Raw genomic sequence first — 144,179 nt, forward strand, 5'->3', positions numbered from 1 at the left:
TTACAGCACGTCGTTCCATACATAACAATTACCATATTATAATGGCCAATCTGGTACAGTTTGAATAGGTAAATAAATATTACACTTTGACACCAAAAAGTTAATATTTGTTCATTATTTACAACATTTTCATATCACAATGATATCCCAAATGGATCCCTTTAAAGTCAGAAAAAAGTATTTGAATATGCCACACTAAACCAAATAGATCAACATGCTTGCAAATATCATTGTAATTCAATACGTATCATTTTAAATCGACAATATCGTGCAAGTTCGATAATAAATTACGTGTAGTGCACTTAAACTACACATCCCGTAATTATATGTTTTCAGGAAGTGAATGAGTCCGAATTGGAAGTTCGAAACGTTCAACCCATACGTGCTACAACAACAAACATCTTTAGGACGTTGATTTAACGTTTGTTTTGGTAGCTATTATATTGTATGAAAGAAAGATAACATGACAGGAAAGACAGCGAAAGACCTTTTACAGATGGACCTATATGGTCTACTGGGTATTAAAGACACAGCGACAGCGAAAGAGGTGAGTGATGGCTAGCTAGCAATAAGGAGCTAGCTTGCTAACTAGCTACTTTAGATAACTAACGTTAACTAGCTAGCTTACAAACTTTGACGCCTTGTGTATCTTAGCTAGTTGCTTTGAAGTTGGTACATAATAACATAGCTAATGACCTATCTCTGCTCTTCCAAAAGGTGCTAGCATGGACGGAAGTGGGTAGTTATACTTAAGCCAGCTAGCTCTGATCCAGTCACGCGACGACAACAACGAGTTGTCTCTGCTGTGTTAGTAGAGGGACTAGCACTTAGCCCTGGACCAGAGCTACTAGCTAGGTTGGTTATGAACAAAGCAAGCTAACGTTAGTTACCTAATAGTTTTGTTAGGTCAGAATTTGTACATCATGGATAATGTCATTAGCAATATTTTTTACCAAGACTGTAGGTCTTGTGTGTTCTAAGTAAAGTATCTTCAAATGGCCGCTAAGTGGCGGCATAGTACTGTTCAAAATTCAATGTATCTAGTGGTCCTATGACAGTTTCTATTAATAGAATACAGAGCCAGCCATTTCTGTAGATGTGGGTTGTATCTGAAGGAAGTATGCAGATGAAGTGCAACACCTCCTGGAGCAGATGTCTTCTGAAATGATAAATCAGACTCATCATCATCATGTTGCCAAAATGAGACTGTGGCTTCCTTGTCTAGCACTATAAGAAGGTCCTGTTTGATTCTCCCAAGGGATACCAACAAGTACCGGTTGAGCCAGCTTTTGGATAAGTTCAAGAAACAAATTATCTTCCTCAATATCTCTTATTGTTTGCCAATCAGAAATTGTACTGCAGTCTGCATGTTAAACAAGTATCATGTTTGATTGCTTGCTAAAACAAAAGGCTGCTCCATCTAATTGAAACAGAATGTAACGGGAATGACATTATGTGCAGACATGGGTATTTGGTTTGCTCTGGGAAGATTCCCCTTCCCTTGTCTTATTTTCCCTGTCGATGCTCCATGGGTGATAGGCCTGCTACATGTGTCCCCAAATCCAATCATTTTCACGACCACCTCCATGCTAAATTTCCAGCTCCTAAAATCTGCAGGCCAGAAGGAAATTAACATTGCTGCCAAATTGTGGGAATAATTCAATTTCTTAATTGGATTTCAAAGTCTCATCCACCTCAGAGGAGTATTTTAGGGAAGTTAGTGGTTGTGGCTTGGACAGAAAGAGTCCCTGAAATGGGGAGCCGAGTTTTGTGAGGTTTGCTGATGGTCAGGAAAGATAGTGAGCAGTAGTCCATACACCAGTGCATGTGTGGGGACTGGTAGACTTTGTGAAACCAAGTGGTGCAATCTATGAAGACCAATGTCAGATGTCACAGTTGTTTTCTCCCACTGTTACACCAGAAGGACTGCTGTTTATCATTGAGAGAGGAAATACTCTTTCAAGATCATGTTAATGTGGGCTTAGCAACAGCTTGTAAACCATTCCCTGATGAATCTCGGCTTCATGTTACTCTTCCTGGTTTGAGTTCTCTGTCGTTATCTCTGGTTTTGAAATTCCTTTCATTTTGAATTGCAGATATTTTAGTTGGGGAGCTGGAGCTGGTGGCTTGGAACCTGTGGTTTATGCACATCACTGAGTGAATCATTATCTGGAGGTATTTTTGCCACAAAGTTCTCCTGTAGCTGACAGTTAAACAGGCCAGCTATCACTTTTCAGCCACATGCTCCTGCATATCAGCAGGGATAAAGAAGTGGCTGTTTTACAGAGGAAGGGAAAAGACCGAACACAGTTTAGGCACCAACAAATTCAATAAGATTCAGCAATGTGGCTGCCTGGTGCTATTTCTGTTGGCTAATAAAGCACAATATAGCCTACCTATAGTGTGACTGTTTAAGACGGCTAGATTGTGTCTACATATATCTGAGTTATGTGCAGACATTATTCACCAGCAGATGTCTTTATGGACTTTATCATGACAGCGCAGCGCTTACATGTGGAGCTCCTTCCTCTCCTTCTCATTGCTCTTCGTGTCTGGCTCCCTGACTGCAGTAACGTTAGGCCTCAGTGGCTAAAACAGCTCATGGTGCTGTAGCTTAGCTAGCTGTGGGACTGAATAGAGTGACCCCCCCCCCCCCCCCCCCGCCAGGCTGGCTGCGTTTCACTGTGCATCCTACTGTTGCACTCTGCTGCCTGCCTGCATCAATTCAGAAGACACTCACCTACCCAAGGAAAGTAACTCAGCTGGCCCTTGGCAGGCCCCACTCATGCTAATTGTATCACTGTCCCAAACAAATGTTCCTGTCAGGCGAGTTATGCTCAGCTCAGGGCGCATTTTGGAAGCTGAACCGCAATTACATCTTAATAGACACACACACACCATGTTCCGCTTTATATCCCCGACCTCGGTACATATTTTATCACTTCCTTTTCTTTCTCCCCCTGCACCACTCCCTTCTCCTTCTTTCACTCCCTCTCGCTGTCTTTCTTCCTTGCATGTGTTTTCTCCAGCGGATCATTTTCTAATAATGCCAGATCAGTGTAATTTAGGAGGATGGCCCAATTGCAGAGCAGGTAGTTAATCAGCCACCCATGTGGTTCCTGCTGTGGCTGTGTTGGGGCCAGTTGTCAGCTGTAATAGGCACTACAGACGGGTAATGAGTACAAGATGTGGGCATGCAGTAAAGACTGTGGCAGGCAGCAGGTGGCAGAGAGAGCCTGATTTCACCATGCACCAACCATTAGGCTACTGTGTGCCTGCTGGTACTGTAAGTAAATAGCCCACTGCTAAGGAGGGAGGGATGGGCTTGATTATCAAATTCAATTTTATGTCACATGCCCGAATACAACAGGTGTAGATGTTACTGTGAAATGCTTGCTTACGAGCCCTTCCCAACGATGCAGTCTAAAAATAGTCACACAACAATGGCGTTATATACAGGGAATACCAGTACCTGATCAATGTACAGAGGTACGAGGTATTTGAGGTAGATATGCGCATGAAGGCAGGGTAAAGTAACTTGGCAGCAGTATATGAGTGTAAAGGTTTGTGTGTGCGTGCGTATGCAGTGTTTGTGAATGTGTGTGGGTTCTGTGTGAGTGTGTATATAGACATGTATAGTCTTGTGAGTGTGCATGGAGTCAGTGCAAGATAGGGTCAGTGCAGATAGTCCAGGTAACCATTTAATTAAAGTAATTTCCACGTAAAATGACCCATGAGCACCAACGTGAAGTTCATAGGAGCCTGTTAAATTGGGTGTCAAATGAAAGATAAGAGTCTAACCATTATCCAGCCTAAAAATAAGGAATAGACAAAGGCTTTGATTTCTGGTCAAACGGATGGAAAAGGGGTCTTAGAAAACATCTAGCAGAAAAAGTCTTAAATTCAGTTACCTAAAACCCACATATTTTAAAGATATTTTCTAATTTCTCTCCCTCATGAGGAGGGAGGTTAATGAAAGTTCACAGAAGTAATAAAGTAAAGGTAGACTTATCATAGTTAGTGTTTTTTCTAATATAAATGTAGTTTATTAATTATTAAGTGATTAAAACTCTAAATTCTGTTTCTAAATAAGTCATGCAATTGATTTTGCTACAATGGGAAATCATAGTAGTCACAAACCACAATAGGGTTCACAAGTTTAGTCAGCGTAGCACAGTAGTATAGTGTTGTCACAATACCAGAATGTAGACTTCGATACCGATACTGCAGTAGGTTTAGTATCACGATACTCGATACCATCATGATACTCAATACCAAAACGGTACCACGGCAAAAGAAGGCCTATTAGCCTAACTCCCAGAATGGTACTTTATCCAGACAGATCTTTTGAGTTCCATATCATCACATTTGAAATGTTGGATTTGTGTATGTATGCATTAATGTATCAATTATACAATCATGCAGTCAATTTGACTTTTAAAATATATATTTTTTACCTATCTATCGACATAACATAATGGTAATAATTGATTTGAATGGTAGGTCTCTATTGATAAACTGGACAAATCACGATGTAGCCTAGGCCTATTCATATTCAGTAGGAGTGTGTGCGTGCATTGAGTTATTGAGATTGTTTTGGCTGATTTCACAGGGCTACAGATGAAAAACAATCTGTGTCCCCTCCATTTGGGACTTTTATTGTACTGATCAACAACATTTGCATAGAAGAAGCAATCTCTTATTTTATAAATGTGCGTGCTGTCTCACTCACAGTTTGAGGCTCGAGCAAAGATGATCTTGACTGGGAGTGATGTGAGGCGGGAGAGACAAACGTTTTTGGTCACAATCAGCTTTGTAATCATCAATATTTTGCGTTATGGTTAGCATATCACAAACAAGGTACTAGTGTAGTAAATTGATCTTAGCTTCAGTTGTAAGTTAGCTTGGAAAGTTAGCGTACAAAGCTGGAAGCTACCTTTTATCCTCTTGCTTTGTAAAGTGTTTTAGCCTGTAATGGACATTTTGGCGAACAGTAATTAAGTTAACATTTCTACATGCCGTGTTGCATTATTCAAGTGTCTTAAAGCTGCAATATGTACTTTTTTGGGCGACCTGGTCAAATTCATATAGAAATGTAAGTTATTGAAAGCAAGTCTAAGAAGCGGTAGATCTGTTCTATGTGTGCTATTTCTATGCTTCCTGTTTTTTAAGTTTAGTTTTTGCATATTTTACTTTTGGTTTTGTACACCAGCTTCAAACAGCTGATAATGCAATATTTTGGTATATGGAAAATATATTTCACAGTGGTTTAGATGGTACAATGATTTTCTACGCTCTACTTGAAATTAGGAGAACTATTAGAATTTTAGTGCATCTTTAACTTCTTGGTTTTGTTTGGGGGCAGAGTTCATTAAAATAATAGCAAAAAACTGAGGGAGATTTTACCGAAATTCTGTTATCAAACTTTGCATCTGTGCAGTTCTTCCAGTAAATGTGTTTTTGTAAAATGAAATCAATGTTTTTTGTTTGGCCTACATTTAAGTGAAAAATCCGTTACGGTGCAATTACCCTTAACAATTTAGCAGTCTTATGGCTATTTAGCAGTCTTATGGCTTGGGGGTAGAGGCTGTCTCTGAGCCGTACGGTAGCAGAGTGAACGGTCTATGGCTTAGGTGGTTGGAGTCTGGCAATTTTCTCGGGCCTTGCTCTGATACCACCTTATATAGAGGTCCTGGATGGCAGGGAGCTTGGCCCCAGTGATGTACTGGGCTGTCCGCGCCTTGTTAGTCTTATGGTTCATTTGCTCCTTTAAGAAGTCTCATTCTCATAATTTATTTAAGATATCCAGCACTGGAAAAACAGTAATGAGTAGCAGACCTGTAGTTGCCACTGTTATTGATCCTCCTCACTCAAGAGGACCTGTCACGACCTGAGATTTCTACTTTCCCTTATCACTGAATTAGCTTACTCTAAAGTTGCCACATTGGCATGTACAGATGACCCTGGGTCTACCTCAATTGGGGCTTGCGTGTTACATCAGTGATGGGACCAATGATGTATTTAACTAAATTCAGGGCTAAGGGAGCAGTATTCACTTGCCAGCAGTAGATGAGGGAGATGGGGGGGGGGGGACCTGGCACTGGACTGGTCTGGCTGGTCTTATGGAGCCCCAGTGCTGAGCACAGCACTATGAAACCCACAGTCAGTAATCCCCAAGGGGGTGTCCTTCTGCTGTTGGAGTGCTTGCACGCATTTACCAAATAGGCTGTTATTAACACAGAGGGGATTTCTCCCCCACCCCATCCTCCAGCCCCTGAGCCCAGTTCTTCTCAAGGCGATGAGAATAAGGGCCTCTGTGGAGCTTGTTAAAGGGAGGTGAGGTAACCACTCTGAGGGATTTGATTTACTGACGGTGTTACAATTACTAGCGTTGATGTTTTTCAGCACAGCATTCTTGATGACAGGTTGCTCTTGTTCAAGAGCTCGGTAGATGTCCGGGCAGCTGGAAAAACCTACTTTGACCTTACAAAATGACGGAGACACGTAAACTTATCAGATTGGTCTGGTGATGGCCAAATCCACTATGTGAGTTGAGGTCACAACCTGACCTCTCAACCGGCTGATGTGTTTCTCTTGGGCAGTGGCAGTGCTGCGTAACTCAGGAGCTTCTCATGACGTTCAGCTCGCTGCCAAACAGGACATACACTGCTGACGCTGACTCACTCCTTGGCTGAGGTAATGTGCTGAACTCTTGGGGGGGGGGGGGGAATTATGAGAAGAGAAGGAGTAGGATTAGGAGGTGGTCCAGGAGAGGAGACCAGAAATGCAGCAGAGCAGAAAGTGACTGGATAGTAGAGAGGAGAGGTGGTAGGAGGCTGAGGGGGAAGCGTTGCTGCTTGAAATAGTTCTACTGACCTGAATGTTATTGTATGTAGGAAGCTCTCTGAGTGAAGGGCTGTAATAATGTGTAGCCTCACAGAGCGATCCCACCCTGTCTATCCCTGTCTGGACAGCACACCAGGTCCAGACCAGGATAAGCTCATCCCCAGATGGTTAAAATGTCTTCTCTGACTGCTGATGCATTACCATATCCTCTTCAGTTCACTAACAGCCAGTCAGTCAGTCGGTCTGCGCTGTCTGCTTTGGCACATTCCTCAGATACAATAGTGCAAAAAAAAATTTGACACGCAGGGAAATGTTGCCCGCAGTAGATGGCGTCCAATGCAAAACTTCCAGACGTGCAGAACAGAAAGGGGCCCTTGATCTATCCAGTTGTAATGGACAGGTTCTGATTGGTTGGCTGCACGGGAGAGATGAGGTTGTGGTGAAAGGGGCGGGGCTGGGAATTGCCAGGGACCTCACAATACAACATTATCATGATTTAAAAAAAAAATATGTATTTAACCTTTATTTAACTAGGCAAGTCGGTTAAGAACAAATTCTTATTTACAATGGCGGCCTAGGAACAGTGGTTTAACTGCCTTGTTCAGGGGCAGAATGACAGATTTTTACCTTGTCAGCTCGGGGATTCGATCTGGCCCAACGCTCTAACCACTAGGCTACCTGCCGCCTGATACTTAGCTGCTGATACAATATATATTGAGATTCTCACGATGTATTTCAATTCGATACTGCAATTTTATTGCGATTTGTTGTTCCAAACATATTGCTCACCATATGTCTGCTGTAGAGAGATGAGAGAGCATGAGATAATTAGTTTTGATCAGTCAAGGAAATAAGTGCTGAAAACATGTTGGGTCACATGAAGAAGATGGAGAACAAGCTATAAGATGAAAAATACCAGAGTTTTGGCACAGATACAGATAACTAGCACTAGCTAATGCTACCTAGTACCCAAAAAATATTTGCAGTCAAAGTATCAATATAATTTTGCGATATGTAACTGTATTGATTTTTTTCCCGCATCACTAGAAAGGGGGGAGGTGAAAGCATGCAGAATGCTGGCAGGGCTGATTCGGACGGGAGGTCTTCATTGGGCATAGATGAGTGGTTTGAAAAGCTGGGCACTGTCTCTTCAGAGAGCTGCTTTCTCTCTCTCAATGGGTCCTGCTTCCTCTCTGGAGGAGTAGACATCGCCTAATGAAAAACACGTTGTCATTAACTCGCCCAGAAGAACCCAAGCAATGCGGTTAACATTCCAGAGAACAACTGAGTAAAAAAAAGAAGCGGACTAAAACCTGATTTTTAAGATTACAATGCTCCAAAGTATTTTTTTTCCCCCTAAGTTTGTTGCTCATATTTTAAAATGTTTTGGCTTGAGACCCAAGATATTAATGGCTGCCATCCCAATTTAGTGACTGACAATGGTGCACTGTTTGTTTTATTGTAATTTTTTTCCTCTGCTGTCAATCCATATTTATCCTTCTTGAAAAAGTATTGTCAGCATTAAGGTGACAGCAGTCAAGATGTGGCCCCAGTGAAACAGAGCCTAAACTCCCTATCAACTACTAAACACGTTTCCACCCCTGTACCGTCATATCAAACTTCTACTCATATTTTTATGTTACCAGGAGACCATCGTTTTTATACACATTTCACTTTTCGGGCCAGTAATGGCTTGAAAAAGAAGTAATCGCGTTGGAAATATATTTCAGAGATTCTAGATTGGCAAGATGCATACAGCGGTTTGGAATATTCAGGTAAAACAACCCTGAAGGCATTCTTTCGAAACAACAACAACATAGTACAGTCTCTACCACAAAGTCCAACCAAGGTGCACAAAATGAAGAACTAACTGCATGCATCTACAAAAATATTCATCCACTTTGGGGGCAGTTAAAAACAACAACACAGTGATAGAGGATCTGGCCATTCCAGGTTATTGGTTTCAATAGACAACTGAACATAGTGGACTGGGACATAATGTGAATAACAATGTGCTGACCTAAGTCCATGCATACTAAAAGAGTAAACACTCTGACTCTGATTTCATTTTCCACTTTTTTTCTGTAGATCAAGAAAGCCTACCGACAGAAGGCCTTGACATGCCATCCAGACAAGAACCCAGACAACCCAAAAGCAGGTGAGTAAAAATGACATGGCACGATGTCCATTTCTCCTCACCTCGTATATCGGCCTTCTGCCTCTGTGGCAGATTGTAAAACCTGAACTCCATCGAAACTAGCTACGTCCATCGTTGTGACCTTGCACACGCTGAGAGAATATAGTGTGTGTGTTTGGTGTCTTGTATGACTGGGAGGTTAACATGGATATTCATGTGCAGTGTGGCCCTGTCAACAGGCACCATGCTTGCATCTCCTCTCCTAACCCACAACATTACATGCTGACATCTCCTCCACGAGACCCTCTAGAGTCTGACCTTGCTGCCAGATGGACCTCCATGGCTAACCAGAGCAGAGGCTTCTCACAAGCCCTCCAGCCATGTGGGCCAGCCCCAGCCAGACAGCATGACTAGCATTTCCCCAGTCAGCCCCTTTGGCACTCCGCGGCTTGTCGCCAAAAAACGTCAACAACCGGTTTCGGAAGTTTCAGTATAATTCTGCGTCAGGGGAAATAAATCACTGTGGCAAAGGCATGTTTTAATGTGAGGTTTGTGCGGTTGCTGGATTCCTCTTACTATTCCTGATTAAGTCAAAAATGGGAAATAAGGGAGTAATGGGGGGGCTGAGTGGAATAAAACAACGAAATTTACCAGAAATGAAAAGGAGAGGTTGAAGAATGTTCTCTTTCACATCACATGCACTGATTTACCCACTCACACGAGAGGTTAAGAGCCCTGAGACTGTAGCCCCAAGGGATGGGGGTCAAGTTCCACCCCCCCATATTGCACCCCCTGTGCTGTAATAGTCTGAGCTGCTCCGGCCAATGTGGCACTCCAGCAGGCTTTCATTCAGCCAGCTCTGCTCCATGTGCGTAGGTAACTTGACCCGTCCACTTCCACCACAGTCTTTAGCCTTCTGTTTGTGTGCTGCTTTTCTCACAAGGAGTAACAGTAGAGGTCCGTTAGATAAAATAAAAAAACTCCCGTAAGTGAGTGATTTAAGCGTGCAGTAGTGGGGCTGTTATGAGCTGGGGGTTTGCGGTGCTGGGGGGGTGGATAGAGGCGAGCGCCGGGGATTTGTGTGGTACTTGTGATTGCCCCTGTGGCCCCGTAGGGCTCGCAAATGGGAGCTGGATTGAGAGGTCTGGGTGGATTTATGTGGGAAAAGTGCGAGTGGATCATTGGGGAACCAGGTTTCGTGAGACTCCAGGCACATTTTAACGCAGGAAATGTCTCCGTTTATGTCAGCCCCGGGTCCTGCGTTGGCAAGGAGACATCACAGAGCACACGCCTGCTCGTTTTTTGAACCTTGCCTCATTTCGGTCCTCTCCTCCACACGCAACACACAGCCCCCCTGGTCTCTTCCTCTCTCCTCTATACTCCCCTCTTTTCACCTCCCCTCGCGTGTTAGCAGCTCACTAAGGTATCATTACCTTGCGTTGTTAACCTTTGTCCCATTTGGTTGCTGTTTTTAAAAGCTAACATTCTACACATACACTATGGTCCCCTTAACCACATCTTAAATCCACACTGAGCAGGACTATGAAAGAGTGTATGTTTCTATGTATTGTAAAGTATTTATTATCTCTAGAACATGAGTGTCCTTGGTGTTTCCTCCCCAGCTGATCTCTTCCACCAGCTGTCCCAGGCCCTAGAGGTGCTGACTGATGCTGCTGCCAGGGTAAGACTCTCTGTCTGTCTGATACCGATCATCCATACCCCCCCCTCCAGGTCCTCTTTCCCTCTTCTCTCTAACTGTTCATCACATCAGACTGTCCTTCTCTCTTCTGTGTCAGGCTGCTTACGATAAGATCTGCGCTGCCAAGAAACAAGCGGAGGAGAGGAATAACAAGCTAGATGCTAAGAGGAGGAAGATCAAGCTAGGTGAGCCCTCAAACCTGTGCCATCTCAACAATCACTTCCCTCAGTTACACAAAACTGCCGATTTAGTGTGTGGTGTGTGTGTGTGATTTTCACAGACTTGGAGGCCAGAGAACGCCAGGCTGAGGCCCATAGTGCAGAACAGTTCCAAAACACCAGAACTCTAGAGGAGGAGGTAAGAAAGATGCAACTCCACAGCATCCTAGTTTCCTACTCTGACCCTAGAACAGATCATACAGGCACATTTCACTTGAATGCCAATCCCTCATCTACACACAGTCAGGTGGCTAAAACAATCAGCATCCTGGAGGGTGGATGAAGCAGAATATACAACACATGCTCAGCTCACCTGCTCAACCTCCTGAATGCTGCACTGCACACAGTCAGCCCCAGAGTACAGCTGTTCCAATCACTGGCTTAGTGAAGGTAACACACAGAGCCACCTCTCTATTCTCAGCCCCCACACCCTCTCAAACAGCTTAGCCTACCACTGTTATTATAACGCACACTTTCACGTGTTTCCCTTGATTGACCTTGAAATTCACTAAAGACGTGGGGAAACAACAAATCTGCAGCCATATCTCATATCTATTATTATTTATTCTTTTTTTTTTTTTCCTCTCCCCAATTTCGATCTTGTCTCACCGCTGCAACTCGGGCTGGGGAGGCGAAGGTCGAGTCACGCGTCCTCTGAAACATGACCCGCCAAACCAAGCTTCTTAACACCCGCCTGCTTAACCCGGAAGCCAGCCGTACCGATGTGTTGGAGGGAAACACCGTTCATCTGATGACCGAGGTCAGCCTGCAGGGTCCCGGCCAGCCACAAGGAGTCGCTAGAGCGCGAAGAGCCAAGTTAAGCCCCACTGGCCAAACCCTCCCCTAGCCCGGATGATGCTGGGCCAATTGTGCGCCGCCCTATGGGACTCCCAATCACGGCCGGTTGTGATGCAGCCCGGGATCGAACCCCGGTCTGTAGTGACGCCTCTAGCACTGCGATGCAGGGCTTTAAACCGCTGCGCCACTCTGGAGGCCATAGAAGCGATTTCATTCCTTGCCATATCATTATTATTTCCATTAGGCAACATTGCATGACTTGATACACTTTGCTCATAAAGTCAATGATAAATAAAAGGTTTGGGATGCTTTTCATGTGAGTCATGATGACTTGCACTCAGCCTGTTAAATGCATGTAGTTATGGGCCGTGTGTGTTGTGACTGACTGACTGGGAGTGATCACCAGTAGGTGGTAGTATTCTATTGAGCTGGTGGTACTGCACTGCAGCTGGTCTTTCTAAAAAAAAAAAAAAAAAAAAAAAATGGATCCTAGTTTATCACTGGTACTCTAAGACGCTTTGTGAATATCGGCCCAGAACCCATCCTTGGGAGAATGATGTTCCTTGTTAACCCTGGGGTTATTGTTCTGTCAGATTGCCCGTCTGAGGGAGGAGGGCTCCAGGCAGCTGCAGGAGGAACAGAGGCTGATCAAGGAACAGATCCAGAGGGAGAGAGAGACACAGCTCCACCACACAGGCACATCAGACTACACATCTACAGGTACTGCACTCAACCACAAACACTGGAAGTTTACATATACTTAAGTTGGAGTCATTAAAACTCATTTTTCAACCACTCCACAAATTTCTTGTTAAGAAACTATAGTTTTGGCAAGTCGGTTAGGACATCTACTTTGTGTATGACACAAGTAATTTTTCCAACAATTGTTTACAGACAGATTATTTCACTTATAATTCACTGTATCACAATTCCAGTGGGTCAGAAGTTTACATACACTAAGTTGACTGTGCCTTTGTAACAGCTTGGACAATTCCTGAAAATGATGTCGTGGCTTTAGAAGCTTCTGATAGGCTAATTGATAATTTGAGACAAATGGAGGTGTATCTGTGGATGCATTTTAAGGCCTACCTTCAAACTCAGTGCCTCTTTGCTTGGCATCATGAGAAAATCTAAAGAAATCAGCCAAGACCTCAGAAAAAGACTGTAGACCTCCACACGTCTGGTTCATCCTTGGGAGCAATTTCCAAACGCCTGAACGTACCACGTTCATCTGTACAAACAATAGTATGCAAGTATAAACACCATGGGACCACGCAGCCGTCATACCGCTCAGGAAGGAGATGCGTTCTGTCTCTTAGAGATGAACGTACTTTGGTGAGAAAAGTGCAAATCAATCTCAGAACAACAGCAAAGGACCTTGTGAAGATGCTGGAGGAAGCAGGTACAAAAGTATCTATATCCACAGTAAAACGAGTCCTATATCGACATAACCAGAAAGGCCGCTCAGCAAGGAAGAAACCACTGCTCCAAAACAGCCGTAAAAAAGCCAGACTACGGTTTGCAACTGCACATGGGGACAAAGATCGTACTTTTTGGAGAAGTGTCCTCTGGCCTGATGAAACAAAAATAGAACTGTTAGGCCATAATGAGCATCGTTATGTTTGGAGGAAAAAAGGGGAGGCTTGCAAGCCAAAGAACACCATCCGAACCGTGAAGCATGGGGGTGGCAGCATCATGTTGTCGGGGTGCTTTGCTGCAGGAGGGACTGGTGCACTTCACAAAATAGATGGCTTCATGAGGAAAGAAAATTATGTGGATATATTGAAGCAACATCTCAAGACATCAGTCAGGAAGTTAAAGCTTGGTCGCAAATGGGTATTCCAAATGGACAATGACCAAAGTTGTGGCAAAATGGCTTAAGGACAACAAATTCAAGGTATTGGAGTGGCCATCACAAAGCCCTGACCTCAAACCTATAGACAATTTGTGGGCAGAACTGAAAAAGCGTGTGTGAGCAAGGAGGCCTACGAACCTGACTCAGTTACACCAGCTCTGTCAGGAGGAATGGGCCAAAATTCACCCAACTTATTGTGGGAAGCTTGTGGAAGGCTACCTGAAACGTTTGACCCAAGTTCAACAATTGAAAGTCAATGCTACCAAATACTAATTGAGTGTATGTAAACTTCTGACCCACTGGGAATGTGACAAAATAAATAAAAGCTGAAATAAATAATTCTCTACTATTATTCTGACATTTCACATTCTTAAAATAAAGTGGTGATCCTAACTGACCTAAGACAGGGAATTTTTACTAGAATTAAATGTCAGGAATTTTGAAACTGAGTTTAAATGTATTTGCTAAGGTGTATGTAAACTTCCAACAGCTAGACCGTATGGTATGTAAGAAGTGCCCATCAAGCCAATCCAACTTGTGGGAGATCTGTGTGTGTGGGAGATCTGTGTGTGTGGGAGATCTGTGTGTGTGTGTGTGTGTGTGTGTGTGTGTGTGTGTGTGTGTGTGTGTGTGTGTGTATATATATATATATATATATATATATATATATATCTCATACGGTCTAGCTGTTCCCACAACAGCTCAATAGGGTTGATCTGGTGACTGTGCTGGGCACTCCATTATAGACAGAATACCAACTGACTGCTTCTTCCCTAAATAGTTCTTGCATAGTTTGGAGCTGTGCTTTGGGTCATTGTCCTCTTGTATGCGGAAATTGGCTCCAATTAAGCCCCATCCACATGGAATGGCATGGCGTTGCAAAATGGAGTGATAGCGTTCCTTCTTCAAGATCCCTTTTACCCTGTACAAATCTCCCACTTTACCACCACCAAAGCACCCCCAGACCATCACATTGCCTCCACCATGCTTGACAGATGGCGCCAAGCACTCCTCAAGCATATTTTAATTTTTTCTGCGTCTCACGAATGTTCTTCTTTGTGATCCGAACACCTCAAACTTAGATTTGTCTGTCCATAACATTTTTCCAATCTTCCTCTGTCCAGTGTCTGTGTTCTTTTGCCCATCTTAATCTTTTATTTTTATTGACAAGTCTGAGATATGGCTTTTTCTTTGCAACTCTGCCTAGAAGGCCAGCATCCTGGAGTCGCCTCTTCACTGTTGACGTTGAGACTGGTGTTTTGCGGGTACTATTTAATGAAGCTGCCAGTTGAGGACTTGAGGCATTTGTTTCTCAAACTAGACACTCTAATGTTCTTTTTCAGTTGTGCACCGGGGCCTCCCACTCCTCTTTCTATTCTGGTTATAGCCATTTTGCGCTGTTCTGTGAAGGAAGTAGTACACAGCATTGTACGAGATCTTCAGTTTCTTGGCAATTTCTCGCATGGAATAGCCTTAATTTCTCAGAACAAGAATAGATTGACGAGTTTCAGAAGAAAGTTCTTTGTTTCTGGCCATTTTGAGGCTGTAATCGAACCCTCAAGTGCTGATGCTCCAGATACTCAACTAGTCTAAAGAAGGCCAGTTCTATTGCTTCTTTAATCAGTACAATAGTTTTCAGCTGTGCTAACATAATTGCAAAAAGGGTTTCTAATGATCAATTAGCATTTTAAAATGATGAACTTGGATAAGCTAACACAGCGTGCTATTGGAACACAGGAGTGATGGTTGCTGATAATGGGCTTCTGTATGCCTATGTAGATATTCCATAAAAAAAATCTGTCGTTTCCAGCTACAATAGTCATTTACAACCTTAACAATGTCTACACTGTATTTCTGATCAATTTGATGTTATTTTAATGGACTTTTTTTTGCTTTTCTTTCAAAAACAAGGACATTTCTAAGTGACCCCAAATTTCTGAACGGGGGTGTGTGGTGTGTGTGTGTATGTATTATACACACACACACACACAATTATTTATATATTTATTATACACACACACACAATTATTTATTATATACACACACACACAATTTTATTTATATATATATATACTGTAGGTATTTGTAGTTGTCCACATATTCTAAGTCAGAACCGTCCAGAGTAGTGATGCTACAATTCTATAAATAATTGTGTGTGAGATATATATGGTGGGGGGGGTCACGGTCCACCCCTCACCTGCCCGCCCATCCAGCATCACTACTCTGGACGCTTCTGACTTAGAATATGTGGACAACTACAAATACCTACAGTGGGGAGAACAAGTATTTGATGCACTGCCGATTTTGCAGGTTTTCCTACTTACAAAGCATGTAGAAGTCTGTCATTTTTATCATAGGTACACTTCAACTGTGAGAGACGGAATCTAAAACAAAAATCCAGAAAATCACATTTGTATGATTTTTAAGTAATTAATTTGCATTTTATTGCATGACATAAGTATTTGATCACCTACCAACCAGTAAGAATTCCGTCTCTCACAGACCTGTTAGTTTTTCTTTAAGAAGCCCTCCTATTCTCCACTCATTACCTGTATTAACTGCACCTGTTTGAACTCGTTACCTGTATAAAAGACACCTGTCCACACACTCAAGCAAACAGACTCCAACCTCTCCACAATGTCCAAGACCAGAGAGATGTGTAAGGACATCAGGGATAAAATTGTAGACCTGCACAAGGCTGGGATGGGCTACAGGACAATAGGCAAGCAGCTTGGTAAGAAGGCAACAACTGTTGGCGCAATTATTAGAAAATGGAAGAAGTTCAAGATGACGGTCAATCAGCCTTGGTCTGGGGCTCCATGCAAGATCTCACCTCGTGGGGTATCAATGATCATGAGGAAGGTGAGGGATCAGCCCAGAACTACACGGCAGGACATGGTCAATGACCTGAAGAGAGCTGGGACCACAGTCTCAAAGAAAACCATTAGTAACACACTACGCCGTCATGGATTAAAATCCTGCAGCGCACGCAAGGTCCCCCTGCTCAAGCCAGCGCATGTCCAGGCCCGTCTGAAGTTTGCCAATGACCATCTGGATGATCCAGAGGAGGAATGGGAGAAGGTCATGTGGTCTGATGACAAAAATAGAGCTTTTTGGTCTAAACTCCACTCGCCGTGTTTGGAGGAAGAAGAAGGATGAGTACAACCCCGAGAACACCATCCCAACCATGAAGCATGGAGGTGGAAACATCATTCTTTGGGGATGCTTTTCTGCAAAGGGGACAGGATGACTGCACTGTATTGAGGGGAGGATGGATGGGGCCATGTATCGCGAGATCTTGGCCAACAACCTCCTTCCCTCAGTAAGAGCATTGAAGATGGGTCGTGGTTGGGTCTTCCAGCATGACAACAACCCGAAACACACAGCCAGGGCAACTAAGGAGTGGCTCCGTAAGAAGCATCTCAAGGTCCTGGAGTGGCCTAGCCAGTCTCCAGACCTGAACCCAATAGAAAATCTTTGGAGGGAGCTGAAAGTCCGTATTGCCCAGCGGCAGCCCCGAAACCTGAAGAATCTGGAGAAGGTCTGTATGGAGGAGTGGGCCAAAATCCCAGCTGCAGTGTGTGCAAACCTGGTCAAGAACTACAGGAAACGTATGATCTCTGTAATTGCAAACAAAGGTTTCTGTACCAAATATTAAGTTCTGCTTTTCTGATGTATCAAATACTTATGTCATGCAATAAAATGCAAATGAATTACTTAAAAATCATACAATGTGATTTTCTGGATTTTTGTTTTAGATTCCGTCTCTCACAGTTGAAGTGTACCTATGATAAAAATTACAGACCTCTACATGCTTTGTAAGTAGGAAAACCTGCAAAATCGGCAGTGTATCAAATACTTGTTCTCCCCACTGTAGGTGTCTGGTTAGACTGTAAACTCTCCTTCCAGACCCACATCAAACATCTCCAATCCAAAGTTAAATATAGAATTGGCTTACTATTTCGCAACAAAGCATCCTTCACTCATGCTGCCAAACATACCCTCGTAAAACTGACCATCCTACCGATCCTCGACTTCGGCGACGTCATTTACAAAATAGCCTCCAATACCCTACTCTATAAATTGGATGCAGTCTATCACAGTGCCATCCGTTTTGTCACCAAAGCCCCATATACTACCCACCACTGCGACCTGTACGCTCTCGTTGGCTGGCCCTCGCTTCATACTCGTCGCCAAACCCACTGGCTCCAGGTCATCTACCAGACCCTGCTAGGTAAAGTCCCCCCTTATCTCAGCTCGCTGGTCACCATAGCAGCACCCACCTGTAGCACGCGCTCCAGCAGGTATATCTCACTGGTCACCCCCAAAGCCAATTCCTCCTTCGGCCGCCTCTCCTTCCAGTTCTCTGCTGCCAATGACTGGAACGAGCTACAAAAATCTCTGAAACTGGAAACGCTTATCTCCCTCACTAGCTTTACGCACCAGCTGTCAGAGCAGCTCACAGATTACTGCACCTGTACATAGCCCATCTATAATTTTGCCCAAACAACTACCTCTTCCCCTACTGTATTTTTTTTATTTTGCTCCTTTGCACCCCATTATTTCTATTTCTACTTTGCACTTTCTTCCACTGCAAATCTACCATTCCAGTGTTTTACTTGCTATATTGTATTTACTTCGCCACCATGGCCTTTTTTGTTGCCTTTACCTCCCTTATTTCACCTCATTTGCTCACATTGTATATAGACTTATTTTTCTATTATATTATTGACTGTATGTTTGTTTTACTCCATGTGTAACTCTGTGTTGTATGTGTCAAACTGCTTTGCTTTATCTTGGCCAGGTCGCAATTGTAAATGAGAACTGTTTCTCAACTTGCCTACCTGGTTAAATAAAGGTGAAATAAATAAATAAAAATATGCACCCCCTGTGCTGTAACAGTCTGAGCTGCTCAGGCCAATGTGGTACTCCAGTGCCCATATATAACTTTATTCTTAATGTTGGTGATGTAACAATACGAGAGCGCCTCTGACAGTTCATTCTACCTTCTCTCATTCTATGCTTTTTTTTGCCCCTGGTGCTGTCTGCCAGACCCACTGCCAATCCTGTCTACTGAACCAGGCCAGTCAACAGGGCAATGAGCGGCTAGTCGGACATATATTATACAGTACACAGCCCGCCTGGACAGAACAACAATGGCTTGTCTTTGACTTAGAATTTGTTACAGTATGTTGCTTAGGAACACAAAACTGTTTGGAATATTAGTATGAAAGACCTATATTTGTCCTTTGCCAAAGAAATGACCTAACTACATAATACTGACCTAACAGAAACATATACAGCTTCATCATCTGGTCGACTAGTATTCTACCTCTTAATATCATATTTGCATTTGAGGGGAAAATATGCTGATTCTGGGCTGTAGCCATGATAAACTGTTGTCTAAATGTCTAATAAAGGGATGTGATGGAAGTCAAGGTTGTGGGAGATGAGGTCTTGGCCTGGCCCCCTTTTGCAGCTACACACTAAGTCATGCAGGGTCAGCACGTCTTCACCGAGACCTTCTCTGCTCGCATGCTATTGGGCCTCTGCGGTGAGGCCTTCCTGGAACAATGCCCTGTTATGGCTCCAGAGGCGCCCGGCGGGTCAGCCGGCTTGGGACGAGTACAGTACGGTGGGGGGGATGAACAACCAAAGGCTGATCATGTATGACCTGCGGTGATGCGAGACAAGCGGTCCTGTCCGTCTCCCAACGACGGGACAACAATTTCTTGACCACTGTGACCGAGCCCTCCCCGACCAACCACACTTCTCATTTGCTCATTTTGTTTGCCTGAATAAATAATAGTTTCTTTGTCTTTCTCTGTGTCTCTCCCTTTTCCTCGGTCTCTCGCAGACTCAGCTGTTGGAAGGCATTCCAAGAGCAACGTGACCCCCAAATTAAAAGTAAGTTATAATATTGCTTTTAGTCGGAATTGGAAGAGGGGTCGGCGTTTTAGGGTTGAGATTCTTGGAGAAGGAACGAGGGAGAAGAGAGTCTCCGTACTGGTGTCCCCCTGAGGAATCTTTGACGGGAATTAAACCATGGCCAGAACCTCCAAGGTATTTCATTAGTAAGGGGTTTATGATGGAAACCAAGACATTTGGGATATAGTAGAGAGCACATACACTCCTCCCCAAGTGCGTATGTGCCCTGTTCCTGTCTGTTCCTCTGTCTGTTCCTCTCCTCCAGTGTACTGTAGTCCATTGTCAGGAGAGCTGTAACTACGTAAATAGAGGGTTATTATATTTCCTTTGGAAACCACTCAATCCACATCTATTAAAGGACACAGGGGATGTTAGCTAATGTCTTTATATATTTCATCTTGTTAAAACGTCTGATACCCATCTAGAGCGATGTATCCCCTAAAGAATCAGGTTGTGTTAGGAAAACAAACGTCAGGGTTGCGTCTTGCTACGGTATTAAACATATCATATTCACGTACTGTACATGTGAATATTATTCCATACATTGCTCTAAGGGGCTGTTGTATCTGATAGTTGGGAATACGCAATAAGTCAATATCAAAGTCAGACGCCAGTTAGTCTGATTTTTGCAGTATTGATAGATGTAAAATGAATGACATTTGTATAATTTTTATATTACAACATTCAAGCCGTATTGTTCCTGGCCCTATAGCGTTGTTCTTTCCTTCAGTATTCTAATACAACAGGCTCAATTCTGGGTATTTTACCAGTCCATCTGTCAATCTGACAGAAATTGAATCATTTTGTTGATGTTATTTTGGTGTAGAATATATTCCAAAACTACTGGGGGACATTGACCCTTACATTTCTAATAGTCCTCATTGATTTCAACAGTGCTATTTGGAAGTTCATCATAAACCATTGTTGTCCTCCCCACTGTGGCAGATTCTTTGACAAGACTGTTATTTTTCGTGTGAGGGTATTTGTTTTTGTTCTAAAATATTTAGTTATTTGCGGCTTCCAAGCGTGCGTATCAAATGTACCAGAGCAGTTGGGAACTGCCAGGGAACTCCAATCTCTTTAGAGTTGTTTAGACTACCAGTAACATATACCGCAGCAATGTGCTGGAGCAGTCTGAAATTTGGGTATCACCCAACATCGGCTCCGCCTTGTTAGAAGATTAATGGGATACAAGATTATCGTTGGGTAGAGGAGAACTGCCTTGGAATGAGAAAGCACATTTTCAAAATAATTGTTTGAAAAAGAATGGTGTGTAGAATGGGCAATTCCCAGAAAGGCTCCCTCTGACAGTGAACAGAGTGTTGGTCTGGACCTAGTCTGGCCGCTTGCCTTTCATAATTCTGCTCCAGATAGTTAGCGAGATAAAGTCTTGACACTGCAGGGTTATGAATGGAATTAGCCTGTTACATACCATCTTACTCAGAGAGCTAAGCACTGGGAAGAAGAAGCATTTGCAACTGAAATGATGTTCAGATAGGTTTACATACAGTAAATTGAGTCAACTTTTAGCTGTCGGCCAACATTATAGAGATCATGGCTTCATTACATTGTATTTGCTAATAATGTCCAGAGCTAACAAGGGGTTTTCTCAGAATAACTCTCACATATTTCTGTGTGAATGAGTGACCCTCACGTTAGATACATGCCCTATATATAATGCTCTGGATCCATCTGTTTTGCGTTAGGTGCTCATTAAAAGGCCTGGTGATGTGTGTTGCGTTGTGGCTAGCAGCAGGTGAGTCAATGTGCTGTCTCCGGTGCAGGGCCCAGTCAGCCCTGTGTTAATTTCAGCCCTCTTGAAGGCACGTAAAGCTGAATGGAAATTGACTGCAGGTCTCCCAGGTGGTGGTGGGTATGCTCCAAGACCTGAACAATGTCCCCCTGGAGCGCCACTCTGCTCCTTGGCCTGGTGCAGAGGCTATTTCCTGCTTAATCTACGCATGTCATTAGAACGTGAAAGTGCCAGTGTGTTCTTGCCACACTCTTCTCTCAGCTAGGCTGGAACTCCATTACTCCATTTCTCCAATATCCGCTGGTTAGACAGTTTTTGATAGTGAAGAAATTAAACTTCAGTGATGATGTGTTCACATGGGTTCAACAAGTTTTATGACATTCATGAATTCTATCCGGTGATCCGTAACCCAAGACTGGCAGGGTTGAAACACTTTTGTACAGGCCCCATGTTCCTCCAGGACCCAAGAGGATTAAGTTCCATAACTAAAGATGGGTTATTTGTCTCTCTGTTTTTCTCCCCTAACTCTTTTTATTTTTCTCTTTTCAGTTAAAGTGGAAGTGTAGTAAAGAGGATGACACCAACGGGGGCTACTCTCAAGACTTCATTTTTAGTCTTCTATCGAAGGTGGGTGCCCTGAACGTGAATCACCAGATACCACCGCATGGCTGAGATTCTAAAGGCCACCGGCTTTAAGTTGGCACACAGTTATTACGAAGAGCAACAGTTTCTCACACCTGCATCATTTGGAAGGAGCTATGACTCATACCGTATGTCTCATGTCAGATGTTCCTATTTGAATGTGTAATGTAGCAGAAGAGACACTGGTTATATAATCATACTTGTAGAATATTTATCTGAGGGCTTGTCCCCTGCTGTATCACAGACCTGTATCTCACCCCAACTCTCCTGTAATGAGACCTGCCTGGTGCCCAGCTCACGTTTGAGCTCTGCATGACATCAGTGTTATAGATGGTTTATTTTCCACTTTATACAAGCCCCATTTAAGTTTAGTAGCAGTGAAAGTGCTGGGGGCAATGCAGTGCCCTCTTAAAGTGGTGCACGCCATTGTTAGTGCCCCTGTTACCGGGCAGGTTTAGCAGTGCCAGGGGAGTCGCTAGGAAATGTGCTTTTCTCATGCAACCGTGTACCACCTCGAACTGCACCCAGCTAAGGGGCATTTTGGTGGGGCTTAGGTTGGGCAGGAATGAGGATAGGGAAAGTGTCACTGACGTCAAAAGCTCGAAAAAAGGTTGAACTTTCAATTTCTCCTGCTCCGCACGCAATCAGTCAGGCGTGGGAGGCTGGGTCAAAGGATTGTGGGAAAACAAATGTTGCTTTTTCTTAAATAAAGGGAGTGAAATTTAAAAAACAACTTGATGCTATTTGAAATGACGAGCTGCTCTCATGAGTGGCAGGTAATGCTTGAGTAGGAGTAGCCGCCCATGTGTGGGAATGGGGACTGTGTGTGTTTTGGACTCACCCAACCTTACGTCTGCTCTGGAGGGAAACACATTTGGAGTTATGAAATAGGGGTCTACAGAGACTCCTGTTTGTCACTTGGCATGCTGTGGAGTGTCCTCGTGTCCATTAGCATTCCAGGCCTGTCCTTTTCCCAGAGATACAGATTCCTGGGAATGGGATTCTTAGAGGCCTCCTTGCTGGGACTCTGATCTTTAGGAGTGGGCTTAGTGAGAGAAGCCCTGTATTTCAGGTGACATACTGTATCAGCCATCGGCCTTCTCTCTGCTGCAGGCTTTTACCCAGAGGAGCCCAGCCTCCATCAGCCAAGAGCCTCTCTGTAATTATCAGTGCAGCTGAGAGGGATCAGCTTTTACTGCAGTCAGAGACCCAGTCCAAGTCATGTCTCCACTCTCCAGCTCCTCTCGCTGTGTGTGTGGTTGACCCAGGCTGGACTCCTCCTACCCTGTACTCCCCTGTCTCTGACTTGTTCTGGCAGGCAGCTGGACAAGGGCCACAGCTAATTTCAGCTCATACCAGAACATGATGTTTTATTGAATTTTCTCACCACATATAGAGCAGGCTAACTGAAAAAGTAAAAGTAGCAGTTTATGATGAAGTGTCCCAGTTGATTGTCTTAAAAATGTTACTGAGGTTAACGTTTTTCTGTAAATGAATAATAAAAGAGATACATTAGGGTAGGGTTCATGTAATTTTAGAGCCACATTTAGGGATAATGTGATGCTTCTCATTCTCTCGAACAAAATGTGTCCATCCCACTCTCTCTCAAGGGCCAAATCACAGTATGTCCCCCCCTTTGTTTTTCCACTGCTGCTTCTTGCTGTTTATTATCTATGCATAGTCACTTTACCCCTACCAACATGTACAAATGACCTCGACTAACCTGTACCTCCGCACATTGACTCGGTAACGTTACCCCCTGTATATAGCGTCGTTATTGTTATTTTATTGTTACTTTAGTTTATTTAGTAAATATTTTCTTTTCTTTTCTTAACTGCATTTGGTTAAGGGCTTGTCAGTAGGCATTTCACGGTAAGGTTGTATTCAGCGCATGTGACAACTTTTTGATTTGATAGTTCATTTGTAACTTAAACTCAGAAATTAAAAATGCATAATCTAATATTGCCATTGGCGGTAGTGTTCTGATGCGATACACTGTAGAATTTAAGGTTTTACAGTCCCGTCCAGTCATCTGTTTTTATTACTGATTTTTAAATGATTCACATTTTGTGTGATCTACTTTCAGAAAACATTGTGTACTAACTCTCTGTCTCTCTGTCTCTTTTAGTATGGCGACGTTTTGAATGTTCTCATATCAAGTAAGAAGCGAGGAAGTGCTGTGGTAGAATTTGAAACCGTCAAAGCAGCTGTACGTATTTGGTTCAGAAATGATACACACATTTCATTTCATCTCATATTGAAAGTCACTGAAATCAATCAATACCCACCAGCTTTGACTTACTGTTTTTTTTTTTTACTATTTGGTTTGCACTGAGCACTATGTCTCACCAACTTCCCAGCCCAAGGCCCCACATGATGACATTTTGATGAGTCTCTCTGTGAGTTGACAGAACAGAGGAGTGTTCTGATGGGAACCAGGAGAACAGGACGGCTGAGCCGCCTCATTGTTCAGACCGTCTGAGTCCTCTGCCCCTTTGTTGTCGTGTGCTGTTTTTGTTGTGGGCTCTGGTGTGCCGTGTGGTTCCCCTCAACAGAACATATCTGCTGTCCCCTGGGGAGCCAGACTCGGGGCCTGTGGTCTCCGTCTCTCTGTCTGGAGATCTCAGGGTCCCTGCGCTGGTTGGGGTTTCCAAAGTTCACATGTGTGTTTCAAATACACAACACAAAACCCCACACAAAGTTGATGGAACTGAAATGAGTAGAGGTTGATGCTCCATAGTGGTGCTGTGGCAGGTCATGTCACACTGGGTCTAACGTTACTCCGTTGTTTCTCTCCAGGAACTGGCATATAAGAACGAGAGTGGCCTTACCGCAAACCCACTGAAGATCTCGTGGCTTGAGGGACGACCTGAAGTCATCACCCCAGTGGTGTCGCAGGTTCAGCAAACAACTGGACAGTACTTCCCACCTGTACAGGTATGTAACCAGGAGCAACCTTCACCACGAGTAGGGCAACCTCTCCCCAATGTGCTTAGTCCTAATTCTCCTTCTCTCGCATCAATGATAATGTAAGCCGTATGTTACCAAATACCCCCCCCCCCCCCCCCCAAATGTACGTGGCTTCCAAAAAAAATGACATTTTTTAAAACGATCCCGCCAAAGACGGGTATGTAAACGTCTGCAGTTTTATTTTTGTATCAGCGGGCAAATAGTGCCCCGGCACTTGCACTCTGGCTTAGGGTTTGGTTAAATGGGCTTAGGTTTGTCTGGCTTGGAGAAGCAGTGTGTTGTCCCGGCACTGGCCCGTTCCCCAGCCCATGGCCCACCTCTCATTAAGGGCTGACCCACCAGGGAGACCCATGGAATGCCTCGCTCCATCAGAACCACACAGTAACCCGACCTGACCAGCGTGTCGTAATAGCAAGCTGGCACCAGCAGTCCGTCTGCACGTCTTTTTGCTAACCTCCTGGTCAGTTTTCATCTCTCTCTCTCTCTCACACACACACACACACACACACACACACACACACACACACACACTTGCACTTTGGAGGCCTTTTCCAGTCAGAGAAATGTTGCAGCACAGTTGGAAAATGTAGGTGGAGGATGAAGGTGATCTGAGTCAATTTGAGGAGTACAGGAAGTTTCAGCTCCTCTCTTGTCATGAGCTAGACATGACTCCGTCTGTTTCGATGTCCATAATCACCATTACTTAGTTTCAGTGCTGGGGTCATTTAGGCCTAATGATGTTAAGATTGACTTTGTTTATAAAGAGATTTTCCGTACATTTCCTTTAAGCTGTGCTGTATTTGTGTTTGGGTCTGCATGGTTTGGGACCAGTAGACTATACCTCCCCAGAGCTGCTGATAAACTGTTTTTCACCTCTCAACCCACCACAGCGACTCAGGCCCCTCATCAGGCCTCTTGTCAGGGTTAGCACGGCACGCAGGGTTCACAGCCTGGCCTGCGCACTTGGATTTGTATGTTATTATGGTAACCGGTTTCGCCTTACGCATATCCGACGCAGATTGCTTCATCTCTCGCAGAGCTTTTCAGGGCAGAGAACGAAAACATGATTATGGTAGTGTAATTTCCCCATTAGCCCTCAGTGAGAACGCTCCTCACTAAAGAGGCCAACATGACATAATGGGATCCAGTGAATATTAGTAATGTTGTCCCATCTGGCCCTGGTCACTGGAGACTGGGGAGAACCATGGAGGTCCTGAGGAGTCTGTCTGGGTTCCAGAACACTACATCTCTCTCTCCTCCTCTGCCTCTCTTTTATTTCTTATCTCTTTCTCTGTCTCCCTTTCTTTCTCCCCTCTCTTCCTATCGCTCCCCCCTCACTCGCCCTCTTCTTTTCCCTCTTTCTCCCTTCCTCGCTCCCTCTCCTTCACGGTGACAGTTGTGATCACAGAGGAGCAGCGGTGCTGATACCTGCTTTTTAACCTCAGCAGTCCAGCCCCAGCACAGCAGGGAGCCCAGGGATGCTCACGCATGATTTCACACTCTGCTCCACTCCGTTTAATAAGAGAATCTGCTTACACTGGTCTGGGACCTGCTGCTACACTGGTCTGGGACCTGCTGCTGCACCTGGGCTCCCCATGTCCCCAGAGGCCCCTGGGGGGGCCCTAGTATCACACACTGGACTGTAGCAAAGTTTGACAGACAGAGCCTGAAGTGATGAGCCCTGATGTACTGCTGTGCTGAGTGATTCTCTAATCCTGTGAATGATACAGGCTCTCTGTAAGACACGGGTGTGTTGGGTCAGGTGTTTCACCAGGAGGGGACACCATGCAGAGACAATACTGTAGGGCCGGTGGTCCATTCAGTATGTTCTTCTTAACATAAATGATCAAGCACGGTAAGGAACAGAGACCCTGTCCCGGCCAGGCCATGATGCAGAGATTGCTCCCCATGCTCCTGACTAGTTCAAATCCCTTGTTTTGGGATAGGATTTAGTTTCACCTGCTGGGTGTGCTATGTTTTGTATCAATGCCCTGTGCCATAATTACATTTCTATTTATTTATTTAACCTTTTATTTAACTAGGCAAGTCAGTTAAGAACAAATTCTTATTTACAATGACGGCCTTCTTGTAAAGCCCCCCTGGCTAAACCCTACCCTAGCACGGATGATGCTGGGCCAATGGTGCGCCGCCCTATGGGACTCCCGATCACGGCCGGTTGTGATACAGCCCGGGATCAAACCCGGGAAGCGTAGTGACGCCTCTAGCACTGAGATGCAGTGCCTTGGACCGCTGCGCCACTCAGGATAATACATTCTCATAGTGAGAGGTTGTGAAATGAGTAGGTTTATGAAATATATGTACAGTAAATCATTCTGTGGTATAGTGCTGTTTTCTAACTGTCAGCTTTCTTCTCTCGGTCTCTGTTGACGTTTTGATGTAAAGTTTTATTGAATGGCAGTGTGATGTACACAGCTACGTGGATTACGTAGATCGAAACAAAGAATAAACTATACTGTAGCTACATGGATGTAATGGCAGGGACAACTGTGGGATGTGTGTTAATGGTGGTTTGCATGACAACGGAAAGTACACCGAGTTCAATTATGGTAAATGAAGTGTTAGCGCTGTCCTTCAGAACTCCTCACATCTGCTGTCAGACTACAGGGATTCACACAGCGTCTATATGATTCATAGTTCAGCCCTTACCTCCCAGAATCTCTGGAGTTTGATGTCCACATTCAACCATCTGTATCCTATTCCCTATCAGAAGGACTTGAAGCATAATCATGTATTTTTGAAGTCATTGTGTCCCCAATTTAGAACAATAGTTTAGCATATTGTATTTTTAGTGTTTACTCTGATAAAGCGTTATCTCAGTGCTTGATACAACTCTGTTTATTTCATTTTCGAGGAATCTTCGACTTGGAGCCTGTCACGACATGAACCAGATCTAGCGTGTCATCTGTTCTGGGATGGGTTTTCCATCATATCAGAACGGCTAGCTTCCTTCTGCTGAGTAAAGTGCAGGCTCACCTAAAATAGCCCTGCGTCTTTCTGTGCCCTGGTATGCTGAGTGTAGTCTTGCTGCAGCTGGCTGTAGTACTGGGCTCTTTCCGGACGGAGATAACAACTTCTAGTGTTCTGACTTCCTGGAAGAGGCCGTTTAGAGATCAAAAGGACTAGTGTAACAGATTGGTTAATTTACATCTGTTGCCAGCTGTTATCAGCATGAATTCATTTAACTGAGCTTTAGCTTGGACAGGGAATAGAGAAGGAGGTGGCGAGAGAACTATCTCAATGAGATCTGGGAGCACTGGAAACCCCTGCATTCTTCTTCATGGGACAGTTAAAAAGAGCAAAGAGGCATGGGAGAGGGGCATGTTTCTACGTTGCTGCAGGGGCGAAAATCTGATATCAACTTTGGAGGGGACAATTACATGAAATTTTCTCGAGCAATTCCTGAGGGGGACACCAAAAGTAGTGCTGTAACACATAGCCTACATTGTAATATGGTAAATGTATATTGGGGAACCAAAGAAATAAGGTGTTTGCCGTACTCCTAACTACCGGTACCCCAAACTACACAGCTAATCACAACAGCAATACCATTGCCTTTAACAAATCTTAGTTCAGTCACCAGTTTAAGTTGAAAGTGGGGGTATCCATGGCATTTTCCAATTATGTTCCTATTTTACAAGTAAAAAAAATTGAGAACCTTTCATAATGTTGCCAAACAAAGACTCAACAAACTTACCTGAGACTCCCTGTCTCTGCCAGTCTGTCCCTGCATATCTGTCCCCAACTCTGCTGTCTGTGTGCCATCTGTTGCCTGCTCTGCCTAATGACATCATTGTGAAACATTTCCATTAGAATTTCATTTCTTTCTTATGAACATTTTATCAACTAGTCTTTGAGATATTAGGCTACTAGGGTTCTTACTTTGCGTTTTGGTGTACTGAAAAATACTCTGATGTCCGTCTCTTTTATTTTTCTGCCATTTTTCTACCTGGCTGGCTGGCTACACACACACACACACAGTGTGTAGGTTATTTACAGTAGGAGATGGGCTTCTATCATCTTATCTTTTATCATTCTATTTGGGCTTCAATCTAAAAGGTAGCTAGCAAATGTGAAACGGATTAAAATAACAAGAGTTGACAGCTGTATGAGTTCACCATTTACACAACATATGCTGCAACCTTTTGTAATTTTAATAGTTTGTTTCATATTGGCTGGCTTCCAACAATAGCTGAATTTGCAAAGCTAGCGAGCACCAATTCCATTTCAGTGGTGTTTGCTATAATCTTTGCTACCCGGGTTAAATAAAGGTGAAATAAAATAAATAAATAAAAGTTCCCTTGCGACAATTTAGCTTTTGTACCGAGACCATTAAATATATTTAAAACAATGGTAGAAGAGAGTGTAGTTCTGTTCAGTTTGGGCTTCAGTTTATCGCTAACCTTATCACAGGGACTTTGAAGCACTAATTTACATCATCTGCATGCTGATCTTGGAATAAATTGACGATAGCAAAGATTCCATCTTTGACGAGGCCACATAAATGGAATAGGTACTAGCTAGCTTAATAGTTAATATTTGCGCGCTAGCTCTGCATATTCAGCTAGTGTGTGTGCGCGATTGACTTTCATTTGATTTACGTTCATTGAGTGCCTTTCAGACAGTAGACATGACCCCTCTGTTACCTTGCCAACTAAGGAACTGGCAGTGGATCAAACCATTGTGAGGCAAAGGGTGGGGGGGTCGCAATCTTTTGAAACTTAAAACGCGCTATTAAGTGTCTATAATCAGCACAATTGCTTTCATTGCGTATTATTAATATTATTTAAATTACATAGTTATGTTTCAGTGATATATTGGGGGGGACAAATCATATTTTTCCCAGGATGGGGGGTCGAGTCCCCCCCGGGATTTCCGCCCCTGCGTTGCTGACTGTGTTTTTCCTCTGTGGACTAAAGTTGCACATTACATACTGTAGCACATTGCATGTGAACTTGATTAAATCTCTTGCTTGTTTTAATTACTGGATGTTGAACTTTTGAGATCTTTGATGGTTTTGTCTTCTTCCCAAGGTCTTACGATGCCCAAGTGTATCATGGATATCATGTGAAGCAGTGGTATTGTGCTGCTTTGGACCTAATTGATCTTTAAATGGGGGAGAAATGTGTGAATTGGTAGCTCTGTTGTGTGTCCTGACACTATGCAGTTCCAGAAATGGCCCCCCCACTCTGCGAACCCCAGTGAAGCATGTTGCATATTTTCAGTAGCATTAGGTTGCACTGCCAGATGCAATTTCAACAGGAGTAGGAATGTATCAGTTGGCAAAAACAATATTTCCCCCTCCAAAAATGTGCAGAATAAAAATAAATAAAATCCACTGTCTTTTGGAAGATGGCAGGTTTCGTTGTATTCTGTATGATGGCAAGTTTGGAATTTGGAGGAAAAGTGGTTCCAGATGGGATGGGGTACCTCAGTTTAAACTGTTTGGTCAGTGATGCACAGGGCCAACGTAATGTGTCTTCCAATTAGACTCTTTCTTCTCACATCAGCCGTGTGAGTTTGGGCGTTTTGTTGAGAATACCTTTGTGACTCCTCGTGCGGAGAAGCCCATTGCAGACGATGGGGTTGTCGTACGGTCTTTAGACTGTCTGTGTGGGAGTTCTGTTTGTGTCTGATTACTATGGTATGATGGAGGAAGGAGACAGTAGGCCCACTGTCCCAGAGGCGTGTTATGCCATGGCGGAGAGTCTGGGTAAGCGGCCATGTAGATCTGGGCACCAGGTTTGCTCATTCTTCTACTGAGCAAATGATATCAAAGTCCTTAACCTAGAAAGCCAAGATGTGACATTTAGCCTAATAAGGCCCAGGTAAACAGTCACAGTTAACATTCATTATGAATGGATTGCTTTTTCTGGTGATCCAGGATAAGGAGAATAAAGGTTGACTTCGTCAAGCCACACCTTAAGCTATTCAGTAACCTCTCTGTGATGTAGGTGTGATCCGCGCTGTTCATCATAGCAATTCAGTGCTTCCCTCAAGTTCCAGTTTTATATAATAGCAGCAACTTTCAAAGTTAACCCGTCTGAATGAATGGATGGTTCAGTTGGCTTGGAATGTCTGTCTAATTTGTGTTTGACATGAACTAGCTACCTCTAGTTGTCTCATGTAATGTAAGGTGTAATTCCTCTTCAAACAGTAAGTGTAAAGTGTGACAGACAGGGCTTTAATATGGCCTCGATGCCAGCTCATCACTGTTAGAAAACCAAACATCTCTGTCAGTCCATCAAAGGGTCTAAACAGTATTATATAAGCCATCTAAAATGTTGATGCGAGCAATTCCAAACCACTGGTCTTCCACACAGTTAAAAAAAGTTACAGTACACACTGGTCCAACAGTCTTACACAATGTGTTATTATTCTCATAAAACATACAATACACTGAAAGCCATAACAGTTGGTTTTCCTGAAAGATGCATGAAAAGGATTTAAAGTACAGATGTACCCACAAACATCAGTGCCTCCATTGGATTGTTAACGTGCAAACACTGTTTAACTGCCTGCCAGCAGCAGGACACTCATGGCTAGTGAAGTTCTCTGTAGCGCCTCAGGGACCCCTGGAATGTGACTGCTTTTGGCTTTGCCCCACTGCTTTCCTTTCCTGACAACCCCCTGCTGTGGTGCTGGCTGTGGCTCTCTCCCAGCTCCCCTGGCAGGTGGGTGAGTGGGCCCAGGACTGGGGGTGGTGAGGGGTGCGTCAAGCCCTGTTGGTTCAGCAGGTATTGTTTAAACTCTCATCAGGAGCCTTGCTGGTAATTGATGGCTCTGGTCCCCAGCCTCCTTGGCCCTAGCAGCACATGTGGAAGTATCACATTACCCCTCGCCACTTTCCCCTCTCGTGCCACTCATCAGAGCGAGGGACTCCGATTTACAGCTAAGAAAACAGTGCTGGGGTTTTGGGGCTCGGACCTGCGGCCTGGCTGAGGTTGCAGCCCGCCAACCGCCGGCTTTATTAGAAGCAGAGCTAAGTGTTTGTTTTCACTGTGTTGTTGGGAAAGAGAGACGGGGGTACCTTCGTGCACCTTCGAGTGGGGCCTCTAAGATGCGTGCGGAGGAGAGATTGCCCTCCCCACACAACGTAATGGCAAGGATGCCAATACGTCACAGCTTCAGGACCTTGAAAACTAAGCCTTCATTCTTTTTTATTTCTTTAACATTACACTCTAAAGTCTAACATTAGTCTCATCAAGAGATCCGTAGAAAGGAACTGGGTTTTAAACTGAGAAAGGACACAAAGCAGCCATCTGAAGATGCCTACTTTACTTTTTGAACAGATTAAAGGTCCAACAGCTGTTTTTATCTCAATATCAAATCATTTCTTGGTAACAATTAGGTACCTTACAGTGATTTTTTTTTTTTTTAAATTAAAATGGTCAAAAAGAAACAAAAATAGCTTCTTAGCAAAGAGCAATTTCTCAAACAATAATTTTGCTTGGACTGTCTGGGAGTGGTCTGAGAGGGAAACTGAAAACTAGCTGTTATTGGCAGAAAGGTTTGGAACTCTTTCTTATTGGTCTATTAACTAATTTACCACGTGGTGATATCCCCAGGGAGGCCCAAACTCCATCCAACCAAAACGGGCTGAAATTTCAGGCAGTCTTTTTAAACGGCTCTTACACCAAAAGGGCATTTCACAGGTATTATTCCAACCTCATAGTGTGAAAATATATATAAAACACAGGCAAATCTAGTTTTTGAATGCACTGGGCCTTTAAGATAAATAAGGTGCTAAATTATTAACTAGACTATGTAACATTTTATCTAACGCTGCAACAGGTAATGCTAGAAGAACATGAACTTTGCCCCATAGAGTGGTTGAGAGGAGAGGGAAGAATTCCAACGTTAACCCTTAAACATCAATAGAAACTCACTCTGATTCTATTACTGTATCATAGAAACAACAGATACAGTCAAATGTTACAATTAGCGTTTCAACTCCATCATGAGAAGCGTTCTGTCATAATAATCTACTGTAGATAGCAAACTTTTTTCTTTGTAAAATGAGAGGAGTAAGTTAAAGTGAAGTCCATGTATACTCTTATTTGTCGATGACCTCACATGAAATGGAAGAGATCCCTTTGTAGGTTATATCCCCATGGTGTTTCAAATGCTCTGACACTGGAGTGTGTTTACATGCACTAATATGTTTACATGCACTAATAATTCGATATTAAACTAATTGGCAGTAGGCAGATTATGCATTAAGCAGAGTAAGGTGTTTACATGACTATCTTAATCGGTGTAAGGTCATAATTGAAGTAAACGTACGACGATTAAAACACCTTGTTTTCTGAGCAATCTTTCAAAATATCAGGACATGTAATGCCTTAATCAGAGTTTTAGCGGTGTATTTGATCTGTGCCAGCACGAGCAGCGCAAGCTTCCTTCTTTTGCGCGAGTGAAGTGAGTTCGGAACAACTGAAAGCGTTCATATTAGTTTTCACGTATAAACTCAATCTAATATGCTTCACAAATATAACATGGTCGCTGTGGTAGAACGTTTATTTTGATTGGTGATTTTCTGCGTTTATTAAAAGCCCATCAAATAGCCTGATTTCAAATGGGTCTATGTCAGCAGGATTATTAGGGAAATTGTTCTTCTTGCAAAGCATGTAAATGTTTATTTGAACTATTATATTAATCTGACTGTTCACAATAATCATATTATTGTGTGCATGTAACCGTACTCTATTTTATGTCAGCCGTTCATCGTCTTATGACAGTTTGGAGTGTTCTAATGCCAGTCACAATGATGACATTAGTAAAGTCTCTTGCTGAGGCCACATGTCTGTCTGGCTGTTCCTCTAATAGTGGAGCCTGTCCATGACCTGCAGCACGTCGTCCAGGATGGATGGGCCCAGGTCCAGGCTTAAGGAGAAGCTGTTGTCCACCTCATCCAGCTGCTGCATGTCCTCAGAGCAGGTCTGAGTGGAGTCTCCATCCTTGCCAGAACTCAGGCTTCCCCGGCCAGGACTGGTGCTGCGGACCATGACCCTGTGGCTGGGGCTAACCCTGGCCTCCATCTCCCCATTCCCCTCACCCTCCTCGCTGTCCAGCAGGGGCAAGGAGCTGCACTTCTTCCTCCTCTCTGAGGCACTGTGGTTCATGTGGGCCCTGGTCCACTCAGGGCTCTCCGTGGCCTCGGCCTCGTCCAGGTTAAGGCGTAAGGGTTTGGGTGGAGGGTAGCAGGCCAGCAAGAGGTTCTGCTCACTCTGAGAGCTCTGCAGCACCAGGCTGTTGCCCCCCTTCAGAAAGGACAGGTCCCCGAAGCTGTCGCTGTGGTCGTTGTTCCCGATGTGGGAAACATGGCGGAAGTCGGCCAATGGGAGGCTGATCATGTTGACAGAGAGTACCTCCCTGCGCTTCTGTGTCCTCCTGGACCAGCGGGCCGAGGCTGGCTTACGGTACAGAGACGTTGTCAGTGGCATCTTACCAGGTCCTGTTGAGATGTCCTTTGGTTCACTTCTGAGATGAAGCTTAAAGGCAGTTTACAATAAAAAAAGGAAAATAAAGAAGAAATATTAAAATCGTTTCACTTCGAGGTTAGGTTCATGTCAGATCATGTGGTTTCCCATCAACAACACATCATACATCTCTGATATGATTATCCAGGCTTACTTTCATCATGCTGCGGCCTACTGGATGGGCATTATTTGTTTCCCTCTGCTTTCCAACACCAGATGTAACCCTTGGATTATGTCAAGTTTAATGTGACAAGGCAGCAGCTCTGCTTGGTTTTGTGTTAATACGATTCGACGTCATTTGTCTCCTGGGAGAGGGTCCAATACATACTTAGAAGGGTTTTGATTTTAAATGTTTACTTTTCAAATCCAGTTTATTTCCATAAATGCAGGTCTGGTCTGCTGAATGCACCAAAGGAATGGCTAAGCCTGATTCTGACTTCCAGTAACCATGCTCCAAATATTCACATTCTAAGCAGACACAGCATCCTCTATATCTATATAAGCCATGTCACCATACCCTCTGGCCCCCTTTCCTGTCAATTTGTCAGGCAACTCCAGGCTTTGCTCTCACTTCTTAAACAGTAGTTATTTTATGAATGGGGTGTAATTTGTTACGTGTTGAGAGACAAAGCTCAGAGACACAGTATGCGTATTCGTCTTTATTTATTTCTCATCTTTAGATCTGTTGATCTGGTTTACTGGTCACAGACAGTCAGCCTTTCCTGTTATGCTGGATCCAGATAAGATCAAATTCTACAACTCTTTATTAGAGAGATGTGTGGCAATACCTGACATTGTTATGATTGTGATATATGTAGAATTGAACTGGAATATGCCTTTCACTTGCTATAAATGGCGTCAAACTGTCTTTTTTTTTTCTCAGACAGTGCACTTTGTACAATGGTAATTTTAGAAGTTCATCTGTACATTATCAATCTGTTATCTGTAAACAATGGGCATTGAACAGCTACCACCATTTTTAAAAAGCAAAGGCATAAAATATATTACATAAAACAACTGTACAAGCTGAGAAAGTGTGGCTCGGAAAAGATTGTTTAAATCCATTATAGTTTGTGTAAGAGCTAGGCCCAAAGCGCAAAATAAAATGCACCTTATTCTAATCTAGTTGAGTATGGTTCCAGTAATTTAGTGTTTTGTGAGTTGTAATCATTTTATTGAGTAACACAGAATGCAGTTCATCTCTGGCAGGTCAAATGGACGATCTCAGTGTTCTCTGATTTTACAGGCTCCTAACAGCTTTGCCCATATTAGATTTGCGTTCGTGACTTGAAACACTCACTTTGTAAATTTGTAAGGCACTACGGCAAACGGGTTTTGTTGGCCCGTAAAGGTTTTATCGTTACTTTAGTAGCAGCGGGAGATATGGAGAGTGTGGACACAACAGCATTCCTTTCCAAACATGTCAGTTGGACGAAGGAGGAGTTTTAGAATTGCAGCGGTGAGGATCACATTAAGGAAACACTTCTCTTCCAAGTCCAAATGAAATAAACCTAGTAAAAACCACTTTGCCAAGACAATTTACAGTTACTAAATAATCTTCCTCCTCCAAACTTCCTCTAGCTGAGCACCTTTTTGAGGGAGACTTTCAAATGGAAGATGCCTAAAATATATTCTCAAGAGCAGGTGTTGGTTATGATTTAAGAGTTGGCATATGAGTGTTTTATAACCAATATTTTGAATAAGTTGATGGATACTGTTTGTAACAACAGGATGAAGTGTGATATATCTGTTCATTCTTTTCTGTCCTGCTGTGTACACAGGGTGTCTGTATCCCACACCCACGCGTCTCTATCGGGAAGCCAGGCTGGGGCTGGTACCTGGAGACTCTGACACTGTTTCTCCTGACATGATTGGGCTTGTTCAACTGCAGCGGGAGAAGCACAGTGAACATCCCTGAGAGAGAACTGGAGCTACTTCAACCCCCAAATTCTCTAAATCCCAGATTTAACAGCCCAAACACTCAGTTTCAAGTTTTAATGTCACATGCACAAGTACAGTGAAATGCCTTTCTTGCTAACTCAAACCCAACAATGCAGTAATATCAAATGTAGCACTAAAAATAACTCTGTCTCTTACCCGAGTCTTAGAATCCTTCTCAGTAGAGGGTGCCTATCATGTCCTGTAGATCTTGCCAATTTGATCCTGTGCTTCCCTCTATCTTCTCAAAGTTCAGTTCAATAGTACAAGTATATTCCTTCTAGCACCCAACAGGTGTGTTGTTTGAGAAAGTCTCCTCTGACGAAGTAACCCAGGTGAGGTCAGTGTATAGAGACGACCAGGTGGAGTTTTGTTTCCTCCTTCTTTCACCTGTCCCTACCTAACGGCAGAGTGTGTGTTTACCCTCGGATGATGTCCCTCCCACTCCCCTGTCGTGGGAGTCTGAATCATGGGCGTGAATCCTGCTTGCTGCACCCACTACCTGAGTGAAAGGACAGTGCAGGAGCTGTTGTAGTCCCCACTGATTTACTGCTTAAAACACGGAACAAGAAAAAGCTGAGCTGGGGAAAGAGCACAGCATATTCCCCCACACACACACACACACACACACACACACACACACACACACACACACACACACACACACACACACACACACACTGACTTGTCTGTGTGCTAGTAATCTTAATATCATTGTCACTACTCTGCTGATTTCCTGTGCTCTGTTAACTTGTGTAAAGCGCTGGGCCAACAAAGGCCGTTCTGGCAGAGTAGAGGCCAATAGACTGTGATATCGGATAAAGCCACTGACTCACACACAGACATGTATGTACAGGCAGGCTAAGTTGCACAAGATAACCTGTTTCAGTTCCAATTCTCACGCCTTCAGCTTTAGGGCTGTGACAGTCATGGAATTTAGGATGACGGTTATTGGCCTACTGTAGTAACCATTAGGCTTATCAGTAATCAGTGTTTGTATATGCTGTGTGATGATGCCCACAGACCTACTTTTCCCTTGAGAGCCATACATTCCTCATTCACTCCCCAACATCAAATCAAATGTATTTATATAGCCCTTCTTACATCAGCTGATATCTCAAAGTGCTGTACAGAAACCCAGCCTAAAACCCCAAACAGCAAGCAATGCAGGTGTAGAAGCACAGTGGCTAGGAAAAACTCCCTAGAAAGGCCAAAACCTAGGAAGAAACCTAGAGAGGAACCAGGCTATGAGGGGTGGCCAGTCCTCTTCTGGCTGTGCCACCAGAACTATCTGCTTTTAACAGATGCAATTACAAATGTAATAATTGCCTTGTCATAATATGTATCCAAGACTGGGACTGAGCTTTTGAACAACTCCTCCAATTCGATAATTGTTTTCTCCCCCCACCGCTCCACTTGATAGCCTCCACCTCGACCCACATGACTACACAGCAAGGAAAAGCTTTCGAGAGCTGGTGTCAGTCAGACTATCCACCTCACCCCATCCACACTATTTTGTTTTGTTGGGAAGCAATCTCTTCATGCTAGCAGACAGTCAGGGGAGGGGATAGCGTGTGTTGTTTGTGGTGATGTGGTCACACAGGGCCTATTTGACCAGGGGTTCGAGGTGGGCTTACTCCCATGTTTGTGTTGGTACAGTATGTTGTCCAGAATCTGGGGTGATTTACTTTGGCCCTGGACCCTGACCGTAGGAGCAGAGTAGGTGTCTGATTGCCTTCCTCTCTCCTCCCGTCTCAGGGCAGTGCTGGTACTGTGGTCTGTCTGGGCCGACTATGTTCTCCCTCAAGCCTAGGATGCTGCTTGTTTTTGTTGCATGAAAAAGTGCTTCCAGATACTGATTTCTTTGACTGGCTCTAGAAACCCAAATTGAGGTTTTTGTAGAATATTCATTTGGCCTTTTGTTGTGTGTTCTTGTCTTGTGGAAAACAGACAGTAGTTTTTTGCTGTTGTAAGATGTTTCCACTCACATGGAAAACACAGAGGTTCGGTCGTGACCCTGGTGGTGTATGATGATCTGTACCGGACTGAAACATTGGACGCAAACCAGTGTTGTGAATGTCCATCAACAAGTGAAATCCGTCATTCGACAGTGAGAGAGCCAGTGTCGTCACTGTCTCTCTACAATGATGAGTCAGTCAGTCAGACAGACGGTGATGAGCCTTGTGGCAGAGCGCCAACTGAAACTCACCTGTCTGAATCGATATACCTCTGTCTCTGGAGACGTTTGATTGCGTGACATGACGAAGTGCTCTTGTTGTCTTGATGTTATAGTGTGGTCTTCTACCCCCCCTTCCCCTCCCCCCCAGACCTTTTGCCTGGGGGATCATAACAGATAAGAGAGGTAACGGATGTTAGGCCCTCTGATGAAACACACCGTTTGATTCATTTCAAGTTCTTGTGTATTGTTTTGATTGGAAGGAACACACGGACTTCTTCCCCACTGTGTGATTTGTAGAAGTAATGTTTAATTGCTGTGTTTGTAGACTAGCAGACCAGAGGTGTTCTCGCTGGACGTGGGAGGTCAGGGAAGTCTGAGAATGTTTACTTCCTTGTGTCTCCTGGCACTGAATTATTTGTAATTATTAAATTAAGGGTTTGATATTTTGGTATCTTTGAACGTCTGGGCTCTGAAATAAACAGTGTGTGGAGGGCTGCATTCCAGTTGCTGTTTGTGCAGCACATTAGGCAGATAAAGAACTGTTACACATGTTAGAAGCAGCAGTACAGACCTCTCCTCAGGCCCTACACCAGACACACACACAAAACACCAGCTTGTTCAGACGCATGCACGCACAGTAGAAATTAGCACATTGTTTCATTTGTGTATTTCAACTTTAACCTTTGGTTCACTTTCTTTTTGGGGAATATTGAGGGTTTAAACTACATTATTGCTGGGTCTGTGGCCCCAGTGTTTTAATAAAAATTATGTTGCAATCAGAGGGCCGTTCCCAGAACGCCCTGATGTGAAATACATAATTCTGGTATTACAAAGATGTATTGTTGAATATTATTATATAGCTGAACAGCCGTCTCCCCCATCTATCAGTTATATGAACCCCCAACACATCCATCATACAGAGAAATGCCAGAACACAGGGAGTTCACGTCTCAACTTCCATTTCTCTTTCATTTTGTTTATTTGCTTTCCTTTAAGGGTTTCCAAAGGCACTCTCTCGATCCAGTAGGCTCAAATCCAGCCTTTTATACCCCCTCCCCTCGCCCCCTGAACCCAGTGCTGACTGGCTTTTCCTTTACACTAATCTACCTCACTGACCAGAGCTTTCAACCAGACACCAAGACCTCTACATGTAGCCTACAAACACCTGCACACAGCTTACTCAGTCAGTTGTCACCTGCTGCTCCTGTAAGTCTTAGTTGCTATTTTTACATTCATCGTCAATCATGTTTGTGATTGTGTGGTTTGGCCCTGTCAAAACTGTAAAACCTCATTCAGAGAAGTCCATTTTTTTCTGCTCGCTACATTCCAGCCGTTATTACACTGAACAAAAATATTAACGCAACATGTAAAGATTGGTTCCATGTTTCATGAGCTGAAATAAAAGATCCCAAAAATGTTACATCTGCACAAAAAGCTAATTTCTCTCAAATGTTGTGCACAAATTTGTTTGCATCCCTGATAGTGAGCGTTTCTCCTTTGCCAAGGTAATCCATCCACCTGACAGGTGTGGCATATCAAGAAGCTGATTAAACGGCATGATCATTACACAGCTGCACCTTGTGCTTGGGACAATAAAAGGCCACTCTAAAATGTGTAGTTTTGTCACACAACACGATGCCACAGATGTCTCAAGTTGAGGGAGCTTGCAATTGCCATGCTGACTGCAGGAATGTCCACCAGAACTGTTGCCAGAGAATTTTACATTAATCTCTCTACCATATGCCGCCTCCAATGTCATTTTAGAGAATTTGGCAGTACGTCCAACCAGCTTCACAACCATAGACCACATGTAACCACACTAGCCCATGACCATATCCAGCTTCTTCACCTGCAGGATCGTGTGAGACCAGCCACCCGGACAGCTGATGACACAGGAGTATTTCTGTCTGTAATAAAGCCCTTTTGTGGGGGAAAAGCTCCTTCTGATTGGCTTGGCCTGGCTCCCCAGTCGGTGGGCCTATGCCCTACCGGGCCCACCCATGGCTGCGCCCCTGCCCAGTCATGTGAAACCTACAGATTATGGCCTAATGAATTTATTTCAGTTGACTTTTTTTCCTTTACATGAACTCTAACTCAGTTAAATTGTTGAAATAGTTGCGTTTTTATTTTTGTTCAGTATAGAAATATTAGGACAAGCTGTGTGTGTGTATATATATATATATGTGTGTGTGTGTGTGTGTGTGTGTGTGTGTGTGTGTATACATGCATGCATGCATGCATACATACATACATACATACACACATACACACATACACCATAGACACATAGACACACAGACACACACACACACACACACACACACAGTAATACATCCTCAAGTCTTCTTGGGTATGGCGCTTAAAGCTTGGCACACTTGTATTTGGGGAGTTTCTCCCATTCTTCTCTGCAGATCCTCTCAAGCCCTGTCATGTTGGATGGGGAGTGTCGCTGCACAGCTATTTTCAGGTCTCTGGCTCTGGATGTCCACACAAGGGCGTTGTCTTGGCTGTGTGCTTAGGGTCGTTGTCCTGTTGGAAGGTGAACCGTCACCCAAGTCTGAGGTCCTGAGCGCTCTGGAGCAGGTTTTCGTCAAGGATCTCTTTTGTACTTTGCTCCGTTCATCTTTCCCTCGATCCTGACTAGTCTCCCATTCACTGCCGCTGAAAAACATCCCCACAGCATGATGCTGCTACCACCATGCTTCACTGTAGGGATGGTGCCAGGTTTCTTCCAGATATGACGCTTGGCGTTAAAGCTAAATCTTGGTTTCATCAGACTAGAATCTTGTTTCTCATGGTCTGAGAGTCCTTTAGATACCTTTTGGCAAACTCCAAGCGGGCTGTCATGTGCCTCTTACGGAGGAGTGGTTTCTGTCTGGCCTCTCTACAATAAAAGGCCTGATTGCTGGAGTGCTGCAGAGATGGTTGTCCTTCTGGAAGGTTCTCCCATCTCCACTGAGGGACTCTGGAGCTCTGTCAGAGTGACCATCGGGTTATTGGTCACCTCCCTGACCAAGCCCCTTCTCCCTCGATTGCTCAGTTTAGCCAGGCGGCCAGCTCTAGGAAGAGTCTTGGTGCTTCCAAACTTCTTCCATTTAAGAATGATGGGGACCTAAAATGATGCAGACATTTTTTTGGTCAACTTCTCCAGATCTGTGTCTTGACACAATCCTGTCTCGAAGCTCTACGGAGAGTTACTTTGACCTCAAGGCTTGATTTTTGCTCTTACATGCACTGTCAACTGTGTGCCTTTCTAAATCCTGTCCAATCAATTGAATTTACCACAGGTGGACTCCAATGAAGTTGTAGAAACATCTCAAGGATGATCAATGGAAACTCAATTTCAAGTCTCATAGCAAAGCGTCTGAATACTTAAGGTAGTTTTGTAAGGTAGTTTTGTTTTTAAATGTGCAAAAATGTCTAAATGGTTTTCGCTTTGTCATTATGGGGTATTGTGTGTAGATTGATGACATTTTAGAATAAGGCTGTAACGTGAGAAGTCAAGGGGTCTGCATACTTTCTGAATACTGTGTGTGTGTGTGTGTGTGTGTGTGTGTGTGTGTGTATATATATATATATATATATATATATATATATATATATATATATATATATACTGCTCCAAAAAATAAAGGGAACACTAAAATAACACATCCTAGATCTGAATGAATGAAATAATCTTATTAAATACTTTTTTCTTTACATAGTTGAATGTGCTGACAACAAAATCACACAAAAATAATCAATGGAAATCCAATTTATCAACCCATGGAGGTCTGGATTTGGAGTCACACTCAAATTTAAAGTGGAAAACCACACTACAGGGTGATCCAACTTTGATGTAATGTCCTTAAAACAAGTCAAAATTAGGCTCAGTAGTGTGTGTGGCCTCCACGTGCCTGTATGACTTCCCTACAACGCCTGGGCATGCTCCTGATGAGGTGGCGGATGGTCTCCTGAGGGATCTCCTCCCAGACCTGGACTAAAGCATCCGCCAACTCCTGGACAGTCTGTGGTGCAACGTGGCGTTGGTGGATGGAGCGAGACATGATGTCCCAGATGTGCTCAACTGGATTCAGGTCTGGGGAACGGGCGGGCCAGTCCATAGCATCAATGCCTTCCTCTTGCAGGAACTGCTGACACACTCCAGCCACATGAGGTCTAGCATTGTCTTGCATTAGGAGGAACCCAGGGCCAACCGCACCAGCATATGGTCTCACAAGGGGTCTGAGGATCTCATCTCGGTACCTAATGGCAGTCAGGCTACCTCTGGCGAGCACATGGAGGGCTGTGCGGCCCCCCAAAGAAATGCCACCCCACACCATGACTGACCCACCGCCAAACCGGTCATGCTGGAGGATGTTGCAGGCAGCAGAACGTTCTCCACGGCGTCTCCAGACTGTCACGTCTGTCACGTACTCAGTGTGAACCTGCTTTCATCTGTGAAGAGCACAGGGCGCCAGTGGCGAATTTGCCAATCTTGGTGTTCTCTGGCAAATGCCAAACGTCCTGCACGGTGTTGGGCTGTAAGCACAACCCCCACCTGTGGACGTCGGGCCCTCATACCACCCTCATGGAGTCTGTTTCTGACCGTTTGAGCAGACACATGCACATTTGTGGCCTGCTGGAGGTCATTTTGCAGGACTCTGGCAGTGCTCCTCCTTGCACAAAGGCGGAGGTAGCGGTCCTGCTGCTGGGTTGTTGCCCTCCTACGGCCTCCTCCACATCTCCTGATGTGCTGGCCTGTCTCCTGGTAGAGCCTCCATGCTCTGGACACTACGCTGACAGACACAGCAAACCTTCTTGCCACAGCTCGCATTGATGTGCCATCCTGGATGAGCTGCACTACCTGAGCCACTTGTGTGTGTTGTAGACTCTGTCTCATGCTTCCACTAGAGTGAAAGCACCGCCAGCATTCAAAAGTGACCAAAACATCAGCCAGGAAGCATAGGAAATGAGAAGTGGTCTGTGCTTACCACCTGCAGAACCACTCCTTTATTGGGGGTGTCTTGCTAATTGCCTATAATTTCCACCTGTTGTCTATTAAATTTGCACAACAGCATGTGAAATTTATTGTCAATCAGTGTTGCTTCCTAAGTGGACAGTTTGATTTCACAGAAGTGTGATTGACTTGGAGTTACATTGTTGTTTAAGTGTTCCCTTTATTTTTTTGAGCAGTATATATATATATATATTTGGTGTGCAAAGCTGTCATCAAGGCAAAGGGTGGCTATTTGAAGAATCTCATATAAAATATATTTTGATTTGTTTTACAGTTTTTTTGGTTACTACATGATTCCATATGTGTTATTTCATAGTTTTGATGTCTTCACTATTATTCTACAATGTAGAAAATAGTAAAAATAAAGAAAACCCTTGAATGAGTGGGTGTGTCCAAACTGTTGACTGGTACTGTATATTGACAGTAGATGGATAGAATATGTAGTATATCTCAAGAATACGTAGGATACAATAGTATAGGTACAAAAAATGTTAAATAGGATAGTCCTTGACTAGAATACAGTATATACATTTTTAAAAAAAGTATGTAAACCTTATTAAAGTGACCAGTGTTCCATGTCTATGTACATAGTCAGCAGCCTCTAAGGTGCAGGGTTGAGTAATCAGGTGGTAGCCAGCTAGCGGCAGTGACTAAAGTTCAGGGCAGGGTACTGGGCAGAGGCTGGCTTGTGGTGACTATTTAACAGTCCGATGGCCGAGATAGAAACTGTTTTTCAGTTGCTTGGTCCCAGCTTTGATGCACCTGTACTGATCTTGCCTTGTGGATGGTAACGGGGTTAACAGGTCGTGGCTTGGTGGCTGAGGTCCTTGATGATCTTCTTGGCCTTCTTGTGACACCGGGTGCTGTAGATGTCCTGGAGGGCAGACAATGTGCCCCAGGTGATGAGCTGAGCAGACCACACCACCCTCTGGAGTGCCCTGCAGTTGCGTATGGTGCAGTTACCGTACCAGGCGGTGATACAGCCCGACAGGATGCTCTCAATGGTGCATCTGTAAAAGTTTGTGGGGCCAAGACTAATTTCTTCAGCCTCCTGAGCATGAAGAGGCGCTATTGCGCCTTCACCACACTGTCTGTTGGGTGGACCATTTCAGATTCAGTGATGTGTACGCCGAGGAACTTGAAGCTTTTTGATGTGGATGGGGCGTGCTCCCTCTGCTGTCTCCTGAAGTCCATGATCGACTCTTTCATTTTGTTGAGGAAGAGGTTATTTTCCTGGCACCACTCTGCCAGGGTCCTCACCTCCTCCCTGTAGGCTGTCTCATCATTGTTGGTAATCAGGCCTACCGCTGTTGTCATCTGCAAACTTGATGATTGAGTTGGAGACGTGTGTGGCCATGCAGTCATTGGTGAACAGGGAGTACAGGAGGGGGCTGAGCACACCCTTGTGGGGCCTTTGTGTTGAGGATCAGCGTAGTGGAGGTGGTGTTGCCTACCTTTACCACCTTTGGTCGGCCCGTCAGGAAGTCCAGACCTAGTTGCACAGGGCAGGTTTCCGGCCCAGGGCCCCAAGCTTAATGATGAGCTTGGTGGGTACTATGGTGTTGAAGGCTGAGCTGTAGTCAATGAACAGCATTCTTATATACACTATATATTCAAAAGTATGTGGGCTCTTTAAATGAGTGGATTCGGCTATTTCAGCCACACCCGTTGCTGACAAGTGTATGAAATTGAGCACGCAGCCATGCAATCTCCAAAGACTAACATTGGCAATAGAATGGCCTTATTGAAGCGCTCAGTGACTTTTAACATGGCACCGTCATAGGATGCCACCTTTCCAACTAGTCAGTTCGTCAAAATTCTGCCATGCTAGAGCTGCCCCGGTCAACTGTAAGTGCTGTTGTTGTGAAGTGGAAACGGCTCAGCCGCGAAGTGGTAGGCCACACAAGCTCACAGAACGGGGCCGCCGAGTGCTGAAGCGCTAAAAAGTGGTCTGTTCTCGGTTGCAACACTCACTACCGAGTTCCAAAGTTTCTTTGGAAGCAACATCAGCACAATAACTGTTTGTCGGGAACTTAATTTCCATGGCCGAGCAGTCGCACAGAAGCCTAAGATCACCATGCCAATGCCAAGCGACTGCTGGAGTGGTGTAAAGCTCGCCACCATTGGACTCTGGAGCAGTGGAAACGTGTTCTCTGGAGTGATGAATCACACTTCACCATCTGGCAGTCCGACGGACAAATCTGGGTTTGGCGGATGCCAGGAGAACGCTACCTGCCCGAATGCATAGTGCCAACTGTAAAGTTTGGTTGAGTAGGAATAATGGTCTGGTGCTGTTTTTCATTGTTCGGGCTAGGTCCCATAGTTCCAGTGAAGGGAAATATTAACGCTACAGCATACAATGACATTCTAGACTATTCTGTGCTTCCAACTTTGTGGCAACAGTTTGGGGATGACAATGACCCCATGCACAAAGCGAGGTCCATACAGAAATGGCTTGTTGAGATCGGTGTGGAAGAACTTGACTGGCCTGCACAGAGCCCTGACCTCAACCCCATCGAACACCTTTGGGATGAATTGGAACGCTGACTGCGAGTCAGGTCTAATCGCCAAACATCAGTGCCCGACCTCACTAATGCTTTTGTGGCAGCAAAGTTCCAACATCTTGTGGAAAGGCTTCCCAGAAGAGTGGTGGCTGTTTTAGCAGCAAAGGGGGGACCAACTCCATCTCCATATTATTGCCCATGATTTTGGAATGAAATGTTTGACGAGCAGGTGTCCACATACAGTTGGTCATGTAGTGTAGGTATTTCTCTTGATCAAATGGGATAGGGCAGTGTGCTGTGCGATGGTGATTGTGTCATCCATGGATCTATTGGGGCAGTATGCAAATTGCAGTGAGTCTAGGGTATTGGGTAAGGTGAAGGTGATTATGATCCTCAGCTAGCCTCTCAAAGCACTTCATGATGACATATTTGAGTGCTACGGGACGATAGTCATTTAGTTCAGTTAGCGTCGCTTTCTTGTGTGCAGGAACAATGGTGGACATCTTGAAGCAAGTGGGGACAGCAAACTGGGATTGGGAGAGATTGAATGTCTGTTAACACTCCAGCCAGCTGGTCTGCGCATGCTCTGAAGACATGGCTAGGGATGCCATCTGGGCTGGCAGCCTTGTGAGGGTTAACACGCTTAAATGTCTTACTCATGTTGGCCACGGAGAACGAGAGCTTACAGTCCTCGGAACATATCCCAGTCTGCATGATCAAAACAATCTTGAAGCATGGATTCCGATTGGTCAGACCAGGGTTGAACAGTCACGGGTACTTCCTGTTTGAGTTTCAGCCTATAGGAAGGGAGGAGCAGAATGGAGGCGTGATCTGATTTGTCGACGGGAGGGCAGGTGAAGCCCTTGTAGCCATCCCGGAAGGGAGAGTAGCAATGGTCGAGAATTTTTGATGTGTGAGTAGCGTGTTGGTAAAACTTCAATAGCGTTTTCCTCAGATTTGCTTTGTTAAAGTCCCCAGCTACAATAAATGTGGTCTCAGGATATGCGGTTTCCAGTTTTCACAAAGTCCTGTGTAGTTCTTTGAGAGCCGTCGTGGTATCTGCTTGATGGGGAATATACACGAATGTGACGACGACCAAAGAGTTCTCTCGGGAGGTAATGCGGTCGGCATTTGATTGAGGTATTCTAGGTCGGGTGAACAAAATTACTTGAATTCCTGTACATTACCACAATCGCATCATGAGTAGTTAATCATGAAACATACACCTCCATCTTTCTTTTTCCTGGTGAGTTCTTTATTCTTGTACTGAGAACCCAGCTGGCTGTATGGACGGGGACAGTATATCCGACGAGAGCCATGATTCCGTGAAACAGAGTATGTTACAGTCCCTGACGTCTCTCTGGAAGGAGATCCTCTCTCTGAGCTTGTCTACTTTATTGCCCAGGGTCTGAACATTAGTGCGTAATATACTCGGAAGCGGTGGATGGTTTGCATTCCTCCTGAGTCTGACTAAAAGTCCACTCCAAATACTTCTTCCCGCCAGCGGCGTCTTGGAGCAGCCTCTGGGATAAGTGGAATCACCTTGTGGGGTACGAACAAAGGATCCAATTCAGGAAAGTTGTATTTCTGGTCGAAATGCTGGTGAGTTACCACTGCTCTGATATCCAAAAGTTATTTCCGTCTGTATGTAACAATCTAAAGAACGTTCTGAGCTAATAATGTGAGAAATAACACACAACAAAAAAATACTGGAACATTGCTTGGAAGCCAGAAACCAGGCGACCATGTCTATCGGTGCCATTTTGAATGATACTGACTGGTTTTCTGATCCACACCCCTACCTTTTTTTAAGGTATCTGTGACTAACAGATGCGCATCTGTATTCCTAGTCATGTGCAATCCATAGATTAGGGCCTAATGAAATGTATTTCATTTCACAGATTTTCTTTATATAAGCTGTAACTCAGTAAAATCTTTGAAATTGTTGCATGTTGTGTTTAATATTTTGCTTCAGCGTACATGAATACAGTATGTTCGTATTTCTATAGCTTAGCTTTTCTTTAGAGGGAAACAGACCTTTCCCTAAACTCTGTGAATGGCATTAAGAAACTAGGTGTTCACTTCTGATTGTGGCCTTAACTGAATAACACAGGAAGTAGACTTGGGGCCCATTTCTGTAGAGGTTACTGCAGTATTATGATCTAGTATTTGCTCCATCATTACAAAGTATGTCTATAGACCTGGATTCCTTTTGTGTTATGTCTGTTCTCAAAAATAATGATGATGATGATTGATCTTCTCCCATTTATAAAGTGTGAATTTACTCTTATGAGGAATCGCAGTTTGACTGTGGCATATGCGATCCTCCTGCCCAGTGTGTGTTTGTTTGACTATGCAGGAGCGCCTGGGCACACACTCGCACATATCACACACACCCCTAATGATCTCTTCATAAGTATTTGGCTCTCATAAATCACCGGGTCCATAGCCCACTGACACACATGCATACACTCACGCACACACATGCACTGCAGAGAAATGGCCCCTTGATTAGTTTCACCAGACTGCAGTGCAAGTAGAACATTTTATCCTGAACCACAGCATGGCCAGAAAGAGACCAACTTGGCAGAAATTCAACAAATCTTACACCTTTGTGTTCATTTAATGACATTTTTTGAAATACTATATGTATGTACTGTACAGTTTTTATTGTTTTAAGGATGAAATCCACATCTAGACCTAGCAGTAATTTACCTGTACAACCACTATGGTTTGGTAGTTCTGTGGTAGAAGTACCGTAGTCTATAGGAGGAGCAGTCTGTTTGACCTATTTGTCTCAGACACCTTGGAGCAGGATGTGTCTCATTGTTTACAGTGGATCTTGGGGAGAGGGAAATCAAAGCAAACTGAAGCGAGGCGATGTTGATCAGAATGTTCTGAAAGGAGGTGATGGCTTCAAGTCTCTTTTTAGTCTTGTCCAAATCATTCAAAGACTTCTATGTTTATCAACGCTGTACACAAACGCACATCTCTCCTCGTGATCTCTCTCTTTAGGCTAATGAGGGCTGATGGCTTCCAGTCTGTTTCTGGACTGCCAGTTAAGGAGGCAGACAAGCTCCGTCTCATGGCCATGACGCAGTGCTGTCAAAATGCAGTTTCCCTGTGTTTTATATCGTACAACAGCTGATGAAACTAACACTGTAAAAGTGTGATTTAAAAAAAAATTGTATCAGCTATACTATCAGATAGTTGCTGATTTTGAAAATACAATCTACAAATTACCTTTTAATCAGAAGGTTTGCATAGCTGGGAGTTTCAGCTTTCCATGGTGACATCACTATGTGGTAAATTGGTGAATAGACCAATAACAACGAGTTCCAAACCTTTGCCAATAACAGCGGGGCCGTACTTGTGAATATAAGCAAACATTTAAAGTCAAATGGGTTCTCCCGCACAAAATGCATATCATCCAATGAAAAGCGTTGATTTACTTGCATGTGACCGAACGCTAAATTGTAGCTGTTCCCATCAGATAACATAGTATAGGGCTAACTTGTACCAACTTCAACAGGTGGCACAGATTATATCCTGGCACAAGTGCATCAACCAATTCAAATAGTCGAATTAGTTGGATGTGTTCCAGCACTTTTTCATGATGTCCAACAGCATGTTCTGATCATCAAAGCAACTATCATCAAAGTATATTTGATTGACTGGTCAAATTGCTCTCCGTGTAAAGTGCCTAGTCCACGTAATTGCCACAGATGTTAGTTTTTTTCCACCTTTTGATATGCACACAAACGCACTGCTATTACCTAATAATCATAATGCACAGGCTATGATACATGGACGTGTACACCTAAATGTAGGGCTACAACGGTTTATAGGCCATGCATTATTATAATCATACACTTCGTCACACATGTTTTTAATCGAGCATCAAGGACCGGCAGTGAAGTTGTTTTCCTCAACAAAAAAGCTTGCTACCAGGGGTTAAAGTGCACTATCAATTGTGAGTTAACCGCATTAGCAGTGGTGCCACCAAGAAGCGATGATGACGATGATAGCCTACATGACTGCTATTTGACAAATCCTTAAGGTTCTTTTTTTAGATTGTTATTTGATGTGTGATAAACTTGCATGTTGTAAGGACCTCATTTATATTTTTCAATAAAAGCACATGGATGTGTGTGAAACTGATAAACCAAAACATGGGATTTTGTCATATATGAGAAAATGTTGTCTAACGTAGTAGTAGCCTAGTCAAGGATACCTCAGTGCAGTATTGGCACACAACATTTTATTACAGATCAACAGAACTAAACCTTGAATTTGTAGGTTTAAAATATCCCTCTAGTGCAAGGATATAATCAGTACCACCTGATGAGGTTAGCATAAGGCTAACGTGTGCCATGTTATCTGATGGGACCAGATACAATTTAGCATTATGTCACATGCAAGTAAATTTGACACTTTTCATTGGTTGATATGCATTTTGTGTGTGATAACCCATTTAACTTAAAATGCTTGCTTGTGTTCACAAGTATGGCCCCAGCTTTAGTAGTTTCAGTTTTACCCACCCCACTCAGACTACTCCCAGACAGTCCTAGCAAAATTCCTGCTTGAGAATTGTTGTTTGCGAAAAAGCAATTTTTCCCCATTTTAATGGAAATCTATTACAATAAGGTATTTAATTGATAGCTAGAAATGATTTGATATAGAAACGGCTGCATTGGGCCTTTTAATGACATCATCAGGTCATCACAGCCCGGGAGGCACACATCTGTCATGAGCTGGAGAGAGAGAGATTTAGGAGGGGGAGAAAATGAGTCTCTTTCTCTTGATAACCCTCATTTCTACCCTGCAGTAAGTCAAAGGAATGAATACCCTTAGACGATGCTATGTTTTCAGATCAGTCCTGTGATCGTCTGCCAGATCAGATACCACTTTTTGTTCTCCTTTCTCATCAACAAAAGTGAGAGATGTGTAACTCAAGCACACACACACAGAGAGAGAGACCGGTGGGTCTAATGTAGAGCCGATCTCTTGATCCCATCTGTCTGTGGGAGGAACACACTGCCTGGCCACCTGCAGCATGGCCTGCCGCTTCCAGGGGAGCACCCTAACTCACAGCTCTGCCTGCTGTATGGTGATGTCACGGCTGGCCTGGGGTCAGGTGTGTTGCGGGGTGCTGTTGGGAGGCCTGGACCGTGAGTGACAACAGCGCTATAAGTCCGGCCTAAGCAAGCAAACGAGGACCGGGGCAGTGTGTGTGTGTTTGTCATCCTATCTCTGTGCTGGCCCTGTCCTCTTCTCCTGGCTTTGTTGTGGGTCCTATTGTTTGTCTTCTGCGGTTTCCCTAGAATCCCTCTGGCCCACACACACACTTGTACATACAAACACATCTCCCCAAGTGTTTGGTTAGTGTGATGCACAGGCTAAACATGTACGTTGAGTGTAAGTCCCCAAGCAAGGAAACAGCTCTCAGCTAGAGGAGAAGTGCACCACACCACTCATAGACACCTGTTTGTGTTCTGAGCTCACCTCTACATGGGAAGTGAACTACTAGAATCTCTATTCACCATACATGGGAAATCAATGGAGACCACTCTGTCATATAGGCTGTTTTTTTACATGAGCATTTCAGAGAGTGGCCAGTAGAGGTCAGTGTGGAGTAGAGGTGGAAGAGGGGGACTGCATTTCCTCCGGCCCACAGTTACACCCTTTGTTTTGTTTAATTGAAGATGCAACAGTTAATTGAGCTTGCGTGGTATTTCATAGTTACATGTTAGTCAAGGACTTGAGCTCACATTACTGGAATGATAATCACAGCCCTCTATCCAACAGCAGAGCGAGGGAGCCTGCATCCGCACACCATCCCTCCTCTCCTATCTTCTTTCCTCTCTCTCGCACACATGGGTGGATGCTGGAGTCCCAGTGATCTCTTCCAGATGGTTTACCTCGCCGAGCCACTCTCTGACCCTCCCTCATTCTCTTCCTCTCATTTCACTTTGTTTCTCTCCCCCTTTCTCTTCTGTCTCCCACTTTCTCTTCTGTCTCCCACTCTCTCACACATCCACACACACTCCCTCTCTACTCTCCCCTCACGGTCTTAAGGAGATACTTCCTTGGCACAGCAGACTTCCTCGATCTAATCCTATAAAACAAAGGTTTATTCTGTGGACACTGAGCCTCCTTCCCCGTCCATGTCAGGATTAGGGGCAGTGTGTGTGACTGACTGTGTGTATACATGCATAAGAGTATGTCTTTGCATGCTTTTGTGTTTTTTAAAGTGTGTCGGCACCTAGTACTGACTGTGCAGCCTAGGCTTCTCTGTGACAGTGTACGTGTGTATGTGTCTCCGTATGCGTGTCTCTGTGTCAAATCTAAAAAATCAAATCAAATGTTATTTGTCGCATGCGCCAAATACAACAGGTGTAGACTTGACCATGAAATGCTTACTTACAAGCCCTTTCCCAAAAATGCAGAGTTAAAAATGAAGAAAATGAACCAAAAAAAAGTAAATGGTAACACAATAAAACAACAATAACGAGACTGCATACAAGGAATACCGGTACCGTGTGTGTGTCTCTCTTTCTCTCTCTGTGTGTATGACCGTACAGGGCTGGAGTGCAGGCTTAGCTGAGGCTAGCCTGCGTCTGTTCCAGCCCGGCTGATTAGCCATTAGCCGGTGGCTGGCTCACTCTGGCCTCTCTAATTTCCCTCAGTAAGGGAATCCCTGTGCAGCTCTCCCACCCCGGCCCTTCAAAGCAATCATACAAGGAAAACCACGACCACGCAGGCAGGCAGCATCCCAGCCCTCATTTTGGGCTTACTGACCTTGGGCAGGGAATTATTTTGTCGTAGTTCCTCCGGCCCGTCTAATGCATGCTAACACGCTGTCATCCTATTTGTAACTGAGACTCGGATGTAAACTGAGTGTACAAAAGATTAGGAACACCTGCTCTTTCCATGACATTGACTGACCAGGTGTAAACTATGATCCCTTATTAATGTCACTTGTTAAATCCACTTCAATTAGTGTAGATGAAGGGGAGGAGGCAGGTTAAAGAAGGATTTTTAAGCCTTGAGACAATTGAGACATGGATTGTGTATGTGTGCTGTTCACAAGGTGTATGGGCAAGACAAAATATTGAAATGCCTTTGAAAGGGGTATGGTAGTAGGTTCCAGGCGCACCAGTTTGTGTCAAGAACTGCAACCCAGCTGGGTTTTTCACACTCAACAGTTTCCCATGTGTATCAAGAATGGTCCACCACCCAAAGGACATCCAGCCAACTTGACAACTGTGGGAAGCATTGGAGTCAACATGGGCCAGCATCCCTGTTGAACGCTTTTGACACCTTTATAGAGTCCATGCCCTGATGAATTGAGGCTGTTCTGAGGGAAAAAGGGGACATTAATATTAGGAAGGCGTTCTTAATGCTTTGCACTCTGTATGTCTGAAGCGGTTCTCTCCTCTCTCTGGTCGTGACAACAGACAGATACACCGACAGCAGCAGTGACAGACAGTGTTATCATTTGCTCCACTTATGTAACATTGTATTTTTGCATTTGCACTCTTTACCCGTGTTATCCCATTATTAATGCAACGGCTTAGCAGATGGTTTGTTCTTCATTTTGAACGTTCTACACTGGTAACTGAAGTAAAGCCTTTTAAAAGACCATGGTAAGGATCACTGGTTGTAAAATCTTTGTACCTGTCCTTCGTCAACCTGCCTGTCCCTGTGTTAACCTGTCCCTGTGTCTGTCTTCCCCTGCAGGGCGCCCTGAGCAGCGAGCGGGACTACGAGAGCGTGGTGCTGATGAAGATGAGACAGGCAGCAGAGAGACAGAGACTTATAGATGAGATGCAGAGAGAGGACGAGGAGAATGCAGCTTAGTACCAGGCCCAGGCTGGGATTCAATCCAAGGTGTGTTGTCTATAAGCGCACAGTGCTTGACATTTTAAAGGTCATTTCCATTTGAGCCGACATCTGCGAACGTCTGGGAAATTGCCTTTTAAAAGGCACATTGTCGGTAGTGCAGGGCACAGCGCTTTAACAAGCCTTTCAATGAATCCTGGCCCCAGTCCAGCTCTGCCCAGCCACAACCCAACTCTACTACACACCTGATGCTTTAGTTTCATAAAGCACATCTTGTAGTTTTTATTATGAATTGTCTGTTGAATAAACATCTCCTTTACAGAATGTGTTTTTTCTCGTTTGTCATTCACTGAATTACTACCGGTACGGCTCCGTTGGTAGAGCATGGTGCTTGCACTGCCAGGGCTGGGGGGTTCGAATCTCGGGGCCACCCATATGTAAAATGTACGCACGCAGGACTAGGTCACTTTGGGTAAAAGCGTCTGCTAAATGGCATATTTTATATTATACGTTACCAGCTACTACTGTAATGTAATCTCAACCAGTGTACTTTTTCATCCAAACTTCTTCTAAGACAAACAGGGGAACAAGATTTATACTATGAAGTGGTGTTATCGTAACGTATTTCAAAAGACCCCAAAGAGTTGGTCCATCCAACACAACTACACCAGATCTAAATGCTGCAACCATGTCACTATCACTCTATCTTTAACTGTGAAACGTTCTTTCATTACCATATCTTTGCAGCCAAGAGACCGAGTCGTTTCCCTTGAATGCAATTTGAAGACGTTCATTTTTGTTAAATGCAGTATGTGTGTCTGAAATTAGTTGAGTCTTCCAACAGTCCAAACCACGATCATGTGATCAGAAGATGGGAAAGTCATGGCTATTCCATGTTTAATCGGCAATTGGCCTGGATTGAAGTGGTAGTACTGTAGGCAGGTTTTATGGGAATGCTTGTGGGCTCACGTGACTCTGGAGGCCCTTATAGCAGCGGTGGTTATGATGATTGTTCCTTGGATTTTCTATATCTAAGGCTTTGCACCAATTTACAGAGGCAGTACAGTACTGTACAACTTCAAGGCTGTAAACTGTACTGTTGTATTTAGTATTCAAAAAATGCTTACTCTAAGTTTGATTTACCCTTATGTTTCATTTGTCACATGTTTAGGGGTTGTGCTATAGTAAATACATAAGTTCCTCGAAAGTACCTGAACACTGAAGAGGTCATTGGATGACTGGTTGGCCCACCTAAGGCAGTGAAACCAACTTCAGTCCCTAAAATCAATAATATCATTTCTGTACATCAATGGCATTCATGAACAATATGCTCATAGTGTCATGACCATTGCACTAAGTTGCTCTCTTCTGATTTGTTGCGGTTCCAATTTCAGATGAGTTTCCCAATAGAGGCTGTTAAAGGAGTTGCTCATGGAGGAAGAGGTCTCCTGATTTGACAGGCTACTGCTGGGAGCTCTGGTCAGGGACCTGTCACACTGAGCCAGACTGTGGTCACTCTGATGGGGAAACAGGCTTTGGTAACGGTCTCCTCTCTCCGTGGAACATCCCAAATACAAAATATATTTATTTTGTTGTCCTTCGGGGGACTATGGCGTAATGGTGTCTCAATTTGTGGGGTTGTGGCGTTTCCTCCTGTCATCGTGTTATTTAGGAGCCAGGCGGTCGGTCCATCCCAGTGATCTATCTTCCCGGCACTCCCGGCCTGCCGCAACTCTCTTACACAACAACCAGCTGTGGTGTGGCACGGTGTGGTGTGAGCCATCTGGTCCCTACGCTGCTCTGTCCCCCCTCCTCTCCTACTGCAATATACGCTCATCAGATGGTTCTGTTTATGCATTTGACGGTCTGCCTTTCATATCCCGCCTTTCATATCCCGGAGAGAAAAAAAGCCCAAACATTCATTGTCCAAATTACAACAGAGGAAATACAATTACAGTTCCCCTTCCAGAAACACATCCCGACCGTGCCCTGTGCCAGCAGACTGTGCTGCATGCAAATTAAACGGGAAGACACAGCGTCCCAACAAAGTCCATCCAATCAACAGGAGGAGCCCCCGGCGGCATCTTCACAGCATTCTCTCCTCTTCCTAGGATTCTCTGTCCGTGTGGAAACTGGCAGCTCCTCAGACGCCAGCGGAACCTGGAACTGTCACAGTCACGCCCGCATGGAGAAATTAGCGACCCTTTTGATAGTTATATGGTGGCCAAGTCACAGCAGAGGCAGCAGGCCTGGTGAAGGCTCAGTGATCTGGGGTTAGCCGCAGGAGCTGCAAGTGAGCCTCTAATGAAACCACCCAGCAGCAGAAGGGCTGGCTCACACTGTCTCTCTCCGCCAGGCCTCGGACAGGCCTCCTGCAGCACTCGTCACACTCACAGGACACAACCTGACTCTAACTTCGCCCTGTGTACTGAGCTTTGACTGGCCCACTTTGAGTCTCAGAAACCACCTAAACGCTGCAGATTTCTCCTGGGCTTGAGGCGAGAAGGCACTGTTCTTACTGTTTTCTTAGGAAAGAAAGTATCTGATTTATCCATCAAATGTAACGCTAACCATATTCTACTGACAGATGGCAGATGGGGAGATCAGATTTCCAACCTGTCCTTTTAGTATACTCTACCTCCTTGAGAGTTGAGACGTGCCTCGGAACAAATCGGATACAAATGACATCAAATAATAGTCACCTTTTTATTATAATTGCCTCACATGCATCTCATTAATCTATATTACCAATGACAAGAACCACATCAATAGCTCTAATCTAATGGAATAGATGTGTGCCATGATGTAGTCAGGATAAAGGAATGTTTATAGACTGGTAAAAGTAAAAGGTAAATATTTGCTTGGCCTAAAGGCAAAGTAAGATAAACTTTGAAACTGATTAATCTCACACTTGACATTCAGGTTCAGTTCCAGATAGTTGCAATGACATGAACTATACTCTCTACTCGGGTAAAATGAATCTTGGTCATTTGAGCTGTAATTCTTTCTGGAATGTACATTGTCCTCTATTTCCCTGAAGTCTGTAAACCCATTGGTATGCTAGATTATGAACAAGCCACTACTCACATATCTATTTGGTAGCTGCTCCAAAACATTGGAGTGCGTCTGAAAGGGACAACAAATGTTTGACAAGTAGCGTCATTATACAAATTCACTCAATTAAGATCCTTTATGTCAAATTCTGTACTTTGCTCCCCTTGCTCAAAAATGACTAGAAGGTAGAAAGAACCATTACATCACTGAGAGAACAGTAGCAGAATGAATGTATAGAATCCTCCGCCTTGATTTGTAATGTAATATGTATAGTATAGGTTTTCTCTGTGGCCCCTCGTTGGACGGAGGACACTACAACCACAACCTCGTGGCCCAGGAGGACACACTCACACTGACCACCGGTCAGGTTATGCAGTCTGTCTCCTTGTACATGCACCACACCAGCGTCTGTCCCACGCCAGTCATGGTCACCACACGGAAGCCAATCTTCTCCAGCTTATCCAACACCAACCGCGGAGAGTCGTCCACGTGGTACTCCGAGCTGCAAGAGGCACAAAGCGTTGTTTTTCACGACCTGTAAAACTCATTGTAAACTCTGTCGTCTGGAGTGCTAACACACGCAGGAGGACTCAGAGACAGGATTTTGTTTTTGTGATTATTCCCTCAACACCTTTGGTTAATTTCCCAAAAACACTTGTGGCAGATCCGCAACGACAACATTTCCTTGTTCTGTGTTCTGTTGGTCTGTTCCCAAACTAAAGAACGGCAGTCTCCTTTCTGCTCTGGTACAACTGAACTTTCACTGCTACACCATTGTTCCATGGCTCTGTGACTGGCTCAAAGGTTTGTCATGATGTTGGGCTATGAAAGTAAGAGCCATTTCCTGACACAGTAAGGATGGATTTCGCTACACCCGCAATAACATTGCTAAATAAGTGTATGTGACCAACAAGATTTGATGTCACTAGTGACATACTGAACACTCACAAATTGTTCCCCAGCATGGTGGTTTTCCTGGCTCCCAGGTAGTTCATTATGGCTGGATCAGAGTATTCATCGCCTACCATGGTTGGCCCAGTCTCCTGAAAAACAACACCTACAGTTGTAGTGAGAAGTTTACATACACTTAGGTTGGAGTAATTAAAACTAGTTTTTCAACCACTCCACATTTCTTGTTAACAAACTATAGTTTTGGCAAGTCGGTTAGGACATCTACTTTGTGCATGACACAAGTAATTTTTCAAACAATTGTTTACAGAATTGTTTTCACTTATAATTCACTGTATCACAATTCCAATGGGTCAGAAGTTTACATACACTAAGTTGACTGTGCCTTTAAACAGTTTGGAAAATTACAGAAAATTATGTCATGGCTTTAGAAGCTTCTGATAGGCTAATTGACATTTGAGTCAATTGGAGGTGTACCTGTGGATGTATTTCAAGGCCTACCTTCAAACTCAGTGCCTCTTTGTTTGACTGACATCATGGGAAAATCAAAAGAAATCAGCCAAGACTTCAGAAAAAGATAGATCTCCACAAGTCTGATTCATCCTTGGGAGCAATTTCCAAACGCCTGAAGGTACCACGTTCATCTGTACAAACAATAGTATGCAATTATAAACACCATGGGGCCATGCAGCCGTCATACCGCTCAGGAAGGAGACGCGTTCTGTCTCCTAGAGATGAACGTACTTTGGTGCGAAAAGTGCAAATCAATCCCAGAACAGCTAAGAACCTTGTGAAGATGCTGGAGGAAACAGGTACAAAAGTATCTATATCCACAGTAAAACGAGTCCTATATCGACATAACCAGAAAGGCCGCTCAGCAAGGAAGAAACCACTGCTCCAAAACAGCCATAAAAAAGCCAGACTACGGTTTGCAACTGCACATGGGGACAAAGATTGTACTTTTTGGAGAAGTGTACTCTGGTCTGATGAAACAAAAATAGAACTGTTTGTCCATAATGACCATCATTATGTTTGGAGGGAAAAGGATGAGGCAAGCCGAAGAACACCATCCCAACCGGGAAGCAGGGAGGGGGGTGGCAGCATCATGTTGTGGGGGTGCTTTGCTGCAGAAGGGACTGGTGCACTTCACAAAATCGATTGCATCATGAGGAAGGAAGATTATGTGCATATATTGAAGCAACATCTCAACACATCGTTCAGGAAGTTAAAGCTTGGTCGCAACTGGGTCTTCCAAATGGACAATGACCCCCAAGCATACTTCCAAAGTTGTGGAAAAATGGCTTAAGGACAACAAAGTCAAGGTGGCCATCACAAAGTCCTGACTTCAATCCTATAGAAAATCTGTGGGCCGAACTGAAAAAGTGTGTGTGAGCAAGGAGGCCTACAAACCTGAAGCTTGTGGAAGGCTACCCGAAACGTTTGACCCAAGTTAAACAATTTAAAGGAAATGCTATCAAACACTAATTGAGTGTATGTAAACTTCTGACCCACTGGGAATGTGATGAAAGAAATAAAAGCTGAAATAAATCATTCTCTACTATTATTCTGACATTTCACATTCTTAAAATAAAGTGGTGATCCTAACTGACCTTAAACAGGGAATTTTTACTATGATTGAATGTCAGGAATTGTGAAAAAAAAATGAGTTTAAATGTATTTGGCTAAGGTGTATGTAAACTTCCAACTTCAACTGTACATTATTGCCACTATGTCTCTTTTTTACAGCATTCAGTGTGGCAGACATACTAAAGAGAGATGTCCTTGTTGGTCTGAGGATCCCTTTGTATCCCAGCTCACCTGCATCAGCCTCAATACATTTTCATGATATTTCGTTCATTAATTAGATATTTATGAACATGGCCGTAACTACATATGAGGACACCGAGGTCCGGACCTCTAATTTTTGCAACCTCACCCCCCAAAAAAGAAGAATACAAATAGATTTTGTACACAATAAAGAAAATCAATTACGGGTCAACATTTTAAATATTGCTCCCAAGCTCAGAACGCTTATATTCTTGATCTGACTGACTTCTAATTGTGCCAGCCTCTTCGAACGACTAGAATCATTAACAGTGGGTAGCTCGTTATGTTTGGAGGACGCAGGTGATTAACTATGAGAGGGCGGTTAACCTCTCGCGGTACAGGCCGAGGGCCGGAGACATGAAACGAACTACCCCAACTCGGAGGCGGCTCAAGTAGACAACTAGAGACGCTGCTGGCAGTGTTTGAGAGATGCTGGACAAAAGGCCATTTTAAAACCGTCCTGCCGACTGCCGTGCCTACAGACATCCCCCAAACAAAACAAAAAACAACCCTCGGAGAATGAGTCAGTCAGGTGGCTATCTGTCGGCAGAGACTTTTATTGCCGTAAAGTTGAAAGACTCCGGCCAGCTAGAAGGATAAAGTAAGAAGCTAACGTTAAACGGGTCTACCTCAGCAGGAGCAAGAAATACGCTACTAAGTTCTCAACTTTTCTTTACAGAGAGTAGGCGTTTGGATAAAAGTGTATGCTAAATGGAATATATTGTGCTATTATATTCTAACAATGATGTGGCGCTCAGTGCTGAGGCAGGCTGCAATGCATTCAGGAGAAGGCAGAGGAGACAGAGAGGTTAGTATGTGGCTCCCAAACTTGGTGTCAGGGCCCCATGTGGGTCCCTGAGAAAATCTGTGCTAATCTTATGAAAGGGAACTTTAATAAAATATGTTTGAACATCTCCATGGCCTATCTTCCCTATAGGCCTACATTAACATGCAATCAAAAAGCAAACAAAGTTCTAAAAATGTCATGTTTTCATTGTGTAGAAATGTAGAACTAAACTTTTCTATACCACACACTCACATTTACATTTAAGTCATTTAGCAGATGCTCTTATCCAAAGCGACTTACAAATTGGCTGCATTCACCTTATGACTCACAAACTGAACACAAATAATTGGTTAGAGAGGTCTGAAATATCCCTCATTTGTATCCCCCTGTAGCTTTAGAATGTGCAAAGTGTGTTGACATATAGTGCCTCCCACAATGCAGGTGCTGGCTGCAAGGTGCAGTTGGTGAGAAGCAGTCCCGTGTAACTCAGTTGGTAGAGCATGGCGCTTGCAACCCCAGGGTTGTGCTCACCAACACTTCTGTTACGGCTATACACGTCTGGCTCCCAAGGGCGACAAGTATGAAAATGTATACTACTCACTACTGTGTCGCTCTGGATAAGAGCATCTGCTAAATGATGTCAAATAAAGTGCAGTGACTTCATCAAAAACTACAGGACCTTTGATCACATGATTTTTAGCAAGTTCATGCAGTCGTTGACCATCAGTCACAATTCGTACAATTGTGAAAACCTGCAATACACTTTGAAAGGCGTGACTTATTAATAAGAGTGATCCACTCGAACGTGCCCACAGACTGGGCATTTTCATGCCAGTCTCTTCAAAAAGTTGCAAGAAATACGAATCACTGTTGCGTTCTGTTGATGTCTTTCTTATAATAAACTTGTGCAGATTAATTACATTTTAATACATTTTTGAATATTGTTGAATTCAGTTATAAGTCTGGATTCTGTGATTGCGATTCTGTCCGCATCGCGGATTTTATAGGGCCCAGATGCATGGCAGGGCATCCACAATCTCAAAAACAATTGACCCAATATGCACAGAAATAGGCCTATATATTTGACTGAACAGCGAACATGTGTTTTTAATTTGGGGCACAACACTGCCCTGTAGTTAGACTTATTTATTTTGCTTCCACGTTTGCAAATATTACATTGTTGCATAACAGAACATAGGTTGCAATGTAATAAGCGAAAAATGTCAAATCGGCTCCATTGTTGCAGAGCCATTGCCTGCCTTTACAACATATTTTGAGTCTAACATTGCGTGCGTCAACTACAAGCATGCATACTGTATGACATGACGAGAAGAGGAATACTAACCAGACGGATCTGAGTACTAACGAGTACATAGGGCATCGTGGATCTCAACCGTTTAACGGGTAGTCCCCCGGGAAAGGATGATTAGACGGTTACTTCAGAGACGCGACAGTCCCCTTTCCAAGTTGCGCTCGCACTGACAGCGAATGCGGAAACACCCATCGCAATGGACAAATCACAGCTCTCACTCTCAACAGCTGTCAACAAAGCTGGTGTATGTACTCGCGTGTCCAATGTAAGAGCAAAATAAAGCGTTAAAGCTATTCATTTAGGCACGCATTTAAACCTATTGACATGACAAAGTGGACTTAATGTGAACATGCTTTATATTAAAATAATATCTGATGTCATATTTAAGGATTTTTGTTAGACCTATTAAATCAGCGGCAATCATAAATGTAGCACGACTATTTGTTTACAGATATAGGTTTGTTTACATTTCATGGAGATGATATCTGGGAAGTGAACTCTGGTCATGTTGCAATCAGAGTAGCAAGGCTCCCCGTCTGACTCTGAACATAATGCCATGTTCATGTTTTTATCTCAGTTCGACTAAAGTTGTTTATTTTAATTATGTGGCGTTGAAACGGTGCATTATGCCCGCTGTTGCTTCAGCCAAGACATGCATCTGTAGCAATCTTAGTGGTTTCCTATGTGAAGAGCTTCTTTAGGCAACAAGTAAATTGGCTCGCGTAACTAAAATAAAAACCCTGTCTGTCAAAGTTCTAAGAGGTTGACCGAGTTATTTTGTTTTTGTGACGTGTCTCCTGTTTTTTTAAAATTGTGAAATATGAACTTTCGACTTTCCATAGTCAAACACTTATCTTTATCTTATACCCTACTCCCAATATATATTTATCTCCTTTCAATATCCTCACTGTATTGATGAATGGTGACAGTATTTACAGGTCCTAAATATTAGGCTATTATATTGTCTTTTTAGTTTTGTTACAAAATACATTTTGATCCAATATGCATCAAGGTGCTGCTACTACACAGTCCTAATCAACGTGTTACTACACAGCCTGCACTGTGATTTTGTCTGCATGCAGTACTCAACCATATTTTTACTGTCTAGAACTCTCCTTTTCTGAGATGTATTCATTTCTCTTTAAGAGCAGAAAAAACTCATTTGGATTAGTCTTCTAAGGCTGTGGGGGAAATGAAAGACAACCTAATAGCCAAAGAACAATGGATGGGGACATTGATAAAATCAGCAATATGAATGCATTGTCCTTTTGATGACAAGAGGACTTGATAATCAGTTTGGCTTTGCATGTCATGCTCAGTAGGGTGGGTAATTTATAGTGTGTGATCACAGCTTGATATTGCTCTGGGAAGAGCTGAATGGGAGGCAACCAGACTTAAATGTGGTTTTGGCTGTTGTTATTGTGAAAAACACATTATTAAAAAGATGTAACATTGTTGTTTTGCGATTTTATACATTTCTTGGAACTCAATTTGAACAGCTTGTGTCAGATATGATATATCACTGACAAATTATAACCGTGCTGTCTCAAACTTAGTTGATGTCTTTATCAAAGAATGTTTTCTACACTGCATTACACAGTGCATACTAACCCTAACCCAAGCTGATGAATTCAGGCTATGCATTCCCATTGACACAGGTGGGAGGTTTGGTGAGAAGATTGCCACCTGCTGGCTTTGTAGACCAATGCCATCAGTAGGCTTATTCTAGTGTTAGTAGTAGTGTTAAAAGGGAAAGGTGGTTTCCCAGAAAGTGTCTTTTTCGTCTTTTTATTGCCCCCTGAAGAGCAGAAAAGACTTGATTCACAAAGGAAAACAGGAAACCAGTGGGGATGTCGCTGCTGTAGTCCAAAAACAAATGAAAGACTCCTCCTGCCAAAAAAACTCTCTCGTAGAATGTGTTCCTGGGGCCCTCTGAACATCCTGTGGTTCTCTGAGGGACTTCCTGATCTAGCTCTTCTGTTGTGCGTTATTAGAGCCCAGGGTCACGTTTACTGTGACCTGGAGGGACAGCAGGGCTCATGCTAAGAGCAGCCTACCCAGCCGTTGGAAGCAGTTTACTGCTTTGACAAGGATCTCTTCTTCACCTTCTCACCACTGAGAAGCAGTGATGAGGGGAGAGATATTATTTACTGTCTGAAGAGTACTTCCCCACAGACGGCAGTAAGAAGAGAATACTGCCACATGATGAGGAAATGTGAGGCTCCCCTTGGCCCAAAAACAGCAGTAGCTCAGTCCATCTTTATGAATACCACAAACTCACAGACACATTCTCACTCACACACACTCAATCATGTTTCTTTGCTGAATGCAGAGGAAGCCCATATTTCACAACTTTTTGGCTTGCTACGTCCTGCCACCTACAATGCCAATTTCTAGATGTTTGCTTACTCTATGGTTGCAAAAGACACATTTATGTTTCCTACCACAAAAATCTAAAATACACATGCTTGTCCTTTGCAGAAGTATGATTTGTACACAAGGCATTGCACTGATAAATCGGTCGATAGTCGGTCGCCTGCCGTTTCTAGTGTGCGGTTTCTACTTGTTTTTGATAATGGCATTGTATTTATCATTACGTTGTTATTGATATGTAAAACGATTGCAATACATGCTTATTAGAATGCTTTGCCTTGAACCATATGACGTCTCCAAATGAAAAGTCACAAAGATTGGATATAGGAAGCACTTTCTATATCGTTTTTTTTATAACCTACCCTTATAATGGACCAAACCCAAATGAATGATTCTACATCTGCATAGGCTGGGTTTCTGTATAACACTTTGTCACATCTGCTCATGTCAAACTGGCTTTTTAAATATATTTGATTTGATGTTTCTTTCAGAAGCTTTCACTGTTCACAAGTCAATGAGACATGGAGGAGTAGTCCTCTTTTGGATGAGTTTAACAGTTCTCTTTAATTGATTGGCTTCACCCTGACATCTCACAAGATGTACCTTTGGACAGAGGGAGGACTTTTCACATGATACTTATGAGGCCCCAGCATCCCATTGAGCAATGCAGGAAGCCAATGGCTGAGGGATTTATTTGCTGTGAGGATCAGTGGGTGGGGACCAGAGACGAAGCTATCATACTAGACCTAGATGCTAAAGTGATCTGTTTAAATCATGGCCGTTTTTTTTTGTGGGCTGGGATGAATTATACGAGACAGCTAAGGACATGAAAGATGTCCACTAAGTGCTTACTGAAAGAGAAATCAAATAGTCAGCAATAAGCATCCAGCTGCAAGATAAGAGATTCAATTATGAGAGAGCATAAGCAGGCAAACCTCCACTTGTACAGTGAAAGATCATGGTGTAGACACAGCTACAGTCTCTCCTTGAACCCCACATTACATTAGCGTGAGCTCGATTCAGTGTTTGTCATAATTCATAACTAAAAGCACGTTTATTGTAGCTGGAATAGAAATTAACAGTTACTAAATGGCATGGGAAAATCTCTTTATTGAGACATGCGTCTGCTTGCTTCGCAAAGCCTCAGCGAGTGAGTGTCCAACAGCTTTAAATCGAACCACACTGAAGTGGAGATAGAAGAAAGAGAAAAGTGTGGTGAACTTTATACTTTACAGTGACATTGTTGCATTGGGTCTTTAATAAAAGCAGACAAATGACCAATGTGCGTGTGTGTATACGTGTGTGTGGTTCCCCTCAGGCCTGCGCCACAATCCCTGTGCTGTCCGGTGCTTCCTCCTACCTGACATGTGGAGCGGCTCTGAGAGGAGATTTATCCTTGACCTAATTTCTGCTCAGTAACTTACCTAATTATGCTCAACAGCTTACATAAAGTAGCCCTCTGCCATAAATATTACCCAGCAGTCTAGTAACACCCTTGGGGACTCCTGTCTCTTACAGACCACTGTGCTCTCTCTCCTGTGGCTGTTCAATGTATCGTACCTGGTTTTTGTGTACTATCCGTAGACTGAGATTTGTTTTCCACTGGACGACGAAAGAATGTCTTTTTTTTTTTACAAGATCTATCCTCCTCCATTGCTATACTGTTATGGTATTGGGAATAATGGCTGGCATATAGCTTTTTGGAGAACGGGCAATTTATAGTATCATTCTCCTCCTTCAGTATCTGTTCCCTCAGTATTCTGGGCCTGGGTCTGGTCTGCATTCAGCAGGATTCATTATCAACAGTCTGGCCTGAGGTGGTTCTGGATGCTTCTGAGAGCACAGAACACTCCTCTGATCCTCTGTGATATTTCAACACAACAGTCCTGGCAGCCACTTGCTAGTAATTCATAGAAGAAGAAAAAAAATCTCCCCTCAAAAATACAGAATGAGGGAGTTGTTTCGCAGAAGGCAATCATAAAACAGAAAGAACATATTTTAAAACAAGACATATTTTGACATGATAGTTTGAAAGAGGGGGAAATGAAACAAAAACAACGTCAAGTAATTATGTACAAGTAAACATTTCCTTTTGCTTTAATGCCTTAACAATGCAGGAAAAATCCAGTTAAAGGCTTTATTGGGAGCAGTTGGTTTCATTGAAGGTAGTAAGGAAGTGGACTATACAGTATGTCCTCCACATCTGTCAACTGAGGATTGTGAATGGGTTTTAGTATAGGGCAATTCCATGATAAAGGAATTACGTTGAGACTCAGATTTTTCACTTTAAAATGTATACCAAACAAAAAACATTCATTTCAAAGTTTAACAAACTCTATGCACAATGACTACTTTTAACAATTTCCACTGAACATTTTACAAAAACACGTTTATATGAAGAACTATGCAGAGGTTTGGTAACAGAATTAAACTGAAGGAGATTTTACCAGGAGAGTTTTCCAGTCATTTTTTAAATGTATTATGTAAATTGTTCAAAGTACTCATTATGCATGGAGTTGTATAGTTTGTTAAACTTTGAAATATTTTTTTGTTTGTTTGGCATACATTTAAAAATGAAAAATATGATACATTTAACAAGCTAATTAGACTAAATTGTCTCTTCAACACCTCAGCATGCCCAAGACTAGATAAAAAAACAAATACCACAAGTGGTTGAAGCCTTTATTCCAAGTTATTTAGCCACCACAGAATATTGGCATTAGACTTCAGCTTGTTGAAGAGGAAAAAGAGCATCTCAGAGGAAGCCTTTGATTCAAGGAAATACCAGGGAGCACATGACCGTTTGACAAGTGTGTGTTGATAGTGGGAAACGTCCAGGTCTCTCAGCCCCTTGGTGAAGTTTTGACCCCTTAGCGCTCTAGTTTAGCTTCTCCTCCATCAAGGAGCAGATGAGCCCGAGGGACAGAGGGTGAAGCAGGACAACCTGGAACCATACATAATGCCATGAGTGCTGATTCCCATAAAGCGCTGGGGTTGACATCATGGTTTTTATTATGGTGCAGCATGTGGTTGTTGTTTATTTACCAGCCTGCAGAGTTAATCTGTTCAGTGGATCGTCTCTGGATAGAAAATGGACGCTCTTAAAAAACAGCAACAACAATCTGCAGAGAAACCCAAAGGGACAGCTTGATTTTGTTAAACGTATAACAACAAGACGGCAAAATAGTTGTCCAGACACCTGGCCTTCCACAGCACAGGAAGCAGGGAGAGGTCCCCTGGTTTACAGTGGAAATATGTCTGGCTGGCCACCATGTTCCACACTTAAGGTTATGTGAGGTGTTTTTGCATGACGCCATTTTGGACAACAGCTGGAGCAGCTTCGCTCCAACAGAGCATGAGAAGAGGAACAGTAGTTTGAACAGAAGACAGAATAAAGAGGGGATACAGGCAAATGGAGATGAAAACGCATTCTATCTTTGTGGGAAACCTCTTCAGGTCTGGTCTTGTGACATCACCTGACCAAATATTGTCATACTCCAGATACTAATGTCTGTGATAAAGTCTTACTTCCCCTTGTGAGAGCAATGTAAGTGTTTGTGATTTATTGAGACTGATAAACCAATAACTGATTTGCCAGCTACAGAGGCTGACATAAAATGGTTCTTCTCAACATAGCCTGCCTTTATTTTCCTTTAATAAATCATTGTGTTCTGGAGCCCATTGAAATAAATGGCCTCTGGTTCATCTCCACTTAACAAAGACACCACTCAGTCTAAGAGTGACCAAGTGGGAAAACAGTGGTGGTTGGTGAACCCATATAGCTGTGGCCCTGCACTGTGTGACATATCAGACCACAGAGAGAGAAGCCCTGTTTATACCTGGTTCTAACATGCATCCTTTGTCCTGTTCCTGTCCACTTTCTGATTGTGCCCACATTTTTACTGACAATTAAAAAATGCATTGTGATCTGATTGGGATCAGATCTTCCTGACCACCTCTGGAGGTAGTCAGACATGCATTGTGTCTGGATGACTTACAAGTGTAGACGGATCTTGGCAGTGAAACCATTTAAATCCTCATTATCCCGCCCTGTAAAATCATTGACAAATGTCACCATTCACTTATGCCATCAATATGTGTCTTAAAATAAATAAGTAAATATTATTTGGAAAAATAGCGGTGAAATAATTTACTTAAAGGGAGGGACATGGAAATTCTGGTCACAATGCGGACACAGTGGGTGGATAAGAGACATGTGTAGACACATTGCTGAAAATGTGGGCACAATCAGAATGTGGACAAGATCAGGACAAAGGACAAAGGACCCATGTTAGCACCAGGTATAAACAGGGCTAGAGAGAGAGAGGCTCACAACAGCATACTGTATTGTGAGGTGAAAAAAGGCTTGAAGGGTTGCAGCCTTACTGTAGCTTCAGCTCTCGATTTAGAGGCGTACAGGATAAATTGAGTAAATTATGTGACAATGATGTAATTGGACTACTGGCTTTGATGAAGTCCATATGTCTGGGGGGGTTCTCATGGAACAAGTTCTCTCTGGTACCTTTCAAATGAGGAACCATACGTTGTACCCCCTCTAGAAAGAAAGCCCAGAGAACGTGACCACAGCACTGCTGGAGAGAACTGACCATTACCAAGTCCTCTGACCTCTCAGCATTATACATGTCTTTATGAGATTAGGCTACAATGTGCAGGAGGTACTGTAATAGTTCTAACTCCTGAATGGGATTTATTGTAGAATTTCAGAGACATGAGATGTTTAGATTGCACAACTACGGTGTGTAGAATAGAGGTTCCATTCTGCATTGCACTATACAGTATAGACTGGGATTACTGACAATCTGTCAACAAATCTGGTTCATTACGTTTTTGTGGTAGGTAGATATGATTTATTGTTGCAATTTTATTGTTTCAAAAACACTTCCGCAAACTGACCATTAACACGTTGGAATACTTGGGAAGAGCATAACTCATGAGTTGGTACTGGAACTCATTTCATTTCCAGGAAAATGTGTATTTTCTATGTGGTTTCACCAGATGATTCATGCTGTTGAGGTAATAGTCACATTCTTCACTGTGTTGGGAGGGCTGCGCTGTCCCAACTGGTCCGAGACCAATACCTCACTGACACTTATCTAGTTCATCATTTGCTCCCATTTTACAAGCTCTGAGGTGCAAGGTCATGGTAAACACACACACACACACACACACACACACACACACACACACACACACACACACACACACACACACGTATTGTAATAAGTGTGTAGGGACTGGGGAGGATGAGTAACAAGGGCCACAATACATAGCCTCCATTTATTATCTCGGCCTTCCCCCCTCTTTTCTCCATCTCTCACTCATGGGAGAGAAACCACATGCATAAAAATCCTCTTGTTGCGTCAGACAGCAATGCATGCCATTGTTTCATCATTCAAATGCTGCATCTTGTCCTTGCTCCATTTAAAGTATTCACCCCCCCCCCCACAACCTTTATAACAGGGTGATGAAATAACTCTGCCATGCCTCCACCAAGCCTAGAGCCAATGATGATATTTCTGACCATGTGGTCTGGTCTATCTGCTATCCTGACCAGCAACAACCTCCGGCCCCATGTTTTAAGACTTTAGGACCTGAAGTTCTTCCTGATCAGATCATGCGGTGAGGTAAAACTCCTGTCCCTGAAGCATGCAGAGTATTTCTGTGGCTTTCCAGGAAAGAGGAGTGTGTCCCTGAGTTTGGAGAGAGCTGTTTATGTAGACTCAGCACCATGGCGGGCCCCCTCTCCTCTCCTCTTCTCCATTCCTTCTTTCCTCATCCCTCGCTTCCTCCATCCACTCATCACAGAACACATGCACCAGCCTGGGGTGAGCGGCTGCTTCTGATTCTGGGTAATGGCCATCCAAACTGGGCCACAGCCTAATGAATCATTTCCTCCAACATACTGTGAGAAAATCACTTTCAGAGTTTTGGGGTAGGGGATTCAGTGTGGAGCGCTCTCTCTTCTTCTCCTCTCCTCTCCTCTCCTCTCCTCTCCTCTCCTCCTCCTCCTCTCCTCTCCTCTCCTCTCCTCGCCTCGCCTCTCCTCTCCTCTCCTCTCCTCTCCTCTCCTCTCCTCTCCTCTCCTCTCCTCTCCTCTCCTTCTGTGAGGATGAGCCAATCAGCCAATCATGTGGTGAAATGCAGTACAGAGCCAGCAAAGCAGAGAAGGTTGTATAATGTCTTTTCTTGTGCTGTGTTGTTTCTTTGATGCCGCAAACTTGTTAAATACGATACTCAAGAACCAAATAAGCATGTGAGTGTGGAAATCAGATGTGAATTAAAATGTTTACGCTTGGTCCTCTCTAATGGTGTGCCCACTCTTCTACACCCCTGGGGGCTATAGAGGATCACGCGGCCCAGGTCACCCTCCTTACCCCCCCCCCCCCCACACACACTCATACACATACGGCAGCAGCCTGCTCTCTGTCACGTACCATCTCCCCCTGGGTTCCTGGACCTCCCTGCTTCTCAAGCTGTGTGACTTGGCAGCTCTCTCTCCACAGTACACAGCACCCGGGAGGTCACTGTGTGTGTGTGTGTGTGTGTGTGTGTGTGTGTGTGTGTGTGTGTGTGTGTGTGTGTGTGTGTGTGTGTGTGTGTGTGTGTGTGTGTGAGAGAGAGAAAGAGAGATATGGTGGGGTTACACACTACAGCACAGCTCCATGACACAGGTATACTGTATATTACTGTGTAACTAGACTCAAACTCCCCGCACTGGGGGAATATTCCTGAACACTGATTCCCTCCTCAGATTCTCATTGATGCTGTAATGGTCCCTGTTCCCTGCTGTCCATGTTAACTCCCCTCCACAGCTATGTATGGCTTCCCCACACATAGTCCGTCATATGGGCCTTGTCCTCTGCCCCTCTGGGCTGTTTGGCTTGGCAGCCTGCCCTGATCTGTCCAGACTCATGTCCCAGTCGTCACGGTACAGTTTTAGGACTATTTTCATGTGTGTTGTATGTTGATGCCTTGGAACCCCTCATTTACAATCCCCAGCCCACTCTTCTAACTCAATGTCAATGTGGTCCATGGCAGGCAGCTGGGCCTAAGGATGAGGCAATAGTGAAACTGAATCCCACAACAAGAGCTTTGCTTAACCCTGATGTCCTGTTGCTTACCCCAGCCTGGACCTGGACCCCACTGCTCCAATCGGAGAGTCAGTGTCATGGTCCACCAGGAAAATGAGCCTGTAATGGGCCTGCAGTTATCGCTCTTCTCCCGACGTGAACAAAAAACAAACCAGATGACTTAACCCTATCAAGTCACAAACACAGATTAATGTATCTGTTTCAGGATCTCTCGTCCCGTGTGGCTCAGTTGGTAGAGCATGGTGTTTGCAACGCCAGGGTTGTGGGTCCGATTCCCACAGGGGACCAGTACGGAGAAAAAATGTATGAATGTATGCATTCACTACTGTAAGTCGCTCTGGATAAGAGCGTCTGCTAAATGACTAAAATGTAAAAAATGTAAATGCAGTAGAAAAAAATACAATATTTGTTTGACGCTATCAAAATAATAGTGTTTTTGACTAAAAGCTTGAAAGCAAGTATGGGGTTGTATTCAATGCTTTTTGGATTTAAATCCAAACACAAGAGCAGACCAGCGCAATCTCTCCTGGAACTTGCAGTGCAATTGTTGGCTTAACTGCCAGCTACTCAAGAGCACTGCATAATTCTTCAGCTTTTTGAGCATTCTTATATTACCAATATGAAGATCTGCCAACGTTCAGTGAGCTTTATGTTTTTTTTTTATTTCCCCCCTGCATGCGAGTTTTCTTCCAATGCCCTATGCCACAATAACTTGCCTAGTCAATTAGTGGTTTTGGCAGCGAACCTTCCTTTTATTCAGTCTGGCCACCTCCAATAATACATGTCCTCAGCACACATGGATTCCCATCAATAACAGGGCCATTTCCTCAATCTGTGTGTACCAGTTACCATGGGGGCTGGCACAGCTGACAGATAGCTCTCCTTACTCCAACTTTGTTATAAACGCGGGTCTGCATGTTGCCCAATCCCAGCCCTGCCTAGTACCTAGAGCGTATCATTTCTGGATGCAGATACAGCTGAGGATTGTGCTGACTCTCTCTCTCTCTCGTTCTCTCTGACATGTTGAACCCAGCTCATTCTCTGGCCAACACACATTCAGTTATCCTAAATCTCTGTGTTTTTCTTTGATTGACTGTCCTCTTGCCCATATTCCACTACTTTTCACTCTAAGATCTCTCTTTATCCAGGAATCAGTCCTCGTGAAGAGCGTTTCTCATGTCATTCAGTTGGAAACGTCTCCAGAACTAACAGAGAGGAGGCCATCAGTCTAGATAATGAGATGATTGAGCACCTTCCACTTTGAAGGAGCCTTTGTTGCAAGAATATTTGGATTGGTCACCGTTATGGATTATATAACTGTCTCCCATGTTCCCTAAACTGAGCCCTAAACTGCCATCTACTCATGTCTCTTCTCCTCTTTGTCTCCTCCTCTTCTCTCTCTTGTAGGGGCCCAAAACTGTATTTTGGTCATTCCACCAATTCGGTGCCTTTTGAGAAGTGTAACTTGGGTCCAAAAAACATTTGATTTCACCTAATAAAACAAATTGTCATTAAAAGCATAGTTTCAGCTTCATAAAAAACATATCAAGAGGTTAAATAAAAAAAAGGCTATAAAGCCTATCAAGTTACAAATAAAGTAACAGGGTTGACGGTAACAGGGTTGATGATTTCATCATAAATCAACCATAAATCCCCTTGTGAGGACAGAGGAATGGAAACTTGTTGTGTGCAACAGTCAGTGGCAATTGAATGCAAGCTTCACAAAATATTTTACATTGTTAGAACATTTCTAGCCTGTCTATCTTTGGGTAATAGGTTTGAGGTATTATGCTCGACCCGTTCAGTTTTTCACCACAAAACACTAGAAAATGGCCAAAAAGAATAGAACCAGCTCACCTGCTTTTACATTATTATTTGACTATTAGATGTTTAATGTTTCTTTTGGAAAAAAATATTTAAGAAGGAATAGTTTCACCATATTGAAAAGAGTTTAGTTCACGGAACAGGGTTGACCTTAAAATGAAGGAAATATGTAAATGAATCACTAATCACATTAAATAAATAATAATCTTCAGAAATGACTTTGACAAAGCAACAAAATAACTAGGGGTTGAGTGGGTTAAAATCTCCCTAGAAGTTAGAGGGTGCAGGGAGGGACATGTCAAAATGCTGAATTTGACACTTTAACAAGTCTTTATTCATAGAAAAAAATCTGATTTATTTAATTGTTCATGTTGTCTATATTAAAACCTGTTAGGTATAGGGGGCAGTATTTACACGGCCGGATAAAAGACGTACCCGATTTAATCTGGTTATTACTACTGCCCAGGAACTAGAATATGCATATAATTATTGGCTTTGGATAGAAAACACCCTAAAGTTTCTAAAACGGTTTGAATGGTGTCTGTGAGTATAACAGAACTCATATGGCAGGCAAAAACCTGAGAAGATTCCTTACAGGAAGTGGCCTGTCTGACAATTTCTTGGGCTTCTTCACTCTCTTTATTGAAAACTGAGGATCTCTGCTTTAACGTGACACTTCCTACGGCTTTCATAGGCTCTCAGAAGGCGGGAAAAAGCTGAATGATGTCTTTGGAGCCCCTGGCTGAAAAACATTAGCGCCTTTGGATAGTGGTCGATCAGAGAACAATGAGACTGGAGGCGCGTGCACGAGGCGACACCATGTTTTTATTTTCTCTGTCTTTGAACGTAAACAGGGTTTCCCGGTCGGAATATTATCGCTTTTTTTACGAGAAAAATGGCATAAAAATTGATTTTAAACAGCGGTTGACATGCTTCGAAGTACGGTAATGGAATATTTTGATTTTTTTTGTCACGAAACGCGTCGGGCGCGTCACCCTTCTTTACCCTTCGGATAGTGTCTTGAACGCACGAACAAAACAGAGGATATTTGAACATAACTATGGATTATTTTGAACCAAACCAACATTTGTTATTGAAGTAGAAGTCCTGGGAGTGCATTCTGATGAAGAACAGCAAAGGTAATCCAATTTTTCTTATAGTAAATCTGACTTTGGTGAGGGCTAAACTTGGTGGGTGTCTAAATAGCTAGCCCGTGATGGCTGGGCTATCTACTCAGACTATTGCAAAATGTGCTTTCACCGAAAAGCTATTTTAAAATCAGACATAGCGATTGCATAAAGGAGTTCTGTATCTATAATTCTTAAAATAATTGTTATGTTTTTTGTGAACGTTTATCGTGAGTAATTTAATAAATTCACCGGAAGTTTGCGGTGGGTATGCTAGTTCTAAAGGTCACATGCTAATGTAAAAAGCTGTTTTTTGATATAAATATGAACTTGATTGAACAAAACATGCATGTATTGTATAACATAATGTCCTAGGATTGTCATCTGATGAAGATCATCAAAGGTTAGTGCTGCATTTAGCTGTGGTTTGGGTTTATGTGACATTATATGCTAGCTTGACATTATATGCTAGGGTGTCTGATTATTTCTGGCTGGGTACTCTGCTGACATAATCTAATGTTTTGCTTTTGTTGTAAAGCCTTTTGGTTAGATTAACGAGAGTCTTGTCTTTAAAATGGTGTAAAATAGTCATATGTTTGAGAAATTGAAGTAATAGCATTTCTAAGGTATTTGAATAACGCGCCACGGGATTCCACTGGCTGTTGAGTAGGTGGGACGATTTCGTCCCACCTACCCTGGAGAGGATAAAAGGCACTTCATTTAATATAACAGGCTTTTAAAATTCAATATTGGCGCACAATTATACTTAAAATATCAAAGGCAAAAGGCACTATTTTCGTGGAACGGTCCACCTGTCGTTATAACCATATCTCTCCCCTTCTTCCCTTGCTCCAACCTCTTTTTCTCTTGTTTCTCACTATTTCTCTCTCCCTCTATCTCCGTCTCTCCCTCTCTATCTCTCTCCTCTCTCTGTGGCCAGGGACAGCAGCTGGCTGCACTTTGTTAAGCGACCGTGAGTGTGGACGGGTGACATCACTGGGGGGACGTATCTTTGAACAAGATCTACAGGCGAAACATTACGGGCTTAATGCCCTCATTACCATGGACATGGGATCATGATGCAATCAGAGGCCTTTTGGCTCTTTTATCTATCTCTTATTTTCCATTATCCTCAGTTATTATCTAATCCCTCTAACTATGTTCCCTGCAGCCCATACCTTGGAGTTCTACCGCAATTCTGGACATGGAGCAACAATCAGAGGGTTTTGGGTGACCTTTTCTGTGTGTGCTTGTGTGTGTGTGTGCATGTGTGTGCATGCAAACTGAAGTGCATGTACGCTTCGTTAATGTGTGTGAATAGGTTGGTGCACGGCTCCAATGCAAATTTGACTCTCTACATGAGTCAAATCTTTATTATCTTTGGCTCAGAGCCATTAGGATGTTTTCCATTGGCATGTATTCCCCTAATTTTGTTTACATTTAGAAACTTCACTTCTAATTGACAAAGATTGGGATAGGAATGCTCCCCTCATGTACTCCCTGTTCACCCACGACTGCATGGCCACGTACGACTCCACCAAGTTTGCTGACGACACGACGGTGGTAGGCCTGATCACCAGCAACGATGAGTCAGCCTACAGGGAGAAGGTCTGTGATCTGGCAGTGTGGTGCTGGGACAACAACCTCTCCCTCAATGACAGTAAGACCAAGGAGCTGATCGTGTACTACAGGAAAGGGGGAGGGGGGCACGGCCCCTTCCACATCGACAGGGCTGAAGTGTAGCGGGTCGAAAGCTGTCCAAATCACTAAGGATTTCAAATGGTCCACTCACATGCGCACAGTCGCAAAGAAGGCGCTACAGTGCCTCTTCCCCCTCAGGAAGTTGAAAAGGTTTGGTATGGGTCATCAAATTCGCAAAAAGTTCTACAGCTGCACCATTGAGAGCATCTTGACTGGCTGCATCATAGTTAAAGACTCCAGCCACCCAAGCCATAGACTGTTCTCTCTGCTTCCGCACGGCAAGTGGTACTGGTGCATCAAGTCTGACACCAACGGGCTCTTGAACAGCTTCTGTCCCCAAGCCATAAGACTGCTAAATAGCTAACAAAATGGCTACACGGACTGAGTTGACTTGAATTACATTTTTTATTTTTGCACAAAACACACAATACCCCATAATGACAAAGTGAAAAGATGTTTTTAGAAATTTTGGCTCATTTATTGAAAATGAAATATAAAATGTCTCATTTACATTCAGTAAGTATTTACACCCCTAAGCCAATACTTTGTAGAAGTACCTTTGGCAGCGATTACAGCTTTGAGTCGTCTTGGGTATGTCTGTATCAGCTTTGCACATCTGGATTTGGGGATTTTCTCCCATTCTTCCTTGCAGATTTTCTCAAGCTCTCTTAAGTTAGATGGGAAGCGGCAGTGAACCGCAATCTTCAAGATTTTCAATGGGATTCAAGTCTGGGCTTTGACTGGGCCACTCAATGACTTTCAAATTCTTGTTCTTTAGCCATTTCAGCATCACTTTGGTTGTTTGCTTGGTGTCATTGTCCTGTTGGAACGTAAATCTGAACAGGTTCTCATCAAGTATTTGTCTCCATTTATTGTTCCCTCTATCCTTACCAGTCTCCCTGGCCCTGCTGCTGAAAATCATCCCCATAGCAGGATGCTACCACCACCATGCTTTACAGTAGGGATGGTGTTAGATGGGTGATGAGCTGTGCGTGGTTTTCTCCAGACATAGTGCTTTGCATTCAGGCCAAAGTAAAAATGTAGTATTATTAGACCACAGAATCTTTTGCCTTATGCTCTCAGTCTTTCACGTTCCGTTTTGCAAACTCCAGGTGTGCTGTTGTGCCTTTTTCTCAGCAGTGGCTTCCATCTGGTCACTCTCCCATAAAGCCCAGATTAGTGAAGTGCTGTAGAGACTGTTGTCCTTCTGACAGGTTCTCCCATCTCAGCCAAGGAACTCTGTTCTGTCAAAGTGGTCATTGGGTTCTTGGCCACCTCTCTGACCAAGGTCCTTCTTGCCTGATTGCTCAGTTTGGTTGGACGGCCAGCTCTAGGCAGAGTCTGGGTAGTTCAATATTTTTTCAGTTTCCCAATGATGGAGACCACTGTACTCTTGGAAACTTTCAACACTCTAGAAATTGTTTTATACCCTTTCCCAGATATAAGCCTCATCACAATTCTATCTTGGAGATATATGGACAGTTCCTTGGACTTCATGGTTTAGTTTCTGCTCTGAAATACAATGCCAACCTTATATAGACAGGTGTGTTTCCTTCTAGATTATGGCCTATTGTGTGTAGATGGGTGAATTCAGGCTCTAAAACTAAAACAAAATATGGATTAAGTCAAGGAGTATGAATACTTACGAATGCACTGTATCATCCAATGTTACATTACATACTTAAACACACCCTTAGAGGGTTGCAGGAAGAAGGTTTGATGTCAACTTAAGGACATGCCAAACCGAGTGCTGTGGGATATGAGTTATAGGGCTCCATCCATGTTTGGGAATGCTGCTCTTCTGTGTCGGAGAGCGTCGGGATGCAGAGCGGAGAGCCAGGAGTGTTTTCTCAGCTGTTTCAGTCAGGAGGGGGATGCAGCTAGAGCTCTCTGCACTCTGAGATCTGCACATTCTTCTTTAATGGGTCAGGTTTTGCTTGAACGCCACCAAGCCTATCTAAACTGACAGTACTGCTGGCATGCACTTACACCCATCCTTGAACATCCACACACGCACTAGCTTACATGCAAGCGAATCCTCTAAACCAGATCGATCCTTATTTGCAGTGACCTGCAGAAATCAGGCACATAGAGACAGTGAAGTGGTGAAGCATGGTTTTGAGAGACTAGGAGGTGAACTGTCTGTATACAATCAAACGTCATGTCCAGAAGCTGTAAACTGCTCTAAGTTGGGGCCTTTTCCAAGGATACAACTTAAATTGCCAGATTTGTAAGTGGATTTTGCCCATTTTAATTGGAAAGTTACTCAGTCGATATAAAAGCCTATAAAGTTTACAGCCTTTAAAAAGCCAAATAAGTTATGTTAGAGCAGGATTAGTGGTTGAGCTCATGGTTAGAGTATTGGTAGCCTGGTTGAGAACTAGGCTTCTCTAATCGTAAAGGAGGCGTGACAACAATGTGATTTGGAGGTATGGCTACACGAGACTAGAATTTTGGTAATGCTGATAAACTGGTCTGGTAGCAGGATGCCAGATACCAAACAGTGGCAGTTATCCCTCCGAAAGCACCATACGTTATTAGGAAAGCATGCCACAAGGGTGTGTTGGTCTGTGTGTTTCAAGTTTTTATTGTCACGTGCACAAGTACAGTGAAATATGTGTGTTCGTGCGTGTGTGTTATGCTGGTAGATTTCAAGAGCTCTCGAACTGATCCTCAAACCTGTGGCCGAGCAAGGATACTCCAGAGCCCATGTAACTCCCAATTTCCAACAAATGAACAATAACTGCAACAAGTGGATTGCTCCAGTGTGTACATAGTAACCTATCTCGGTGTGTACACATTTCCTCTAAAACTAGCAGCCCACTATCCACATACATTTTATTGGGTAAAGTAAATCTCTGCCTGAGAGAAAAAAAGGACAAAACAGAGTGTAGCTGTTGGCAGCAGCCCCTGGCAGTTCTCAGACCACTGTGATTCAGGCTGGCTTCAGTAGTGGAGGAGAGAGCGAGAGGGGGGGGGGGGGCTGGCTGGGTTTATTTATACTGGCGTAGAGGAGAAGCGCTACCTTGGAGGTGGTGGGCTGTGGAGGCCTATACATCTTACCTCCTGGCAGCCAATTTGGCGGGGGGGGGGACCGTGGAGGGGGCTGTGGTGGGGTGGCTGGGGGATACGACGAGGGAAAAGGGGCCTACTCTGCTGGGGAGTCAGCCAAAGTGCAGGCCTCCCTTAATGGGTTCTCCACTGCTATGTGATCCCAGCTCGGAGAATTGGAGCAGACACCCTGACTCCTGTCTTCCCTGCTCTCTCTCTGTAGCAACGGGCTGGACTGTGTGTGAGAGGGGGTGGGAGTCATCCTTGGCTTCTGATGCCTCTGACGTGAGGAAAGGTGATGGTGACTAAACCACAGCCACTTGTAGTTCTACAGTGTGATTGGAGTCGCACACTTAGTGTAACATGCTCACAGTACAGAGAGGGAGGAAGGCCTTAATAACTGGAGCAGCATCTTCTCAGTGAGAAAACTGGCCTGTGAGTCACTTTAGGCTGGATATGCACCTGTGCCAGAAACATCCTGATAAAGGACTCAGTCAGAGGAAAGTACCGTAGTCTTTGTGCCATTGTGCTTTGGCGGGTTAGAGAAAGAACAGCGGCACAGAACCACACTGTTCATGCTATTTCTGGAAGCGGAAACATGGTAAAATAGTTTTATCATAAATTCCCCTTAAATATGGCTTCCACTTTTTACGAATTGCATGGAGTTTCGTGGGGGAACTGGGTGTCATTTGAACGCACTAGTAATTGTATATAAAGGTTGTGATGCAGCACCATATGAAAGGGGCCATAGGCAGTCAGGTTCAGACAGAGCTAGTCGACTGAACTGCAGAGATGTTGTTAACCCGTTTTCTGCCTGTCTAACCTGAGTGATTACGTAATATACTAAAAGTGCTGAAGATGATCAATGTTGTTTCCATTAGATTTTCATGTCGTGATTTGAAATGCTGCTGCTCTTCAGCCAACAAAATGTTGATTTGATTTTGCATTGTACACCCACACCCACACACACACACACACATTATAGCAGGGAGGGCTGCATGATCAGTTGCATGCACCTGTCTGTCTCACATGCACTCTTCCTGAGGTCTGGCATGGGTATAACTGTCTTATGTAATGCTATGAGATCCCTCAGGAACAGACAATGCTATAATAGCTGTTTGTTGTCATCAGATGCATTGCATAGCTTTACAGAATTGTCTTTGCTTTGAGTGTGCTTAAAATAACAAGGCTCACATGAGGGCCCTACCAAAATATCCTGACATTTCCCCATCTGCAAACCTGAGTGCATGGTTTTATGTGAGTCTACCATACACAATATGTTATGCAATAGATTCAATTATTCCCTGTAAAAAAAGGCATTTTGCCAATGTATCACAGTATGACCAGTTACTGAGTTAGATCAGCGTTCACTTCCCACTCCTTCTCTGTATTACACAGTTACATCTACAGTATTATCAGCGAGAGGAACTTCAGTCCAAGTTCCCTAATGCTAACAATCTGAGTAAACGGTGTCTCCGGAACCCTGTTTTGTTAGCCGGGGCCATTCCTGTAAGCACCCTTCATCCCTGTGCTGTTATTCTTTACAATCGGCACCTCCGCAACGGCTCAGCCTACCTTCCAGAGCCCCCTCTCTGTCCCCAGGCAGCCCCTGGATTCACTCAGACCCTTTATTACAGCAGCACCACACGAGGTCTGTCAGACATAGGTTTACTTTACTTACTGCACACTACACTTCACTACACTTCACTATACCACACTACACAATACTACACTATACTACACTATACCACACTATACTATGCTACACTATACTATACTAAACTATACCACACTATACTACACTATACTACACTATACTACACCACACTACACTTCACTACACTACACTATACCACACGACACAATACTACACTATACCACACTATACTGCACTGCACCATACTACACTATACCACACCACACAATACTACACAATACTACACTATACTATACCACACCATACTACACTACACTATACCACACTATACTACACAACACAACACCGCATTACACTACACTACACCACACTACACGACACCGCACTATACTATACTATACTATACTACATTAGACTACACTATACTACACTATACTACACTATACCATACTACGCTAAACTACACTATACAGCACTACACTACACTACACTACTACACTGTACTGCACCATGCCACACTATGCCACACTACACAATACTACACTATACTACACTATACCACACTATACTATACCATACTATACTATACTATACCACACTATACTACACTACACTATACAACACTATACTACACTACACAACACTATACTACACTATACCACACTATACTATATCACACTATACTACACACCACAACACTGCATTACACTACACTACACCACACTACACGCCACCGCAGTATACTATACTCCACTATACTACATTACACTACACTATACTACACTATACTACACTATACCATACTACGCTAAACTACACTATACAGCACTACACTACACTACACTACTACACTGTACTGCACCATGCCACACTATGCCACACTACACAATACTACACTATACTACACTATACCACACTATACTATACCATACTATACTATACTATACTATACCACACTATACTACACTACACTATACAACACTATACTACACTACACAACACTATACTACACTATACCACACTATACTATATCACACTATACTACACACCACAACACTGCATTACACTACACTACACCACACTACACGCCACCGCAGTATACTATACTCCACTATACTACATTACACTACACCATACTACACTATACTACACTATACCATACTACGCTGAACTACACTATACAACACTACACTACACACTACTACACTGTACTACACTATACTATGTTACACTATACTACACTGCACAGTACTACACCACACTGCACTACACTGCACTATACTACACTATACAACATTACACTACATTATACTATACAATACAATACTACACTACACTATACCAAACCATACTACACTGCACTACACTACACCACACTATGCTACACTACACTACACCAAACTGTACTACACTATACTGCGCTGCACAACACTACACTATACTACGCTGTACTATGCTGCCCTATACTACACTATCTATATTACACCACACTATACTACACTAAACTGCACTATACTGCACTATACTACGCTGTACTACACTATACTGACCTGCACCACACTGTTACACTACACTACACTGTACTGTATTACACTATACACTACTATACAATACACTATACCGCACTATACTACAATACACTATACTGAAATATACAACACTGTACCACACTATACCATACTAAACTATACTATGCTACACTGTACTACCCTATACTACACTATACTAAACTACACCACACTACACTAAACTGCACTATACCGCACTATACAACAATACACTATAATGCACTATACTACACTGTACCACACTATACCATACTACACTATACTATGCTACACTATGCTACACTATACTACACTATGCTACACAATACTAAACTACGCTGTACTGTACTATACTGCACTACACTACACTATACTGCACTATACGACACTGTACTACACGCTACTACACTATTCTACACTAACTAGCCTGCTAATGTAGCTCAGCCTCATTGAGAGACACTATACTAGTACAATCATACAGGCAAGCAAACTACACACTCATAATTATACAGACAGACAGCTTGTGTCGTTGCGTGTTGGTATTGACCCCACCTGTTCCGTGTCACCTGGTTGTCAGGCTAAGCGGGGGGCCCTGCTGGCACACAGTGTGCTGTGAAGCTAATGAGTGTTGAATTAAACATGGACACACTGTGTCCCTGAATGGGGACCTAGCTGCCTGAAAAGGAGCTCATCACCAGGTACTGTACGCTGCACTGACTCCCGCTGACGTGTCATAAATATTTATCTGCTGCCGCCTGCCCACCCAAATGAACAGTGTTGACTTGCTGAAATTTTTATCAGACCTGTAGCAAATGTTCACCAGGGAGTTTGTGTTTGCAAAAGTAACCTAAGTCTGAACCTGAAAGAAGAAATGAGGTTTACAGCAGGGGTTCTACTGCGAAACACACTGCTTGACGATGTGCACAACAACACAGGGAGGGAGTGACTATGGACCAAGTCATTGTTTGTAAAAAAAAACATACATATACAACACAATGTATATCACTTACTCAACACACTTAAATGTGCAGAACCCCAAAGAGAATGCTAAAGAGAGTATTTTAGTGTTAAGTGATTGTTTCAGAGACCAAGACTATTTAAATTGGGAGTCGGTCCTTGACAGGAACAATCAGTCCCCCCTCCAAATTGTTTATTGCTAAATGATTTAAGTCTGACTATGAGCATTACCAAGAAAATAAATGGCTTGCAGTTGGATGGAGGATGGGATGAGTGAGGGGAGGATGGGGAGTGTATGGTGCAGTGCAGGGGAGGGGAGAGAAGCAACCTTTGGCCTCTTGTCAGAATCAGCCACTTGTGACAGGTCATTGTTACTGAGACAATGTCCAGCTATCCTGAGCAGAGGACTGACCACGCACACAAGTACAGAAAGTCTATGGAGGAATGTCTGGGAGGCAAATATGCATTCTATTCTATGTTTATGGTTATTCACCAAAACAACATTTTTGTGATTGTCATTTACTACTATTTACTGTGTAGAAAAGCATCACACCACCTCATTCCCACTTTCAGAAGACTGTGGTCAACAGCAGTCTTTCTGATGAATCTCCTAATCCTAAAAAAACTCAGTTATAGGTCTCTGTCACACCCTGATCAGTTTCACCTGTCCTTGTTATTGTTTCCACCCCTCCAAGTGTCACTTGTTTTCCCCAGTGTATTTATCCCTTAGTTTCCTGTCTCTGTGGCAGTTTGTCTTGTATGTTGGTCAAGTCAACCAGTGTGGGTTTCCCGTACTCCTTTTACGCTTCTCTTTTTAATAGTCCTCCCGGTTTTGACCCCTGACTGACTCTGGACTACTTTCCCACCTACCTGTTCATCCTGCCTGCCCTGACCTTGATTCTGCCTGCCCTTCGGTACCTTTTGCAGTCTGAACTGGTTTTGACCCTTTTGCCTGTCCACGACCATTCTCTTGCCTTCCCCTATTGGATTAATAAATATTGTAAGACTCCAACCATCTGCCTCCTGTGTCTGCATATGGGTCTCGCCTTGTGTCATGATAGTCTCAGTAAATCTGCAGAGCTGTGGACCAGTGCTTTTCAGCCTAGTTTATTAAGACACACTCAGTTGGGAAAACTAATGCTAAGATGTTCCCTTTAATTCCAGGAGCATCCTTCATTTACCTGTGTTGATATTGTTGTTATGATTTTCCATGCAATCCAAAGGAGTTAAACCCAGGCTTCTCATAGACGCAGAGGCTTTACATTACCATAGTAACAGACAACTTTGCGAAGTGGGCCCTAATGCTATGATTAGCTGCCATGCATGTATCCATGCTAAACAGAGTGTGGCTCTTGCCAAGATCGAATGTCTGGGCTCAGATGGACTACTGCATGTGCATCTCCTTTTCTATTTTTCTTCCTACCCATAGCACCAGGGGTTTGGCTCGAAGTTTAGTGAGGGTTCAATGTTATGGAGTAGGCTGAGGATAGTTATTTCAATCTACACATAAGAGGTGCATTAGGGTACAGCAGGAGTCAGCAACAAGCTGTCTGTGGGCCAAAACCACCCCGCAAGTGATTTTTTTGAGGATTTTGCCATAGATTTTCAAGCAGATTTAAGTCAAAACTGTAACTCGGCCACTCAGAAACATTCACTGTTTTATTGGTAAGCAACTCCAGTGTAGATTTGGCGTTGTGTTTTAGGTTATTGCCTGGCTGAAAAGTGAATTCATCTCCCAGTGTCTGGTGGAAAGCAGACTGACACAGGTTTTCCTCTAGGATTCTGCCTGTGCTTAACTACATCATTTTATTTTTATCATGTAAAACTCCCCAGTCCTCAACAATTACAAGCATACCCATAACATGATGCAGCCACCACTATGCTTGAAAATATGGAGAGTGGTACTCAGTAATGTGTTGTATTGGATTTGCCCCAAACATAACTCTTTGTATTCAGGCCAAAAAGTGAATTGCTTTGCTACATTTTTTTGCAGTATTACTTTAGTGTCTTGTTGCAAACAGGATGCATGTTTTGGAGTATTTTTATTCTGTACAGTCTTCCTTCTTTTCACACTGTCAATTAGGTTAGTATTGTGGAGTAACTACAATGTTGTTGATCCATCCTCAGTTTTCTCCTATTACAGCCATTAAACTTTCTAACTGTTTTAAAGTCTCCATTGGCCTCAAGGTGAAATCCCTGAGCGGTTTCCCTCTCTGGCAACTGAGTTAGGAAGGACGCCTGTAGCCGTAGTGACTGGGTTTATTGATGCACCATCCAAATTGTAATTAATAACTTCACCATGCTCAAAGGGATATTCAATGTTAAAATGTTTACACGTCTACCAATAGGTGCCCTTCTTTGCGAGGCATTGGAAAACCTCCCTGGTCATTGTGGTTGAATCTGTGTTTGAAACTCATTGCTTGACTGAGGAACCTTACAAATAATTGTATGTGTGGAGTACAGAGATGAGGTAGTCATTCAAAAAGCATGTTAAACACTATTATTGCACACAGTTTGAGTCCATGCAATTTATAATGCGACTTGTTAAGCACATTTTTACTCCTGAACTTATTTAGGCTTGCCACAACAAAAGGGGTTGAACACTTATTGACTTAAGACATTTCAGTTAATTTGTAAACATTAAGAAAAACATAATTCCACTTTCACATTATGGGGTATTGTGTGTAAGCCAGTGACAGCAAATCTCAAACCATTTTAAATTCAGGCTGTAACATAACAAGACGTGGAAAAGGTCAACGAGTTTGAATACTTTCTGAAAGGATGGCCAATTCCTCCACTCACAATCTTTAAATAGCCTTCCTTTGTGTCAGTGAAGGGCTGTTAAGTTAAAACCAGGACTGGAATTGAGGGGTTATGAGAGGGGTATGCCATAGGACATTGTTAGCTTAAGATTGGGAAGAGAATTAAACACATCCGACTGATGCATGTGCTGATATTATTGTTTAGTTTCTCTGCCATTCAGAGGCTGAGCTGCAACCTTCTATAGCCGAGGAGACAAAACATGTACTTTGCTTGGGAAGTAATCTAATTCTGTCACTACCAACTGATTAAGCTATTCACTTTCTGCACAATACAAGATGTTTAAACCCAGACAGCTTTTAGGGAAACACTTGTGACCTTCTCTTGGTCACGGAAGAATAATAGCCAGAAGTTAAAGCATACATCAAATCAATCAATCAAATGTATTTATAAAGCCCTTTTTTACATCAGCCGATGTCACAAAGTGCTGTACAGAAACCCAGCCTAAAACCCCAAACAGCAAGCAATGCAGATGTAGAAGCACGGTGGCTAGGAAAAACTCCCTAGAAAGCCAGGAACCTAGGAAGAAACCTAGAGAGGAACCAGGCTCTGAGGGGTGGCCAGTCCTCTTCTGGCTGTGCCGAGTGGAGATTATAACAGAACATGGCCAAGATGTTCAAACGTTCATAGATGACCAGCAGGGTCAAATACTAATAATCACAGTAGTTGTCGAGGATGCAACAGGTCAGCACCTCAGGAGTAAATGTCAGTTGGCTTTTCTTCGCTGATCACTGAGAGTTAGAGACAGCAGGTGCGGTAGAGAGAGAGTCCAAAACAGCAGGTCCGGGACAAGGAAGCACGTCCAGCGGTAAGGTAGGCCTAACTTTTTAAAGTACCATGCTCAGATTCCTAATGACGTCTCAAATTGAATTATTTGCAAACAGGGACAGTTTCATTGCAACCAAGACACACTGATTTGACATTGGCGATATATGATAAGATTAACACTCGGAAAAGATTAACAGTCGGAAAGTATTCACACCCCTTGACTTTTTCTACATTTTGTTATGTTATAGCTTTATTTGAAAATGGATTTAAAAAAAAATCCTCATCAATCTACACACAATACCCCATAATGACAAAGCGAAAACAGGTTTTTAGAAATGTTAGCAAATCAGGACTTTATAGTAGAGTGGCCAGACAGAAGCCACTACTCAGTAAAAGGCACATGCCATCCTGCTTGGAGTTTGCCATAAGTCACCTAAAGGACTCTCAGACCATGAGAAACAAGATTCTCTGGTCTGATGAAACCCAGATTGAACTCTTTGGCCTGAATGCCAAGCATCACGTCTGGAGAAAACCTGGCACCGCTCATTACTTGGCTAATACCATCCCTACGGTCAAGCATGGTGGTGGCAGCATCATGCTGTGGGGATGTTTTTCAGCATCAGGGACTGGGAGACTAGTCAGGGTCGAGGGAAAGATGAACGGAGCAAAGTACAGAGAGCCTTGATGAAAACCTGCTCCAGAGTGCTCAGGACCTCAGACTGGGGTGAAGGTTCAGCTTCCAACAGGACAATGACCCTAAGCACACAGTCAAGACAATGTTTGAGTGGCTTCGGGACAAGTTTCTGAATGTCCTTGAGTGGCCCAGCCAGAGCCCAGACTTGAACCCAATCGAACATCTCTGGAGAGACCTGAAAACAGCTATGCAGCGATGTTCCAAATCCAACCTGACAGAGCTTGAGGATCTGCTGAGAAGAATGGGAGAAACTCCCCAAATACAGGTGTGTCAAGCTTGTAGCGTAATACCCAAGAAGACTCGCATACACGGACACACACACATGTAAATAGTGCCAGACATGCACTCAAACATATAAAGTTGGCCTTGCTGTTATGATTTTTGTTGTCCTTGATGTCCTTTGTTTTTTGCATAGTTGTTTTTTGTTTTCCTTTGTCTTTTTCTTTTTTCCCTTTAGTTCATTTTCTTGGTTGTTGGTGCATTGTGGGGAGGGGGGGGGTCTTAGGGGTGGGGAATGGAATTATTATACATTTTTTCTTGGGGGGCGGACTGTGGGAGGGGTCTCGGATGGTTGAGGGACAGCTCTTGGGGAACTGTGGTGGGATCTTGTGTCGCTCTGTGTGTCGCTCTGAATGGGAGTCTGTTGGATGACTGGTGTGGTGTAGTTGTTGAGTGGCTTCACTGCAAGTATATTGTACAGTTGAAGTCGGAAGTTTACATACACTTAGGTTGGAGTCATTAAAACTAGCTTTTCAACCACTCCACAAATTTTTGTTAACAAACTATAGTTTACAGACAATTGTTTACAGACAGATCATTTCACAAAAATACACTGTATCACAATTCCAGTGGGTCAGAAGTTTACATACACTAAGTTGATTGTGCCTTTAAACAGCTTGTAAAATTCCAGACAATTATGTCATGGCTTTAGAAGCTTCTGATAGGCTAATTAACATCATTTTAGTCGATTGGAGGTGTACCTGTGGATGTATTTCAAGGCCTACCTTCAAACTCAGTGCCTCTTTGCTTGACATCATGGGAAAATCAAAAGAAATCAGCCAAGACCTCAGAAAACAATTGTCTGGTTCATCCTTGGGAGCAATTTCCAAACGCCTGAAGGTACCACGTTCATCTGTACAAACAATAGTACGCAAGTATAAACAGCATGGGACCACGCAGCCGTCATACCGCTCAGGAAGGAGACTAGAGATGAACGTACTTTGGTGCGAAAAGTGCAAATCAATCCCAGAACAACAGCAAAGGACCTTGTGAAGATGCTGGAGGAAACGGGTACAAAAGTATCTATATCCACAGTAAAACAAGTCCTATATCGACATAACCTGAAAGGCCGCTCAGCAAGGAAGAAGCCACAGCTCCAAAACTGCCATAAAAAAGCCAGACTACGGTTTGCAACTGCACATGGGGACAAAGATCGTACTTTTTGGAGAAGTGTCTTCTGGTCTGACGAAACAAAAATAGAACTGTTTGGCCATAATGACCATCATTATGTTTGGAGGAAAAAGGGGGAGGCTTGCAAGCCGAAGAACACCAACCCAACCGTGAAGCACAGGGGGGGGGGGCAGCATCATGTTGTTGGGTTGCTTTGCTGCAGGAGGGACTGGTGCACTTCACAAAATAGGTGGCCAAATACTAATTGAGTGTATGTAAACTTCTGACCCACTGGGAATGTGATGAAAGAAATAAAAGCTGAAATAAATAATTTATTCTCTCTACTATTATTCTGACATTTCACATTCTTAAAATACGCAAGGGTAGATTGATGAGGGAAAAAAAAAGATTTAATCAATTTTAGATTAAGGCAGTAACCTAACAAAATGTGGAAAAAGTCAAGGAGTCTGAATACTTTTTGAAGGCACTGTATGTTGAGAATACAGTATATAAATGCACAGTGTGGAAAACAGTATACAAGAAACTAGAAGTGTCCAGTATTTGATGTCTCTATATATTGTAAATGGGACAGCAGTGTTGGCTGTGTGTGTGTGAATGTGTGTGTACAGTATGTGCGTTTGTTTATGAGTATAGGCGCATGTGTGTGTGTGTGAGTGTGCATGTATACAGTATATGAACACAGGAGTCTGCATTTGTAGAGGTGTGTGTGAGAGCTTGTGTGTGTGTTTTGTGTGAGTAAATATGCGTGCAAAAAAGTCTCTAAGATATAGGACAGAGTACAGGGCAGGTAAAATGCTAGTGATGGCTGTTCAACAGTCTGATGGCCTGGTGATAGAAGGTGTTTCCAAACATGTACCGTCTGCCAGACGGTAGCTGAGTGAACAGTCCATGGCCCGGGTGGCTGAGGTCCTTAATGATCTTCTTGGCCTTCCCTCGACACCGAGTGCTGTAAATGTTCTGGAGAGCAGGCAAGGTGCCCCCTATGGTGTGTTGGGCTGACTGGCAGTGCAGTTGCTGTAGGCAGTGATGGCAGTGATGCAGCCCGACAGAACGCTCTCAATAGTGCATTGGTTCGTGAGGGTCTTATGGACCATGCCGAAGTTCTTCAAGAAGAAGGCACTGTTGAAGGCACTCTTGTGCCTTCTTCACCCCGGTATCAATGTGATGGAACCATTTCAGGTCTTCAGTGATGTGCATGCCGAGGAACTTAAAGCTTTTGACCCTTCCTACTGTGGCCCCGTCGATGTGGATGGGGGCGTTCTCTCCTCTAGTCCACGATCAGCTCCTTGGTTTTGTTGATGTTGAGGGAGAGGTTATTGTCCTGGCACCACACCACCAGGGCTCTAACCTCCTCCCTGTAGACTGTCTTGTCGTTGTTGGCAGGGTAGGTTACTTTCTAAATGTAATCCATTACAGTTACTATTACCTGTCCAAAATTGTAATCAGCAACGTAACTTTTGGATTACCCAAACTCAGAAACGTCATCTGATTACATTCAGTTACTTTTAAAGTTTACATAGCTGGCCATATATGGATGTTCAATTGTACTTTATGGGTTGATTATGTAGGCTTCTTCTAACCCATCACTTTCTACTACATATAATAATACAATTCAATTATATCTTTACATATCTTTAAATGTTTACATATTTTTGCTTTACTCATCTCATATGTGTATATACTGTATTCTATTCTACTGTATATAGTCTATGCCACTCTGACATGGCTCATCCTAATATTGATATATTCCTTAATTCCATTCTTTTACTTTTAGGTTGTGTGTATTGTTGTGAATTGTTAGATATTACTGCACTGTTAGAGCTAGAAACACAAGCATTTCTCTACACCCGCAATAACATCCGCTAAACATGTGTATGTGACAAATACAATTTTATTTGATTTTGATTCGATTTTTACAATAAAAACCAAAGTCTATCAGAATTCCAGTCATTCCAATAAATGTTGTACCCCTTGATCTTCAAGAATAGGACTTGGAAATATAGAAGTATAGATTAGCCAAATTGTGTTACCTGAGCATAACCCCAAATCTAAGGACTTATTAGCCAGCCCTACTCTGTTGTTTATGATTTTGTTGTCATGGAGGACTGACTGAGCTCATTGATTCCAGTTGAAAAAAAATACTGCATGCTTTGAGCACTACTGAAAAGTGCTATTTACATGTGAAAAATGAATGCCATATGCTGCATTTGCTATAGGCCTATTGTTTAACTTTATGTTGGTGACACTTTGATAACTTGATAATATGCAGCTGTTTAAAGGGCAAATCCACAAATGAAACAAAAACAAAACCCTCGCCCCGACTTTGTTTTGGTAAAACGCTGAGGGATGGGCATGGAGAAATGTAACCACTCTCAGATTAATAGACAGCTATGGATGCAAGGACTGGTCATCCATGATATCAACATTACAGTTTTAACCATGTTATGAGGCTATACAGTGTTTGTTTACATTTACAATGTTTACAAACATTGGAGAAAACACAATGTCCTGTCAACAGCAAACTTGATGATTGAGTTGGAGTTGTGCGTGACCATGCAGTTGCGGGTGAACAGGGAGTACAGGAGGGGACTAAGCACACACTCCTGGGGGAACCCCGTGTTGAGGGTCAGTGTGGTGGAGGTGTTGTTGCCTACCCTCACTACCTGGGGTCGGCCTGTCAGGAAGTCCAGGACCCAGTTGCACAGGGATGAGTTCAGACCCAGGGCTCTGAGCTTAGTGACAAGCTTGCAGGGCACTATGGTGTTGAAAGCTGAGTTGGTGTCAATGAACAACAGTGAGCATTCTCACATAGGTATTCCTCTTGTCCAGGTGGGATAGGGCGGTGTGTAGTGAAATGGCAATTGCAATGTCCGTGGATCTGTTGGGGCGATATGCAAATTGTAGGGGGTCTAGGGTGTCGGGTAAGGTGATTCATGATGACAGTAGTAAGTGCTACAGAGCGCTTGTCATTTAGTTCAGTTACCTTCGCTTGCTTGGGTACAGGAACAACGGTGGACGTCTTGAAGCATGTGGGGACAACAGACTAGGAGAGATTGAATGTCCAAAAAACATTCCAGCCAGCTGGTCTGCTCGTGCTCTGAGGACATGGCTAGGGATGCCGTCTGGGCCGGAAGCCTTGCAAAAGTTAACTCGCTTGAAAGTCTTACGTCGGCTACAGAAATTGAGAGCCCGCAATCATCCTGAGCAGCAGGGGTCCGCAGCAGGTAATACATTTGTTTAGCTTGTTTACTGACCAAGGTCAGGTCACACGTCACTATGGACTTAATATGAGATGGTATCCAGGACCACTAAGTTCACTTTCACTGATTGGTGGGATTTACTTCAAGCATTAATTTGTTTTTATTCTATTCTGTCCATAGCAAGGCATTAAAAGTATCATTGTAATGTCAAATAGAACAATATTGTAAGTTCTGCCACATGTTTATGGCTATGATATAATTCCAATGGGGGTTTTGAAAGAGGGGAAACATATTTTTGGGTTAACCAGTGGAACCAATGGAATATCACAGACCAACTCTGGAATACATTAGATTGAATTAAAATGCAAAGAAGGACTCTTTCCACTTTCGAGTAAAAACAATTAAGTTCTTTGTGTGCTGTGAAGTGTTCTGATGACAGACTGACATTCTCTAATACATGGAGGATCTGTTAAAGGAAGGATCATGCTTATTAAACTGACAGGCAGAAGCTGATGATTTCTGCTTTGGGTCCAAAAGCGACAGCCAGATAATCTTGGGGGAAAACAGTCCCTGTTTATTTGAATGGGACCAATTCTTCCAGCAATATTCTAAGACCATTGAACACTGTTGTGGAAACTTACAGTGTATGTTAATGTATTTTAAACCTCATAACTACATTTGTTACAGTCATATGACGTTTTCAAATGTCACCTTTCATTACATTTTTCTGACATTTCCTTCCATTCTAATGTTTCTCAAAGTGAAACTTTGGTAGTTTTTGATATTCAGGAGTGTCTCATTTGAAAATACTGAATGAAAACTTCCCAGACCCAATGTTCCACTGTATTTTTAGGGATGGCACTGGACAGTAGAACAGATTCTTTACGCATTACATCTGTCTGCTCAATCTCTCTGACGGCTTCTGTGTACTGTCACCTCACTCTGGTTACTACTTCATCTATTAAACAGTCTTTTTAACATGCCTGTCAGGACTCTGGCAGAGGGAGAGAGATGATTTACAGCACAGAGCGGTAGCTGGTAGCAGGGGGAGGGAAGGCCGGTGTGGGAGGTCATTCTGTGGATGTGTGTTCGTGCAAAATACAAAGAACTCGAGCTGAAAAAGGTTGCTCTTACAAGTTTTGTTTTCCTGTCAGAAATCAAATTCAGCAGGTCTGGGGCCTTGGGCTAGGGGGAGGAGCAAGTGAATGGGGTGAAAGGGACTCTTTCAGTGGGAGATTTCTGGGGTGAGTCTGGGGAGTGTGGGGGGGGGGCATTCAGTTGAAGGATCAGGCAACTAGCTTTGCTGAACCAGAGGCACATACTGCGGCTACTCTCTGTCTCCTCACATGCGGCTCCCACCCACACCCCACCCCCTCCAAGCTCCCAATGTTGTCAGAGCAGAGAGAGACTAAAGCGGTACAGAACGTCTCCAGCCTGCTCTGAATTAACACATTTCAAAACAAGCCTCCCTCAGAGTTCACCAACAGTGCTCATTCCTGCAGGCTCCAGACCAAAGCCCAGCACAGCAGAGCGCAGCATGTGGAGGCTACATGCACCACTGGCTGTGGGGATGGGGATAATGGGAGAGGGGAAGCAGTGGAGAGGCGCAACTCTCTATAAAAACATCTATGTGAAATGTAGGTGTACAGTATATATCAGTATTTTGTAGATGGAGGTGAGAAGTAGGGGGTCGCCTGATATGAAAATAGGGTCGTGGGAGACTCCATAATCCTGAAGAAAAACAACAACAAAAAAACAATATATATATTAGAATATCGTCTTTGTATCTCAAAACCATTGTAATGTGGTAAACCTTAAAAATCTAAATGAAAATGATTCAAATCTAAAACATATAATTCAACCAGAGAGTGCCCTTAGATCATGGGAAAAGCACTTGAATCATTCCCACGGTGAATGGCTAGGCCTGCTATGCTATGAAACTACACACTATTGCAGAGACTTTGACGCAATTGGACCGGACACAATTTATATGGTGAAAGCAATGTGTGGGGAGGCAGAGGCACAGAAACTCACGTCAATACCTTTGTCAGATAACACTGTTAAACAAAGAATTTTTGCTCTGACTGAAGGACTCAAAAACTCCCCAGTTTATGCTCTCCAAATGGACATTAGCTGTGAGGGCCAAGATGCCTATGCATTCATTGACTTTTGTTCGCTATACATGTCGGGGGATGTTATTCACGAGGACATATTGTTCTGAAACAGCACAGGGGATGTTCACTGTGCTGTGTGACTATATTGACGAAAAACAGATTCCATATTGGATTGAATGGTGGACTTTTGCACAGATGGGGCTCAATCTATGGTGGGACGGTGGGCAGACCTCTGCAATCTATACTGATCAAAAATATACTGCTCAAAAAAATAAAGGGAACACTCAAACAACACATCCTAGATCTGAATGAAAGAAATAATCTTATTAAATACTTTTTTCTTTACATAGTTGAATGTGCTGACAACAAAATCACACAAAAATAATCAATGGAAATCCAATTTATCAACCCATGAAGGTCTGGATTTGGAGTCACACTCAAAATTAAAGTGGAAAACCACACTACAGGCTGATCCAACTTTGATGTAATGTCCTTAAAACAAGTCAAAATGAGGCTCAGTAGTGTGTGTGGCCTCCACGTGCCTGTATGACCTCCCTACAATGCCTGGGCATGCTCCTGATGAGGTGGCGGATGGTCTCCTGAGGGATCTCCTCCCAGACCTGGACTAAAGCATCCGCCAACTCCTGGACAGTCTGTGGTGCAACGTGGCGTTGGTGGATGGAGCGAGACATGATGTCCCAGATGTGCTCAATTGGATTCAGGTCTGGGGAACGGGCAGGCCAGTCCATTGCATCAATGCCTTCCTCTTGCAGGAACTGCTGACACACTCCAGCCACATGAGGTCTAGCATTGTCTTGCATTAGGAGGAACCCAGGGCCAACCGCACCAGCATATGATCTCACAAGGGGTCTGAGGATCTCATCTCGGTACCTAATGGCAGTCAGGCTACCTCTGGCGAGCACATGGAGGGCTGTGCGGCCCCCCAAAGAAATGCCACCCCACACCATGACTGACCCACCGCCAAACCGGTCATGCTGGAGGATGTTGCAGGCAGCAGAACGTTCTCCACGGTGTCTCCAGACTCTGTCACGTCTGTCACGTGCTCAGTGTGAACTTGCTTTCATCTGTGAAGAGCACAGGGCGCCAGTGGCGAATTTGCCAATCTTGGTGTTCTCTGGCAAATGCCAAACGTCCTGCACGGTGTTGGGCTGTAAGCACAACCCCCACCTGTGGACGTCGGGCCCTCATACCACCCTCATGGAGTCTGTTTCTGACCGTTTGAGCAGACACATGCACATTTGTGGCCTGCTGGAGGTCATTTTGCAGGGCTCTGGCAGCGCTTCTCCTGCTCCTCCTTGCACAAAGGCGGAGGTAGCGGTCCTGCTGCTGGGTTGTTGGACTCCTCCACGTCTCCTGATGTACTGGCCTGTCTCCTGGTAGCGCCTCCATGCTCTGGACACTACGCTGACAGACACAGCAAACCTTCTTGCCACAGCTCGCATTGATGTGCCATCCTGGATGAGCTGCACTACCTGAGCCACTTGTGTGGGTTGTAGACTCCGTCTCATGCTACCACTAGAGTGAAAGCACCGCCAGCATTCAAAAGTGACCAAAACATCAGCCAGGAAGCATAGGAACTGAGAAGTGGTCTGTGGTCCCCACCTGTAGAACCACTCCTTTATTGGGGGTGTCTTGCTAATTGCCTATAATTTCCACCTGTTGTCTATTCCATTTGCACAACAGCATGTGAAATTTATTGTCAATCAGTGTTGCTTCCTAAGTGGACAGTTTGATTTCACAGAAGTGTGATTGACTTGGAGTTACATTGTGTTGTTTAAGTGTTCCCTTTATTTTTTTGAGCAGTGTATAAACTCAACATTTGAGAGAAATAAGCTTTTTGTGCGTATGGAACATTACTTTACATGTTGCGTTTATGTTTTTGTTCAGTATAGTTATGAGTGTGTCTCCCTCTGCCATATGGAGGCATTATATTTGTGTGTATTTAGATTTGTGTGTATTAGGTATTTGTTGTGAAATTGTTAGATATTACTTGCTAGATGTTGCTGCACTGTCGGAACTAGAAGCACAAGCATTTCACTTAGCATCTGCTAAACACGTGTATGTGACCAGTAAAATTTGATTTGATTTATTTGAGACACCGAGAGCAACTGGGGGCAAAAGAGCTGAGCACAGAACTCGAAGATACACTGAGTGTACAAAACATTAAGGACATTTGCTCTTTCCATGACATAGACTGACCAGGGGAATCCAGGTGAAAGCTATAATCCCTTATTGATGTCACTTGTTAAATCCACTTCAATCAGTGTAGATGAAGGGGAGGAGACAGGTTAAGGATTACCCCCTTTTTTTCCAATTTTCGCCTAAAATGACACACCCAAGTCTAACTGCCTGTAGCTCAGGCCTTGAAGCAAGGATATACATATTCTTGGTACCATTTGAAAGGAAACACTTTGAAGTTTGTGGAAATGTGACAGGAATGTAGTAGAATATAACACAATAGATCTGGTAAAAGATAATACCAAGAAGAAAAAAAAACGTTCTTTGTATTGTTTTTGTACCAACATCTTTGAAAGGCCATAATGTATTATTCCAGCCCAGGTGCAATTTATATTTCGGCCACTAGATGGCATCAGTGTATGTGCAAAGTGTTAGACTGATCCAATGAACCATTGCATTTCTGTTCAAAATGTTGTATCAAGACTGCCCAAATGTGCCCAATTTGTTTATTAATAACTTTTCATGTTCAAAATTGTGCCCTCTCCTCAAACAATAGCATGATATTCTTTCACTGTAATAGCTACTGTAAATTGGACAGTGGAGTTAGATTAACAAGAATTTAAGCTTTCTGCCAATATCAGATATGTCTATGTCCTGGGAAACTTTTCTTTAGCTCAACCGTCCCGTGGAAGAGACATCAATCCCGAAGAAGTTTTAATTAAACTACATCAAACCACATCCACTGCGCACACACCTGTTAGAAAAACTATGTGGAGATATGGGATCAGAGTATGACAATGTTCTATTTCATACCAAAGTTTGGTGGTTATTGAGGGGGAGTGTTAGAAAGATTTTTCGCACTGAGAGAGGAACTTGGTTGACTTATGGTGGCCTACCTTTCGCCAGCTCATAACTGTGTGTAGCTGGATTCAATGCTCTCGTGTGCATTAAAGCCTTCCCTGTGACTCAGTTGGTAAAGCATGGTGTTTGCAACGCCAGCATGGTGTGTGCACAACCCTGGCGTTGCATGGTGTGTGCAACGCCAGGGTTGTGGGTTCGATTCCCACGGGGGGCCAGTCCCCCAAAAAATGCATGAAATGAAATGTATGCATTCACTACTGTAAGTCGCTCTGGATAAGAGCGTCTGCTAAATGACTAAAATGTAAATGTAAAGCCAAATATTGATCCAGGTTGGATGTGACAGCAGAGATGAGGTGCGCTCTGTCGACCACACCCCTGAGAAATTCAGACGTGATGGGCATCCAGCAAACCCATCTCATTAGTAGCCCCACATTAAAAGTATGTGATCGTGAGTCGTGAAGACAATCAGAAATAATGTTAGAATGTTTTTCAATTGACTGCCATAGCCCCAAATCAAAAAATGTAACATTGAGTGTTAATTACATCATTTTTTTCACATGGTTAGGGTCGCAAGATTATTCAGATATCAGAATGGGTTTGTGGGCCAAAAAAGTTTGGGAACCCCTGTTCTACAGAGTTGCGGAAGTACGGAGAAGAAATAGAAGACGTCCAAGGGTTGTCTAATTCTCATACATACTCTAAGAATTTCTGTGAACGTGAGATAGTATCTGTCTCTTATATAAGAGCAAATGTACTGCTTTCCTATCCTAGTATTCAAGTTCAATATTATAACCCTTTTTGGTTCAAGGTAGATCCCTTTTTGTTCCAGGTAGAACTCTTTTGGGGTCCATGTTAGAAGCCTTTTTGGTTCCAGGTAGAACCCTTTTTGGTTCCAGATAAAGTATTTCTACCTGGAACCCAAAAGGGTTGTAACTGGAACCCAAAAGGGTTGTACCTGGAACCAAAAAGGGGTATCCTATGGGGACAGCCGAAGAACCCTTTTGGAACCCTTTATTCTAAGAGTGCAGACTGCCTTGGGTGAAATATTGATGAGTGGGGCCTGTGGCTGGGGCTGTGACTGCAAGTGCCCTATTCAAACCCAGGGTGTTGGGGGTCTGGAGGAAGAGCATGTGTGCTGCCTACACACCAGCCCCACATCAATCTTTCATGGCAACACACAGACGCGACATCATGATCTATTATCATCTCTTTGACCTCCCTGAATTGTCTTGTTCCTGGTACTTGTGTTCTCCTCAGACTGACGTAAGCCACAGACACGGCTGAGAAGGCGTATAGGATTTATTGCATGGAGCTCAGGCACTATAGATTGCATACAGTACATGTATAAGTCATCATAATACAATGGAATTATGTAAGTGTACTGACATTTCAGAACATTTATAATTGTTATTACAGTATGTACTTATGCAGACAAAAACACCATGAATACATATCAGAATGGGTCAGAGGATGTATAATTCTTAAAATATATCTACAGGGGCAACACAATACCCGCCTAACACATGATTTGTCCACATCGCTGCAACAACAAAGCACTTACAGTAAAATGGATTCATTCCGACAGTTTATATTAGCAAATTTAGGGTGGCCAAACTAAATACCCTTGTATGTATAACAATAGATACTTAAGATTTATTTTAAACTGTGGCCACATAGTCTGCATGCAATATATATATATATTTTACTCTTAGTCTGCATGCAATATATATATATATGTTTTATTCTTACGTAACACTTATGTAGAATTCTGCACACATATATCTAGGTTATGTTCTTATTCTTTTATCTGATATATTGTATTCTACTGTGACATAATACTTTGGAGTTTACACCCAATTTCTATAAACACTTAGGAGGGATATATGTAACATATATCCCTCCTATGTAACTCCTATGTAACATTATATATTTTTGTAAATCTGGAGGGATAACGTCTCAATTTCAAATGTAAGAAATGTGCTACAGTTGAAGTCGGAAGTCATTAAAACTAGTTTTCTTGTTAACAAACTATAGATTTGGCAAGTCGGTTAGGACATCTACTTTGTGCATGACACAAGTAAGACAATTGTTTAGAGACAGATTATTTCACTTATAATTCACTATCACAATTCCAGTGGGTCAGAAGTTTACATACCCTAAGTTGACTGTGCCTTTAAACAGCTTGGAGAATTCCAGAAAAGTATGTCATGGCTTTAGAAGCTTCTGATATTCTAATTGACATCATTTGAGTCAATTGGAGGTGTACCTGTGGATGTATTTCAAGGCCGACCTTCAAATTCAGTGCCTCTTTGCTTGACATCATGGGAAAATCAAAAGAAATCAGCCAAGACCTCAGAAAACAAATTGTAGACCTCCACACGTCTGGTTCATCCTTGAGAGCAATTTCCAAATGCCTGAAGGTACCACGTTCATCTGTACAAACAATAGTACGCAAGTATAAACAGCATGGGACCACGCAGCCGTCATACCGCTCAGGAAGGAGACGCGTTCTGTCTCCTAGAGATGAACGTACTTTGGTGCGAAAGTGCAAATCAATCCCAGAACAACAGCAAAGGACTTGTGAAGATGCTGGAGGAAATGGGTACAAAAGTATCTATATCCACAGTAAAACAAGTCCTATATCAACATAACCTGAAAGGCCGCTCAGCAAGGAAGAAACCACTGCTCCAAAACTGCCATAAAAAAGCCAGACTACGGTTTGCAACTGCACATGGGGACAAAGATCGTACTTTTTGGAGAAGTGTCCTCTGGTCTGATGAAACAAAAATATAACTGTTTGGCCATAATGACCATCATTATGTTTGGAGGAAAAAGGGGGAGGCTTGCAAGCCGAAGAACACCATCCCAACCATGAAGCATGGGGGTGGCAGCATCATGTTGTTGGGTTGCTTTGCTGCAGGAGGGACTGGTGCACTTCACAAAATAGATGGCATCATGAGGCAGGAAAATGATGTGGATATATTGAAGCAACATCTCAAGACATCAGTCAGGAAGTTAAAGCTTGGTCGCAAAAGGGTCTTCCAAATGGACAATGACCCTAAGCATGCTTCCAAAATTGTGGCAAAATGGCTTAAGGCCAACAAAGTCAAGGTATTGGAGTGGCCATCACAAAGACCTGACCTCAATCCTATAGAGAATTTGTGGGCAGAACTGAAACACGTGTGCGAGCAAGGAGGCCTACAAACCTGACTCCGTTACACCAGCTCTGGCAGGAGGAATGGGCCAACATTCACCCAACTTATTGTGGGAAGCTTGTGGAAGGCTACCCGAAACGTTTGACCCAAGTTAAACAACTTAAAGGCAATGTCCCAAATACTAATTGAGTGTATGTAAACTTCTGACCCACTGGAAATGTGATGAAAGAAATAAAAGCTGAAATAAATAATTCTTTCTACTATTATTCTGACATTTCACATTCTTAAAATAAAGTGGTGATCCTAACTAGGATTAAATGTCAGGAATTGTGAAAAACTGAGTTTTTAAATGTATTTGGCTAAGATGTATGTAAACTTCCGACTTCAACTGTATAGCCAGTGCAATAAAATAATACAAATAACAAATATGATTCAGTTATCTGTCACAAAATGTGATGTATACAATCAACAATCAGTTTAGCTAATGATAATAATAGTAAAGTATCAATATAAGTCTTATGGTTGGTACCTACCAAGCAAAAATATTCACTGTTGTGCACACCTTTTATAGTGCGTTGGATTACTGCAGTCCATTAGTAGGTTCTCTGTTTGAAAACACAAATCACAAGATTTTATGCCCCATTAAGTAATTCTCCTCTGAGCTTGGCAGAGATCTTGTAGTTCAGGGGCTTCAGTGTTAACCCATAGGAGCAGTCTAAGGAGAGGTCCTGACTTGGGTTATTCTCAAAGCTGCACTGGTGAATCAAAATAGCAGAAAATAAAAAAACCTCCACTTTGGCGATCTGTTCACCGATACATCGCCTCTTCCCTGCTGAGAATATCAACACACTGTTGGTCAGGTCCTTGTCAAGGGCACCATTTTCATCGAGGAACCGTGAGGGGTCAAAAAGATGTGGGTCCTTCCACTTTAAAGGGTTGTGGTTGACGGACCACTGGTTAATGAAGACCACTGTGTCTTTGGGGATGTGGAAGCCTTCGATGGTGACATCTGATGTGGTGGAGTGTGGGATGGTGAGGGGTACAAAGCTGGTATAGCGCATGGTCTCATAGATAACAGCATCTAGGTAAGCCAGGCTGGCTTTGTCCTCAATAGAGGGCAGCCTGTCACGGCCTACCACTTTGTCAATCTGCTCCTGCAGTCTGGTTTGGATGTTGGGGTATTTTGCCAATAAAAGGAGCATCCAATGAAGGCAAGTGGACACAGTATCCAGTCCCGCACCAATCAGATCGGACACTGTCCCTTCTGTGTGGGCCTCCGTCAACCCGGTATCACTGTCTGCCTTGTCAATTACCTGAATAATGGCGTCACTCATGTCCCGGGTCACTTCAGGGTCAAACGTCTCCCTGTGCTCCACCACCTTGTCTCTCACAAAGGTGAAAAACTCTTTATTGAGGTCTTTGAAGCTCTGGTAGACACTGCGGACAGGATTTGGGAAATATTGAAGCCAGGGCATGACATCCACCAAGCTGCCAGCCCCCACCGTCTCTCCAAACATGTCCATGCTGGCCAGAAGGGCTCTAAACTCCATGTCATCATGGCCATAACGCTTTCCAAAGCACAGGGCACAGATTACATTAGCAGCAGCTACTGTCAGTTCGTGAGCAGGGTTGAAAAACTGTCCATCAGCACTGAGTTTGAGAAAAGCTTCAATGAGCTCAGTAGCCTCTGCCACAACATGCTGTTCAAATGCTTTTTTGGTCTGGCTGTTGGCAGAGTAGAAAGCTCTAATGGTGGACTGAGCGATCTTCCGGTGGGTCCTCCACTGTTTGCTGTAGTTAGAGAATGTCATGCTGTTACCACCAGACACTGACTGAAAAGACACAAAGTTGGGTCTGCCTGCAAACTCTGTGCTGTGTTGAACCAAGGCTTCTCGTATTGCTGTGTCTCCATTGAGCACCACTATGTTGTTGCAGCCCAGTCGTATCTGATACACGTTGCCGTACTTCTTTGCCAGCTTGGAGAAGGTGATATGAGGCATCTGCCCCAGCTGCATGGCATTGCCCACCACCGGCCAGGCAAAGGGTCCTGGCAGCCTTCTCTTGAGTCTGAGATTCCTGACCCATAGACAGGCTTCTAGACAGAAGAGGAAAACAAAGGAGGCGACCAGAGCTGGCTGGACCTGTCCACTCCATTCCCTGATGATGCTGCTGCCCTTCACCCCAAACTCTGTGTCCAGCAGTACCATGGTGCTGAGATGTTCTATTTCTGGTGCCCAATCCTTCAAATTCTGAGAGAGATCCCACTTTTATTTATTGAATGTTATTCCCGGTAACCAGATATTTAAAATAGGTCCTCCTTTCCACCTAAATTCCAAATAAACTAAATAGAAATTCTGTCTGTTTTTAAGTATGGTCAGTCCTACATTATCATCCGAAAAACTTAGAAATGAATCGAGACAACGAAGAAGTTTTACAGAACCTCTTACACTACGGTGTCTGTCTCCTCCTACTCCGTGCTGGCTTGTGAACAGGCTTGATCAGGTTGAGTGGTTAGCAGTAGTGCAGTCGCTGTCCGTCTTCAGATGACCACATTAGAGGAATGCAGATTTTAGTCTTGACACTCTCCCTTATATCTCCTCTGTGGGAGGGTTCAGGGACTTAAAACTCCTATTCAGGGTTTTTTTTGCGCCGAAGTGCTCGTTCCAGCGGAGTCTTTCTTATACCTAACACTCAATGCCACGGTGAGACAAAAAGGAAAGCAGCAACCAGTCAGGCCCGCCTGAACCTAGGACTAAAACAGAAGGAGTTTAGATTTAGCGGGCCAGAGGCTCTAAAAGACTGGGCTGCACTACCTTTAAACACAATACAGGTACCACAGGGGAGAATTTTAGAACATGGTGTAGTAGTTAGGGTTCAAACTTTCAGTCACACAGACCACCATAGCTAAACTCACCATAGCTAAACTCACCATAGCTAAACGCACCATAGCTAAACTCACCATAGCTAAACTCACCATAGCTAAACGCACCATAGCTAAACTCACCATAGCTAAACGCACCATAGCTAAACTCACCATAGCTAAACTCACCATAGCTAAACGCACCATAGCTAAACTCACCATAGCTAAACTCACCATAGCTAAACGCATCATAGCTAAACTCACCATAGCTAAACTCACCATAGCTAAACTCACCATAGCTAAATGCACCATAGCTAAACTCACCATAGCTAAACGCACCATAGCTAAACTCACCATAGCTAAACTCACCATAGCTAAACTCACCATAGCTAAATGCACCATAGCTAAACTCACGATAGCTAAACTCACCATAGCTAAACTCAGGGGACACTGATTGGTCCGGTTATGTTCTGGATTCTGAAAATTGCTTGATTGCCTCTCTATAGGAACAATTCCAGACTGAAATATAGTGTATATAAAGCAAACGTCTCAGTGAAGTACCCAGGCTAAGGCAGGACTACTTGTAACTTTGGAAGGAGCTTTCCTCTGTCAATTGAAAACTAATGTATGCATTTTTTATGACATTATAAAAAAAATTGTATCTGTTATTTTCAGCCTATGCTCTGTTAACTCTAAACACTACTAGGAATAGAATCCAAGATATGACCATGAAAGCTCTGGGTTTTGGATCTTGTCACAGAATAGATACACATTGTACAATACACTTTTATATGTTCTATAAAAGTATATACAGTATTTACCAGAGGTTTTTTTTGTTTTGCATAATGGTCCTTTTATACATAGTAAATGAGATAATGTAGCTCTTAGGCTGGTGGCTATATCAAAATAGTTTAAAAGTGACTTCAAAACAGGGACTTCTGGCAATAACGCTAGTAATAAGGCTTTTCAGAGAAACAAATAACTTTGAAAAAGTTGACCAATTGGGGTTTCAAAGCTATTCAGCAGGAATTTAACTACTATGGAATTCTGTACTCTAATGGGCCAGTGATAGTAATGCTGCAAGGAGAGATTCTTCACTTGTATCATGTATTGTTGCTAAACCAGATCACAATTCAAATACGTTTGATAATAATAAATAAATAGTTAGGTGGGTGCTTATATTTTTCCGACTTCTCACATGTACAAGTTTGTATTATACGCATGTGTGAATTGTACATGTCTTTTTTGCATATCCCAACTCTCCCTTATAAATGGCGACCCAGGAGCAATTAGGGTTAAGTGCCTTGCTCAAGGGCAGATAGACAGATTTTCCACAGCGCTCTAAACGATAGGCTACCTGCCACCTGATGTGTTTCTGACAGTTTTGATGAGAGAAAACACGCAGGACTGGTGTCGATTAGCTATAAAACATAATCAGTGTTAACAGTGGTAAAGACTAGTTTGCAGTTTTATTATACGTTATCACATGTTTATTGCATTTTAAAATGTACCTTAGAGTGTGTATTTCCATAATAATATTTATTTTGCAATATGTTATTCACCAGCTCATATTCATTGCACTGTACATGGAGTGTGTCACTACAGAAAACAACACCTTGCAATGGACAGGAGATTGCACTCCTTCCAATGATGAGATGCTTAATGGGTTAATCAATGACAGACAAGAGAGAAGCAGACTCAGTCACTATCAACCCCGGACTGTTTAAAACGTTGCTTTATTCATTCCAGATATATCAGATTTTTCAATCATATAATTATTTTATTTTTTTTACATTTCAACACAGTATTTTGTATGATGAATCCTTGCCTGGACATTCAACGCATGCTGTAGTTGACTTTCTTGGTTTGAGAGAGGCAGAGATTCGGAACTCTATTTCATAAATTCCTGAATACGTGCTCTTTGACAAAGGTGAAATGACATCCATATAGATTTCAGACCCTTGAGGTGTAAACAGACATGCATTTGTTTAAATACATAAAGACTTGAAGACTCCATTGATTTGTGTAGTAGTATTGTATTTAGTGACAGTTGCTTTGGATATGAAGGGATGGGTTGTGTAGCTGGAGTGCCTGTTCAGTAGATTTCTAAGGAGATCAATGCAGTCAGTCTCTGGAGTTGGTCATCTCCCATGTATTCATCAGCATGATCAATCCCACAATTCCAAACCCACCTCTCCATTGAAACACCTCCAAACTTTGTTGGGGACACTGAGCTTGAAGTTACACAGAGGCGCCAATGCTGTTATCTCTGAATTGTCTTCACACTGTAGGCTATAGCATATAGATAACTTGATTTTCCCTTTAGCAGTTTGTCAGCATTTGTTATCTTCCGACAGTATTTCAATGTGCTCATATGCATGGTGTACAGTAGATAGTGGATTGGATTATAATACACATATTATTCATACCTGAAATATATCTATACAAATATTTTGTGACTGCTTTATGTGAAAAGGTTAACTACATTGATACATCACCATCTTGATGCGAGGAATCCAAAAAGTCCTCAACGCAACAGACTGCGGTCCCTCGGGTGTGACTACAACATTCACAAACACTCACAAGCATATTATACTGTGATATAATCTTCCATTGACTTTTGAGTGATATTCTAGTTTCATGCACATATTTTCATACGTTAACATGCTGAATACTGTTTATGAAGTACGCTCAAAACTCTAAATGTATATAAAACAAAAGTATACTTCCTTAAAGAATATGATCAGGTACATAGTTTGAGAGCCTGTTCAACTTCATTGACCCCATGACCCGACCCCTGGCCCCCAACAAAGGAGATTCATCTCTACCTAGCAAACTTTCCTTTACTGTAATCATACTTTCAATTCTGTATCAACAACATTGCAAACATATTCAATTGTGTTCAGATATTAATTAAATATTAAATATGAAATATTACACTCCTCAACAACAGCATTCAGTGCAGGTTTGCTTATACTCACTGTAAAATGTATTTGATTGGCAATGTTGCCCACAATAATGGGATGAGATTTTTATGCAGGTGACACCAGACCGAGCAGCTTCCCCCTGAGCTTGGTTGTGATGGTGTAGTGCAGGGGCTTCAGTGTGAGCCCATAAGAACAGTCAAGGGTCAGGGCCTCTGATGGGTTGCTCTCAAAGGTACACTGGTGAAGCAAGACGGCTGTAAATAAAAATGTTTCCACCTTGGCAATCTGGTTGCCAATACATCGCCTTTTACCAGTGGAGAAGATCATGACGCTGTTAGTCAGGTCCTTGTCAAGGGCACCATTTTCATCGAGGAACCGTGAGGGGTCAAAGAGATGTGGGTCCTTCCACTTTAAAGGGTTGTGGTTGACGGACCACTGGTTAATGAAGACCACTGTGTCTTTGGGGATGTGGAAGCCTTCGATGGTGACATCTGAGGTGGTGGAGTGTGGGATGGTGAGGGGTACAAAGCTGGTATAGCGCATGGTCTCATAGATAACAGCATCTAGGTAAGCCAGGCTGGCTTTGTCCTCAATAGAGGGCAGCCTGTCACGGCCTACCACTTTGTCAATCTGTTCCTGCAGCTTGGTTTGGATGTTGGGGTATTTGATCAAAAGCAGGAGAATCCATTGGAAAATGGTTGACATTGTTTCTTGGCCGGCTCCAATGAGGTCTGTGACTGTTCCTTCAACAAAGTCTTCGGCCAGTCCACTGTCCTTTCTGTGATCAATCGCGTTAATGATAGCATCACTCATGTCACGCGTCACATCAGGCGTGAAAGTTTCTCTGTGCTGCATCACTTTATCTTTCACAAAGGCAAAAAACTCCTCATTTATATGTTTGAAATTCTGGTAGATGCTGCGGACAGGATTTGGGAAATTCTGAAGCCAGGGCATGACATCCACCAAGCTGCCAGCCCCCACCGTCTCTCCAAACCTGTCCATTCTGCCTAGGAGAGTTCTAAACTCAATGTCATCATGACCATAACGCTTTCCAAAGCACAGTGCACAGATTACATTTGCAGCAGCTACTGTAAATTCATGAGCGGGATTAAAATATCGTCCATCTGCACTCCTTCTCAGAAATACCTGCACAAGATCCATACATTCTCCCAAAACGTGGTGCTCAAATGCTTTCTTGGTCTGGCTGTTGGCAGAGGAGAAAGCTCTAATGGTAGATTGTGCAATTTTCCTGTGCATTTTCCACTGTTTGCTGTAGTTAGTGAATGTCAAGCTCCTGCCTCCTGAAATCATCTGAAAAGATATAAAGTTGGGTCTGCCTGCAAACTCTGTGCTGTGTTGAACCAAGGCTTCTCGTATTGCTGTGTCTCCATTGAGCACCACTATGTTGTTGCAGCCCAGTCGTATCTGATACACGTTGCCGTACTTCTTTGCCAGCTTGGAGAAGGTGATATGAGGCATCTGCCCCAGCTGCATGGCATTGCCCACCACCGGCCAGGCAAAGGGTCCTGGCAGCCTTCTCTTGAGTCTGAGATTCCTGACCCATAGACAGGCTTCTAGACAGAAGAGGAAAACAAAGGAGGCGACCAGAGCTGGCTGGACCTGTCCACTCCATTCCCTGATGATGCTGCTGCCCTTCACCCCAAACTCTGTGTCCAGCAGTGCCATGGCTATGGATTATCAGAACACCTATTCCTGGAAACAGATATTGTGAATGGAAGAAAAAAAAACTACAAAAAAGTTTAGTTTTCTTGACAACTTTAGTCCAGCACTCACTTTTTTGTAAATAAAATGTATAATAAATAAGTAAAATAATGTTCAAAAGTGATGTTGTGATGTACAATGAAATTAGTTAATCAATTAAACAAGTTCCATTAGTTTAAAGTCCCAAGTATCCTTCTGAGACCATGGTGACAGTCTCAGTACTCCTTGGGAAAATATCTCAGATGAAGCTTGGTAAGTTATGGTGAATTTTTTTTTCTCTAGTCACTCTTTTCAGCAAGATTTAAGACTTTAGTGACTAGTTTTGCTTCAGCAAGGTGTCTTATATGTTTGCAGTCGGTGGGTAGGGCTGAGCATTATTTTCATACTCCTCCCATTGTGGTAGCCCTATATATATTATCATTCTGATGTTGGACCTCGACGCGCGCTACGCACTGGAAACAAAAGCGCGCAGAGACCTCTGTCTGCGGAGGTGAACTCCAGCAAATACGTTTAGGAGGAAAGTAACAATTATTTTACTAACTCGAATAGTAACAGTGGTATCCCATGTTAAATGGTTATACTTTCTTACGTTGGTTGTTATAATTTGAAGATTCAAGAAAAGCGTATAGCAAGCATATGGTTTGTTTCTCTTTCTGATTTTATTTTTTGCCTTCTAATTGTGTAAAATGTAAGAACTGTTTACAATAAGTTTTAATTTTACGTTTATTAATAAGTAAATGGAATAGCCTATTTAGTTGCAGTAGTCGATGGTATGGGTAGCTTTTGTGGCATGGGTAGCTTTTGTGCGCGTCTGCATGGACATTCTATACTTTACATAAATAGCCTAATGTAAACTCTGTTTAGTGTCTCAATAAAATAACAAAGTGAATGTAATCATGATGCCATGTAGCCTAATAAATGTGTGTTTAAAGATGATGGGTTTACAGTGAGTATTGCAACTTTTCAGGTACTGTGCAAAGCCAGTGCAAAGCCAAAGCATTAGTCTTGCATTAGTTTTGTGCGCACGCTGCATATTGACTGTTGTAATAACATTGTGATATAATTTTTCTGAATTTATCATTTGAAGCATAATGTAATTACATGTAATCCGTTCAAGGTAGTCAACAGCACATATATAATTGACTAAATCACTCAACTATGTCGCGCTTCTAATCGAATCCCCCTGTGGTACTATGAAGTTCAGCAAAAGTTGTGCAAGATCCGAGTCTGACTGCTTTCCATAATATTGCGCAAAAGATTAAACAAATAAGATTTGTACTAATAAGATTATATTAGATCTTTGTCACTGTATGAATATCACTGTAATTTGAAAATGACTCACAGTGAATGACTGTATATGGATACAACTCAAATAATTATCTGTGGGGATTGAAATATTGTTTATAGACTATTTATAAATGGTTTATTTTTCCAATATGAAGAACTACCATTCTGCCACTCATGTAAAGGCCTCAAGTTATATATATTTTTTAAATCCAATGTTGCATTTTGCAATGTAGGTGTTGACTGACTTGCCTTTCATAAATATGCTTAAACAACACACTTACAATATCTTTGCATAGAAAAATCCATGAAGAATTCATATTCACATTTTCAGCAGGTCTCATACTACAGCATTTCTTGAAGCATTTGCAGTACAAAGCATAAAAGTGTCTGTAGTTTTGCACATGAGAGCCATGTTTCAATTGTGTGCTCCAATGGCAGCTTACTGTTATCACCGTACACCTTAGGTGCCTTTTGACATGGTTTTCCTTCCCCAAAACAAGGCTGTTGAGCTCAAAAGAGTTAGGAGGAAACTTTTCAGGAGATCAGAAGGTTAGAATGACATTCTGGCCCCTCAAAAGGTGCAGGAGGAATGGTGACACTCTGAAGATGTAGGTGTTGATACCTGAGATGTATCATGCTTTCATGCCTGGTAGCACACACACATCACGGTCAACCGGAGTCCTGTCCTTGGCATTCATTACAAAGTGCAGTTTATTCCTTATGGAAATCACTGGTCCATTGATTCTATTAACCTTTCAGCTCAAAGACTAATTTTAGTTCCTGAGGCAAAACTTTTTTCCCCCTCAGTGCCAAAGAATACATTTGCGTTTCTAGTTTCCCCACCAACTGCGAAGTTTATTTTTGCAGGGAGGTAATGACGCTAATTGAAGGCACTAAAACATTTCAGAAGTGAGGCCGTAAGTTAGAGGGACAGAGACTTCAGTAATGCTCCAGCACAGTCACTCATTATTGGTGCATGAGGAAATAGGAAAGGGGGGAGTGGGAATTCTCACTATGGGTGTTGAAGAAAGAGTGTTAAAGTGATACACTTTTCTATGTTTTGGTCTAGCTTATTTAAAAGTTATATTATTGCATACCATATTTTCACAGCTGAGGTTATAAAATGTGTATTTAAGGGATCAATCTGATCTGACTAAGCCTGTCTTAAGTTGATTAAAGTCTGATTTCAGCTGAGATTTTATTAAACATGAGACTTGCAAAGAGAAGGTGGTAGCAAGTCTAGCAGGCCCTGTGGTCCCTGTAGAGTCCACATTATATTTATGTATTTATTTTATTTAACATTTATTTAACTAGGCAAGTCAGTTAAGAACAAATTCTTATTTACATTGACGGCCTACCTCGGCCAAACCCTGACGACACTGGGCCAATTGTGCGCCGCCCTATGGGACAGCCTGGATTCAAACCAGGGACTGTAGTGACACCTCTTGTACTGAGATGCAGTGCCTTAGACAGCTGCGCCACTCGGGAGCCCGTCACATACTGAGGGATAATTAGCAATGCTGAGGTACAGTAATGTTGAAGATGGGAAGAAAGGATGGGAAAAGGTCTGTAGGAATATTTTGAACTCTAACGGTGAAAATAAATTATGTTTATTTTTTAGTTTCTTGTTCCTCTGAGACTTGAAATGGAATTAAGGTAAAATCACGCAATGTGGATCATAGCTTAAATGTCAAATGGAACATTAAACATGCTCTGTATGTTCTACTACTAGGTTTAATTGGTTGTTTCTTCTAATTGGTTAAGTGAAATACGCCTAGGAAGTGTACCCACAGCTCTTAGAGCAAATGTGAAATGGCACCTCTATTCCACAGTTTGGCCACAATTAAAGCCACAATCTTTAATTCTGCAGATTGTACCTTCAAGGAGTAAAGTTTTGGTATTTTCTGTTAAAAGAGTTACACAACGTCCTACTCTGTCTAAAAGCTGTTCACTTCCCTCTCCCTGTTTTGTCTGGAGAAATGTGGTGTTCCTAAAGACATAAAAACATCCAGCATGATCCCTCGGTTAACCAGAGACAGCAATGTCTCAAAACAGAAGACACTTCTTCACTGGGATGACTATTTCTCATTGTCTCGTTCTCTCGCTATAGAGGAATCATTTTGCGTGTGCAACACTACACCCTAACTGCCCCCCTCCTCCTCCTGCTCTCCTCTTCACATATGGCCACTCACATCCCCATCACCTCTAATTAAAACCAGGTTTGCGGTGGGCGAGGGCTCGTGTGTGTGCTTTTTGCGTGTGGCTATCGTGTTTGCCTGTGATTATCTCCTGTAACCTGGCTGTGAAAGGTTGGCCCTGACCCTGAGCTGACTCTGCTGGCGGGAGGGGGAGGGGCTTGGAAGGCTTCATGTTGCATGTAATGCACTGGAGGCGGGCCCATGGAGACAGGACCCACGGTAGACCAGGCTGCCCCAGCTCTGGAGCTAATCATTGTTTACTAGTCTCATTTCCACTTCTCAGTGAGCTACTGTCACGCACAGCACCGACAGGGAGGAAGGAAGGGGGAAGGAGGGGAAGGAGAGAAGAGGAAAGCCAAGGGTCCAACAGGCAGTTGGGGAGCCGGTGGGACTTGGGAAAGAGCAGAGGGGAATGCAGGAATTTCAGTGTAGATTAGGCTTTAGAAAGAACAGGGGTGAGACAATATCGAAAATGAGACTGCTAAAAACAATCCAGACAAACCACTAAACAGACCAACCAAAACATCCCTGGGCCTTGGCCATCTCAGCCAGCCAAGGAGGTAACCACCGGACATTGCTAGTTCGAGATGCTTATGTTAGAGATTAGTACATTTTCTCGGGGCTGACCATGCACGGTATGAGGACACACAGACACTGCTCAAACATGGTCACTGTCTTGATCGCTGTATAAAAGGAGGACTTAAAAAATAAATGAGGAACGATTGGGCAACATTCACTTCAGTGGAACGATAATATCTTGACACGGTGTTTGGGAAAAAGCAGAGTTGTCACATAATATGCACAAAGATAAACAACACTTGCTGTAAATCTTGAAGTGTATAAGTAGCCTAGCTCTCGGCCTCTGCAATGACGCCCCTTTTCACACGAGAGCCCTGGCCTGATGGCCAATGTGGGCCCGTAATCTGTTGAACCTTTTTCTGAGTATGAAAATGCTGTTAATTAAACTAAAGTGTCATGGAATTACTGGAACCTTTTAACATGTTGAGGACATTTTTCCTGCATTCAAGTCCACTGTATTTATCCTCATAGCACGCGTGACATAAAAGAGTGTCGCAATCTATACATAATTCAAGACAGCGTGTGACATAAAATAGTAATTATTAACACAGAGAATTATATACATAAAAATGTCTGTGTCCATGAATATGGTATAAGTACACCATGAAATCGCTTGTCATGCAGAATGTTCACCCTGTGTGCCGTGTTGCAACATCTCACCACCATGACCATAACAGCCAGGATGTGCTACAAAGATCCAGTCAGCTCCGCCACAGACAGGTCCCTCCTGATAGAGGTCCAGTCAGCGGCCCGACTGGAGAGGAGGCATAAATTATTGACTCACTTCAATTTTTTTGTTTGTGTACTCGCCAAAAAGCCCTGTGCCAAGCCTCCATGGCTTCACTCATTCTGAACTTCGTCTGACACCACACATTTCATGGGCTGAGTGACTAACATGATCCCGCAACAAGCCAACTCCAATCAATCAATGTAACAGCAAAGGCTGGAGGCACGCTCTATCTATAGCGGCAGGTAGCCTATTGGTTAGAGCGATGGGCCAGTAACCCAAAGGTTGCTGGATTCAATTCCCAAGCTGACAAGGTAAAAATGTGTCCTTCTGCCCCTGAACAAATAAGAATTTGTTCTTAACTGACTTGCCTAGTTAAATAAAGGTTACATTTTAAAAATCTGATCCCCCCCAGTCCTGCGTGACCGGATATAACCTGACATTTACATTACCTTCAGAAAGTATTCACACCATTTTTTTTGGTTGTGTTACAGCCTGAATTGAAAATTGATTAAATTGAGATTTATTTTGTCACTGGCCTACATTACCCCATAATGTCAAATTAATAAAACAGGAAAATCTGAAATGTCTTCAGTCAATAAGTATTCAACCCTTTTGTTATGGCAAGCCTAAATAAGTTCAGTGCTTAACAAGTCACATAATAATTTGCAGGGACTCACTCTGTGTGCAATAATAGTGTTGAACATGATTTTTGAATGACTACCTCATTTCTGCACTGCCCCAATTCACTTTTTGTCCTGAATACAAAGTGTTATGTTTGGGACAAATCAAATAAAACAAATTACTGAGTACTAGTCTCCATATTTTCAAGCATAGTGGTGGCTGCATCATGTTCTGGGTATGCTTGTAATCGTTAAGCACCCCGGGGAGTTTTTCAGGTATAAAAATAAATGGAATGGAGCTAAGTACAGGCAGAATCCTAGAGGAATTGATTGATTGATAATTTCAGCTTTCAGCAGAACAATAACCTAAAATAAAAGATCAAATCTATGCTGGAGTTGCTTACCAAGAAGACAGTGACTGTTCCGGAGTGGCGAGTTACAGTTTTGACTTAAATTTACTTAAAGATCTATGGCAAGATCTGAAAATGGTTGTTTAGTAATTATCATCAACCAATTTGAGAGATCTTGAAGAATATTTAAAAGAATAATGGGGAAATTTTCCACAATCCAGGTGTGGAAAGCTCTTGGAGACTTACCCAGATAGACTCACACAGCTATAATCACTGCCAAAGGTGCTTCTACAAAGTATTGACTCACGGGTGTGAATAATTATGTAAATTAGAAATGTCTGTATTTCATTTTCTATAAATTTGCAAACATTTCTAAAACATGTTTTCGCTTTGTCATTGTGGGGTATTGTGTGTAGATGGGTGAGAGAAAAAAATAAACATTTAATCCATTTTGAATTCAGGCTGTAACACAACAAAACGTGCAATAAGTCAAGGGGTATGAATAGTTTCTGTATTGGGTCAGCAATATGACATGATATGTCAACTGAGGTGAACTGAGGTGTGGTGGGAACATACTGTTCTGCGGAGTCTAATTTATGCTTTCTAAGGGGATATTAAAACAAGGAAGCTTTAACCTGTTGAACAAGAGACAAGTCTAAATAAACTCAGCAAAAAAAGTAACGTCCCTTTTTTGTCTTTCAAAGATAATTTGTAAAAAGCCAAATAACTTCACAGATCTTCATTGTAAAGGGTTCATACATGTTTCCCATCCTTGTTCAATGAACCATAAACAATTAATGAACATGCACCTGTGAAACAGTCATCAAGACACTAACAGCTTACAGACGGTAGACAATTAAGGTCACAGTTATGAAAACTTAGGACACTAAATAGGCCTTTCTACTGACTCTGAAAAACACCAACAGAAAGATACCCAGGGTCCCTGCTCATCTGCTTAAATGTGCCTTAGGCATGCTGCAAGGAGGAGTGAGGACTGCAGATGTGGGCAGGGCAATAAATTGCAATGTCCGTACTGTGAGACGCCTAAGACAGCGCTACAGGGAGACAGGATGGACAGCTGATCGTCCTCACAGTGGCAGACCACGTATAACAACACCTGCACAGGATAGGTACATCCGAACATCACAACTGCGGGACAAGTACAGGATGGCAACAACAACTACCCGAGTTACACCAGGAATGCACAATCCCTCCATCAGTGCTCAGACTGTCCGCAATAGGCTGAGAGAGGCTGGACCGAGGGCTTGTAGGCCTGTTGTAAGGCAGGTCCTCACCAGACATCACCGGCAACAACGTCACCTATGGGCACAAACCCACCGTCGCTGGTCCAGACAGGACTGGCAAAAAGTGCTCTTCACTGACGAGTCGTGGTTTTGTCTCACCAGGGGTGATGGTCGGATTCGCATTTATCATTGAAGGAATGATCGTTACACCGAGGTCTGTACTCTGGAGCAGGATCGATTTGGAGGTGGAGGGTCCGTCATGGTCTGGGGCGATGTGTCACAGCATCATCGGACTGAGCTTGTTGTCATTGCAGGCAATCTCAACGCTGTGCGTTACAGGGAAGACATCCTCCTCCCTCATGTGGTACCCTTCCTGCAGGCTCATCCTGACATGACCCTCCAACATGACAATGCCACCAGCCATACTGCTCGTTCTGTGTGTGATTTCCTACAAGACAGGAATGTCAGTGTTCTGCCATGGCCAGCGAAGAGCCCGGATCTCAATCCTATTGAGCATGTCTGGGACCTGTTGCATCGGAGGGTGAGGGCTAGGGCTTTTGTGCAAAGCTGTCATCAAGGCAAAGGGTGGCTACTTTGAAGATTCTAAAATATTAAATATATTTTGATTTGTTTAACACTCTTTTAGTTACTACATGATTCTATATGTGTTGTTTCATAGTTTTGATGTTTTCACTATTATTTTACAATGTAGAAAATAGTAAAAAAATAAAGAAAAACCCTTGAATGAGTGGGTGTGTCGAAACTTTTATATATATATATTTATATATTACATTTTTTTAACTAAACAGGTGGGGCTCAAAACAGATGGGTCTCCACCTGCCCTGAATGACTGGTTGCCACTGGTTATCATTCAAAACTTACATACAACTTTAAATGGGAAAAGTTTTGCATGTACAGTGGGGGAAAAAAGTATTTGATCCCCTGCTGATTTTGTACGTTTGCCCACGTACAAAGAAATGATCAGTCTATAATTTTAATAGTAGGTTTATTTGAACAGTGAGAGACAGAATAACAACAAAAAAATCCAGAAAAACGCATGTCAAAAAATTTATAAAATGATTTGCATTTTAATGAGGGAAATAAGTATTTGACCCCTCTGCAAAACATGACTTAGTACTTGGTGGCAAAACCCTTGTTGGCAATCACAGAGGTCAGACGTTTCTTGTAGTTGGCTACCAGGTTTGCACACATCTCAGGAGGGATTTTGTCCCACTCCTCTTTGCAGATCTTCTCCAAGTCATTAAGGTTTCGAGGCTGACGTTTGGCAACTTGAACCTTCAGCTCCCTCCACAGATTTTCTATGGGATTAAGGTCTGGAGACTGGCTAGGCCACTCCAGGACCTTAATGTGCTTCTTCTTGAGCCACTCCTTTGTTGCCTTGGCCGTGTGTTTTGGGTCATTGTCATGCTGGAATACCCATCCACGACCCATTTTCAATGCCCTGGCCGAGGGAAGGAGGTTCTCACCCAAGATTTGAAGGTACATGGCCCCGTCCATCGTCCCTTTGATGCGGTGAAGTTGTCCTGTCCCCTTAGCAGAAAAACACCCCCAAAGCATAATGTTTCCACCTCCATGTTTGACGGTGGAGATGGTGTTCTTGGGGTCATAGGCAGCATTCCTCCTCCTCCAAATACAGCGAGTTGAGTTGATGTCAAAGAGCTCCATTTTGGTCTCATCTGACCACAACACTTTCACCAGTTGTCCTCTGAGTCATTCAGATGTTCATTGGCAAACTTCAGACGGGCATGTATATGTATTCTTGAGCAGGGGGACCTTGCGGGCGCTGCAGGATTTCAGTCCTTCACGGCGTAGTGTGTTATCAATTGTTTTCTTGGTGACTATGGTCCCAGCTGCCTTGAGATCATTGACAAGATCCTCGCGTGTAGTGCTGGGCAGATTCCTCACCGTTCTCATGATCACTGCAACTCCACGAGGTGAGATCTTGCATGGAGCCCCAGGCCGAGGGAGATTGACAGTTCTTTTGTGTTTCTTCCATTTGCGAATAATCTCACCAAATGTTGTCACCTTCTCACCAAGCTGTTTGGCGATGGTCTTGTAGCCCATTCCAGCCTTGTGTAGGTCTACAATCTTGTTCCTGACATCCTTGGAGAGCTCTTTGGTCTTGGCCATGGTGGAGAGTTTGGAACCAGATTGATTGATTGCTTTTGTGGACAGGTGTCTTTTTTACAGGTAACAAGCTGCGGTTAGGAGCACTCCCTTTGAGTGTGCTCCTAATCTCAGCTCATTACCTGTATAAAAGACACCTGGGAGCCAGAAATATTTCTGATTGAGAGGGGGTCAAATACTTATTTCCCTCATTAAAATGCAAATAAATTTATAACATTTCTGAAATGCGTTTTTCTGGATATTTTTGTTGTTATTCTGTCTCTCACTGTTCAAATAAACCTACCATTAAAATTATAGACTGATCCTTTCTTTGTCAGTGGGCAAACGTACAAAATCAGCAGGGGATCAAATACTTGTTTCCCCCACTGTAAGCATGTCCTCATAGGTCTGCATGACATATGCTCACTTTAGCCATGTATTATGCGCAGTTATTTGTTAATTTTCCCATTGAGTCTTTGAGTGCTAGGGAACAGAGCAGGATGAGCTTGCGTGCCATGCTTGCCTATACAGTGCGCGGAGCTTGGTCACTGAGCCCCAACCTCCAAAGGGAGCAGGGGGTGGATATTCACTAAGAAATGGAAATTAGACAGAGAAGGGAAAAAGTACAAGTAGAAATGGCTTCCATATGACCCCGATTTCGTTTTAGTTAGGTCATCTGTGACTGGCTAACAGACCTGTATTAGGGCACAGTTTAATTACGCATTCCTTACCGTGGGTGCCTACTGTGCGTTAGGATGACTCTAGTGATGCTCCAGATTACGAATGTTCATTGTCAGTTTTTTGTTGTTGAATTTCCCTGACTGTGCAACTCACTGGTCATGTCCCGTTTTTCAGGGACCTGAATGAGACAATGTGTGGAGTTCATACAGACACTTTATCTGTGACAAAATTTGCACATCATAATTTAGTTATTCAAATTCCTTCCTGTACCTTAGTGACTAGTCATTCTCTTCTCAGGAACAGGAGCCTGAAGCAATAGAACATAGTCTAACCTTCTTCCCAAATGACTTCCTAAATAATCAGAGTTTATAGCTCACTGGGCCACTCTCATCAATTATTTGGCACAAGCAGCCAACAATTTATGTTATGTTAATAAAAAATAAAAAATCTCATTCAGCATCGCCACAGTTTATACTTGTGTAAATGTTACTAAAACTGGAGATCTAATGTGGCTGTGCAGCACATTGTCTATTGTGTAATTAAGGGTTCATTTGGATGAATTAAGAGGGAATTAGCTGGAGCCAAGGCACAGATGTTGTTTTTACAAAGTCTGGGGTAAGCCACAACTCTCCATCATCCTGTATTATTATGTCTATCTTGACATTCAGGGAGTCTTCAGCATTCTAGAAACTGTATCACTTTAAAGTTAGCTTTGTCCATTTTACCTGGAGCTTTATGGAAAAGTTGTAATGTTTCTGATATCTTTATGAATGTTAGTAAGTGGTGTTTTATGTTTGTTTTCTTCTTTCAGGGCCATACACATTTGTACAGGGCCAAATATTCAGTAAAGGACAACATTATTTTTGACCATCAGATGACAAGATACGGTATCAACTGGACATAGGCTACAGTATAAGGTGGGTGTGCCATTGTTTATTCCATTGACCATTTGCCAATGCCTTTCTTAACAAGACATGACTGAACAGATTGTGTACAACCTCTACTCCAAAAAACCTTGTGAAATTAGGTTACCCTTTGATTTTAAAACCCATCTCCTGTCTCCTGGTGCCCAAAATCAGATCATCTGCACAGCATCTGTGCTATTCTCTGTAATAGGACATGAAGCAGGTCACGTTTTCTTTTTCTCTAGTTCTCTTCTCTTTTTTTGAGGGAAAATGCACAAATATATGAGCTGTTTTGTCTCTGCTCCAGTCCCCCTTTCTGTGGCAGGCTGTCCCAGGCAGGACTCCCTGCAGGTGGTCTCCGACACAGACAAACTGAACATTATGTGTAGTGTGGATGCTGCCAGCGGGTCACTCTTCTCGTTGTGTAATTGGGTGGATAATGTTCCGTGATTCCCTCTCTTTTGCGCCTCCATATATTCCGCTTGAGCAGCTCAGTGCCTTTAAGCATCCTGAAAACAAAGCCGGGTCAGCGAACGGTCGTGTCACCCCCCTTTGGTGCTCCGATTCGTAAGATGAGCCGGTCCCCCTCACTAGAGAAACCAGGGCAGAGTTCATTCACAATGTTATGGGCCCTAAGCCCTGGCTTAGTCTCAGGCTCCCTGGTGGCCCTGTTGTTGTTTACACTGGGAAGGTTTTTTATTTTGTATTATTAAGTTCATCAACGTTATAGCCTGCACTGTAGAATCGATACTGTTCGAAAGGAAGAAACATATGCTTTGGCAGACACAAAGAGTGAAATAAATATTTTCTTCATAAATCACAAAATTACATACCTGTTTCTGTGTAGCGGCCAAGAACCTGGAAAGCTGGTGAAGTCATTGGGAACATACAGTTCTGTGTGAGTAGGAGAATGTGGGTGGCCCTACGCTAGGCCTGGGTATGTGGGGCTGTACATTTGGAGAAGTAATTACTGTATAACAGAAAGACAGAATCTTTACTGAGAGCACTGACTTGTTTCTAGACTGGAGAAGTGGAATCGCTTTAGACCCTGTGCAGTCATGCCTGTCAGGTCTTACCACAATGTATGACCCACTGTGCTGTGTAGAGCTGTCTTATTAAACGACACAACTTAAAAGGTCCAAAGCAACATCTTAAACGATCCAAAGCAATTTGTCCATCCTATGGTTTGTTTTGTAAAGCAGTCTATGCAGTAAAGCAGGTGGAGAGGAGAGACCTAACAGTGAGGTTCTGACAGACTAATGTGTGTTCAATGTGTTTACGTGGACTTGTTTTGTGATTGACACTCCCGAGAGGCACAGGTTTTGAGTGATGTCATAAAACTTCAGAACAGCAGGGGACCTCCGGCTCAGGTCCCTGTCTAATTATTTATTTTCTTAGGTGTTAGACTGAGTCCAGACATGGAAATAGAGAAGGAGGAACATTTATATTGGAGAGTGTCAAATCCATGAAGATATACAACTGTCCTGAATTTCTGGAATTCTATGAACAGCGGTTGATTTGATGAACTTGTTGAGTCATAGATTCCAGTGGATGATATATTCTCTGCACACTATGGGGGAGATTTTAAAAGGAAAGCAGAAAGTGTAGATAGTAGGTTCTGGTGTGGTTTTAACAGTCATGAATTGACTAATGACAATTTATATAAGTTGAGCCTGACAGTGTCTACACCTCCGTTAGTCTGTTGTAAGGAGTGCATCCATAGCAAATTCTTGATCGTCAGGCACTCAATCTAGTTTCAACACACTTTTGTAAAAGTTGCCCAACTCAAGTCTGACACCAACAGGTTCTTGAACAGCTTCTATCCCCAAGCAATATGACTGATAAATAGCTAACAAAATAGCTACACTGACTGAGTTTCCCTTGTATCTTTATTGGCCTTTTATTTCAGTATTTTGCACTGTCTCTATGCACACTCACACACACTGTCACTCCAACACACACACACTGTTACTCCAACACACACACACTGTCACTCCAACACACACACACTGTCACTCTAACACACGCACACACTCACTCCATCACTTGCTCACTCACACATAATATGCACATACATTTATACTGACTGCATACACCCGCACACCCACTCACATGCAAGCTGCTGCTACTCTGTTTATCTTATATCCTGTTGTGTTGTTACTGCTATACATATCTACCTCCATCACTCCAGTATCCCTGCACATGTAAGTATGGTATTGGAACTGACTTAAAAAAATATTCCCTGTATATAGTATGCTTACTTACTTACTTTATTGTGTATTTCATATTTCTTATTCTTATTTCTCATGGGTTTTTTTTCTAGTAATACATTGTTAGTGATTATTGCATTGTTGGGTTTTGAGTTTGCAAGAAAGGCATTTCACTGTAATTGTGCATGTGACATTCAAACTTGAAACTTGAAACAACTCGGTCCTCATCCATGCAGTGTTTTCTTCCTGTCTGTACATAACGTCCCCAGGACACTGGAGGACACTGGAGGAGACCACAGCTGGATGAGGAATCTTACAGATCGTTTAAAATGTCTTTCTTCATTATGTTCTAATCAGTATCCTCCCAACAACCATTTCTTTAACGACCAGCATCTGTGAGCGATGTCTCTGTTTCCTGCCTTGCGTAAGTGTATCCCAGCATTGTCCCTATCGTTAGCTAGTCTCTCCCTTTATGTCTCTGTCTTTAAGGTTGTAACACTCGTTAACTATTGATTTAACATGAGGTAGCTGTCTTAATTACGTACCCTGTGTTGTTTATGGCTATTGGACACAAGTAGTCCTCCTCCTTCTGTCAAGAAGGGAAATGGCAACAGCAAGCTGTTGAGAGTATTAACGTCTGTCCTACAGTAAACAACAATGTACATGGATTAGAGTGTTCAAAGAACTGACGTAAAACAGCACAATAATCCATGAGGCCCATTTTCTTCCCAAGTTCCTCCTCAAAAGCTTACATTGTCGAATTAGCCCTTAGTGAGGAATGACCGTGACCCCTCATCGTTCCAGGGGTCAGTGCTGGGCCGTGGACGCGCCTGAGACAAGCTCTGTTGACGGGATGATTGTGTGAAGATGTTCAGAGTTGACCTCGCTATGTTCTGTTTTGTTGTGTTTTCTAGGTAACGCTTTTATTTGATGACTGGGAATGTCAAACATGTTGCTCTTGACCTACAGACAACATCCAGCTCCCAGATCAGCTCTGTTTGAAGATGGAGGATTTGGCTGTGTTCGAGTAAAGGACTTTCATAGGCCTACATCTCTCTCTCTCTCTGTCTCCCATACATCCTTCGCTCTCTCTCCCTCTCACTCTCTCTCTCCCTTTCCCTCTCACTCACTCTCTCTCGACTCTCTCTCTTTTCTCTCTCCCCCTCTTTCTCTCTCTTTCTCTCTCTCTGCCACACCGTGATGAACTGAGCAGTGCAGTGACAATGTGGATTACCACTTGATTAAGGGAGATATTTTTATGTTGAAGCTCCAAATCAAATCAAAGTTTATTGGTCGCATACATAGTTAATTTATTTATTTTATTTATTTCACCTTTATTTAACCAGGTAGGTAAGTTGAGAACAAGTTCTCATTTACAATTGTGACCTGGCCAAGATAAAGCAAAGCAGTTTGACACATACAACAACACAGAGTTACACATAGAGTAAAACAAACCTACAGTCAATAATATAATAGAAAAATAAGTCTATATACAAAGTGAGCAAATGAGGTGAGATAAGGGAGGTAAAGGCAAAAAAGGCCATGGTGGCGAAGTAAATACAATATAGCAAGTAAAACACTGGAATAGGGAGGTAAAGTCAAAAAAGGCCATGGTGGCGAAGTAAATAAAATATAGCAAGTAAAACACTGGAATGGTAGATTTGCAGTGGAAGAAAGTGCAAAGTAGAGATAGAAATAATGAGGTGCAAAAAAAAAAATACAGTAGGGGAAGGGGTAGTTGTTTGGGCTAAATTATAGATGAGCTATGTACAGGTGCAGTAAACTGTGAGCTGCTCTGACAGCTGGTGCTTAAAGCTAGTGAGGGAGGTAAGTGTTTCCAGTTTTAGAGGTTTTTGTAGTTCATTCCAGTCATTGGCAGCAGAGAACTGGAAGGAGAGGCGGCCGAAGGAGGAATTGGCTTTGGGGGTGACCAGAGAGATATACCTGCTTGAGCGCGTGCTACAGGTGGGTGCTTTAACAACCTGTTTTAACAACCAGTTAATACCCCCCTTCCCCCCCCAAAAATGCAAGATACATGTTTCAAAATTGTCATTGGAAGTGCTGAAAGTAATATGCTACTGTACTGTAAATTACAGTACATTACACTGTTTTCACATAAGGATACATACTTGCACTACCCATAAAAATTGACTGAACATAAAATGTCCATCATTTCTATCCCATGTGTAATCAAAGGTGTGTTCATTGAAGACATCTTTCACAATCATTGATGCAAAATATAAATGTACTGTTCAGATATAATACAAAAAAAGTTTTATTGTCACATACACTGGGTAGATGCAGCGAAATGTTTTGTTTTACAGGCTTTTACAGGGTATTAGTAATTACACTACAGTACTGTATTGTGCATATGTCCTGCATGTAGCGGTCCAGTGTGGCTCAGTTAGTAAGAGCATAGCACTAGCAACACCAGAGTCGTGGGTTTGTTTCCCACTGGGGTCACATATGAAAATGTCACTTTGGATGAAAGTGCATGCTACATAAATGGTATATACAGTGCATTTGGAAAGTATTCAGATCTCTTGACTTTTTCCACGTTTTGTTATGTATCAGCCTTATTATTAAATCTATTAAATTGTTGCTTTTTCCTCATCAATCTACACACAAAACCCCAGAATGACAAAGCATAAACAAATGTATAATAAAAATAAAAAAATATCACACACATAAGTATTCAAACCATTTACTCAGTACTTTGTAGAAGCACCTTTGGCAGCAATTACAGACTCGAGTCTTCTTGGGTAGGACGCTACAAGCTTGGCACGCCTGTATTTGGGGAGTTTCTCCCATTCTTCTCTGCAGATCCTCTCAAGCTCTGTCAGGTTGGATGGGGAGCGTCACTGCACAGCTATTTTCAGGTCTCTCCAGTGATGTTTGATCGGGTTCAAGTCTGAGCTCTGGCTGGGCCACTCAAGGACATTCAGAGACTTGTGCTGAAGCCATTCCTGCTTTGTCTTAGCTGTGTGCTTAGGGTTGTTGTCCTGTTGGAGGGTGAATCTTCGCCCCAGTCTGAGGTCCTGAGCGCTCTGGGGCAGGTTTTCATCAAGGATCTCTCTGTACATTGCTCCGTTTATCTTTCCCTCGATCCTGACTAGTCTCCAAGTTCCTGCCGCTGAAAAACTTCCTCACAGCACGATGCTGCAACCACCATGCTTTTCCGTGGGGATGGTGCCAGGTTTCCTCCAGACGTGATGCTTGGCATTCAGGCCAAAGAGTTCAATCTTGGTTTCATCAGACCAGAGAATCTTGTTTCTCATGGTCTGAGTCTTTTAGGTGACTTTTGGCAAACTCCAAGCAGTCTGTCATGTGCCTTTTACTGAGGAGTGGCTTCCATCTGGCCACTCTACCATAAAGGCCTGATTGGTGGAGTGCTGCGGAGATGGTTGTCCTTCTGAAAGGTTCTACCATCTCCACAGAGGAACTCTGGAGCTCTGTCAGAGTGAACATCGGGTTATTGGTCACCTCCCTGACCAGGGCCCTTCTCCCTCGATTGCTCGGTTTGGCCGGGCGGCTAGCTCTAGGAAGACTCTTGGTGATTCCAAACTTCTTCCTTTGTAGAATGATGGAGACCACTGAGTTCTTGGGGACCTTCAATGCTGTAGAAATGTTTTGGTAACCTTCCCCAGATCTGTGCCTCGACACAATTCTGTCTCAGAGTTCTACAGACAATTCCTTTGACCTCATGGCTTGGTTTTTGCTCTGACAGGCACTGTCAATTGTGGGACCTTATATAGACAGGTGCGTGCCTTTCCAAATCCTGTCCAATCAATTGAATTTACCACAGGTGGACTCCAATCAAGTTGAAGAAAAATCTCAAGGATGATCAATGGAAACAGGATGCACCTGAGCTCAATTTCGAATCCCATAACAAAGGGTCTGAATACTTCTGTAAATAAGGTATTTCATTTTTTCATAAATTAGCAAATATTTAAAAAAATGTTTTTCGCTTGGTCTTTATGGGGCATTGTGTGTAGATTGATGAGGAACAAAATATATTTAATCAATTTTAGAATAAGGCTGTAACGTAACAAAATGTGGAAAAGTGAAGAGGTCTGAATACTTTCCGAATGCACTGTAGGCCGTATTGCTTGTATTGTTTAGCCAGCTATTTGTTATGTGGGGGAACTGCCCCGGATTTTCATAGCATTAATTATAACAGCACAAAGTAAATGGACCGTCCAGCGGCGCTCAAATGTGCATCCGTTCAGTCAGAACTTCTGGGTCTGCTCTCCCTCCCAATGAGTATCTCGCGTTAGACGGCTTATTCAGCATGTGAGACTAAATCTTCTTTGTCAGGTACAGAGGACACTAAAGTAAACAACAAATTGTAATTAACTTGTAAATAAATGATCATAGTAGTTCTGGGAGCCTGGGACCTGATAAACAGGACAAATACTGTACATCCGACAAGGGTCAAAGGACAGAGGGATACTGGTAGAACAAAAAAATCACGGTTCATTTAGTTTCACACATGTTGTTCATTGGGTTCTACTGTAGTTGATAGGGTGACATGTTGTGTGGACTAATACAGCATAGAACAAAGCATTATTGAGAAATAGTTTGGTCGATTTTGGGGTCAGATTTGCCAGTTACAGTTGAAAACGGAAGTTTACATACACCTTAGCCAAATTCATTTAAACTCAGTTTTACACAATTCCTGACAATTAATCCTAGTAAAACTTCCCTGTCTTAGGCCAGTTAGGATGACCACAATATTTAAAGAATGTAAAATGTCAGAATAATAGTAGAGAGAATGATTTAGTTCAGCTTTTATTTCTTTCATCACATTCCCAGTGGGTCAGAAGTTAACATACACTCAATTAGTATTTGGTAGCATTGCCTTTCAATTGTTTAACTTGGGTCAAACGTTTCGGGTAGCCTTCCACAAGCTTCCGACAATAAGTTGGGTGAATTCTTCCTGACAGAGCTGGTGTAACTGAGTCAGGTCAGTAGGCCTCCTTGCTCGCACACGCTTTTTCAGTTCTGCCCACACATTTTCTATAGGATTGAGGTCAGGCCTTTGTGATGGCCACTCCAATACCTTGACTTTGTTGTCCTTAAGCCATTTTGCCACAACTTTGGAAGTATGCTTAGGTTCATTGTTCATTTGGAAGACCCATTTGCGACCAAGCTTTAACTTCCTGACTGATGTCTTGAGATGTTGCTTCAATATATCCACACAATTTTCCTGCCTCAAGACGCCATCTGTTTTGTGAAGTGCACCAGTCCCTCCTGCAGCAAAGCACCCCCACAACATGATGCTGCCACCCCCGTGCTTCACGGTTGGGATAGTGTTCTTCGGCTTGCAAGCTTCCCCCTTTTTCCTCCAAACATAATGATGGTCATTATGGCCAAACAGTTCTATTTTTGTTTGATCAGACCAGAGGACATTTCTCCAAAAAGTATGATCTTTGTCCCCATGTGCAGTTGCAAAACGTAGTATGTCTTTTTTATGGCGGTTTTGGAGCAGTGGCTTCTTCCTTGCCGAGCGGCCTTTCAGGTTATGTTTGCTGTTGTTTTGGGATTGATTTGCACTTTTTGCACCGAAGTACGTTCATCTCTAGGAGACAGAACGCGTCTCCTTCCTGAGCGGTATGACGGCTGCGTGGTCCCATAGTGTTTATACTTGTTTACTATTGTTTGTACAGATGAACGTGGTACCTTCAGGTGTTTGGAAATTGCTCCCAAGGATGAACCAGACTTGTGGAGGACTACCATTTTTTTCTGAGGTCTTGGCTGATTTCTTTTGATTTTCCCATGATGTCAAGAAAAGAGGGACTAAGTTTGAAGGTCGGCCTTGAAAATACATCCACAGGTACACCTCCAATTGACTCAAATGATGTCAATTTGCCTATCAGAAGCTTCTAAAGCCATGACATAATTTTCTGGAATTTTCCAAGCTGTTTAAAGGCACAGTCAACTTAGTGCATGTAAACTTCTGACCCATTGGAATTGTGATACAGTGAATTGTAAGTGAAATAATCTGTAAACAATTGTTGGAAAAATGACTTATGTCATGCACAAAGTAGATGTCCTAACCGACTTGCCAAAACTAGTTTGTTAACGTGCAAAACAGTCACAATAATTTATGTTTAACAATAAACATCTTCGTGGACAACACGGTATAAGCAAACCAGTCTGGCGCGTCAACAATTAACACGTAACACAAACTATTTCACACAAATACATGAAGGGGAACAGAGGAATAAATGCATGCAGTGTGATTGGGGAATGAAAACCAGGTGTGCAGGGAACAAACAAATGGATCAATGAAAAATGGAGTGGCGATGGCTAGAAAGCCGGTGATGTGAACAACCGAACACCGCCCGAACAAGGAAAGGAGCCGACTTCGGCGGAAGTCGTGACACTCGAAAATATGAAGTTATTTCAAAATGAAAGTTAAATGGCTAGCGCATCATGCTTTGTGACGTTTTGTTAGCTTGCTATCGCCATTTAAATAATGTGTTTTCACTTATTGCATTTGCATGCTTGTTGCATTCTCCCTGGTGCACTCGTTTGTTCGTGAGCTGGCTGCTCGTTCTAAATAGTATAACTAATCTGTTCAAAACAGTGGCTGCATGTGCAGCAGTGGTCATTCAGATTTTGACATTCAAAAGGGAAATATCTGTGTTTATGCTGTAGTTCAAATGCACAGATCGCTTTATATATGTTCTCAAAGAAACTACTGGTAGTTTGATCATATTTCTGTTAGGCTGCTTTGTTGACAACTCCAACCAATCAGTGTCCGCTGCTGTTAGGTACAGTGCCTTAAGAAAGTATTCACACCCCTTGACTTATTCCACATTTTGTTGAGTTACAGCCCAAATTTGAAATGGATTAAGTTGCAATTTATTTTTGTCACTAGCCTACACACAATACCCCATAATGTCAAAGTGGACTTATTTTTTCTGAAAGTTTTATTAATTAATAAAAAAAACATAAAGCTGAGTCAATAAGTATTTAACCCCTTTAATGGCAAGCCTAAAAATGTTAAGGAGTAAAACATTTATAAACAACTCACCTAATCTCTGTGTGCAATAACATGATACAATTATCTGCTCAGGCGAGCAGTGAATTACCAACACAGATTCAACCACAAAGACCAGGGAGGTTTTCCAATGCCTAGCAAAGGGCACCTATTGGTATATGGGTAAAAAAGCAGCCATTGAATATCCCTTTGAGCATAGTGAAGTTATTAATTACAAATTGGATGGTGTATCAATACGCCCAGTCACTACAAAAATACAGACTTCCTTCCTAACTCAGTTGCCAGAGAGGAAGGAAACTGCTGAGGGATTTCACCATGAGGCCAATTGTGAATTTAAAACAGTTACAGAGTTTAATGGCTTTGATAGGAGAAAACTGAGGATGAATCAACAACATTGTAGTTACTCAGCAATGCTAACCTAATTGACAGAGTGAAAAGAAGGAAGCCTGTACAGAATGCAAATATTACAAAACATGCATCCTGGCTCTAAATTAATACTGCAAAAAATGTGGCAAAGTAATTAAGTTTTTGTCCTGAATACAAAGTGTTATGTTTGGGGCAAATCCAATACAACACATTACTGAGTATCAGTCTCCATATTTTCAAGCATAGTAGTGGCTACATCAAGTTATGGATATGCTTGTAATCGCTAAGGACTAGGGAGTTTGTCAGGTTAAAATAAATAAGTAATTGAATTCACCTTTCAATAGGACAGTAACCAAAAATTAAAGGCCTAATCTACACTGGAGTTGATTAACAAGAAGACCAATTGGACAGAGCTTGAAGAATTTTGAAAATAATATTTGGCAAATATTTTACAATCCAGGTGTGCAAAGCTCTTAGAGACTTACACCGAAAGACTAACATCTGTAATCGTTGTTAAAAGTGATTCTAACATGTATTGACTCAGCGGTGTGAATACTAATGTAAATGAGATATTTCCGTATTTCATTTTCAATATATTTGGAAAAAATTCAAAAAACATGTTTTCACTTTGTCGCTATGGGGTATTGTGTGTAGATGGTGAGAAAAAAATATATTTAAGCAATTTTGAAATCAGGTTGTAACACAACAAATTGTAGAATAAGTCAAGGGGTATGAACACTTTCTGAAGGCACTGTAATTCATTGAAATAATTGTACCAACCTCAGGGGATCAGCGTTTGGCGCCGTGTGTATAGATGTGGAGTGCCCTTCTCTATGTGCACACTGCCATTAATTAGAACTATTATCTCCATGGATATACAGACAGCATTAGAAATCTCAATGAGTGAAAGTGAAGCTAAATATACTGAACAAACATGCAACAATTTCAAAGACTTAGTCAGTTACAGTTCATATAAAGAAATCACTCAATTTAAATAAATACATTTGGCCCTAATCTATGGATTTCATATGACTGGGAATACAGATATGCATCTGTTGGTCACAGATACCTTAAAAAAATGGTCGGGGTGTGAATCAGAAAACCAGTAAGTATCTAGTGTGACCACCATTGATCTCCTTCGCATAGAGGTGATCAGGCTGTTGATTGTGGCCTGTGGAATGTTGTCCCACTCCTCTTAAATGGCTGTGCAAAGTTGCTGGATATTGGCGGGAACTCGAACATGCTGTCGTACACGTCAATCCAGAGCATCCCAAACATGCCCATTGGGTGACATGTCTGGTGAGTACGCAGGCCATGGAAGAACTGCAATTGTGTTCGTGGTACCATAACCACGCCGCCACCATGGGGCAATATGTTCACAATGTTGACGTGGCCGTGCGGTTATGACATGCTGCCAAACTCTCTAAAATTATGTTGGAGGCTACTTATGGAAGAGAAATTAACATTAAATTCTCTGGCAACAGCTCTGGTGGATATTCCTGCAGTCAGCATGCCAATTGCACGCTCCCTCAAAACTTGAGACATCTCAGGCGTTGTTGTGTAACAAACTGCACATTTTAGAGTGTAATGATATGGCACACCTGTCAAGTGGATAGATTATCTTGTCAAATGAGAAATGATCATTAACAGGGATGTAAACAAAATGTGTGCACAAAATCTGAGAGAAATAATCTTTTTGTGGGATCTTTTATTTCAGCTCATAAAACATGGGACCAACACTTTAAATGTTGCGTTTTATCTTTTTTTGTGTAAATAGAGCTCATCCCTCCAAACCGTGGGCCAGGTCAGTGATGGGACAGAGGCCTGCGGGTCATCAGCCCCAGCCTCCCTATGGAGGCAGAACCAGACAGGAAACTAGCCTTTAAACGGACCCCTCCCTCCTCCACCGAAGGTGATACATTTATCAATCCCTGGGCTCCCAGAGAGAAGGGGGTTTCCTCACCAGCCAATAGTTTGTGAGTGCTCAGTCTCAGAGGAGTCCCACACACACAATGTATTCCATATGGTCATGTGGAGGCGGAGAGGCACCCTACACGGCACATTTGGCTCAGACCACCTATACTACATCCTCTATGTTGAGCTCTGCTCTGACCGCTTCACTGGGGATTGGCTGCTGCTGAGTTATTTTTCATTTAGGATTTGGGTCCTCTCTTTGAGGCACGCTCAGCTCTCTCATGTGCGTTCAGCTTTGTTGTCCAAAACGAATGGGACGTCAATTTATGTAACAGAGAAATTACATATTTCAATTGCCACGTTTTTGCCTCTTTAAGGGATATTTCACAGATATTACACATTACCTTAGTTTATGATACACAGACAGTAGTCCATTGACCTACAGAACCAGCCACCAAAGATTCCTGGCTCTTCATGTCCATAGACTACTTTAAAGCATGAGGCAGTACATATTTGTTGGTTGTTTTCCCTCTAATGTGAAATAAACTAAACAATTTGTTTGGAAGCATCTGGAGATAAAGGACTAGTTTTTCAAGGACTAGTTTGCAGCATTCTAACTAAGACCATTTTAATGCATAGAGGACATGTTTTTCTCGGTCAGATACTGGACAATAGCCCTGGTCCACTGAGGTCTGCTGAGGCCTAGCCATGCAGAAATCCTGCCTGGCATGACAATGAGGTCACAGGACCAGTTGGGTGAGATCTCCTAACCCTTGAAACAGATAGATTCTCCGTTTTACTCTTTGAAGCTTATGAACGAACGCGGGACGCTGATCACTCGTCCCTCCCTTCCTCTCCTCCCTCGCTTTATTACCTCCGTCAGCCCTAATTTGGGTTGATGGGGTGGCTGTTGCATGATAAGACACACGTCTGGGCCCCTGCGTGAGAAGGCTGGCGGGCTTGGGCTGGGCTTGTTTTCTTTGCGTGACCATGTCCCTCCCTCTGTCACTCCCGGCAAGCCCACTCTGACCCCTTTCACAGCCTCTTTAGCTGGCGCGCTGCTGGTTTATTTGTTTTGGCCAGCCGCCCGTGTGAAAGGCACATTCTGACCAGGCTTAGGGAGGGGTCAGGGGGTAGGGGGGTAGTAATAAGGGGGGTCAGGGCTGAGGTGGCGTTCATGTTTACTCAGAGAGGGGGGACAGTGGGATGGGAGGGACGAGTGGTTTGTACTCCTGCCCGCCCGGTCTCCATGCTGTATATGAGCAGCATGTGCGTGTTAGTGTGTGACTGTGTGTGCTCCTGCATGTGTGTGACTGTTTATTTGAGTGTGTGACCTCCCTGCCCGGTCAAAGGGAAATGTGCCTCAGTGTAGCTGCTTTTGAGGAACGACATGCACATGCAGGTCATCCAGAGTTTAGAGATCCAGCCCAAATCCACGGAAAGCTGCTTGGGGAAAGGGAATACACTATGTGGATTGTGGCAATCTTTGGACATTTCACTGATTCCCACTGACCAGATACCCCTGATGCTCACGCTAGCATCTACATTATGGCCCTATGCAGACGCACTACTTGCAGATTTCACCAACTGTATTGTGGGTGGGAATATCAATCAAGATATGTGCATTGGAACTAGACTCACATGAAGCTACAACAGAAATGCATGACAAGAGGGTGGTTATGTCATCCACAAAACAGTCCCATGGTAATTCTCATGTACGGTATGGTAAGACACTGGGCTATGCCTCAGGTGAGTTGATGGGTCACTTGATGTGTACATCACACAAACCCAAAGATAAATCAGCTTGTCTCAGCTGTCATACAGGAATGTGTTACACAACGTATCTGTTATGTCATATGACCGTGCTATCACCTGACAAAGTACAGAGACCACAATAAGACTGACATGACAGTACGTACATATCAAATCAAATGTATTTATATAGCCCTTCTTACATCAGCTGATATCTCAAAGTGCTGAACAGAAACCCAGCCTAAAACCCCAAACAGCAAGTAATTCAGGTGTAGAAGCATGGTGGCTAGGAAAAACTCCCTAGAAAGGCCAAAACCTAGGAAGAAACCTAGAGAGGAACCAGGTTATGAGGGGTGGCCAGTCCTCTTCTGGCTGTGCCAGGTAGAGATTATAACAGAACATGGCCAAATAATAATAATCACAGTAGTTGTCGAGGGTGCAACAAGTCAGCACCTCAAGGGTAAATGACACATAAACTACTGCAGCATAACTACTGGAGGCTAAGACAGAAGGGGTCAGGAGACAGTGGCCCCATCCGATGATACCCCGGACAGGGCCAAACAGGCAGGATATAACCCCACCCACTTTGCCAAAGCACAGCCCCCACACCACTAGAGGGATATCTTCAACCACCAACTTGAGACAAGGCCGAGTATAGCCCACAAAGATCTCCGCCCCGGCACAACCCAAGGGGGAACGCCAACCCAGACAGGAAGACCACGTCAGTGACTCAACCCACTCAAGTGACGCACCCCTCCTAGGGAAGGCATGGAAGAACACCAGTAAGCCAGTGACTCAGCCCCTGTAATAGGGTTAGAGGCAGAGAATCCCAGTGGAGAGAGGGGAACCGGCCAGGCAGAGACAGCAAGGGCGGTTCGTTGCTCCAGAGCCTTTCCGTTCACCTTCACACTCCTGGGCCAGACTACACTCAATGATAGGACCCACTGAAGAGATGAGTCTTCAGTAAAGACTTAAAGGTTGAGACTGAGTCTGCGTCTCTCACATGGATAGGCAGACCATTCCATAAAAATGGAGCTCTATAGGAGAAAGCCCTGCCTCCAGCTGTTTGCTTAGAAATTCTAGGGACAATTAGGAGGCCTGCGTCTTGTGACCGTAGCCGAGGTCCTTCACAGTTTTATTTGAGACGACTGTACAACCATCAAGATTAATTGTCAGATTCAACAGAAGATCTCTTTGTTTCTTGGGACCTAGAACAAGCATCTCTGTTTTGTCCGAGTTTAAAAGTAGAAAGTTTGCCGCCATCCACTTCCTTATGTCTGAAACACAGGCTTCTAGCGATTTTGGGGCTTCACCATGTTTCATTGAAATCTACAGCTGTGTGTCATCCACATAGCAGTAAAATTTAACATTATGTTTTCGAATGACATCCCCAAGAGGTAAAATATATAGTGAAAACAATTGTGGCCCATAAACGGAACCTTGAGGAACACTGAAATTTACAGTTGATTTGTCAGAGGACAAACCATTCACAGAGACAAACTGATATCTTTCCGACAGATAAGATCTAAACCAGGCCAGAACTTGTCCGTGTAGACCAATTTGGGTTTCCAATCTCTCCAAAAGAATGTGGTGACCGATGGTATCAAAAGCAGCACTAAGATCTAGGAGCACGAGGACAGATGCAGAGCCTCGGTCTGATGCCATTAAAAGGTAATTTACCACCTTCACAAGTGCAGTCTCAGTGCTATGATGGGGTCTAAAACCAGACTGAAGCGTTTCGTATACATTGTTTGTCTTTAGGAAGGCAGTGAGTTGCTGCGCAACAGCTTTTTCAAACATTTTTGAGAGGAATGGAAGATTCGATACAGGCGGATAGTTTTTTATATTTTCTGGGTCAAGATTTGTCTTTTTGAAGAGAGGCTTTATTACTGCCACTTTTAGTGAGTTTGGTACACATCCGGTGGATAGAGAGCCGTTTATTATGTTCAACATAGGAGGGCCAAGCACAGGAAGCAGCTCTTTCAGTAGTTTAGTTGGAATAGGGTCCAGTATGCAGCTTGAAGGTTTAGAGGCCATGATTATTTTCATCATTGTGTCAAGAGATATAGTACTAAAACACTTTAATGTCTCCCTTGATCCTAGGTCCTGGCAGAGTTGTGCAGACTCAGGACAATGGAGCTTTGGAGGAATACGCAGATTTAAAGAGGAGTCCGTAATTAGCTTTCTAATGATCATGATCTTTTCCTCAAAGAAGTTCATTAATTTATTATTGCTGAAGTGAAGGTGTGTTTCTGAGCAGTCCAAGCCTGAAACTTCTGAGAAAGATGGTGAGGTCACTGGGAGTCAAAAAGGCACGGTGCTGCCATCAAGTACGTGACTTAGGCAACCTTTGTGAACATTAAACAAAGAAAGAACTGAGGTTGAGGCAGGGGGAGCAGCAAGTAAGTACATGTGGTCCTACTTCTCTGGATTTCTCAGTCTGGCAGGGTTTAGTGGACTATCATCAGATCAGTACATCAGAATGAGATTGGACCCATGCTAAAAACACAACACGGTGAAACTGTGTGTATAGTGTTTATATGGAGCTGTGTGTATAGTGTTTATATGGAGCTGTGTGTATAGTATTTATATGGAGCTGTGTGTATAGTGTTTATATAGAGCTGTGTGTATAGTGTTTATATGGAGCTGTGTGTATAGTGTTTATATGGAGCTGTGTGTATAGTGTGTACATGGAGCTGTGTTTATAGTTAAAATGCAAATCATTAAAATGCTAATCATTTTATATCATTTTTTAAATGCGTTTTTCTGGATTTTTGTTGTTGTTATTCTGTCTCTCACTGTTCAAATAAACCTACCATTAAAATTATAGACTGATCATTTCTTTGTCAGTGGGCAAACGAACAAAATCAGCAGGGGATCAAATACTTTTTTCCCTCACTGTAGGTTACAAAACACAGGCAAGCACGCACATACTCACACACAAAAATGCAGGGAAACGCAGGTGACGTCAGGTTCAGTAATCCTTTAAGTCAGAGAGGAGACATGGCAGACAGCAGCAATGTGATGAATGTAATAAATCAGACAGAAGTGGCAGCACCAGAATAACACAGGCTGACATAGTCACCAGTATGTTCCAGATTAACCTCTGCCATTGCCTCACTCAGAGCCTCTGCAGGGATGGAAGTAGTTGTGGCCTGCTGGCTCTGGACCCTGGAAGTTCAGCTCTCACTCTGGGTGTAAACACACTCTCGCTGCCTGGCCTGGCTGACACACTGAACACCATAGAGCTGTAGCACTCTCTCACTGCCTGGCTGCCACTCTGAACACCACATAGAACTGCACAGTGGGCCCTGGATGAGCCAGTCTGGCTTGAGGTGTTTGCATTGAGTTGTGAAATTCACAACGGCAGAGCTCCTGTTTTACCACATCTATTATCACAACCATTAATAGAAACGTTTAAAGAGCCATGTTGAGAAGATTTATTAGTTCCAAATTAACATTCACCAACGACAAATGGCGTGGTTTGTCCGATGACACTTTCAAAGAGTTGGAGCCCATATTTTTGTGATGATACCCCGAGGGCTCGTTCAGCCACATCCGTATTTTCCAAATCTGAGACTTCTTTAAATGACAAACGAGAGACATTAAAAAAGACCATTGAAAAAAAGCTTCCTCTCATTCCTGGAAACAAACGCTTCTGGTGGTCCCTGAAATTAAATTGCAACTAACTCAAACGCAAACACACAGATGCAAACAAGATCTGATTAGGATTGGCATGAGAATGGATACTTTCCCCCCCTTGAGACATTGCATGCTTGTTTATGCAGACGAAGATTCTCACACTTCCATGTGTAAGAATATACCTCTAAAGATGGAGAAAGGCCTCTCCACAATGAGACAAAAGAAACATCCACAGGGAATGAATGCTACACTTGAGCAACAGTTTGGCTAAACTGAAAACAGATCCCTCTGGGCCGAGTGCATGCAGACAATCACACACAGACACCTAGTACTTACGCACACTAGATATGTTGTTTTGCAGTAATGCCAGTGGAAATACACACAAAGTAAATGCTTTCCATACTGTGGAATACTATGAAAGTTTTCTACATGTAAAAAAAACCCCTACAGCTTAACCATGGGGTGAATCACCCCTTCTAATATGCTTTACTTCACTGTGGTAAAGCCTCACTGCTTGTGTGGAGCAACATACCACAACTTAACCACGTGTGAATATTAAAGGGAAATGACAACCAAGTCAGTCACACAACACAATGCAATGGTTTGAGGAAATCCAGACCTCTTTAGATTTTTAACCAGAGCTTCTTAACCGGGCTCCTTAACCGGGGCTCCTTAACCGGGGCTCCTTAACCGGGGCTCCTTAACCGGGGCTCCTTAACCGGCGCTCCTTAACCGGGGCTCCTTAACCGGGGCTCTTTAACCGGGGCTCCTTAACCGGGGCTCCTTAACCGGGGCTCCTTAACCGGGGCTCCTTAACCGGAGCTCCTTAACCGGGGCTCCTTAACCGGGGCTCCTTTACCCGGGCTCCTTAACCGGGGCTCCTTAACCGGTGCTCCTTAACCGGGGCTCCTTAACCGGAGCTCCTTAACCAAATGTGAGTCCAGAGTTATAAGACTTACTCAAATCCAACTGAAATGAGTAAGTAGTTGAGAGAGATATGTTGTCAGGATGATATCATTAGCATTATCTAAGAGGATGAGAGACCTGATTTACGTAACATGTAGTTATATACTGTAGACTACTCTACATAGTTTTCTGGACGTTCTTAAGCTTAAAAATGCGTTATGCAACTTTGATTTATTGGTTGGGATGTACACTGAGTGCACACGACATTATGAACACCTGCTCTTTCCATGACATAGACTGACCAGGTGAAAGTTAGTATCCCTTATTAATGTCCTTGTTAAATACTCTTCAATCAGTGTAGATGAAATTGAGTAGACAGGTTAAAGAAGGATTTTTAAGCCTTGAGACAATTGAGACATGGATTGTGTATGTGTGCCATTCAAAGGGTGAAAGAGCAAGACAAAAGATAGAATTGCCTTTGAATGGGGTATGGTAGTAGGTACCAAGCGCTTCGGTTTGTGTCAACAACTGCAATGCTGCTGGGTTTTTCAAGCTCAACAGTTTCCCATGTGTACAAAGAATGGTCCACCACCCAAAGGACATCCAGCCAACTTAACACAACTGTGGGAAGCATTGGAGGGAACATGGACCGGCATCCATGTGGAACGCTTTCGACACCTTTTAGAGTCCATGCCCTGAAGAATTGAAAGTGTTCTGAGGGCAACAAAAAAATCTATATTAGGAAGGTATTCTTAATGTTTTGTAGACTCAGTGTATACGGTGCCTTCGGAAAGTATTCAGACCCCTTGATTTATTCCATATTTTGTTAGGTTACAGCCTTATTCTAAAAGTGTTTAAATAGTTTTTTTTCCTCATCAATCTACACACAATATCCCAAAATGACAACGCAAAAACAATTTTTTGTATTTTATGCTTATTTATTATTTTTTTTTTAAACAGAAATATAACATTTACACAAGTATTCAGACCCTTTACTCAGTACTTTGTTGAAGCATCTTCGGCAGCAATTACAGCCTCGAGTCTTCTTGGGTATGATGCTACAAGCTTGGCACACCCGTATTTGGGGAGTTTTTCCCATTCTTCTCTGCTGATCCTCTCAAGTCCTGTCAGGTTGGATGGGGAGCATTGCTGCACAACTATTTTCAGGTCTCTCCAGAGATATTCGATCGGGTTCAAGTCCAGGCTCTACCTGGGCTACTCAAGGACATTCAGAGACGTCCCAAAGCCACACCTGCTTAGGGTTTATGTCCTGTTGGAAGGTGAACCTTCGTCCCAGTCTGAGGTCCTGAGCACTCCGGAGCAGGTATCCATCAAGGAGCTCTCTGTACTTTGCTCCGTTCAATTTGGCCTTGATCCTGACTAGTCTCCCAGTCCCTGCTGCTGAAAAACACCCCCACAGCATGTTGCTGCCAGCACCATGCTTCACAGTAGGAGTGGTGCCAGGTTTCCTCCATAAGTGACGCTTGACATTCAGGACAAAGAGTTGAATCTTGGTTTCATCAAACCAGAGAATCTTGTTTCTCATGGTCTGAGAGGTGTCTTTTGGCAAACTCCAAGCAGGCTATCATGTGCCTTTTACTGAGGAGTGTCTTCCGTCTTGCCACTCTACAATAAAAGCCTGATTCGTGGAGTGCTGCAGAGATGGTTATCCCATTTCCACAGAGGAACTCTAGAGCTCTATCAGAGTGACCATCGGGTTCTTGGTCACCTCCCTGACCAAGGCCCTTATCCCCCAATTGCTCAGTTTGGCCGGGTGGCCAGCTCTAGGAACAGTCTCGGTGGTTCCAAACTTCTTCCATTTAAAAATTATGGACGCCACTGTGTTCTTGTGGACCTTCAATGCGTCAGACATGTTTTGGTACCCTTCCCCAGAACAGTGCCACGACACAAACCTGTCTCGAAGCTCTACGGACTATTCCTCCGACATCATGGCTTGGTTTTTGCTCTGACATCCTGTCTATATAACTGTGGGACCTTATATAGACAGGTGTGTGCCCTTCCAAATCATGTCCAATCAATTGAATTTACCACAGGTGGACTCCAATCAAGTTGTAGAAACATCTCAAGGATGATCAATGGAAACAGGATGCATCTGAACTCAATTTTGAGTCTCATAGCATAGGGTCTGAATACTTCTGTAAATAAGGTATTTCATTTTTTTTTATTATAAAAAATTATTTAAAATTAAATCTAAAAACCTGTTTTTGTTTAGTCATTATGAGGTATTGTGTGTAGATTTGCTGAGGATGTTTTTTTATTTAATACATTTTTTAATAAGGCTGTAACGTAACAAAATATGGAAAAAGCCAAGGGGTCTGAATACTTTCCCAAGGTTACTTTATTTTACTGTACCAACAAGGCACGCTTACAGCATGTGATTGTAACAGTGCTTTGATAAGAAATGAATACAGTACCAGCTCAACAGCGATTCAGGGTACACAGGGCTTAGTAGACGGTAAGGACAGAACTCCATATGGTCTGTGGTCCTTTTGTCCTGTCAGTTCTAGCAGTATGTGTGAGAGTGTGAGTGATGGGGTGACAGTGCAGCGGGGTTAGAGGGTAAGGGATTAATGATTTGCCAAGGTCTCAGAAGGACATAGACACCCCGAGTACGTGACACGAAGAAGAACCATCCACACCGCACCCCCACATGACGTGAGAAGGGGAGACAGGCTCCAGTGGGGAGGAGAAGCATGAAATCAGAGGTCAAGCTCCCCCAATCTGAACGCTTTTACATTCTCCCCCGTCCAGCCACTCTCCGCTCCTCAGCCAGGCCCCCTACCAGGCCCATGTATCCTAACCTGATGATAGTAGCTGATGAACAGTAAAAGTGAGCAGTGAGACACGCTGAAGGAAGCCATACCTATGGGGATCTAGGCAGGCATGGTAGTTTGTCTCAACCAAGTATACCCTCTTGCCTCCATTCACCCCTGGCTTTCAGAACCACCATCCAGCAAAGCTTTTTCCCCCTGCTGTAGTCTGTAACCTGAAAGCACCTATCAGATTTTTTCCCTTTTCCTGTAGGACGAGGCCTCAATTTGTGCTCATTGCAACAGTAACTCTGCTTCTCTGACCCGCCGTAACCGCCCATCATAAATCCATACACTTAACGCAGGACCCTCTAATCTATCAGCTTGAATCCTGCGTCTGGGTCCTCATGGTGACATGCATGAGGTGGGGCCCTCACAGTTGCTCAGGTGCTGAGACTTATGACCGGCGCTCCCCCACTCTGCAGTCACGCAAGCCCTGCCCCTCGCCTGGACCTCAGCCTGCTTTTACTGCAGCCGGCAGGGAAACCAGACGGTCCCGGGTTCACATCAATTTCACGAGCAAAGTTACTAGGAAATAAATCATTTCAAGGACTTATGAGAAAGAAGCTGAGGAGGGAATGGAAGGGACGCTAGTGAAGTTGGGGGTGCTTCCTGGATCTGAGAAATGCCGTGCGTAAAACAAAATCACCCTGACTCGTTTGACTTGATCATATTTCTGTCAACGAGATAAAGTGAGATAATATCGTCTTTGATAACAAGCATCCTTTGTAGCTTCAAGTAGAGATATGTAAATTACACGATAATTACACGATTAAGTGTTCTGTGTTGATCAAAGTGTCCACCCTCTGAAAATAATAAATTAAGATACTGCTTAGACTAATCATATTTCCCCTAGACGTACCAAGTGTCCGGGAAAAGGGGTTTTAGATTTACAGGTCATTTGAGATAGGCAATTTGGCTTTTACAAGGCAGGATTTGGCCCAGACTCTATAACATAAAATACCTGTGAAGCTGAGGCCTGTTTTTCCCTCACCTGAAATATGTGCATCATAAAGCTCAAAAGTCATTCTCACACTTTAGCTGCTGTTGATAACGGCTCAAACAGAGGCTTGTGTGTTCAGACATGAATGCCATTATTAGCCTAAAATATGGCAAAACAATTTCATTTTCAGAGAGAGGAGTTACCTTTGAGTCTTCATAAAATCAGGTAGTCTGCAAGAGGGAAGCTGTGTGATGTGAAAGTGCATATCCAAAGTCCTTGATAACCACAGGTCTAACCTTATCTCTGTTTGTGTGCAAGTTTAGCTTATGTCCCATCTTCCATGTTAGTCAAGTGTTACCTTCATTGACAGTCTGTATCCAAAATGATGGTGTTGTTTGAAAAACATGCGCACATACAGTGTGTTCTCCTTCTCTGGGTGATGACTGTTTATACAGTATGTCATGTTGTAAGCTACACACTTGGTTTTGCTGTTTTAATTTTTTTATGTTTTTCTAATTCACACTTTACAAATCACAATAAAGAGTACCATGATGACAGTCACTTCATCCTTGTGCTGTTTTAGTTTGTCCTATTTTTTTAAGATTAGACCCACAAGACATTTAGCTAATCTACATGTGTACAACCTAATGTGTCGTGGCCTTTCAACAATTGAGGACTTTTTTAGACAATAATGACAGACCACCAAGACATTAACCTTGTCTACATAGCTCATGTACAAAGCAGTACTGAGTGACTGATTAAGAACAGAAATATATTTTCTGCCACAAGTACAAATAACCAGACAAACATATAACTTTTTTTTCCCAGGTAACGATCACAAGAGGAAGTATCACAAGAGGAAGTATCACAAGAGGAGGTATCACAATAGGATGTGTCATGAGGAAATATCACACAAGGAATTGTCACAAGGAGAAGTATCACAAACGGAAGTGTCACAAGAGGAAGTATCACAATAAGAAGTGTCATACAAGGAAGTGTCATACGAGGAAGTGTCACACAAGGAAGTGTCACGAGGAAGTGGCACAATATGAAGTGTCACAAGAGGAAGCATCGCAAGAGGAAGTAACACAAGAGGAAGAGTCACAAGAGGAAGAGTCGCTAGAGGAAGTGTCGCTAGAGGAAGTGTCAGAAGAGGAAGTGTCGCAAGTGGAAGAGTCACAAGAGGAAGTATCACAAGAGGAAGTGTCACACAAGGAAGTATCGCAAGAGGAAGAGCCACAAGAGGAAGTATCACAAGAGGAAGTATCACAGGAGAAAGTGTCACAGGAGAAAGTGTCACAGGAGGAAGTTGTAGATGGCACTTGCTGGACAATGACGATCTTTCTTTACATCCTAAACTGTATAATATTAGTGTCCAGGATCCTCAGCTGTGTCACTCTTCCGGCCACTGGAGCTGGGTCGGGAAGTTGGGGGGATTGATGGAGTGCCAGAGCAGAGAGTGAGGTTTGTGCGTTAGTGAGAGGGGCCGGGGACGTGATGAACAAGGCTGGGGAGATGATGAACCAAGGGGCGATGAACCACCTGAAGATGGGCCTTCGGGGCTCAGTTCTGTCTCTTGTCTGTCCACAATGCCATCCTACCTCCCCAACACCTACAAGCAGATGGTGAATACGTTAGAATACATTGCAAGCAATCTCTCCATGGGCTCCTTTGACTTAAAATGCTCACTGAAAATAACTGATTTAATAAACATCTCAATCTACCTAGCACAAACAAACACACACACAGTGTCTGTTTTCATTTTGATAACAACACAGGCACAGGCCATTTCCCACTCACAATTTCTCCCATCCAGAAACAAGCTGATTTCACATGTTCTAACTAGGTCTGCTAAACATAATATCACAAACATACACTGTACAAAAGGAATCAGCTGCACGACAAGGGTACATACCGGATCTGGCATATTGGCGTCTGCCTGATGATGAAGCCAACCCAGTTATCGGACAATTGGCAGCAGCCACACTCCTTGTCTTCTTCACCTTTTTCAGATTGCGAACATACTGGTCCGAATTGTTCTACATTTTTCTTTGATATCGGTGTTCAAATTTCATGATATCTCCCTCCAGTTGTTAGCTTTTGTGTTCTTGTCCGAATACATCTGCATCTCATACGGCGCGTCTCAATTTCCAGATAGCAAAAAACTGTGTTGAATGTTGGAGTGTATAAAAATGACATTGCAACACTGCTCCGTACTTTCCGCCTCCGCAGTGTGTGTTGTTTTTCAGTGCATTCGGAAAGTATTCAGACCCCTATATTTTTTCACATTTTGTGAGGTTACGACCTTGTTTTTTCCCCCTCATCAATCTACACACAATACCCCATAATAACAAAGCAAAAACAGGTTTTTAGAAATGTTTGTAAATGTATAAAAAAAACAGAAATATAAAATGTTAATAAGTATTCAGACCCTTTACTCCATACATTGTTGAAGCACCTTTGGCAGCGATTAGAGTCTTGAGTCTTCTTGGGTATGACGCTACAAGCTTAACACGCCTGTATTTGGGGAGTTTCTCCCATTCTTCTCTGCAGATCCTCTCAAGCTCTGTCAGGTTGGATGGGGAGTGTCGTTGCACAGCTATTTTCAGGTCTCCAGAGATGTTAGAATGGGTTCAAGGCTCTTGCTGGGCCACTCAAGGACATTCAGAGACCTGTCTCGAAGCCACTCCTGCATTGTTTTGGATGTGTGCTTAGGGTCAATATGAACTCCTGCTGAATGAAGCAGTTCTTGCAGTAAAATGACACCAAATGTGCATTTTGACTCGGGAACAGGAGAGAAATATGATTTATGTATTTCAGAATCTTGAGAGAATGAAAGCTGCTGCATTTATTAACATCATAAAATCTGATAGTATTTCAACCAAATAAAATATGCATCCAAGCCAAACTAAAATCTTGTTGGGTCGTTTTCACAACTTTTAATTCCCTTAAAACCAGTCAAACTGATTGTAACGGGTGTCGTAATGATTGGACCAAGGTGCAGCGGGCACGTGTATACTCATCTTCTTTAATTGGTTAAAAGAAGGAAAAACAAACAAAACACGTATACAAACACAACGAACGACACTAACAGTCCTGTCAGGTGCTCAGACACTAAACAAGGAGACAACTACCCACAATTCCCATTACAAACACACCCCTATACATAGGACCTTCAATCAGAGGCAACGAGAAACAGCTGCCTCCAATTGAAGGCCAATCCCAATTAACTAAACATAGAACTAAACAACCTAGATCTAACATAGAAATACACTAACCTAGAACATAACCCCAAAACCCCGGAACACTCTAAACAAACACCTCTCTACATAAACACATAGCCCAACAAACCCCGAACCACATAAAACAAACACACCCCTGCCATGCCCTGACCAAACTACAATGACAAATAACCCCTTATACTGGTCAGGACGTGACAGTACCCCCCCCCCCCCCCCCCGCCCAAAGGTGCAGACCCCGGTTGCACCTGAAACAAAACCCAACAAAACAAATATCCACAACAAACAAAAAAATCCCCAAACTACATGGGAGGGAAGGGAGGGTGGCCACCGTCACCGACGGTGCTTCTGCAACACCCCCCCCCTTCCCAATACTCCCCCTTACGGAGGTGGCTCAGGAGAGGGACGCAGACCCCGCTCCACCCTTGGCTCACCCCACTTACATAATGTCTCTAGAGCGAGGTCCCTCTCCGTTGACCTAGGACTGGGGACCCTCGCAACAGGTGACTCTGGCTGCGTCGTACTGGAGGGCAACTCTGGCTGCGTCGTACTGTAGGGCGACTCTGGCTGCGCCGGCTCCGGACTGTAGGGCGACTCTGGCTGCGCCGGCTCCGGACTGTAGGGCGACTCTGGCTGCGCCGGCTCCGGACTGTAGGGCGACTCTGGCTGCGCCGGTTCCGGACTGTAGGGCGTCTCTCTCGGCTCCGGACTGTGGGCCGTCTCTCCCGGCTTCGGACTGTGGGCCATCTCTCTCGGCTCCGGACTGTGGGCCGTCTCTCTCGGCTACGGACTGTGGGCCGTCTCTCTCGGCTCCAGACTATGGGCCGTCTCTCTACGGGGCACTGTCGCTGGAAGCTCTGGACG

The 144,179-nt window shown here is 43.1% G+C and overlaps 4 protein-coding genes and 1 pseudogene across 5 annotated transcripts; 1 reads left to right on the plus strand and 4 right to left on the minus strand.

Annotated features, from left to right (window-relative positions):
• Positions 1-315: 315 nt before the first annotated feature.
• On the plus strand, positions 316-54,138 carry djc17 (DnaJ homolog subfamily C member 17). 2 transcript variants are annotated; one of them, NM_001146615.1, is given in 11 exon segments: positions 347-547; positions 8,935-9,004; positions 10,606-10,664; positions 10,780-10,867; positions 10,963-11,039; positions 12,292-12,418; positions 19,411-19,460; positions 21,784-21,861; positions 24,005-24,085; positions 24,676-24,813; positions 53,713-54,134. In NM_001146615.1, coding segments are annotated over 11 exon segments (972 nt in total). In that variant the 5' UTR covers positions 347-463; the 3' UTR covers positions 53,833-54,134.
• LOC106610854 (cdc42 effector protein 3) lies at positions 31,214-36,713 on the minus strand. Its single transcript, XM_014210486.3, has 2 exons — positions 36,444-36,713; positions 31,214-34,358 (listed from the first exon to the last, which is right to left on the minus strand). Exon 2 carries the CDS (start codon positions 34,308-34,310, stop codon positions 33,687-33,689), a length of 624 nt encoding a protein of 207 aa, XP_014065961.2. The 5' UTR covers positions 34,311-34,358; positions 36,444-36,713; the 3' UTR covers positions 31,214-33,686.
• Positions 54,139-56,506: 2,368 nt separating the features above from the next.
• LOC106610850 (GTP cyclohydrolase 1 feedback regulatory protein) lies at positions 56,507-61,940 on the minus strand. Its single transcript, XM_014210482.3, has 3 exons — positions 61,737-61,940; positions 57,817-57,911; positions 56,507-57,370 (listed from the first exon to the last, which is right to left on the minus strand). The coding sequence occupies exons 1-3, from the start codon at positions 61,770-61,772 to the stop codon at positions 57,232-57,234; spliced, it is 270 nt and encodes an 89-aa protein (XP_014065957.1). The 5' UTR covers positions 61,773-61,940; the 3' UTR covers positions 56,507-57,231.
• Positions 61,941-98,399: 36,459 nt separating this feature from the next.
• Positions 98,400-102,831, minus strand: LOC145858001 (cytochrome P450 1B1 pseudogene; annotated as a pseudogene).
• A 2,019-nt stretch (positions 102,832-104,850) lies between these two features.
• LOC106610849 (cytochrome P450 1B1) lies at positions 104,851-108,082 on the minus strand. Its single transcript, XM_045723458.2, has one exon. The coding sequence runs from the start codon at positions 107,744-107,746 to the stop codon at positions 106,166-106,168; it is 1,581 nt and encodes a 526-aa protein (XP_045579414.2). The 5' UTR covers positions 107,747-108,082; the 3' UTR covers positions 104,851-106,165.
• Between the last annotated feature and the right edge of the window lie 36,097 nt (positions 108,083-144,179).

Source organism: Salmo salar, chromosome 09, assembly GCF_965601325.2.
Source record: "Salmo salar chromosome 09, fSalSal1, whole genome shotgun sequence".
Classification (NCBI taxonomy): domain Eukaryota; kingdom Metazoa; phylum Chordata; class Actinopteri; order Salmoniformes; family Salmonidae; genus Salmo; species Salmo salar.

Bases quoted from the DNA above. Each gene is read 5' to 3' on its own strand.
- LOC106610854 (XM_014210486.3), bottom strand. From the start codon at position 34,310: ATGCCACTGACAACGTCTCTGTACCGTAAGCCAGCCTCGGCCCGCTGG.
- djc17 (XM_045723305.2), top strand. From the start codon at position 464: ATGACAGGAAAGACAGCGAAAGACCTTTTACAGATGGACCTATATGGT. The intron at 11,040-12,291 runs GTAAGAAAGATG...TTGTTCTGTCAG, and splicing joins CCAGAACTCTAGAGGAGGAG to ATTGCCCGTCTGAGGGAGGA. The intron at 21,862-24,675 runs GTGGGTGCCCTG...GTTTCTCTCCAG, and splicing joins TTTTTAGTCTTCTATCGAAG to GAACTGGCATATAAGAACGA.
- LOC106610849 (XM_045723458.2), bottom strand. From the start codon at position 107,746: ATGGCACTGCTGGACACAGAGTTTGGGGTGAAGGGCAGCAGCATCATC.
- LOC106610850 (XM_014210482.3), bottom strand. From the start codon at position 61,772: ATGCCCTATGTACTCGTTAGTACTCAGATCCGTCTG. The intron at 57,912-61,736 runs GTTAGTATTCCT...GTTGTTTTTCAG, and splicing joins TTAGTACTCAGATCCGTCTG to GAGACTGGGCCAACCATGGT. The intron at 57,371-57,816 runs GTGAGTGTTCAG...TGCCTCTTGCAG, and splicing joins ACCATGCTGGGGAACAATTT to CTCGGAGTACCACGTGGACG.